This window comes from Homo sapiens, chromosome 15, assembly GCF_000001405.40.
Source record: "Homo sapiens chromosome 15, GRCh38.p14 Primary Assembly".
Classification (NCBI taxonomy): Eukaryota; Metazoa; Chordata; class Mammalia; order Primates; family Hominidae; genus Homo; species Homo sapiens.
In genome coordinates, this window is record NC_000015.10 from 97,957,022 (window position 1) to 98,065,665 (window position 108,644).

Below are 108,644 nucleotides of genomic sequence, written 5' to 3' on the forward strand. Positions count from 1 at the left end.
CAAGTGGCTGGGACTACAGGCACATGCCACCATGCCCAGCTAATTTTTATATCTTTTATAGAGACAGGGTTTTGTCATATTGCCCATGCTGGTCTCCAACTCCTAATCTCAAGCTTTCTGCCTACCTTGGCCTCCCAGTGTGCTGAGATTATAGGCATGAGCCACCATGCCCAGGCTCTTAGTCTATTTAGTGTTGCTAAAGAAACAGAATACCTGAGGCTAGGTAATATATCAAAAAAAAAAAAAAAAAGAGGTTAATGTAACTCATGATTCTGGTGGCCAAAAAGTTTAAGATTGGGCAGCTGCATGTGGTAAGGAATTCAGGCCACTTCCACTCACCACAAAAAGCAGAAGGGGAGCAGACGTGCACAAAGAGATCACATGGGGAGAGAAGAAGCAAGAGAGAGAAATGGACGACACTCTTTTTACCAACCTGCTCGAGTGAGAACCAATCCAGTCCCATGAGAGCAAGAACTCACTCACTCTTGCCAGAGGGTGTTAAGCTATTCATGAGGGATCAACTCCAATGACCCAAACACCTTCCACTAGGTTCCACCTCCCAACACTGCCACATTGGGCATCAAATCTCAATATGAGTTTTGGTGTGGACGAACCATATCTAAGCCATAGCAGCCTGCGTCTTCATAGATGGTGCCTTCTACATCCTCACACGGTGGAAGGAGCGAGAGTTCTCTCTCGGGACTCTTTTGTAAGGGCACTAGTCCCACTCATGAGGGCCCTGGCATTCACGGCCTAATCACCTCCCCAAAGCCCCTACCTCCTAATACCATCATCTTGGGCGTTAGGATTCCAGCATCTGAATTTTGGGGATGCAAGTTATAGCACCAACGTTGTTACGTTGTTAAAGATCACATTACATGCAGATGGTAAACATGCCAATTAAAAGACATTGTCAGATTGGATTTTTTAAACTGTCATATGCTGCTATATTAATAGTAGCTGAACTCGAATATTCATTGTAATGTATACACAACAAAAATGGAATTTTATCTGTGAATGAGTTGAGTCACCATATAAATTAACTTCTCTCTAGTTATAGAATATTTTTTATTTAAATATCCTCTTTATGTCTGGCTGGGGCAGCTCTACGCTATAGCAAATTTGGCCAGACCCACTTAAGCCACTCAAATGGCTCTACAATGTTGACTGCTCAACAGCCATTTGCCCCTCTTCCTTGTTAACAGAGCTCTGATTGTGTCCAGCACCCAGAGAAGAATGACTGGTCTAAGTGAATTGTAAAAATCCTACTTATTTTTGCCAGTCAATAATCTATAGGTGTACATATGACTCAGTTTTGGCCAATGACATGTAAGAAGTCTGTTGGGGGCATCTGGGATATAAATATATCTTCTTTCTGAGAGAAAAGAGAATTTTTGTTTGCTTGCAGACCCTCCCTTGCTTTATGTGTTGAACTCTGTGGTGTAAGGAAGACAAGGAGACACTTAGAGCTGTGGTAATCCCTACTACGATGAAGGGAGCAGAGTATGTCAAAGAGAAAGATAAAAGGATTCTGATGAATCAATCTGAAGGGCCCATACTCTACTACTGACCTTTTCGTCTAGTAAACAAGAAATATTTTTAAAGGCAGAATGTGTGTTGGTCACACAGTCTGTTGTTACCTGTAGCCAAAACTATTGTTTGTTGTTGTTGTTTTGAGATGGAGTCTCGCTCTCTTACCCAGGCTGGAGTGCAGTGGCACAATCTCGGCTCACTGAAAACCTCCGCCTCCCGGGTTCAAGAGATTCTCCTGCCTCAGCCTCCCGAGTAGTTGCGACTACAGGTGCGAGCCACCACACCCAGCTAATTTTTGTATTTTTAGTAGAAACGGGGTTTCACCATGTTGGCCAGGATGGTCTCGATCTCTTGACCTTGTGATCTGCCCGCCTCGGCCTCCCGAAATGCTGGTATTACAGGTGTGAGCCACCATGCCTGGCTGGCCAAAACTGTTCTTAACTGAAATGAAAACAGAGAGTCTGGTCTTTCCCAGTACAGAATGCAAAACCTGCCATTTTGTCCTTTCATTACCGTTAGGACCATTGTCCTTTTCTCCCTCTCCCAGCCACTTAATTTGGAGGGAACCATTGCCTGGAGACAGTGAAAGTTTAGTAGAGTAAGAGGCAGAACACTATTCATGTATTGCAGAGCCAATACTACTACACGGTTAGGATACATCATTCAATCACTCAACATTTATTGAGCACTTACTGTATGCTAAGATCTGTGTTAGGCCCTAGAGGTCAAAAAACGAATGAGAACAAGTTCTGTGTTTCAAATGAGTGGGATGGATAATACATAGATAAACACGTAAGGTCACGTTGTGTTATATAAAAAAAAAAGTAGGCAGAGTAAGATCATGTAGGGAGCTATTCTAGACGAAATGGTCAGAGAATAGCAACTATTTCTGAACTTTACACAGAGCCTAATTTGTGACTTTTCCACTTTCTCTGAGAGGTAATAAGGAAATTTTGAACTTATAAAACTTTACTAAATCTCCACATTAATAATCTAAACTCAACGAGGGTAGTAGAGCAACCTTTACTTTGAGGTTTTTTTTTTAGGAAAATTGCTAAATTTCATTGTGAGATTAATCAATACATAACAGCTCACAAACGTGGCATGTCGATAAGGGGACAACTTAAAAGTTAAGAAAATGATGACCAGCTAATGACAGCTATGCAAGATGGTAAAAAACAGAACAGAGAAAAAATGGAAGGTTGAAAAGGAAAATGTAGCAGGACAAGCCGGAGGAAACTTGGGCGTGAGGAACAAGTCATCAAGGCAATTGGAAATTTCTGTGGATATGACAATGATGTCAGGAAACTTTCGGGTGGGGCAGAAACTTGAGTGACAGATGTTGTTCAAAAACAATGTGATTCATGATCTTATTTACAGCAGGAAGAATCAGAGTTCCAGCTATTCCTAACAGCGACACTGCGGAGCTTAGGAGGAGAACTCCTTAGGGGATGTATCAGGTTTAAAACCACAACCCTCATTTTTCTTATCTATGGCTCTTACATGGGCTGGGAATTCTGAAACCTGGGAGAGGCGGTGATCAAAAACCTGGAGGTTAGAAGATTCCAAGTCATTCATTAAAGTCCCGATGCGGCCGGCCCCCAAGATCTCAAAAGGAAATATTGCCGAGTTCCGTTTCCCAGAGCATCTATTTCCCCTCGAGTATTGCAGATGTAATCATAAACACAAGCCAGTTACAGCCACAACTTCATGCTTTAGCGAGAACCCAGTGGCTCCTGCAAAGTCCTTACGCTGCTAGAAACCCCGCCCCCGTTCGTAACTATGGGAACGGCTGACACGCTGAGAGCCGGAGATAACCCTGTTCCGCCCCCTCCCTGACAGATACTGTTTCCCACTGTCTGTCCACATGGGCGCACCGCCTCACTATTGGCCAGGGCTCCAGGACTGTGCCTGGCCTCAGCCAGTAAACGGCCTGTGCACGTGCACGCCGGAGCCTCCCGATTGGCCAACACTCCCTGATCACGCACGGCCTTCCTGCGCCCACCCACGCGTGGGAGCGCCAATGAAATGACTCAGTGACCATCTACAACAAATCAGCAAGAAGCAGGGCTCGCAGCTGACCAATGGCCGCCCGCCGGGGGTGGGCTGTCCCGGCCCTTTTCCAGGCCCAACTGGGTTTGTTAAAGCGACAGGCCTCTCGGCGAGCCGGTGCCCCATCGGGTACCGCACGGCTGCCGCGGCGGCCTTACCCTGCCGCGAGCGCCTGTGACAGCGGCGCCGCTGTGCTCGCGACCCCGGCTCCGGGCCTCTGCCGACCTCAGGGGCAGGAAAGAGTCGCCCGGCGGGATGGGCGGGGAGGCTGGGTGCGCGGCGGCCGTGGGTGCCGAGGGCCGCGTGAAGAGCCTGGGTCTGGTGTTCGAGGACGAGCGCAAGGGCTGCTATTCCAGCGGCGAGACAGTGGCCGGGCACGTGCTGCTGGAGGCGTCCGAGCCGGTGGCCCTGCGCGCGCTGCGCCTGGAGGCCCAGGGGCGCGCCACCGCCGCCTGGGGCCCGAGCACCTGCCCCCGCGCCTCGGCCAGCACCGCGGCCCTGGCTGTCTTCTCGGAGGTGGAGTACCTGAACGTGCGCCTCAGCCTGCGGGAGCCCCCGGCCGGTAAGCGCAGGCGAGCGCCTGGGGTTCCCCCGCCAGGCTGCGGGGCCGGGGAGGGGCTGGGAGGCCGCGCACCCTCGGGATGCCCACCTGGCAGGTGAGATCAGGGCGGGCTTCCGGGGGTGGGGTCCGGCCTACCCTCGCGGGTAAGGAGAGACCGCAAGTCCTGGGTGCGCAGCTCTTCCTGGCGCCCCGCCCCTGGCCCGCCGGGCCTGACCGGGACCAGTGGCTCGGGATTTTCTAGGACCGCGACGGGAGGGGGCCATTGGGTGCGGTGGGAACCTGTGATTGGACAATGGGGGATCCAGAAATCTAGGTCCTGTTCCTTCTGGTCCAAGAAAGGGACGGTGGAACCGGCGGCTATGAGGTTCCATTCTGCGGTGCCCGTGTCCTATGGCCTCCACTCCTCCCTATCCTGCATACGTTCTTGGTTCATGATGAATTAGCAGAAATTTGGTTTGGGGAATAGGGAAGTAGTTTCTGAGGGGTAGGAGTTCAAAGGAAGTGTTTTCCAGACTTGATCATCATGCTTGGTTTCCCTCTTCTGGGGAGCAGGGCAACTTAGTAAGAGTTGTACCTCTACCTGATACTGCTGCTGTTTCCTCCGCATCCTCTTCCTCCCCATCCTCCTCCTCCCCTCCTACCCGCTTCTTCCCCTCTCCCCCACTTCTCTCCACTCAAAATGCCTTTAGAGACAAGAGCATCAGGGCGTGTCGGGATTTCCCTTCCTGCTCACTTTGGTGAAGTCCAGTTCACAGTGTAGACTTTTCCAGAAGTACCCATGTGGGGACACACTACATGAGCGTTTCATTAATATTAGATACCAAAATTGGATCCCTTTAGTCACGAAAATACTAAGAACCATGAGTCTTACTCATTTCATGGATGGAAACTAGTTTAAACTTTTACGTTTTTGCCATGAGCTTTTATCTATCAAATAAAACAATGGTATGCACCTCCTCTCCTTGAAGAGTAAACGCATTATATCTATGTGCTATGTCTTATACAAAATATAATAGAATATGTGGTTTTGCCCTATCCTACTGTGGACACAGTGAACTCCTCGAGGTAAGTGATCATCTGAGTCATCCCAAAATTGTAGTGAGGAAAACTATATTTGGAACCAAAACTGCCTTTTGGATCAATGGGAACAGTGTGTTAGTGATAGTTCTTACTCCTTCATGCACTTTCCTCAGTATGGCTTCCAGGATCAACCCAGGCCCCAGTGGAAGCAGACAATACAATTTGCAAGATGGCCGAATGGAGTCAAGGACCTTGGGAGTGAGACATACATTGATTTTTGTCCAGGACTTTGGACTGTATCTCTGGGCCTATAACTGCTGAGTCAATAGATGTAAAATTAAAAGCAGTTGAACCTGGGATTAGCAATAAAAAACTGCTTTGGTAAAATCTGGGCTAACATTTTTTTTAATTCACAAGTCAGATGTTTATTCGTCACACACACACATATATACACATGTGGAACAGAATGTAAAAACTAGACAATTTGAAAATCTTAAACTTGTTTTAGAATGTATCATAGCACATATTGGCACAATTACATTTTGCTTAAAATCATAGTCTCTTTTAGTTGGGGAAAAAAAATAAGTCACCCCTAATATCTATAGCTTGGAAGAACTTAGCATCTTTACACAGTCTAGATTCTGGGGGTAATTTAATTACAAAACCTGGCTGTGTTTCAATCACCTAAGGAGATTTTTAGAAATCCATATTATGTAGCACTGGGATCTGTTTTCACAAATGCTCTCCAGATAATTCTTTGACATCCTTAATCTAATTCAACTACTTGCTGTCATTGTGATTGATTTTCTTCATATTTTTATTGAGAAACTGTAGTAGAAAACAAGCCAGAATCAGAGAGTTGGTCTCAGTTCTTGGTCACCCACCAGCAGTGTGACCTTATGCAAGTCCCTCACCCTTCCTGAGCCCCAGTCTCTGCCTCTGTAATGGTCTTCTGCATCCCACGGCTCATCAAAACCTTTAATTATGAGCTTTGGCTGTAAGGCCATTAGTGATTGAAACATCTTCCTGTGACTTTGTAGTGCTCAGTATACAAGACAGAAATAATGAGCGGTTGGTGCAGAAGCAGAAATGGGCACATGGTTCAGCTTGTGAACCTTTTACATTAAAAACAAAACTTGAGAAAGAGGAAAAGAAAACAAAGATTGAATTCCAAATATTATAACCCATTTTTATCAGTTTTTCCATTTCTTTTTCCTGTTTATGTTTTGAGATAGTTGAAAGTCTCATTTTAAATGATATAGATCCGATGTCGATTTGTTGCTTAATGAAAGGGGAACTTCATGTCTCTCATTCTCTTCAGTATCCTGGGCAACTGTGTTCCCCACAAATGCCTGCCATGCTCTTCCTCATGCTATTCCCTTATCTAAATTTCCCTTCCTATCTGTCTCCATTCCAGCCCTCAGGTCCTGAAGATGTCGGGCCCACCCATGTTCCTATGTGGGTGCTCTAGGTTCTAGCACTCCATGGTCATTGCTTGTGTACAAGCATGTAATCTCCTTTCCTCCCCCGGTCTCTTTGAGGATTATCTGCGGTGCCTGAAATCTAAGCACTACACATTTTAAACTCAAATGAAATACACATTTCAAAACATTTGTAAATACTTCGTCATGTTCTGTAATCTAGTAATTTCAAATTAGAACTTTAGCCCAGCTCTTTTAGGAGCACTGGGATTGCCTTGAGCCTTTCACTCCACAGCTGTCAGGTCGAGATGCTTCCCTGGTCCCTGCTCTGCTGCTACCTTCCTGAGCACACGTCAGCCACTGGGACCCGCCCTGCCACTGAATTTAACATGATCTCATGCCCCTGTGACTTGTTCTTCACTTTGCCTCCAGTCACCCAACTGTGGAGTATTCAAATTGACTTAAGTGGCAGGTGTGTCACTTTTTTATCCCCCTTGATGTTAACACATTAAAAATTGGGGATAGATTCAGAAGACCTAATAGGTCAGTAATGTGTTCCTATTTTCTAAAAGTACGAAGTTGAAATGTCAGCTGACTTGGTTAAGGTCATAAAATAAAACTCTATTTTTTTATTTAAGGGATAAAAAATTCCCATTTCACTACTGATTTCTTTAAATTTTTTTTTTTAGTGAATGGATAAAGTAGAAATCTTCATTTTAGTGTCAGATGACCAGGCAAATCTCAGAGTTCTGTCTCTGTGTTCCGATTTCTTCATCTTATTTATCCTATCCACAATAAGGGAATTCAATATTAAATCTGAGCATGAAATGAAAGGACAGTGTATAAGTCTCTCAAGAGAGCCTCCTGACCAACCGTGAAAGCCATGAAGTCTACTTTGGATCTGAATTAAACAGATTGTCTTGGTGCCTTCATCAGAGGTTTCAGTGGTGCCTCTGGCCTTACAAAGTCCCTCCACACCCTGCATTTTGGCCTTCTCACAATCTAGTGATAAGCTTCTGCCTGAAATAAAATGGAGCTGGTAACCCAAAGCTGAGAAAAGGGCCCTGGCCATGCTTGGTAAAGCCCTTTCTGTATTCCAAGTTAGCCACCAAGAAACTCTGTGTTAGTCAGGAGAGCTCAAGGATACATACATGACTTGCTTAATAGCTTGTCTTGTGGGTTTGGCTGTTTTGTGTTATACCCAGTATTAATGATATTCATAAAGTTTTCACTCCCTTTTCCATTTCTGCTCAAAGAATACTCAGTGTGATGTTTCTGGTATACCCAAAATAAATCTGTCTTTTGCTAAATTAGTTTTTGGTCCAATTTAATATTGGTATTTCCCGTTAGTATAATAGAATGGGGGTAAGCAGTTGTGATTTTTACATACACACACACACACACACACATATACATATCCATATACACATATATATGTATGTTGGAGTTCTGAACCTTAGCACTTTAGTAATTGGTCTATTTGAGAATGGAATATATGTGTGTATGTATGTGTGAGTGTTATGGTACTTGGTAAAAACTGGCCAAGTGCAGTAGCTCACCCCTATAAGCTTAGTGCTTTGGGAGTCCAAGGTGGGAGAATCGTTTGAGGCCAGGAGTTCGAGACCAGCTTGGGCAATATAGCAAGACCCTCGTCTCTGGAAAGAATTATTAAAAATTAGTCAAGAACCATGGCACATGCATATAGTCCCAGCTCCTTGGGAGTCTGAGGCAGGAAGATTGCTTGAGCCCAGGAGTTCAAGGCCGTAGCACTCTGGCCTGGGCAATAGAGCGAGACCCTGTCTCTAAAACACATAGACACACGCACACACACCCCCCTTCAAACTTAATTCTCTACATTTGTTTAATGAACTTTTGGAGTATGCTGCATTTTGTAGCGAGAAAAACTTCCTTCAAAAAATTATTTACATTGTGAAAACTCTTGATCTAATACTAACTATCCTTCATTAAAATAAAATACAATCTCTTATAGGTGAAGGCATCATTTTATTACAGCCTGGAAAACATGAATTTCCATTTCGCTTTCAACTTCCATCTGAGTAAGTGAAACACTACAATTTTGTGGTTATCCTTCTCTGCAGTATGTCCATTCAAGTTTATCACTGCTAGGTCTCTTCTGATTCTCAAGTATGCATGTTTACACTGAATAGTCCCTAAATAGACTTACTCTTTTTTTATTTCCAACCTAAAACATTTTAAACCATGCTTTTTTTGGCTTTGTTTAACTGAAAAGTAAACTCATAATTAATGTCTTTGGTTGGTTTCAGACCTTTGGTCACCTCGTTTACTGGGAAATATGGAAGCATTCAGTACTGTGTGCGGGCAGTGTTGGAACGACCCAAGGTACCTGATCAGAGTGTAAAGCGGGAACTCCAGGTTGTTAGTCATGTCGATGTCAACACACCAGCATTATTAGTAAGTTCTTCCTTTTTCTCTTCCTCCTCCTTTTCCTCCTTCCCTCCCTTCCTCCTTCCTTTCAACAGTGGGATCTATATTTAGCCAGTTTACTGGTAGTCTGTCCTGTCACTTTCTGATGGCTTGGAAAACACAATCTTGTAACCCAAAGGCATTCACTATAAATATATGATTCTAGGTTGGACAAATTACAAATTGTGTGTGTTAATACTATTGATTATGTCCCTGCTGTTCAGGGCTTCTTTTGCCAAAAAGTTACACAGGCTTGAAATGCATTAATAAGGCTTAATAACAATAATGCACACACAGAGAGTAGTTACTTTTACCAGAGTGGCCACATTTACAGGACTGGGGTATTCTAAACTCCTCAATAATAGCAGGTTGAGGAACAGTAATTATGGAAGAGTATTAATCATGCTCAGCCTGTTATTGAAGCTCAGGCCATTATGCTATGTATCCTTCCATTTTGCATGTCATTTTCTAACATTAAGTAAGTGCATGCAGCTGCCGCCGAGATCCTTTCACTTATCATTTCCTTATGACAGATTTGGCCACATTAAAGCATTGAACTTCTAATAATCACCAGAAATACTGTAGACTGATAAGAAAGATCAGGCTATAAGTAACAACAGAATAGGCAAGATGGGAGCTAATGAGCTAGATTCTTTTATCTAAACCCATATTATCAAAATAATATAAAATTATACCTTGTACTTTCATGATAGCTACTAGGACCTAATGGTTCTTCATTTAAATATGAATGAATGATTTTTTTTACTTCATAGAAAATACTGAGATAATTTAAACTTTCCATCACGATACTGATGTGACAAAGATGTATTTTTCATGTTGGAGGTTTTTCTAGCCTGTGTTTTTAAAGACAAGGAAAAAGCTAGCAGTTAGAAGTTGTTGTTTAAGTCTTATTTTCGCATGAGAAAGAAATAGAATTTAATGTTCACCTTTAGATTATGAAAAGATAGCAGATATGCTGTGGTTCCATGGCCTCTTGTGGTCAGAATCATAAAACAGCCGGCACCCAGCTGGCCTGGCTTATAGCTGGGACTTTAACAGCCGCTTGAAAACCATTTTTGAAAAATTGGTGATGCCAAGTAGCTTGTATTTTTAAAAACTACTTAGAATTGGGAGGCTGAATATTTTTAAAGTTTTTATGACCATTGTGGGAATTGATTTAAAGGGATTTGTCTTTGCCAAAAACAGACACTGTTGATCCCTTACGATTCTTTATATAAATAAAAAAAAAATATTGCAAGTAACTGGGTTTTACAGAAAGCTTTGGTGTGTGTAACTCGTAAACTGAACATTGTAAATCTTGTAGTAACTTCTCTTGCCACTATAGAATAGAATACTGCAGTGAGAGGGTATGTTTAATAAGCTTTTCAGATCGGTTAACACTACACATGTTATTGCACTATTACACAAAACCCCAAAACCACTCCAAATTAAGAACACATGAAATTTCTGCTTGATAATGCATTTTGAAGTAAGTGGTGGGAAAAGGCTGTTTGTTTATTCCACTTTATTAAATGCCAAAATAAATATAATGTTCTGATTATTTTTTATTTTTATATCATTTATCCTTCCACCTGACTTTTATATATAAAGTCTTAAAAATAATTCTGTCATGTTTATAAGTCCTAATACAGCTTTTGATTTTTTTTTAAAAAAATGGTATATTATTTCCTGGAAACATAATGACTTCAGGGTAAAATAAGATGGTGTCATGCTAATTTTTGAATCTGAAAATTCACTGTAGTTTTCCTAAAAGGGGAGTCTTAACACCCTGTGTTTTTGTGCATATTTGGCCTAATATGTTACATGAGGATAAGAAAGTTTGATTCATTTTTTTGGTATTTCCTTACAACCATTCTGTGAAGATAGATATAATTTTAAGTTCTATGAGTTCTCTAGAGTGGCTTAATTAAGGTTGTTTTATTGTTTGAAATTTTCAAGACCCCTGTATTGAAAACTCAAGAGAAAATGGTTGGCTGTTGGTTTTTCACTTCTGGTCCAGTCTCGCTGAGTGCCAAAATTGAAAGAAAGGGATACTGTAATGGTAAGCAAAATGCTTGAAAGTCCAAATGAAAGATTTCATTCATTTTCTTAGCTAATTTTAAGTGATTTTAAATAGTGTTTTTTGTAATTATATGACGTGTATAGTATTTTAAAACATGAATAGTGATACATTTTTTATATAAATAATTGATATTTAAGTATTTTTAAAAGGAGGAATTGTTTCCAGTCAAACTCCTGTTTTTTTTCTGACTTCAATCCTGTTACTTTAGTAACAAAGAGTATAACTAGAGGAATGAGAAAATGCCAGCATCTGATTTTAATGTTGCAAAAGAATCTCCAGGGTTGTATTGCTAAAAAGAGAACTACTGGAGTATGAAATGCTATTAGACATTCTGATTCCATGCTGGCTTGATATATGCAAATGCATGGGACTGGAATGTAGTGTATTAACAAACTTAACAATCAGATTGTTACTGGAATTGCCATTAGTGAAGGGCCCATTTCCAGCAGTGGATTTGGCCCCTGCTCCAGGATTCTGACTTGTTAGAAAGGAATTCAGTATGGAATGGTATGATGTGCAGCCATAATGTTATAAAACTTGCCTAATCCATCCGTTGATTCTTTCTGTGCCTTAACATTATTAATTCCTTAAAAGCAAAGGCTTTGTTCTCCTGTTAGGCAGATTTTAATTTGATAAGCACTAATGAGTTTGTTAGTGATCTTTTATACTTAACATAGTCCTGAATCATTTATTTGTATGTCTTATCCTAATTTATATAGACACTGGTCATTTACATATCTTTAGAATTGCTAATGCAATATTGCTACTTTAGAAAAGTCAATAATGCAATAATTAGAAAATAAGATCTACCACAACCTGCAGTGAATTTTTATTTCTCTGGCTTGAATTTACAATATGTTTTCCATCAAAGCTTCTCAATTTGTTAAAGTGATGTTGGAACATTTCAGCTATACGGCCCTAATCCATTGTGGTGAGAACTTTTTCAAGAGTCTCTGAATCCTCCCTGGTTTTGTTTTCTTTTTAGGAGAAGCTATTCCAATCTATGCAGAAATAGAAAATTGTTCCTCTCGTCTGATTGTTCCAAAGGCTGCTATTTTCCAAACGCAGACATATTTGGCTAGTGGAAAAACAAAGACCATTCGACACATGGTCGCCAATGTGCGAGGAAACCACATCGCTTCTGGGAGCACAGACACATGGAATGGGAAAACGCTAAAAATCCCACCTGTTACTCCATCCATCCTGGATTGCTGCATTATCAGAGTGGACTATTCCTTAGCTGTAAGCAAAGCTCTTTTTTAAAAAAAAATGTGTATGATGGACAATAACTGATGTCATGTTACTGTGGGTATGTAGAGTTGCCTATAAAAATGTCATTTTATTTCAGCATTAACACCAATTGGGGACTGTATGAAGATTGGCCCTTGTTTTTAATAAAACCTATTCCCCACAGGGGATTTAATAGAATGCCATAAAAGAATTGAGGTGCATTAAGGGGTGTTTGTTATATTGAAGACATAGCCTTAATTTTCTATAATTATTATATAAGCCATGCAAACCTACAATGATGCATGTTAAGGACACAGTTCTCTGTCACAGAGCATTCACTATGTTTTGTGTACTCTTCATTTTGTTTAATCAAGACAATTGAGAATTGTGATGGGGGTGGTGGCAGCCGACAAAAGCATTTGTTTCTATGAAAAAAAGAAATTAATTGGGCTACCTACTGGAGGTGTAGCTTACATTTGTTCCTTTCTCTTTTTTTTTTTTTTTTGGCTTATTAGGTATACATTCACATTCCTGGTGCTAAAAAATTGATGCTCGAACTGCCATTAGTGATCGGTACAATTCCATATAATGGTTTTGGCAGCAGAAACTCCAGCATTGCCAGCCAGTTCAGTATGGATATGAGCTGGTTGACACTGACCCTGCCAGAGCAGCCTGAAGGTAAAATATGTTGGCGTTCTTTCATAACGAAGCTTTACCTAGAAAATACCTAGGAACAGAATATATACACTATTAAGTGCTCAGATGTTGATGAGTACTGCTACTATAGGTATCTTTATTCCTACTACTAAAAAATCAGAAAGCATTAGTCCTGGGAGGGACTTTGAAAGTTTAGCTTTATCTAGGACGCAAAGCTGCTGATAGCAGATTCAGGAATAAGATGTACATTTCCTAATTCCTATTTGTAATAGGAAAACAATGAAAAACAGTCAAATGTATGGTGTGTTATGTCTTTTCTATAGTCATATTTCAGTGATATTTGTTTACCTATATCTCAAGAGACTAGAATAGAAGCTATTAGTAGTAGTTTAATAAAAGGAGAATCTATTTTTTATTGTAATATGCATAAAACCTTGCTGATTAGAGGGAAAGAATGCCATATTTTTTATCTTCAAGTTTAGCTGTTTCTTGTTTTTGTAGCAGTTAAGAATCGAGATTAATTTTTGAGTGGATTTCTTAACTCCAACTTCATTTCTATTTCAGCACCACCAAATTATGCAGATGTGGTATCAGAGGAAGAATTCTCTAGACACATTCCTCCTTACCCTCAACCCCCTAACTGTGAGGGAGAAGTGTGCTGTCCTGTGTTTGCCTGTATACAAGAATTCCGGTTTCAACCCCCACCTCTTTATTCAGAGGTAAGCAAAGCAAAAGAAAATTAGACTTTTACTGTATTATTTTCAAATAATCATTTTTTGTCATCCGTTCATTAGAGTGTCTGTTGCTGACTCATAATTAGTAAGGGATACATTTAAATTTGTTTATACAGTGGTAATAGATTATCGCTGATTCATTTGCCAGATTTTTTTACTATTGTCCTTGTGATCTATGGCATCAGATACAGTATTGTGGATTGCCTTTAAGGTGTGTTATTTGGCCATGGAATATAGAGAACTTAAGCACCTTCTGGGACTTACACAGGCTCTGACCAGCTTGGCATATAACCATCATATAATTACAAATAGGTACTAGAATCGTTTTAAATAATGCTACAACACTAATCTCAGTCCGCTCTTTTTTTGCAGGTTGACCCACATCCTAGCGACGTAGAAGAGAGCCAGCCTGTTTCCTTCATTCTCTGAACGTATTTCAGAAATCACTGTGTTCATCATCAAATTAGAATGTTGGTTCTTTTCCTTCTGCCTTTTTGGGAAAGAGACAGGAAAGATTCACTTGAAAACATAAATGAACGTCAAGACTGAAGGCAATAGAAATTAAAGAATGTGAGAAAGTTCTGGTGGGCCGGCAGGATTGCCGCACAAGTTTATATGATGGTCGTATATATATCCCTGTTAAAAACTGGGATGAAGATGTGCAAAGTCACAGAATGTAATGGAAGTCCTGATGGTTACAGAGTAAGTGAAAGGGTGCCTGCGCTGACGTGAGAGAAAGGAATCTGTAAACAGTGGAAACACTGTGGGAGTTTCCCATGGTGAAGAGTGGAACGAAGGCGATATGAACTGAAGGGGTGAAGACTTGATTTTGGAGAGGGCAACAAAACAAGGGTGTGTGTGCATAGGAGAATGGCCCACTCCAAATACGAAGTGAGATCCTGAGTCTTTGGGTGCTTCATGATTTCCTACCATATTCAGGCCTAAAGACATTGAAAAAGCATCTTTTCTTGAGATCATGGTCATATGAGGTCCTAATGAAGTACTACAGTTTTCATTCTTTCAAGGGTAGACTAAAATATAGTTTATAAATCGGCAGTACGGTATTATGAAACCAAGAAAGGGTTTCTTGAAAAGCTTGTCGGTTCAAAGAGGAAAGATGAATTTCAATGTGAAAACACGTTTTGTTGAGGGCTGTACTTTTTACCCCCTTTAAGTGCTTTAACAGGATATACGTTTGATTTTCCTCATATCTTATTTACCTAGGAGCATGTAAGAGAAAGAAGGGAGAGAAAAGGTTGCATCTGCAGGATGCCTTGATAACTACACAGTCCCAAATAAAAGGCCTTTTTCTAACCTACCTCTAATGGGGTTATCAGATATGTTTTTAAATCTCTCGCCCTGAGTACTCTTCTTGGGAGTTGCTGCTGTTTACAGCCACAGTCTCATCTATCACTAAATATGAAACTGGGCCAAGGGGAAAATTCAGTAAGTTAGCGTTAAATGGAAGTAAATATATGTATACCTAAGAGAATGTCAAAATAAACACCAAACCAAAAGAAGGTAGGAGTGCCATTTTTAGAAAAGACACAACTTTAATTCCTGTCAAGAGACCTAGGTCTACTGATGGCAGTCACTGCATTGTACATTATTCCAGTTCTTCAGTAATTCTGTTTAAACTGTGATTTTCTTTATTGTGTTGGTGCAATATTTTATTATCATTTAACCTCAGGATATTCAGACCAACAGGATTGTGTTGCTGCTGAAAGTCTGAGCAGTGTTTTACCGTCCCCAGCCCCCCTCCCACATGGTCACATGTTCACTTGCTTTTCCTTCCATCTGTTGGTTTTGTGAGCTGAGAGCATCTCTGGACACATGGAAGGGAGCCAGGGATTCCTGTGATACAGATTTTGAACCAGCAGAGTACTTTGGTTTTCTTCATGTCCTAAGGGTTTGATCCAGAAACCCTGGTGCTTCCCCTGCAGAATACTGTACTTCATTTAACAGAATGATTGATTTTTCTTTCAATCAGCATGTTCACCAAAAATAGAAAAGTTCTTCTAAGGTTAAATTTTGTATTTAAAAGTTAGTTGGCCATTTGATCAGGGAATTTTCTACACACATTAGGCAAATGTATGCTTTTCATCCTCTGGGCTTACCTCTCTCCTCTGCAATCCTGGAAGCATCGTGCATAGTTCTTTCATTGTAAGCCGCTATTTAAATTCCCACAATGCAAAACTGTTAGACCAGTAATTGTGCTACTGAAATTGTCACAAAACGTTATTCCTTGATTTGGTTTTTAAATTTTGCTTTCGTGTGTGTGTCTTTAAACAGGTAATGTGTATTTAAGTGTTGTCTAAACAGTTGATTTTTACTTTAGAAAAGATCATCTTCAACTGTTTATTGACTTCTGAGTTATATAGTTCATGCCCTGCCAAGGCATTGTTCGACTCCATGATACTAAAACATAATGAAAGAAACAAACTCCAGTATGGAGAAGAGAAAGTTTAATTATTTGGTTCCATCTAGAAAAGCAACAACTTAAAGGAATCCTTCACTAGGATTGTCTTATCACCTTTATTAGATAAATCATGAAGTGTCCCTGTGAAATTGAAGTGAAACTATCTCTGTAGGACTTAAGAGAATAGCTAAAAGGTGTGACTTGCCTTATTGAAATGATACTGGCATATCTGACTGTAAGCAGTAGGTTGAAGATATCATTTTATGAATGTGGAGAATTCTACATTGAAACAGAAAATACCTGGGAATGAAGATTAAAAATGTAGCTGCTGTTATTTGCTTGGTTATTCCCCTCTTGCTCTTCTTTAGTTTGAAAAAACAAAAACGTGGCCTTGGAATTTTCATTTTGATGCAGAAATTTTGAAATTGAAAATGTGCATGTTTTGGTGCACAAAATCCTTCTGTGGGCAAAACTTTGTTTTTGTTTTGCACAGTAAGAAACAATAGGCAAGCGTTATGTTTTTGGTAAGTTAACTATGAAAGCTTTCTTATTTTTATTATTAAAAATGTAACAATTTAACCCACAGGAAAAAAAATTACTTTGTATGCTTGTTTGAACCCTATGGGTTCGTTTTATTAATAAAATTATTACACTAATGCTATGAGGTGCTAGTTTTTTTTTTCAAATATAAATTATTATAGACTTAAGGGAACTCAATGCCAAAAAAACAAATGTTGCTGCAGTTGAAATCCTTTTCTCTAGGTGTGTTATCATGAGGGAGGAACAGCCCTAGAACCTGACTTTGTTTTTACAGTGGGCTCCGGTTCCCAAGGTAGTCCAGTGTTAGCATTCCATGAAGAAAAGTAGCTGAGACAAGTGAGGAAACTAAAGCTATATTGGTTAAAAAAGCATATCATCATTTATTCCCAAATGATAAGGATTACTCTTTAAAGCCTCCTGAGTTTGAGTGTGTGATTGTCCAGAATCTCCCCAGGATCGATTTAGCAGGTCTCATGGGTAGTCAAGGGACTCTTCCTGGGACACACTGACCTAAGTATGCCACCCCTTTCTACGCAAACACTCCAGTAGATATGAGCACTATACTTTATACAAGGAGGATGTGATGGTATGTCATTTCAAGGAAACCGCCCAGACCCTCTGCCTGGAAAACTACCACCTGAACTAAGGAGTAAGAATTAGTCCAGTTGGTTTGCTCTTCAGTTATTTCTAGTAGATGGTGTTACATAATAAATAGGTTCTTTCTGTATCCACATTTATAATCAACGTAAGTTGAAATATCTGTCTTATGCGATACTGAGGAAAAATTTTTGATTACCATTACAATTTCTGTAGTTTATGTGTAGTATGAAATTTAGAACTAGGCAAGACACTGCAAAGAAACTAGGACAAAGCCCTCACATTACAAATCAGGATGCCAAAACAGAGAGTTGTAACCTGAGAGCGTGGTCCCTGCTTGCTCTGAAATTTCCTGATTCTATAATCTTCATACAAGTAATGGGAACAACTAATTGTTTTCAGTTACACAGCCTAAGAGTTGCAGACCTGGTTACCTGGATACTAAGCATAGGCTAAATCAAGAGTCTTCAGTGTTTACACTTAAGAGCGCTGCCTCCCGAAAGGACACCAGTCTTTGACTAAATTGCTTCCAAGTGTGTTTAGTTGCCAGAATCTTTTCTTCAACAGAGATTTATGTTTCTACATTTATATAATGAAATAATTACAGACTCTCAAGAAGTTACAATAATAGTACAAGGAAGTCTTGTGTACTCATCACCTGGTCTTCTGCAATAACTACAGTACATTAGCAAAACCAGGACATTGAGAATACAATTTAGCTAGAGCTTAGACCTTACTTGGATTTTGCCAGCCTTTGCATGCAGTCATTTTTCTTGTGTATGTTTTTGTGTATAGCTCCATGACATTTTACCTCCTGTAGAAAGGCGTATCGTCACCACCACCAAGACACAGAACTGCTCCATCACCGCAAAGAAACTCCCTTAGGTTGTCCCTTTATAGTCACCCCATCCTCCTCTCCATTTCCTTCCCTCACCCCAGCCTTCCCACCCGTTTTTCATCTCAGTAATTTTGTCATTTTGAGAATGCTAGAAAAATGGAATCATTCAGTATGTACCTTTTGAGACTGGCAGTTTTTTACTCAGCAGAACATCTCTTAAGATCCATGCAAATTGCGCCATGCATCAATAGTTTGTTTATTTGTATTTTAATGGAGACATTTTAAAAGAAACAGAATCGACTACTTCTGAAATTTTCATTATGCACCTTGCAAAGAAAATGTGTGACATCGATAAGCACATGATACCTTTGTAAATATTTTGATTTTGAGTTTGAGAACTTTTTATGTACAAAATATGTAAATGCAGATTGATACAAATTTTTAGGGCTAATGTTTAGCTTGTCAAATACTTGAAGTATTTTGCCTTTAAATAGAAAGAGATTGCATTATAAATGAGCCAGATAGACCTGTGATGAAATTAGACAACAAGGAGAAACTATATTGGGCTATTTATCATATCGGCTTCTGAGTCTGATGAATTTTAACATAAATTATCCAGGAAAGAGACTACAGTTGCCTGGTGTGTTTGAGTATTAAATTTTGTGATTTTTTTCTCTTCTTTTCTGTTTCTTCTTTAATTCCTTCGTTCATACTCCCACTTCTTAATATCTGATGAAATGGAAAGACCACTCGGAAGCTGAGAAAATTTTTAACTACAATATATGTGTTTATTCCTAATGAAACAATACTATAAAACATGGGCTTATTTTCTAAGACTATTAAATTTTTCTAGAAAGGAGAGCTCTTATTTTATAGAAGCCATTACACACTAATATTTCCCAAAAACCAGACATGAGTTTGTTGGTGATGAGCAGCAGCAGCAAAAGAAAGACACCGAGATGGGGTGGAGATGGATAGAAAGGGTTGACCAGTGTCAACTTCTAGAATGTCACTATAACTGAATTCGCCATGAACTGTCTCTTTGGTGGAGCTTTCTGTGTTCATTGATGGAGATTTCACCATCCCTGACAAATTTTCAGAGAACCAAGACGTCTTCCTGAACAGGAAGAGACACGCTTTAGGCAGCTTCTCCCACTGGAAACAAGGGAAGCATAGGTGCCTCCCTCGTGTTTGCAAACACCTGCCACATACGTGCACACACACGCATGTGCACACACACTGTTATTTCTTCCTCTCCTCCACACCCTTTACCTCCAGAGCTGTGTCTCTTTCAGGTAAGAATGTAAGCTCCGTTACAAAACGAACAAACAGATAATAGGTTCCTACTTCCACAGGAATTTATTGGAAGAGAAGTCTTTTGCCCCAAGCTTCTTACTAGTTTGCCCCCAAACAGTACGAGTCTAGTAGAAAGGTATCAGGGAATTGTAATTAAATGAGAAAATGGGGGGGAAATAGATGCCCTAAGTTTATGTTTTTTCTTTTTTAAAAAAAGTCACTGCATGGTATAATAGTCATTTCTCCATGCTGCCCCAGCCTCATAGGTCCTTATTTTAATGACTAAAGGACATAAAATGTTCCAGACCAAAATAATAATGATTACATTACTTACAGCTCACACATCTAGTATTGACTGTGTTCTTTACAAATATGCAGTCACTTTCCCATAACATGACGGTTTCCGTGGTATTTTTTTATTTTGCTTTTTAAATTTTAGATGACAGAATCCATCTGATTGTCCACACGGCAAGTGTTCTATATGTGATCGCTTATTCATATTTGCTACCACTGCAAATATTTGGACTTGCTGGAACTGGTTGATTGAGTTGATTCAGTAACATCTAAAGATTTATTGTCTACAGTTAACTAGCTTCTTTTTTTTTAATTATACTTTAAATTCTAGGGTACATGTGCACAACGTGCAGGTTTGTTACATATGTATATATGTGCCATGTTGGTGTGCTGCACCCAAAACACAGCACACAAATGCACACACACGGAAACACAAGGCATGCACGCATGTGCACGCTGACATGCACTCACAGATGCTCTGTTTATTGGCTGGAGATTTCACCCCTTGGGCAAGAAAACTCATCAAAAATGTCATTGTTTATACACCTGGGAATCAAGAGAGGGCACATTATCAACACTGAGTCATCTCACTACTAGAAGAACACGGAGCTCTAGCTTTATTTTTAGTAGTTGCTGTATTGGTGGGTGGTAAACAGATAAGGAATAAGGAAGAGTCCAACAAAACAATTCCCTATTTCATACATCTTCTAAATCACTGCAGCACAGGAAGCCAGATTCGATACCCTACTATTAAACTGGAATAGCAAGGTATAAGATGGATCTAGGCTCACATGTGAGCACATCTGAGAAACTGCACTGAGGGTTCACTGTTTCTGAGTTTTGCTACAGATCTGTTCTAATACTTCCGACAAAGCTCAGGTTATGGAAAAACAGTTTAGGAACCTAAACACTTTCCTAACTTCTTTCTCCTGCGTAAACTAAAACAAAGAAGTATATGTAAGTATGCATACACATGGGAGGAGTGTGATATTGAGCTTAGTCTCTAGTTTCCTTTATCTTCCTTAGTGAAGTGGCATCGTTCATCTGGGATAATACCTGAGGTTTGTTGCCTCACGCCAAGGAAATCAAGGACACAGATACACAAGGAGTGAGGTTAAGAGCAGAGATTTAATAGGTGAAAGAAAGAGAAACGGGCAGGTCTTCCGGTTCCGTGGTGAAATGCACGGGATTTTATACAGGAGCTTGAGGAGGCGGTGTCTGATTTACATAGGGTATGAGAGATTGGTCAGACCAGGTGTGTCATTTGCATAGTGCAAGAAGATGGCCGGCCCACCATAATCTTCTATTATGCAGCTGGATTCTCTACCTGGCCAGCACCATGTTACCTGCTTCTTTACTGTACATGTGGTTGACAAAGAAAAGGGATGATGGAGCCTCCATGTTGAACATGCCTGGCCCCCAGGTAGCCTTTTCCCATTGGCACAGCTGCCAGCATTCACCCATGCAAGCTCCTAGCTTGCTTTTCTATGTCAGCAGCTTGATTTTTCAGGCTGCTCTTTGTTAGAAAAGACATTATTTGGGGGCTGCTTTTTCTTAAAAACAAAACCTTGACAAAGACTCTCTTACCCTCACTAACTGCCTAAATAATTTCTTTCTAGCTTCTGTATCATTAGGAGAGGACAAAGCCAAAGATTCCTGGTAAACCTCTCTTAAGAGAACCTCTGTGTACAGAGGTGGATTTAAAAGCAAATTTCTGTATGTGTTATTTCATCCTTAATTCAACCATCTGGCCCTCTTATATAAAAGTGGAATACTGCTTATCAGGGGAAACTTTAGCAGCAAATACTTACTTTTATCTCATCTGACATAACAAAAAAGCTTGGTCATGATGTCAAAAGATAACTTATCTCAAACATGTATGGCTGCAAACACCAACAGCTGTTCCTCTGAGAGTGGCAGCATTACTTCAGATAAAGGCGGTGCTTTTAAGAAAATTAATCTCATTTTACGTAAAGCCGTTTTAAGACAACCAGAATTATCCTCCTAAGAACAAAACAAAAATAATTCCCTTTGCTAATGGGAAGATGTTTAAAACAGTATCTACGTTGAATAGGGAGACTTCTAATGGTCTCAGACTTGCTACTGAACACAACAGGGAAGTCTCCTGTGGAGAAATACATTGGTGGAAGCCAGGAAACCCACATGTTAACCTCCTTTCTCTAGCCTTGGCCAGCCAGGGACACTGGGTCTTTGAACTTTAGCAATGCCTGACTGGCTCCAAGATAAACAGTACCTTCACAGACTCCATGGCAGCTGCTGGAGAGAGCTGGAATGTGTCATCTTGCCCCAAGTCTGGTCTAAGCCTGGACACTTGAGCATTTGCCTTGCTCACCCATTGCCTCCCCTGGGCTGGATGACCCACACAGAAGACTGGGCCTGTACTGGGAAGAAGCCCTTTCCACATCAACCCACTTAGTGGAGACCCAAAGCTTCAATTCCAACACCAGGAACCCCAGGGGAAGGAAGGTATAAGAAATTTCTTACAGCAAGGAATAAATCAGAAATGGCTGCTATCAGCAGAAATGAGGGCTGTATACATTAGATAAGCTCACTAAGAGGAAATTGTCTTTTTTGTAGGTTTGTGTGCCCGTATGTGTGCGTGTGTGTTAAAGGAGGGAGGATTGGGGTTTTCTTTGCATCTGATTTTTGTGAAGGAGCTTTATGACTTAAGACCTAAACAATGCTGATGTTGGCACCTCTCTTCTTGCCCAGCCAGGGCCCTGATGCCCTCCACAGCTATTCCTTGGCCTTCCCCAGAGGACCAGCTTGTCCTGGTTTGCCCAGGGTTTCCCCAGGTTTAGCATTGAAAGCCCCCATCCCAGGACCCCTAAATTCCAGGTAAAGGGGTTTGGTTGACCACCTTCCCCTCGTTCTTTCTACTGGGGCAACCCAGCTCCCCACATCCACAGACACCAGCTGTCGTCCTCCAAGAAGCTTCCCTCACCTGCTGCCTTCTAGCACTAAATTCCTCCTGCTGTCACTAAACAGTCCCCATGCAGAGTGTCTTCCCAGAAACGAACAAGGACATTGGGATGGGGCCAGAAACCTCAGGCCCCTTTGGCCATTGGCACTTGGATGGCATCCCCCACAGAGACCAGCAGTACAGCTGGTTCAGTTCCCATCTCCCCCAGTTCTAGTGCCCTCTCCTTCCCCATTCTGTGCGGAGGCCCAGCCTGCCCTGGGCCTGCCCACAGGGGCTGCCAGGGACCAAGGCCTGGCTCTGGATTAGAGGTCACCAGACCACAGATGATTTGCACACCATTTTTTTCAGGACTTGTATTCTGTGGAAAAGTGTCCATGGTCAGAGGCTACAGACATGTTTCTCAGGCTGTCTTTGATTTTCTGCTCTCTCTCTCTCTCTCTCTATCTCTCTCGCCTACAAATAAATGAGGACCTGATTTCCCAAGAGACCTGGGTCTCTTTCTTCTTCCTGCGGCTCTGTCAACAGTGGCCTGGGGCCTGTGAAAGCGGGCCCTTCTCCCTGTCTAATCCCAGGACCGGGTGGTATGCTCATCATATGAGGAGTAACTGCAAAGGAAGGTGACGCGAATGTGCTCAAAGGATGCCCAGAGCACTCTCGAAATGGCCCTCAGAACCTGTGGCTTCGTCTTCTTATATCTTCACTAGGGAAGAGTCTTTATCCTTTGAGGTTAAAGGATAATATTTTTGATAATACCTAAAGCTCATTCAGAAACAACCCTGCAGAGTAAAGCTGAAGGCCGGGCTGGGTGTGGCACTGATGGAACCAGGCAAAGCAGAGGTGAAAGACAGCAGCAGAGGCGAGAAACACATCCGACAGGGAGGTGAGAAACACATCTGACAGGTAATACTGAACTCATGCTTCGCCTTGTCTGGGTGTTCCCAGGCATCGTCAGCCTGTGGAGGTGAATTGGGTTCATTAAAAACAAGATCCCCATGTTGCTAATTCTTACCCCAACTTGATCTTGAAAAATCTCAGCTTCTCGCCAAGTCCATCTTCTACTCCCAAGAATTTCCTAAAAGTCTCCAGGAATAAGTCAATCTCCGCTACTCCTTAGCATCACCTCTAATGCACTGAAGTCTTCACAATCCCAGGCTAGGATTGATTTGGGGAAAGTGAAGAAGAATGATTTTTTTCATTTTATATTTTGTTTTATTTTTATTTTTTAAGACAGAGTCTCTCTCTGTCGCCCAGGCTGAAGTGCAATGGTGTGATCTTGACTCACTGCAACCTTTGCCTCCCGGGTTCAAGCAATTCTCATGCCTCAGCCTCCCTGAGTAGCTGGGATTACAGGCATGCACCAGCACGCCTGGCTGATTTTTTTTTTTTTTTTTTTTTTTTTAGTACAGACAGGGTTACACCATGTTGGCCAGGCTGGTTTTGAACTCCTGGCCTCAAGTGATCCACTGGCCTCAGCCTCCCAAAGCGTTGGGGTTACAGGAGTGAGCCACAGCACCCGGTCGATTTTATATTTTGTTTTGTAGAGGCTCCCCACAAAAAAACAGCTTCCTGTGCCCCACCCTATTACCTTGTTTTTAGAGAAACTGCTGTTTTCACCTTTTCCTTTGCAGATTTTCCTCTGGGTAAGACTCAGATGTACAATCTTAGGACTGGGCTGCTGACAAAAATCAGGTGATCCAGAGTCTCACCTCCCTTCTGAACACTAAAGCTCTGGAATTGAGCCAAGCTTAGCTTCCCTGGCATCCTCTTACCTTAGGATGGGTCTTCTGAGACCCCACAGGCCCCCAGCTGTTTTCCAGGCATCAACATACATCACTGAGCCCTGGCTCAGAGTCAAGCTGGGGCCCCCTCCATCTACACCCCAATGGCCAGAGAGTCATGGAAAAGTGACTGCAGGAGGGACCTACCACCTGCCCTCAGAGAGGCCCCTAGCTCGGACAGCTGATGGCCCCTGCTGAGTGGCCCCTGCTGAGTGGGGGGCTGGGCAGAGGAGCACCCCAGGCCATCCTTGTGTTTCTATTTGAAACACCCAGGGCCTGCGGGCCAGAGGACAGGGGGCTGATATATCTTGCTAAGGAGGAAGAGCATCTTAGCTGTGGATCACTGCATGGTGAGGACAGGTCCAGGGGAAGTCATAATGGGGGTCCCCAGGCCATTAAGGAAAAGCACAAGGTCACCTGCCCAGGTATCAACAGGGAGCAAACTGGGCACTAAATGTGCCCCTGGGCTTGCTTTGAACTTTGCCTCACTTCTCACTGCCAATTCTGTAGCCATCTGGGCTGCGGACTCCCACTTGGACAGAACAGTGTGAGGAATGCAGTCTGCTTGTAGTCAATCTGGCCAATACAATGTTTCCTGTCTCCTTATTACCTATTTGGTTGGGGTTGAGGGGTTCAATCTCTAAATGAGCTTTTCCTATAAAAAGCCTCCATGTGTGCTTAGTATGGAGACTCGGAAGCCCAGGGAATTTTTATATTTATTACAGAGAGAGGCAGGCATCCATTCTGTGTGTTTCCATTAACACAGACTGGCAATTAATGTGTTTGGTTCAAAAGACTTCAAACATTTGTACGTCCATTTGCACGTTTAAATGGCTCTGTATAACAGTCAAGCAGGTGGTTAACTATATGTATATTAAATTCATAGAGAAACTGGTAATTTTCAATTATAATTGTCAGTTCACAGTTTACATGATAAGAATTTTTTGAATAGACCCATTAGCTGATTTTAGTTAGCCAGGGTTTTTATAAATCATGGTTTATTTGCTTATTCTACTTATAAAAGAGAAATTTTCAGTATTCTCACATGAATCAATAAATATTTACTTTGGTCTTTATTCTGCTCAAATGCCAAGTTTGACAATGGATGAAATATCATTGGGCTTCCTTAAACAGCTGTTTGAATGCGGCTGTTTTATTAGTTGTTTTGTTTAGTATTATTACCCGGATAATGGTTTAAAAGTTTTATTCATTTGCTATTAATTTGTTTTTTTTATAAATAAAGTCAAAATAGGACTGAATTGCAGTTCCTTATAATTTTACAATGTATTGTACTTTCCTGGTAATATGTTTTGACAATAGAAACTTCCAAGCCAATGAAAAGCTGTCCCATTTTTCTAAATTATATCCTCTAAAGCAAAACTCCTAAATATATAGCACTAACTTGTGCATAATAAAATTTGATGATTTTGTTACTGTGGATAATATTTCTCTTTCCTAGGCAACAGAAATAATTTAAATGCCTCTCATTTGGCTTGGCTTTTACAGCACAAAAGGCAGTGTGAGACACCAGATCTCTGGAGGAGAATGCTGAACTGGTATTGAGAAGAGGAATAGCATTTTGAGAAATACCTTCAACATTCTACACCTTGTAACTCCCTCGGGTCTGTTCCTGGATTTCTGCTTTTCAAAAATGATCAAGCAGGGCCAGGCATGGTGGCTCACGCCTGTAATTCCAGCACTTTGAGAGACTGAGGCAGGTGGATCACTTGAGGTCATGAGTTCGAGACCAGTCTGGCCAACATGATGAAACCCCGTCTCTACTAAAAATACAATAGAAATTAGCTAGGCGTGGTGACAGGTGGCTGCAATCCCAGCTACTTGGGAGGCTGAGACATGAGAATCACTTGAACCTGGGAGGCAGAGGTTGCAGTGAGCCGAGATCACACCGCTGCACTCCAGCCTGGGTGACAGACTGAGACACCATCTAAAAAAAAAAAAAAAAATGTCAGGAACTTGCTGTCACCAAGGCATGTAAAGAGAGCTAGTGGAAGATTTTCAGGTAGTTTCCAAAAGCTCAGAACTCTGCCTGATCTCCGTGGAAGCCACCATATCTGTAACTGGGAGCTGTACCATCCTTGACACCCTTCCTCTTCAGTCCTCTCTGTCTTAGCCATCTGGGCATGGACTCCTTAAACGATGTAAGAAACAGAAGCCATTTGCTTTAGTCTCTCAAACCATTTCCTGTGGGTCCAGCCAGATATTTTCACACCGAAGGAAAGGCCTAAGTGACTGAACATGGCTGGCCCCCACTACCACAACTGATGCCTTTAAGACTGTCACTCAGAGGCAAGACCTGGAGAAGAATCTCTCTGTGTTACTCAGCTACAGATGAACAGATAATGAAAGACAACGTTAGAAAGAAGTATTTTATCTCAGATCTTAGGAAAATATTAGAAACCACTTAACGCCCCATCTATAAGCTACTACACATTTTGAAGAAACATAAACTTAATAATCTCATTTAAAGGTAATCATATCATGATTCTCTCCTGTTAGTGTTTCAATAAAACGCGCATGGTGAGTGTCAGAAAGCTCTCACTCTGACTTAGCCTTGATTGCCTACTCTACATATGAAGATTTAACTGATTAAAAAGGGTTCTCTCTTCATTGGAGTCTATTGATGTTATCAAATGGGACATTGCAGGAAAAACTGCAGTGTTAGTCTCAAAATAAATGTTTACAGGCAACTGAAGAACATTTCCTGGAAAGAGAGATAGGGATTTGTTATTTAACAGAGAAAAGCAGATCAAATTGGAGAATTTAAGAGGCAACAGCAAACAGAATGAGAGACTTGGCTGTAACTCTTGTCCACCCATATTATGCAACCTCAGGCATGTCATTTAACTTCTCTAAGCCTTGGTTTCCTTGTTTGAAAAATGGAAATAACGATACAATCTCTGGCTGGGCATGGTGGCTCAACCCTGTAATCCCAGCACTTTCAGAGGCTAAGGCAGATGAATCACTTGAGGTCAAGAGTTCAAGACCAGTCTGCCCAATATGGTGAAACCCTGTCTCTACTAAAACTACAAAAATTAGCCAAGAGTGGTGGTGCATGCCCAGCTACTCAAGAAGCTGAGGCAGAAGAATTACTTGAACCCGGGAGGCGGAGGTTGCAGTGAGCTGAGATTGCACCACTGCACTCCAGCCTGGGTGACAGAGCGAGACTCTGTCTCGGAAAAAAAAAAAAAAAAAAAGTACAGGCTCGATGGTTGTTTAGAGAAATAATGGAGTAACATCTGCAAAGCCTAGATCCCCTAAACCATGATGCCATAATGCGTGTTCGGTAAATGTTAGAGGAAACCTGGAAACGTTACATCACTCAACACTTCAACAATGAGATGAGTTAAATTTCATCTCAGAGAGATTTAACATCTACATCCCTTCTCTGTCCATCCCTGATCTTCCCCACTACTAAACAATTCCCAAAACTAACCTTCTCTTCTTCCCCCACAGCAGTTCGGAAGGTCCTGTATGTCTACTCCATAGGACCCTAGTGGTAAACTTCTACCAAGCAGCCACGTCAGTACTGTTCAGGAGAGAAGGTAGGGGAGAAAACGCTGGGGAAAGCTGTTTTTCTGTATTTCTATAAAAGGCTTCAGTATCCATCATTGAAGGTCAAGGCATTGACAGCAGGTGATATGCTATTCGTGCATGGAGGAAAAGAAAAAATGGCACAATGGTCACCCTACAGAAAGAAGTATTTCTGAAGGCAAAATTTGAGCCTTTTAAATGGCATTTTCATAATTACATCACTTTAAATATGATTCTGTACAGGTCAGCAAAGGCCCTACACCCCATTCTTCTTGAGCTGATTGCTAGAAAGTTCTGGGAATAAGCATCTGGGCATAAGTCAATTCTTTGCATTTTTGAGTCATGGAAAATTTACATTTCTTTTAATTTTTAAAACTATGAAGTTATTACTAATTTCAAAAATATGAATGAAATAAAAACATTCATATTTACCACCTAGTTTTTCATCATCCATATTTTGCTTAATCTAATTTAGATGTTTCTAAATATAAAAGTAAAACCTTGGCCGGGTGCAGTAGCTCACACCTGTAACTCCAGCACTTTGGGAGGCCAAGGCAGGTGGATCACTTCAGGTCAGAAGTTTGAGAACAGCCTGGTCAACATGGTGAAACCTCACCTCTACTAAAAATACAAAAATTAGCCATGTGTGGTGGCAGGCACCTGTAATCCCAGCTACTCAGGAGGCTGAGGCAGGAGAATCACTTGAATCTGGGAGGCAGAGGTTGCAGTGAGCCGAGATCACACCACTGCACTCCAGGCTGAGAGTGAGACTTCGTCTCAAAAAGAAAAAAAAAAGGAAAAAAGAAAACCTTTAGATAAAGCCAAAGATCTGGTTGTAGCTCTCTTGATTCCTTCCTCTCACATTCCTTCCCAGGGGAGACCATGGTACCCATGTCTCCCTCTTGTCTACATTTTTACAATCTTACTATGTCTCCCCCTCCAGAAACAACATAGGGTACTGATATGGTTTGCTGTGTCCCCACCCAAATCTCAATTTGAATTGTATCTCCCAGAATTCCCACATGTTGTAGGAGGGACCCAGGAGGAGATAATTGAATCATGGGGGCCAGTTTTTCCCATGTTGTTCTCATGATAGTGAAAAAGTATCATGAGATCTGATGGGTTTATCAGGGGTTTCCACTTTTGCTTCTTCCTCATTTTTCTCTTGCCACTGCCAAGTAAGAAGTGCCTTTTTATCTCCTGCCATGATTTTGAGGCCTTCCCGGCAATGTGGAACTGTAAGTCCAATTAAACCTCTTTTTCTTCCCAGTCTTGGGTATGTCTTTATCAGCAGCACAAAACCAGACTGAAACAATAAATTGGTACCAGGAGAATGGGGCGTTGCTGCAAAGATACCTGAAAACGTGGAAGCGACTTAGGAACGGAGTAATAGGCAGAGGTGGGAACAGTTTGGAGGGCTCAGGAGAAGATACAAAAAGTGTGGAACTTCCTAGAGACTTGTTGAAGGGCTTTGCGCAAAATGGTGATAGTGATATGGACAATAAGGTCCAGGCTGAGGAGGACTCAGATGGAGATGAGAAACTTGTTGGGAACTGGAGTAAAGGTGACTCTTGTTATGTTTTAACAAAGAGACTGGCAGCATTTTTTCCCTGACCTAAAGATTTGTGGAACTTTGAACTTGAGAAAGATATTTAGGATATCTGGTGGAAGAAATTTCTAAGCAGCAAAGCATTCAAGAGGTGACTTGCATACTGTTAAAGGCATTTAGTTTTATAAGGGAAGAAGAGTATGTAAGTTTGGAAAATTTGCAGCCTGACTATGCGATAGAAAAGAAAAACCCATTTTCTGGGGAGAAATTCAAGCCAGCTACAGAAATTTGAATAAGGAGAAAGGAGCCTAATATTAATCCCCAAGACCATGGAGAAAATGTCTCCAGGCCATGTCAGTGGTCTTCACAGCAGCCCCTCCCATCACAGGCCTGGAGGCCCAGGAGGAAAAAATGCTTTTCTAGGCCGAGCCCAGGATCCCTGCAGCATTTGCAGCCTAGGGACTTCATGCCCTCTGTCCCAGCCCCTCCAGCTGTGGCTGAAAGGGGCCAACATACAGCTCTGGCTATGGCTTCAGAGGGCAGAAGCCCCAAGCCTTGGCAGTTTTCATGTGGTGTTGGGCATGTGGGTGCACAGAAGTCAAGAACTGAGGTTGGGGAACCTCTGCGTAGATTTCAGAAGATGTATGGAAACATCTCGATGCCCAGGCAAAAGTTTGCTGCAGGGGTGGGGTCCTCATGGAGAACATCTGCTAGGCCACTGCAGAAGGGAAATGTGGGGTCAAAGCCCCCAAACAGAGTCCCTACTGGGGTACTACCTGTGAGAACAGGGCCACAATCCTCTAGACCCCAGAATGGTAGATCCACTGACAGCTTGCACCATGCACCTGGAAAAGCTGCAGACACTCAACGCCAGCCCATGAAAGCAGCCAGGAGAGAGGCTATACCCTGTAAAGCCACAGGGATGGAGCTGGCCATGACCTGGGAACCCACCTCTTTCATCAGCGTGACCTGGATGTGAGACCTTGAATCAAAGGATATCAATTTGGAGCTGTAGAATTTGACTGCCCCACTGGATTTCAGACTTGCATGGGCCCTGTAACCCCTTTGTTCTGGCCAATTTCTCCCATTTGGAATGGCTGTATTTATCTAATACCTGTACCCCCATTGGATCTAGGAAGTAACTAGCTTGCTTTTGATTTTACAAGCTCATAGGTGGAAGGGACTTGCCTTGTCTCAGAGGAGAGTTTGGATTGTGGACTTTCGGGTTAATGCTGAAATGAGTTAAGACTTTGAGGGACTGTTGGGAAGGCATGACTGGTTTTGAAATCATGAGGACATGAGATTTGGAGGGGCCAGGGGCAGAATGATATGGTTTGGCTGTGTCCCCACCCAAATCTCACTTTGAATTGTATCTCCCAGAATTCCCATGTGTTGCAGGAGGGACCAGGGGAGGTAACTGAATCATGGGGGCCGATCTTTCCCATGCTTCTCTCATGATAGTGAATAAGTCTCATGAGACCTGATGAGTTTATCAGGGTTTTCCACTTTTGCTTCTTCATTTTTCTCTTGCTGCTGCCATGTTAAGAAGTGCCTTTTGTCTCCTGCCATGATTCTGAGGCCTCCCCAGCCATGTGGAACTGTAAGTCCAATTAAACCTATTTTTCTTCCCAGTCTCTGGTATGTCTTTATCAGCAGGGTGAAAGCAGACTAATACAGGTACGGTCATGTGTGTGTGTGTGTATGTGTGTGTATGGGTTGATGCCATATAGAAATACCATCATACTGTTCTATACTTCTGCAAGTAACCTTTATCATTTTCTGTTGTTTTCTGAATTTATTCCTGTTGGTACAGGTAGATCAGATTCATTATTCTCATGCATTTTTGTATTTACTTGTAGGAATCTACTATGATCAATTTGAAACCTGAATTTTTGAATGCTCATTTCTTACATCCTTACCACTACTAAGTACTTCCAAAGTGTTCAATTTATGAAATGTTCTCTTATTATTTTAGTTTTCATTTCTATAATTACTAGTAAGGTGGAACAACATTTCATATATTTATTGGCCATTTGGGTTTTATTTTCTATGAAATCTCCTGTTCCTGCCCTCTGCCCCTTTTTATAATTAGTTTTTTTCTTATTGAGTCATATGATTTTTATATATTTTATATCCTAATACTCTTGTCAGTTATATGAGCTCAAATATCTTACTGGAGAAAGACTTTCAAAAGGTTTTATTTCAGAAAGATTGATCAGCTGGCATGCCCCCTTTAGCTCCTTATGTATAGGAATATTTACCACTAGCAAAATCATTTATTAATACATTGTATATTCATTCACTAATTCATTTCATAAGAATTTTTTTACTACTACATACCAAATAGGCAATCAACTGTGCCAGGCTTTGTGACAAAATAAAGATAAATAAGATGTTTACTTTCCATATACTAACAACATAGATATCTAAAATACATGATAAAACGTAATATGGGCCATAACAGAGAGTCCAACTGAGGGGGCACATGCTTTTGGACATTTCATGATAAAAATGGCATGAAACCCCAACTTTGAAAGTTGAGTAGAAGTTGGACTGCACGAATAGGGTTCATGACATGCGCCTGAAGGAGATTTCATGAGCAAATATCAATCCATTTTCAAAGCAAACAAGTTACATAATTTATCTCCTTTTAGCCTTAAGACAATTCAGCAAAGTGGTTATCATCGTCTTTTCATACATCAGAGGGCTTAGGAAACTTGGCAGAGTTTTCAAAACCAGTTAATGATGGGATTTCAGGTAAAACCCATCTTTCACTGACTTCACAGCTTTGCTCTTAACATCATGCTACACTACCTCCCGAGGCCTCGAGGGTTTGAATGAGAGGAAGAAGCAGATCATAGCAACAGGCTGTTTGTGGAGCCAAGTCACTTGCTGCCTGGGCATGCAGGAAGCTAAAATAGGAACAAGGGAGGCAGCTCAGATGGCAAGGGGCTCAAGGCCAGCTCAAAGAGTGTAGACTGTACCTGGTGGTGTACAGGGAGCTGTTCATTAGACCTCTGGAGAACAAAGGCAAACTATGTGTCAGATTAGTCATGCCAGAGTGAGGGTTTTAGCAGTATGACCTTGTAAGGAGGTAAGCCAAAAAACTAGCACAACTGTGTGTTGTTGTTGTTGTTGTTTTGCTTTAGAAGATGGAAGATGAGACAGTCAGCAGAACTCTGCAACTTCTCAATAAATATATGTTGAATGAGTATGTAAATAACGGGCAGAAAGAATAAAAATATATATACAGCATGGTAAGCAGCCCTACGAAAGTTACTTTACCAAAAGGGAAAGCAGATAGGTCACTATTGTTTTCTTTTAAACCTCTTTTCTTTCTCATGACTGTTTACCTTTGCATTGTGGAATCAAGTAAAAAGGCCATAACCTTCCTTTTCTATTCTTACACATTTGAGCTTCTTCCTGGCTGTTCTCAGTGCATTGAACAGTGTCACCCTTTACCTCCAGCAGGGACTTCCAAGCTGACACAGAAGGGACCTAACAGATTATTGAAACTGATTTACTCGTGTTGTGGAGGAGGAAAACAAGGCCTTAGAATTCAGACATTTGCCCAAGGTCACTGTGCACATTCCTCCTATCTGGCCATTTCCTACTGCTCGTATTAGAGTTTACCTTTAGTTCTTTAGAACTGAGATATACAGAACGTGCATATATTGAGAAAAACAGGCAAACATGCTTCAGTTTCTCACAGATCTTGAGCATTGACTCTTCCTAAAAGAAATAGAATACGAAATTGAGAAGTGATGGTTGTGCTACCTGAGGTAGAAAATTGGACTAATTAAGTCAAGGAGACACACAATAATCCTATTCAACACTTAGGAGGTAATAAAACCCTTGGAGTCCATTGTTTCAACTGGGTGACCTACCCAAAGACAGCCCACCCATTTACAGATGAAGCCCACAGATAATGAATGTCCCACAGATAGTGAATGTGGAGCCAAAGTTTACACCCAATTCTTGTGATTCCAATTAAGGTCTTCCCAACGTTCTTCAGGTGAGAAGAACTAGACAGACAGGGAGGAGAAAGGAACATGTGTCAGTCACCATCAATGAATACAACGTTCATTCATTCATTTATTTATTCATTCTATTTGTTGTATTTAGAGCTTACTCTGTGCTAGATACCACACCAAACATGTAGAGGTGTCTAACCTCAAGAAGCATGTAGAGGTGCCTAATCTCACGAATGCTTTGACGCATTTTCTACAGTCTTTTTATATAAACAACGGATAAGACTCTTGACCATCTCTTCTATCTTCCAAGTTAAAATGAGACTAAATTGTCCTCTTGAAAATTCATCCTCGTATCTCAAGAACACCAAAATACATTTCATAAGGCCTATTTAATGTTTGGGATGTGTCAGCACCCAGGGCTGTTTCTCAACCATCTATGCACAGCGTTTCTTATTACTCCATTAGGGCCACTACCTCCCAGTCAAATCATCCATATAGCCAATCATCTAGCAACGTTGAGGGTCTGTTAGGAAAACATGCAAATATACATGAAGAAGTAAAACATAATACTTTTTAAAACTGTTATCACCCCAGTAGGCATTCTAGCTATTCCTCCAACATACTTGATCATAAGAATTCTCCAGGATATGTGTTAAAAGTAGAGATTCTGGCTGGGCTCAGTGGCTCACACCTGTAATCCCAACACTTTGGGAGGCCAAGGCAGGCGGATCACCTGAGGTCAGGAGTTCGAGACCAGCCTGGCCAACATGGTGAAACCACATCTCTACTAAAAATACAAAAATTAGCCGGGTGTGGTGGCAGGCACCTGTAATCCCAGCTACTTGGGAGGCTGAGGCAGGGGAATCACTCGAACCCAGGAGGCAGAGGTTGCAGTGAGCCGAAATCGTGCCATCACACTCCAGCCTGGGTGAACAAGAGCGAGACTTCGTCTCAAAAAAAAAAAAAAAAAAAAAAAGTAGAGATTCCTGGACACTGCAGGAATCTTCTTTTATTTCAGTCTGTCACCCAGGATAGCATGCACTGGTTCAGTCTTGGCTCACTGCAAGCTCTGCCTCACCACTTCAAGCGATTCTTGTGCCTCAGCCTTCCAAGTAGCTAGAATGACAGGTGTGCACCACCACACCCGGCTAATTTTTGTATTTTAGTAGAGATGGGGTTTCACCATGTTGGCCAGGCTGGTCTCAAACCCCTGACCTCAAGTGATCTGCCCGCCTTGACCTCCCAAACTGCTGGGATTAAAGGCATGAGCCACCGTGCCCAGCCAGCGTGTGAATTTTCTGATTCAGACCTGCCAAGGGAGGAAGTCTCTGGCAAGTCCAGAAATGCTTGGAAAATCTGCCTTAGAGCATGTTGACCATTATAGAAATCAGAAAGGAGAACTCCAGATATTCAACTCAGGATCCTCAATTTTGAGGAATATTTGGAAGCAGGAAACACCAGAAAGTGTTTGAAGTTTATAGGTCAGGTGGATGATGGGCCTGGACAGGTCGTCAAGGCAAGACAGGGTGAGAGATGTGGAGAGGGTCTTGTGACTGAGGCAGGGAACGGGAAGGGCAAAGGAGAACTCAATGAGGTTGTGGATGTCCTCATTGATTCACTGAATGTTCTCACGGATTCAGGAAGCTGGGAGGCTGGGCAAGAGGTCAATAGCTCTGGAGCAAGCAGTTCAGTTGACCCACAGCCACTTTCCTCATATACATATTTACTGACCTAATGAAAAGTCAGATAGCCCAAGCCCACCTGACCTTGAGCTGCTCATAAACAGAAGGGCTGGCTTCATGCCCACTGTTGGCACCACCAGGAACAAAGTCAGCCCTTGGTAATACAGGGAAGGCCATTCAGAGCTTGTCAGGAACCCTAATCTCCTTTGTGGCCCTCTCACAAGCCTGTTCCTTTTGTGGCAACTGTGAGGAAAACTGGTTGGAAGGTGTTTACAAAGGCTCTTGTCAATAATTCCAAGGCTCCCTTGCCTGCTTCTTGCACCTATAAAGATATCAGAAATCCTCATTGTCTTAGCCCTGAAACAGCCTTTTTGGTTTTTAAAGGAACCCTCAATGCTTTGGTTTGATATTATCCAATAGTCACAGCTGACCTAGGAATTCTGGAGCTTTGCAACCTTGAGAAATCTATAAAAATGGAGTACATCTCATTTTAAGAACAAAAGCAGGGGATAATTAAAAAAAAAAAAAAGCACGTGCATGCCTGTAAGACTGCAAAGTAAGATCTCAGAATACGAAAGAAGGAAGTAAATCTCTTCATGGATTTCCAAAATATTCCCAATGTATTTATATCCCTTCACCTTAAATCATCTGAAAATTACTTTCACATTAAGAATCTCCCTTAAAAATGAGTTAGAACTGATTATTCCCAATTTAAGAAGATGAAACTGCAGTTCCGAGTGGTTATGTAACCAGAGTGGGAGATAGGGTGATTTAAGCTCAAAGAAAGAGGTACTCCATGTGACATAACTTGCAGAATTTCCCAGAAATACTGAGAGTGTTCTGATAACTGCTGTCTCCAACTTGATCATAAAAGTAAGCAACTTCTCTTATGTATCTTTGCCTGCCTAACAGTGAGCTCAGAAAATGGTGACTGAATGAATGATTTTAATGATTGTATCCTTAGTCAATCTGTGAAAGTCATTCCTTTGTTTTGAGGCTTTTGGTCAATCCTCCCAGACAATCTCTTCTCAGGGCTTCACTCTCACCAAATCATTTGCTACCGGAGAGGAATCCAATGAGCCCTCTTCTCTCTTTCCCACATGTGACTCAATCCAGCAATATCTAATCTTTCAAAATACCTCACATTGCATCTCAGAGGCATGTCCTTTGAGATATGAATAGTCAACTAAGTCAGGCCACCAGAATGTTGTAGTACCATGGCATTGACAAGCAGGCAATTAGATGAGTCACTGGGCCATTATTGGGTGACATCCGAGCTCCTTTGCCCTATCATCGGGTCCCAGATGGGTGGTAGTTATGCATAACTGAAAGTCAGCTGCAAGATAACTTCTTGGCTTGCCTGTAAGAAATCCCTTCCTGTTGGATGGGTCCATGAAGCTGCTTCTGTATGTGAAAGCTGGCGAAGGAGAGAGATATGATCTCAGTTCCTTCCTCCAGGGGCTGGAGGACACCATTCAGAGAATCAGGCAAACTGCTCCTGAAAGAGCTTCCCTTATGTGGGACTCTGCAGCTGCAGTCCAACCCCTGGGCTTATTTCTGTCAGTTTCCAGCTTTGTCACTTTTAGTGAGTCATAACAATTTACTACACCTCAGTTTCCACATGTACTTAAGAAAAAAAAAAAGAGGGACTATAATGCCACTTTTATCATTGGGTTGCCATGAAATTTAAAGGAAAGAGTTTGTGTGGAAAGGCTGATAACCTAGTGCTTGACACATTATATGCTTTTGACAAATGTCACTTATTTATTATGGAATTTTTCAAATTTAATGGATTGTCTGGTAAAGATGTGCCACTTAGGCCGGGTGCAGTGGCTCACACCTATAATCCCAGCACTTTGGAAGGCCAAGGCTGGCAGATCACTAGAGGCCAGGAGTTCAAAAGCAGCCTGGCCAACAGGGCAAAACCCCGTCTCTCCTAAAAATACAAAACTTATCTGGGTGTGGTGGTGCACACCTGTAATCCCAGCTACTTGGGAAGCTGAGGCAGGAGAATTGCTTGAACCCGGGAGGCAGAGGTTGCAGTGAGCTGAGATTGCACCACTGCACTCCAGCCTGAGCAACAGAGCAAGACTCTGTCTCAGAAAAAAAAAAAAAAATCTGCTATGTACCACTTAGACAACATTACGTAGTATATATGAGACATTTTTGCTCTTTCCAGGCTCATAGAACATGAACTGTAGGAGTAACCTCAGAGAACCCCCACAGAGCACTTCTTCCCTAAGAGGAAGCAGAGGTCCAGAGGGGTGGCAGTGTCCAAGTCACATCAGTGACACACCAGGATTAGCATTTGGCTCTCCTCATACCTCATCCCCATTTGTTCTACTGCACCATCTTCTGCGCTAATGGTTCACACTATTTAGTTTCTAAGTAAATACCTCTTTGGAACCTAAAAACTTTGTTGCTAGCAATGAGAACTGTCAAAGAATAATTTCTTACATGCTCTTACTCTTACAAATCTAAGAACTAAACTCTTTAAGAGTTTTAGCATAGATTTCTGATAGGCAAATCATAAAAAATCATAAAGTGGGGGGGGGGGCATTCCAGGATTGTTTGAGGATAGAGAATGCACACATATCTTAACTTTCCATTGAGACATATTGTTTAATCATATTTTAATCCAATATTTCAAACCAAGGAGATTTATGACTTGATGACATTGTTGGGGGTGTGAGGGGGGTGGTGATTACTCTGTAAAAATGCTTCACTGAGACAGGTGTGAGCATTAGAAACTCAAGATGTCACGCTGCCTTCTCTCATACTGCAGCATGACCTGAAGTGCAACTGTCCTTCAGAGAGGAACCTCAGCTGGAGACCTCAGGGCTTGCAGGTCCTCTGCCCTTGGATGGAGATAGTGCCTCCATGGGGATAAGGATTATGCCTGGCTTTTCTACTACTGCATTTCCACAGCCTAAAGCAGTGTTTTCCGATAGTGAGTGGTCAAAAGTAATTGCTGCTGTTGTTGCTGAGAGACAAGTTTTAGAATAGAAGACAATTATTAAACGTTTGGTCTCATCATAGAACTCAATAGGTCAACAAGAACAAAAACAGCAACAGCAAAACAAACAGAAGAAAACTTGGCTCACCAACTCTGGACTGTGTCCTCCATTCTCCAGGCTGCTGAGTTTGTCCTCCTGCCTTGGCAGATCCAGGTAGCATAATTGTTTGGGTGTGTCACTCCAGCCTGTTTCTCGGTGTCACGCTATCTTCTAGGAATTCACACAATGAACAGGTTTTGGAAGAACACCAGCTTGTTCTCAGACTTCCTTTTCTCTTGTTGTTTTTCAGAATTCAGGTCAGTTTCTATCTCCACATCTTCCTATCACCTGTTACTGGATTTCAGCTTTGGTTTTCTCCATAGGACACAGCACAGACATTGTCATTGGGTCACCATCTGATTTAAATCACTTCTTGTCTCGTTGTGAAAGGTGATCAGTTTGCCTTACACAACAGAAGGGATTGCTGTGGAGTCAAGAAACCTGAGCACATGTCCCTTTGGGAAAGGGGTTAAGTCTTCAAAAAGGAAAACGAGGGAAGAGAACTCAATGGCAGGCAGTAGCACATTGTTTACATGAGACATGGATTCCACTTGTTAAAAAATCTGTCTGTTGGTGTCACAGCGATTTTGTCTTTATGTTCACGGAGAGAACTGATCTTGTGGTCAAGATGACTGGGAAAAAAGCCTCTCAGCTTCAGTCTTCAGGTGGGATGGGGAACAAGGTGTGGAAGAAATTAATGGGAATTTCTAGATACTTAAAAGGTGGCCTTGTTCTCAAGCTTCCTGATAATGGTGTTTTGGTTTCATTATCTCCCAGCTCACTGCTTCCAGCTCACCCTTTCTGACCGCAGCCTGAATGTGTTGGAACAAAGTTATTCTCATGGCTTCTGGAGCCAAGTTCCTCATTCAAAAATATGTATTACGTGTCTTGTGTCTGCCAGGTACTGTTCTAGTTGCTGCAGGGACCAAAAAACCATGGAGCTTTCAGCCTCTTGGGGAAAAGACAGACAATAAAGAGATGCACAAACAAACAAATATTGCAAGTAGTGCCTGACACGATGAAGAACATACACAAGGAAAGGGGAAGGGAGTGGCAGGTTAAGGGTGGTCTCCCTTGAAGAGGACCAGGGAAGGCCTTGTCAAAGGACAGCATGTGAGCTGAGATATGGATGATGTCAAGAAGCCGGCCACCAGAGGGCCAGAGAGACAGTCTTCCCGGCAAAAAGCAGGTGCAAAGATTCAAGATGCAAAAGAGCTTGACAGGGTGCACTGGACAACAGGAAATGAGGAGGAGAGGCAAGGGGATGAGCCTGAAGAGAAGCAAGGAGCCCATTCATCAGCCAGCTGGGCCCTGCACAGAAGGAGGGCCTGATGTTCCTTTAACTCAGACCCGTCCCTGAAAATTCTATCTGAGAAGACGGCCCCTCACATGTAAGCATGTCATAAAAGATGACTGGCTGGTGAGGTCTTAATGAGAAAGAGAGAGACAGAGAGAGAAAATAAAGTCTAGAAATTTCTTAGTGTTGTTTTGTTGTTTATAGAAATTAAAAATTGTTTGTGGCTGGGTGTGGTGGCTGACTCCTGTAATCCCAACACTTTGGGAGGCTGAGGCGGGTGGATCACCTGAGCTCCGGAGTTCGAGACCAGCTTGGCCAACATGGTGAAACCCCATCTCTACTAAAAATACAGAAGTTAACTGGGCATGATGGCATGCACCTGTAGTCCCAGCTACTCGGGAGGCTGAGACAGCGAATTGCTTTGATACTTGGCTTGGTGGACTTGTTACTTTGCAAATAATTAAATAACTTTCATTGTTTATATAACATGCAGAAAATAAAGAAAGATGGAAAAATCAACAACCCTACACTCAGAGATAAATTGCCATATTCATATTTTGTTTGTTTGTTTAAACATCATTGAGATCCCCATGTGATCTCAGTCATGTAACCTGCCTCTTTCAATCACTATGCTGGAATCTGGAAGGTTCTTCATCAACACGATCTTTATGGCAATATAACAGTTCAGGCTATGAATGGAGAATAACGAATTTCACTAGCTCCCTTGGGGTGGACATTCCAATTATATCCAGTTTTCTTATCATAGACCATTTGCTTTTTTAACTTCATATTACGAGCCTGGGGAAAGATATGAAAGAGTAGATATGTATGTAGATGTGAGATCATGTATTTAAGATTCCAGGATGAGCTCCACCATCCCCCACCAAGCAACAGGCATCTCTTGGTCCGGGCTGCCACTCCGCAAGAGCTGCCTTCATGAAAGGCCATCCCTGAGATGAAGCCAAGGACCACTGACCTGACCGATAATGGAATTCCCAGACTTCTAATGGGATAGGGAGAGTGAGTAGGAAAAGGGAATCCAGAGTGAGGTTGCCGACTCCACGTCTGCACAGGTGGCCTGTGTGTCCTGATTGAGCATTTCTTTCTCCAAGACTGGAGTATGCAGATAGCCCACCTCTCCTCTGCACTGTGGCTCGACATCTGGGACCTGCAGTGTTGCCCACCACTCTCTTATTTGATATCAAAATGCACTCAAGCTTGGTTCTATAAACGTGGAGTTTCACAAGAGCTAAAAGTAAAAAAAATCAATCTGTAGAATGGCTGCTGTCAAGGTTGGGCAGAAGGTTGATTTAGTCTAACAGCACACTCTCTTCCCTCCCACCTCTGTCTGGCCCTCTCTCCATGCCAGAGAAAGAAAGGAGGACTGTAAGATTCTCTGCTCCACTTTCAGCTCCAGACAGGGTGTACTACTATGATGATATTGGTCACACTGTACACCTGCACCTATGTTGTGTATCTATGGCTTGGGGAGTAGAGTTGCTATGTTCCTCTTTACTTCCCTAGTGCTTCCCTAGTACTTCCTTAGCACATTTCTGGGTCCAGAGCACGTTCGCAAAAAATCTTTGCTCATCTTTATTTGCAAAGGGGAAAAGAATTAAAGCTGATTTTCAAAAAATGAACGCCGTGTAAATAAAGTGAGTGCTATGGCCTTTAGAGGTTACACAATTCCTGCAGGCCCATTGACATTGTTCACAAACAATTTTTCCAAACCATCTCTTGGAATTATCTTCAGAGGCAGACTCTAAACAAAACATGAAAACAAATGTGATGACTCTCTCAGTGGAACCTCCTTTTTGATGATTGCAGAATAACTCATTTGATCCCTCATTCTTCACCCGATTTGGCTCTGCACAATGACCAGTGCTGTCTAAAAGCTAACGTTTAAGAATTTGTTGGCATATAAGTTATTCTGCTGCAGGGCTTTCCGGGAATTCCCAAAGTGTTTGGAGCACTAGTGGCAGGGCTGGGTTAATGGGAAATTTCCCATCCAATCTGCCAGGAAGGAGTCCAGGTCCATATGCCTGGAACAGGTTGGGAGGCTTGGTGATCATGTCAGTCTCAAAACACACACGATTTGCCTGCAACTTAAAAACCACTTTCTACCATTCCCCAAATAATTCCCCAACTTCCACCTAACATATTCAGTCTATAAAGTATAATAGAATTTAATGGGCAACTGCTCTGTCTTTGTTGAGCTAAACAAGACAGCACAATTACACTCAGTCCCCAGGGCCATACCATGAAAGGTAGAGACACAGACTTATTGCTCTTCATGAAACCCAAGGGAGGTGTCTGGGAAACTCCCTTGGGAAAGAATGACTTTGACAGGAAGTGGCTTCTTGGTATTTTATGGCAGAGAATGCCTCTCTAATTTAAAGCTTCTTTTCTTTTGATAAAAACAAAGCCTTTAACAAAATTGTAGGAGGAATATTTCATGGGCTGTTAAGGACTAAGTTGTGCCCGCCTCCCCATACTTTTATGTGGAAGTCCTAACCCCCAGTGCCTCAGATTGTGACTGTGTTTGGAGGTAAGGTCTTTAAAGTTAAAATGAGGTCTTTTTATGTATTTATTTATTTTATTTATTTATTTATTTATTTTTGAGACAGAGTCTCGCTCTGTTGCCCAGGCTGCAATGCAGTGGTGTGATCTCGGCTCACTGCAACCTCTGCCTCCTGGGTTCAAGCAATTCTCATGCCTCAGCCTCCTGAATAGCTGGGATTACAGGTGTCCACCACCTCTTCTGGCTAATTTTTGTATTTTCAGTAGAGACAGGGTCTCACCATATTGGCCAGGCTGGTCTCAAACTCCTGACCTCAAGTGATCTGCCCGCCTCGGCCTCCCAAAGTGCTGAGATTACATAAAATGAGGTCTTTAGTGGGGGCTCTAATCCCACATAATTGGTGTTCTTATAAGAAGAGGAGATTTGGACACAGACATGCACCAAGGAAAGACATGTAGAAGACCCCCACTTGCAAGCCAAGGAGACAGGCCTCAGGAGAACCCACCCTGCTGACACCTTGATCTCAGCCTTCCAGCCTCCAGAGCTGTGAATAAATAAACTTCTGTTGTTTCAGCCACCCATTCTGTGGTACTTTGTGATGGAAGCCCTAGAAAACTAATATACCACTTCTTCTAAATGGCATGTTTGGGTGATAAAAAATTCAGAAGTTCTTTTTTCCTCAATGGAAGCTAAAATAGAAGACAGCCAGCCAGGCTGGGGGTGTTGGCTCATGCCGTAATCCCAGCACTTTGGGAGGCCGAGGTGGGCAGATCACGATGTCAGGAGATCAAGACCATCCTGGCCAACATGGTGAAACTCTGTCTCTACTAAAATACAAAAAATTAGCCAGGCGTGGTAGCAGGTGCCTGTAGTCCCAGCTACTCAGGAGGCTGAGGCAGGGGAATCGCTTGAACCCGGGTGGCGGAGGTTGCAGTGGGCCGAGATTGCACCACTGCACTCCATCCAGCCTGGAGACAGAGTAAGACTCCGTCTCACAAAAAAAAAAAAAAAAAAAAAAAAAGCCATAAGCATTTTCCAGGTTGACTCCAATTTGCCCCCTAGTTTTGAAGGAAACATTCTGTTTTGAAGTGACCATGGTCAACAGACAAACCTGGCACAGAGAGAGGCCGGGAGCTCCCATGTGCTAGCATGGCTGGACCCAACTCCACAGATGCATGTATGCCTGCAGTTGTGGATTTTAAAATCCACATGGGATCCCATCCTTCACCTGAATGTAGGAGGAAGAACACAGCACCTTCCTTTGGCTGTTCCTGGAATACCCAGTAGGAGCATGAGGAAAGTCTTAGAATCAATGATACAAACCAGTCATAGATTGCTTTATTCCAGCCAATTCCCCTATTACAGAGCATGGGAATATTACTTGGACTCTGTTTCTGGAACTCAATAAAGTGGTAAAATCCATTATCTTTATTCAAATACAAAAGAAACCTTGAGATTTTATGACTCCATAACGACTTTTACGACTCCTGGCATTTGAGTCACTTTGGAAATCCGTCTCATGCTCCAGCCTCCCTGACCTGTGGCAGGCTCTACCACATTTCTACAACCAAGCGGCCAGTAAAGATGAAAGCAATTCTTTTGTCTGAGGAGCTGGCCATGGGAGCGTATCAACCACAGACATGACCTCAAGTAGGAGCGGGGTTGCCAAAGAATTACAAATGTGTGTGTGGTGTGTGTGGTATGCGGGTGTGGTGTGGTATGTGTGTGAGAGGGTATGTGAGTGGTATAGGGTGTATGTGATATGTGTGTGCGTTGTGTGTGTGGTATAGTGTGTGTGGCTTGTATGAATAGTATGTGTGTAGAGTGTGGGTGTGTGATTATGTGGGGGACTGAGTGGGTGTGTGGTGTGTGTGAGACTGATGTGTGTGGTGTGTGTCATGTATGGTGTAGGGTGTGTGTAGTGTACATTAGGTGTGTGAGTGGTGTAGGTGATGTGTGTGTGTGGTGGAGGATGGGTGTGGTGTGTGTGGTGTATGTATGTGAGGTGTGGGCGTGTGGTATGTATGTGTGTGTGGTGTATATGGAGTGCGTGTATGTATGGTATGTGGTGTGTGGTGTGTGTGTGCGGTGTATGTGTGTGTGATGTATGTGTGCTGAGTGTGTGGTGTGTATATTGTGCACACATTCACATGTGCATAATATGTGACTCACTTATATGTGAGTCAGGAGGACACAGGCATGGTTTTCTTGCCTATATACACCACATACACCATATACCTATATACCTATACACATGTGGTGTATATAGAAGGGAAGTGTATGTGCTGTGTGTGCTGTGCATACTGTGGGTGGTGTAGTGATATATGCATATGTGGTGTGTGTGGAGTATATTGGGTGTGTGATGTGTATGGTATATATTGGGTGTGTGTGGCATATGCTGTATGTGGTATGTGTGGTGTGTGTAGTGTATATGGGTATTGTGTGTAGCATACATGGTGTATGTGATGTATGTGTATGTGGCATGTGTGGTGTATATTGGGTGTGTGACATGTTATGTATGTGTATGTAGTATGTGTGATATGTGGTGTGTATGGTGTACAATGGGTGTGTGTGATATGTGTTGTGTATGTAACGTGTGTAGGTAACGTGTGTACATGGTGTTTGTATATGTGGTTTGTATGTGGTGTGTGTAGTGTATATTAGGAGTGTGTGTGTCGTGTGGTGCATGTGATGTGTGTGTGCTGTGTGGGGTATGTGGTGTGTGGTATATGTAACATGTGTGGTGTATGTGATATGTGTGGTGTATATTGGGTGTGTGTGGCATGTGTGGTATACGTAATGTGTGTGTATGATGTGGCGTACATTGGGTGTGTGTGTGATGTGTGGTGTACGTAACATGTGTGGTGTATGCAATGTGTGGTATATGTGTAGTGTATGTAATGTGTGTATGTGTGTATATGTGGTGTGTGTGGTGCATATTGGGGTATGCGTGGCATGCAGTACGTGTTACATGTCTGATGTATGAGGTGTGTGTGGTACGTGTGTTATATGCAACATGTGTGGTGTAGGCAATGTGTGATTATGTGTGTGGCATGTGTGGTGTATGCAACGTGTGTGGTGTATGCAATGTGTGTGTATGTGATGTGTGTGGTATATATTTGGTGTGTGTGTGGTGTGTGGTGTATGTAATGTGTGGTGTATATGATGTGTGTGTATGTGGTGTGTGTGGTATACATTGGATGTGTGTGGTGTGTGGTGTATGTAATGTGTAGTGTATGCAATGTGTATGTATGTGGTGGGTTTGGTGTACATTGGGTGTATGTGTGGTGTTTGTGGTGTGTGTGGTGTGTGGTGCATGCAACGTGTGGTGTATGCAATGTCTGTGTATGTGGTGTGTGTGGTATATATAGGATGTGTGCATAGCATGTGTGGTGTATGTTACATGTGTGGTGTATGTGATGTGTGTGTATGTGGTGTGCATGGTGTACATTGGGTATGTGTGTGGTGTGTGGTGTATGTAACATGTGTGGTGTATGTGATGTGTGTGTATGGTATGTGGTATATATTGGGTGTGTGTGTGGTGTGTGGTGTATGTAACGTGTGGTGTATGCAATGTGTGTTTATATAGTGTGTGTGGTGTACATTGGGTGTGCATGTGGTGTGTGGTGTATGTAACATGTGTGATGTATGTGATGCATGTGTATGTGGTGTGTGGTATATATTGGGTGTGTGTGGTGTATGTAACGTGTGGTGTATGCGATGTGTGTGTATGTGACGGGTGTGTGGTGTATGTGAGTGGCTGCTCACACTCAGAAGCTATCTGCTGTCCCCTTCCTAAGGAGGGCAGTACACCAATTGCCCAGGGCAACTTTCTGGGTGCCCCCGCATCCTGCACTTTCCCTCAGCTGGGAAGCAAATGGCAGGAAGGGGAGGGGAGGTGGAAAGAACCTGGGAGACAAAGGGCCTCTGTTGCCCTTCCTCACTCAGGCACAGTCTGGGGAAGACTTTGGCCACAGCCCACACTACAAGGCTGTTTACCAAGCCTGCTGGAGCCTCTGAAGGGCAGCAGCCAGCTCACCCCCCATGCCCTGGATGGCAACAAGGCACAGGAGACCGCAGAGCATACAAACAGGGCAAGAGGAAACCATCTATCAATGACCAGGGACCAGAGGAAGCAAAGTTCTAACATCTCGCTCACGTTCTCCCAAGGCCCAGAGGTGAGTCTCCCTTTGCTGTGCTCAGCACTGGATCTGGGTTCCAGGGGAAGTTATGGATCATCTCAAGCCTCAACTCCATACTCTGATGACTTCCCCTCATGATAAGGTCAAGGGCTGTGCAAACGAAAGGGACAGACTTGTTGACAAGGATCTGATCAGAATGTATTACCATGGGAATCAAAACCAGGTCAGTTCAACAAACACTCTGTGAGTCTCTACTAAGCATCAGGCACTGGGTCAGGTGCTAGGTACTCAGGAACAAATAAGACAAGGTCGCTGCCCAAGAAAATTTCACAAGAAGATGGGTGCATAATCTCGAGATTAGTGTTAATGTGGAATAATGCCCAGGGTGCCTGGGGATTAACCCAGGAGTTTAAGAAAAGCTTCCTGGAGAGTATCATGTCTGAATTCATACCTGAAAGATGAGTAAGACCTGGCCTGATGATGACAGGTAAAGAGGAGAATCCCAGGAGGAGGCAGGATTGTAAATAAAGGCGTGGAAACCTAGAGCCCTAGAGCGTATGGGGAACTGCCAGCAACTTGATCTTATAGGAGCACAGTACGTGAGGTGGACAGATAAAGAGTCTGTGGAGTCAATAGATGGATCAGAGCATGGGGAGGAGTGTGCAGAGTTGCAATTTAGGGTATTGGTGAGACTGAATTGTGGCAGTTAAGAAGACCAACTGGAAGGCATAGGAGCTTTCTGGGTGACAAAGGTAGCAAACGTGCTCAGGTTCACCTGGATACAATGGAGCATTAGACTGCAAGAATTGATGCCTCAGTTTGGATGTTCCTGGAACAAGGGATCAAGTGCACAATTATCCCCACTGCCTTGGGGAAGAAACTCCGTGAGAGGCATGATGCATGACATCCTCTAAGCTATAATTGTACAGACTCCAGACACCTCAATTACTCACCCACAAAGACTGGTTCAACTACTGTGTGGGAGAGAACTGCCTGATCACAGGGTCTATTGCAAATTAGCCAACAGAGGCATCGTTCCCATTTAGAACAGGCAGAGAGGAAGGCTCACTTTAAGCCAAGGGGAAAGGCTGACATAGAGAGGGGATTAATGGTATCTCATAAACATAACAATATCTCCATGATGTGAGAAGGAGTCAAAGAACTCCTCAGTAAGGCGATTCCCCGTTGCCTAAAGCATCCCTCTGGAAAGCCTCAAATATTAATAGAATATTTCTCCTCTCTTTCTCTGTGAGTCCACTCTCCTCTCCATTTGAGATGCCTGAGTATTGGCCCTGATGCCTGAAGAGTGATACATACCACTAGCTGATGCAGGGACATTACTCTGAGCCCTTCTTTTCACCTGCTTTTTCTTTATGTTTCTGGAATGATTCTGGAATCCCCTGTAGCTTCTCTCTTAATCCCCCAGGAAATACTGACCTTATCTCTCAGTCTCTATTTTTACTATTTAGTCAAAAAGAGGCCAGCTTTTCTTCTTTTTTTTTCTTTTTCCAAATTTATTCCAGTGGAAAATGAACATGTAACAAGGGATAAGTGTTTATAGTCATGTAAACCAAGTCCATAGGACACAAGAAAAACGCCAGTGTTTGGTCATGTTGCTAAAGAAATAATGACACCAATACAAAGAGGTGTCTAAAACACCCGTCTTTCATCCAGGTAAAACAACAACCCCAATCATCGATTGTCTACCTGAACAAAAAAGTTACTGATTCATTAGTATAGTTCAGTCAGTTTGTGCGATACATACACGGCCTAACCCTCTCTACTGGCCTTTGTCTTGTGATTCCTTAATGACATTCAACAGAAGACCAAGTGGCTTTGACTACGCGAGACTCTGAGCACCTTCAGAGAGGGAGACAGTCCCAGAGATTAAGGCCATGACAGAGTCAATGGGTGTGGGGGAAGCCAAATTAGTCACTGATAGTTTTGCTGTGTCCCCACCCAAATCTCAAATTGTAGCTCCCATAATTCCACTGTGTTGTGGGAGTGACCAGGTGGGAGGTAATCGAATCATGGGGGCAGGTCTTTCCTGTGCTGTTCTCCTGAGTGAATAAGTCTCAGGAGATCTGATGGTTTTATAAAGGGGAGTTCCCCCGCACGTGCACTTCTTGCCTGCTGCCATGTAAGATATGCCTTTGCTTCTCCTTTGCCTTCTGCCATGATTGTGAGGCCTCCCCAGCAATGTGAAACTGTGAGTCCATTAAACCTCTTGCCTTTATAAATTACCCAGTCTCTGGTATGTCTTTATTAGCAGCATGAGAACAGACTAATATAGGCATCAAGAATGCCAACACTTAGAATCCTTCAGGGAGCCTCATGTCATCATGGCAAAGTTGCCATTTTCTGCTTGCCAGCCCCATCCCTACTCAAGCTTCACTGTCCGTCATTTGAGTGACAATATTAGAGCCTTGTAAGGAAGTGCCAGGCATTTTCTAGTCACGGAATCTTGAATTCACGGCCTTGCAGTTTTAAAAATCAGTGTAGAGTTTGAAAAGTCAATCACATTACTTTTCTGGGGGACAACCAATATCTTCTTGTGGCTGTGTCAAGCGTGAAAGAAGCTGAGCATACGTGGCACCGTGAGATACCACAGCCGTGAGAATAATTGCACCTGTGTTCTGGGCTCCTGCACTTGTCAAACACCACCCAGAGGTTTATATTTATTAGCTTGTTTGACCCTCATCACAGCCCGGCAACAATTATACTATTATATTCTGCACTTTATAGACCGGGAAACCGAGTTACAGAAAAGTTGAGAAACATGCTAAGCCTACACCTTAGTCAGTGCTGGAGCAGGGATTCAAAACCCTACAGTCATGCTCTCAACCAGCCCTGGTTTATCTGCTGCCTCTGCCATTCTCCAGGTGTCACCTTGAGAAATGTTCATCGTTTCAAGCCTCTATTTCCTCACTGACATCACCAGATAATTAAATTTCCCTCATTGATCAATTGTTAGGATTGGAGGGGATTATACATGCTTGGGCACAGGGGGCACCCCCCATATTGACCACTCAATACGTTGCCTGTTTCTATCACTGTCTCCAGCTGGCCTTTCCAGAGCACCCAGGCACATCATGGTTAAGGTGAATCACAGTGATGAACCGTCCTGACTCCACGCAGCTGGGTCACAGTGCCTGCTGTCAGTGGGGTTTGGTCCTGTGACTTCCAATCCCAGCATGAGTATGAAACCACTAGGCTCTTCCTCTCTACTGGCCCAGCTTAGGGGTCACACCAGCCTCTAGCGATGTCTTAGTGTCAATGGGGGATGCTGCCTGTCCTTTTAAGGGGCTTCTTTAAAAAACCTGAAAAAATTTGGGAGTTATGTTCCAAAGCCTATAATTTTAAGTTAGATGGTCTCAAAACTCAATTTCTGAATTTAATAAATTCTTTCCTTCAGTTCCAGCTGCTCTGAAATGACTCCCATGTCTCCTGATACAATTTCTGGCTCACTAGATAGCCTGAATATTTTAAGTACATCTATACCTCTAATACTCCCCAGATTTACTGAGAATCCATCCAGTCATTTGTGTATGATGATAAAATATTTATTTATATGAATAAGTTATTTATATAAATATGTAAGATAAGTACCTTACAATTTTTCTCAGTGGGCTTAGTAGAGATGAACAGAGAGAGTTGGTGACAGAGCCTTGTATAAATTCTGTAATGAAGTTTGTAAAGACCCGACATTGGTTCTTCCAAAAACAATTATTTAAAAATAACATGTTCTTCCCATAGGCATCTTTTCCTTCCCATTTTATGTCACTGTAATTATTTATACTCCACAGCACTCCTCTTCTTGGTGGATACCAATGCACTTTGAGAAGAAGCAGGAATGCATGTATTTCTAAACAATGAACTTTGGAGAAATTAACAGGCAAAGGATCAAGTACTACTAATATAAAAATGAAAAGGTAAATTAAACCCAAAGAGAGATAGCTGCTTGGCTGGTCTGCCTAAAAGGGAGTCAATCTCACTTTAAATCAGATCACTCATTTTTTCTTCAATATTTCAAAATGTAAAAATTTAAGATACAAATTCAAAGAAGTAAAACAATCTAACTTTCAGCATCCCACTTATATCTTAGCCTATTTTAAACTTACTTCTAACTCTTTACAATTTTTTTTAAAAATTATGCTTTCTTAAAAAATACACATAGCTAAAAGAATTCAGACAATTATGGAAAAATATGTACACAGATAAAAGTGAAAAAAATATTCCTTCTCTTAGAATTGGCCACCATGAATCTTTAAGAGGTCACTAAGCATGTCAGCAAAGAGCAGGAGACAGGCAGGAGCCAGCCTGACTGCCTCTGGGTCTCTCCTGGTCCACTCACACGTGTCCAGGCAGGACACAAATGGTGTCTCAGTTTCCTTATCTGTAAATGAAGATGATGATGATAGTACTTACACCACAGGGGTTACTGTCATGAGCTAACCCACATAAAACACCTAGCATATACATGACATAAATGTTAAATATTATTACTACTATTATTACTATTATTATGACTATCGTTATCTTTCTATGCATATACAGAGCTAAAAGGATAGAGAGCTAGTCAGGAAAACTGTTATAAATATTAGAACATTCCATAGATTGTATTTTTATAAAAATTATTGTATTTAATTTTAGCTGAATTTGAATTGAAGTTGAAAATGAAAAGACTAACTAAAGAGACACTTCACTTTGAAATAAATGTCTCTTTACCACACAAGTGTTATTTCCAAAAAGATCTTTCTAAAGTAAAAAATGAAGATTAAGGAAAACAAAGGAACAGTCAGATCCATTTTAAACAAATCTTTATGCTTCAGTTTTAGACGTGGGCTCTTAGCAATTCTGCCAAGACCCAATTGTTTGTTATTTTAGAACATTTTTAAATGATTTGCAGGCACATCATGTCTGCAAGATGATCTGGACCCATAATTCTTATCATTATTAATAACAAGTTTTATACTTAAATAGATTCAATCCTCACTACAAAGCCATTTAACACATTTTCTCCTGCTCAGTTTACTTTTTAAAAAACCCTTTGGTTAGATGAGACTTACACAGAGCTATTTGCTGTTTGTTTTGGTTTTTATTTTTATTTATTTTTAAAATTTGTTTGTTCATTTTTTTTTTTTATTGAGACAGCGTCTCTGTGTCCAGGCTGGAGTGCAGTAGTGCCATCTTGGCTCACTGCAACCTCTGCCTCCCGGGTTCAAGCAATCCTCCTACCTCAGCCTCTTGAGTAGCTGGAACTACGGGCATGCACCACCATGCCTGGCTAATGGTATTTTTTGTAGAGACGGGGTTTCACCATATTGTCTAGGCTGGTCTCGAACTGGGCTCAAGCAATCCACCCACCACAGCCTCCCAGAGTGCTGGGATTACAGGCATGAGCCACTGTGCCCTGCCTTGTTTGTTTTTTAATTTCCAAAATGGTTCAAAGATGTTCACTTGAGTTATTTCATGTTTGACAATATTTCCTTATTACCTTTAGATTTTGAAGGCACCTTGGCTATGAATAACCAAGTGACTCTTTTAGTGAGTCTTCTTGCCTTAAGACTTCATGTTTTTTTGGTACAGGCAATCAGTATAGAAAAGTCTGAGGCCAGCTGAATTTTCTTCTTTGTAGTAGCAATTTTACTTTTCTGCCTGGATTCATGGGAAAAAGAGTATTTATAAAACACAATAGCTTAAGTAGTAAGTGTCTAAGTATTAAGAATTCTGGAACAATTTTTTTAAAATATGGTATGGTTATTTGTTCTTTCAGAAAATTTTAAATATCAAATATATTTTTCCATTTGTAGGGTTTTTTGTTTTTTTTCCAGAGACATCACTTTACCTTATGTTGAATGGTGCACAAACATATTAGTTTCTCTCCTATTTTAATATTTTTGCCTTTATCACTTACAATACTCAGTGATTATATTAGGACTTTTCTTCACATCACTAATTTGATTTTTTAGACTTTTCCCTGTTCTTGGTGTTTCTAATTTTTTTACATTATTTTTCATTTTCTTATTAAGGCATTATTTACATGCCATAAATTCACCCTTTTAATGCAGAGTTCTTCACGTTGATAAACAGTCATGTAACCACGACCACGATCAACATGCAGAACAATCATTCATCTTCAAAATATTTGCTCACACCCTTTTGTGGGCCCTGGAAACTACCAATCTGTTTTCTGTCTGTATCGTTTTGCCTTTTCCAAAATATTATATAAATGCAATCATATATAATGTAGACTTTGGCTTCTTTCATTTAGTGTAATACATTTGATATCCATTCATGCTGTTGCTGGCACCAGTAGCTTGTTCTTTTTATTGCTCTATACTATTACATTTTATGGATGTACCACAGTGTGTTTATCCATTCCCCTCTTGAGGGACATTTGAGTTATTTCCAGTTTGGGTTGATTGCAAATAAAGCTTCTATAAACATTTGGCTTTAAGTTTTTGTGTGAACACAGTTTTCATTTCACTTTGTAAATCTTTTGCCTATTTTACAATTGGATTTCTTGTTTTCTTATTCAATTTTGAGTATTCTTTACATATTCTGAATGTAAGTTCTTTACTGCAGAAATGATTTGCAAGTATTTTCTCCCAGTCTGCAGTTATCTTTTTATATTTTTAACCAAATTTATGTTTCAGTTCAGTAACAACTGGGTTTTTGCTTATGTCCTACGATCTGAAAGTTCTCTTCTATTTAACTGCCTTTGACCATTTTATCTTGAGCTAACCCGAATTTTCATTCTTACTAAATTGCTCTGTAACATAAAACGATTGCTAATAATTTCCTTTCATCTCGTATTTTCTTCTAGCTTGGCTTCCTCTTTTTTTTCACACCATGATCCTCTGGGCCCCCACCCCCACATACATGGTACTTTTGCACCTGAAAGAGGTCGACTTGGTCATCATATTGCATTTTCCATCTGGCTTATGTTTGCCCAACTCTGATTAGGCACATGTTTGCTCTGATAAAGTCTGGGTCACTGTTTTCTCACTGATCCGTGATTTTCAGATGAGTGAATATATCATAGTCCACTCATTTTCTCTACCCCAAGAACATGTTAGAGGTTCAGGGAATGCTAAACGAATGCTGCTTTTTAATTTTCCTTTCTTGTTTTAAAAAGAATGCCTGCATTCAGCTCTCCCTCCAAGCATTTGTTAAATATTCTTTACCAGGACTCATTTCATCTGGTTGGTGTGGGAGTAGGGGGTGGTCCCACTCCCATTGGGAATACCCCCAATTCCCTGTGTAGTTGCCATGTCCTCTCTTTGGATAAAGAAAGTGACTGCTCTGTTGATCACATGTCTAGTTTCATACCTGTCTCTCCAACAGCCATCTCCACTTATCTCTTAGATAAAGAAAATGTAAAGAGCTCCTTTTCTTTGGAGATGGGGGTACACAGTGAGAATTTTAAGGGCTCTGACCACTTAGCGTGGCTTCTGAGGGTGGAGAGGGGTTATTAGGAACCATCCCCACTGAGGTCTCTCTGTCCTCTCCAAGACCTTCTGTTTTTTCCTTGGCCACCAGGCTTTGGACTTTGTGGCTCCAGGCTAAGCTTTTCTTCATTTGGTTACTGTTGGTCCAAAACTTCACAATAATTTTTTATTACTCTTTTGTGCCTTTTATTAGACTTAGGAAAGGAAAATAGCAATTCACTCCTTACTTCTGACATTAATAAATTCAAGCCAATGCTTAAAATATTAAAATACTTCTGCACCTACCGGAAATAGTCACTGTGCTAACCCCACTCATGCAACCCCCCAAATCCTTCTCCATAGCCCTGGCTGCCCTGGCTTTTGCCCCCTAGAAATTCTCTACCTCATCTCCTGTTGATCCAGTTCCCAAAAGACTGATGCCTGGACCATCAGAGGACTTCTAGGGCCCTGTACCAGTACTGCTGGTCACTGCTGAGTGTGCCTGCATTGGTTGGTACCCAAGTGAGACAGGCTGCTAAACATTTTCAGTGTCACCCCTACCTGTGATTACCTCTCTCATGACACTATTTTACCCAATTCTGTCATCTCACAGTCTGGAATATGAGTTCCTTGAGGGTAACACTTCAAGTAAAAAACATTTATTTAACGTCTTTTACATGCCATGTTCATTTTCCATTTAACCTTTCCCAAGATATAGCAAAGTTGGTATCCTAACCCCATTTTACAGATGAAGAGCCTGAGGGCCAGTGAGTTTTGGCAGCCTGTGCAAAGTTACTTTGCTAATAAGGGCCTAAAACAAGATTTAGTTTCAGCCATGTTCCATCAATTGCCTAGGAAAGATATTTCCAGTGGAATGTTTTTATAAATAGTACTGTGGAATAGGAGCGACCTCCATATGATAAACGGGGTGACATTAATTTCTTATAACATGCATGCACCTGAGGTTTTTTTTGAGGACTTAAAAAAAATCTTTATATCTGTTAGAACATAGCAGACTGCTTACTTTGGGAGGCCAAGATGGGAGCATCACGAGGTGAGGAGATCAAGACCATCCTGGCTAACATGGTGAAACCCCGTCTCTACTAAAAATACAAAAAAATTAGCCGGGCGCGGTGGCGGGCGCCTGTATTCCCAGCTACCCGGGAGGCTGAGGCAGGAGAACAGCGTGAACCCGGGAGGCGGAGCTTGCAGTGAGCTGAGATCGCGCCACTGCAGTCCGGCCTGAGCTAAAGAGCGAGACTCCGTCTCAAAAAAATAATAATAATAAACAAATAAATGATTGTAAAATTAAGGCAAGCAAGGATGAATGAATGGATGGATTAACTGATTAGCTGATTAATTACTGTTTCACAAGGCACATTATTGGGAATATGCAAAGGCAGTGTAGTTGAATGAGAGGCAGTATGTACAGCATTTTAGAGTGCAGACTATGGACTTTCACGTAGTATGAATAAAATAGAATTTACTTGATAATTCTCTATTAATAGACACTTAAGTTGTTTCCATTTTATATTATTCAATTAATAATGATGAATATCTTGTATATATTTTGGGAAGCATGTGTGGATGTTCACATTAGGTTAGATTTCTAGAAATAGAATCATTTGCTCAAAGGCATATGCAAGTTGAACACACTTTGATACTTTTCAATTTCCTTCCAAAGTGGCTCCTACCGTTTTATACTGCTGCAAACAATTTGTAGAAGAGCCATTTACCCACACCTTTACCAATGATGAGTACATTTTATCTGTACAACTTTTGTTAAAAATATCAGTGCTTCTTATACCAGTCAGAATGACAAGTAATAAAAAGTTAAAAAATAACAGACGCTGGCAAGGTTACAGAGAAAAGGGAACACTTGTACACTGTTGGTGGTAATATAATAAATTAGTTCAACCATTGTGGAAGGCAATATGACGATTCCTCAAAGAGTTAAAGCAGAACTGCTATTCAACCCAGCAATCCCACAACTAGGTATGTACCCAGAGGAATATAAATCATTCTACCATAAAGACGCATGCACGCAAATGTTCACTGCAGCACTATTCACAACAGCAAAGACATGGAATCAACCTAAATGCCCATCAACAACAGACAGAATTAAGAAAATGTGGTACATATGCATCATAGAATACCACTCAGCCATAAAAAACAAGATCATGTCTTTGCTTGAACATGGATGGAGCTGGAGGTTATTATCCTTAGCAAACTAACGTAAGAACAGAAAGTAAAATACTGCATAGTATCACGTATAAGTGAGAGCTAAATTATGAGAACTCATGAACATGAAGAAGGGAACAACAGACGCTGGGACCTACTTGAGGGTGGAGGGTGGGAAGAGAGAGAGGAGCAGAAAAAAAAATAACTGTTGGGTGGGTACTAGGCTTAATACCAGGGAGATGAAATAATATGTACAACAAACTCCCATGACATGAGTCTACCTATATAACAAAATAAACTTTTATTTTATTACCTATATAACAAAATAAAACTTAAAATATACCTATGTACAATATATGTATATAATATATAATATATATGTTATATAATATATACTATCTATATATGTATATTATATTCTATATAGCTAATATATTTCTACATAGCTAAATATATATAATATACATATGTTAGATATTATATCTATTACATATGAATATTATATATACACATATATTCATGCCTTATAGCATTCATTTACATTTTCTGGTTTACCAGTGAGGCTAAGCAAAATTACCACTATTAATAGTTGTCCTTTTTTGCTGTGAATTGCCTATTTATACCTTTTGTTCATTTTTAATTCAGTTATCATTTTATTAATTTATATTATGGATGTTAATCAGCTGCAACCAATTCGTTGGCCCAATGATGCCCCTGATTATTACTGTTATTTTACTTTGTTAAAAAAAAAAGTAAACATTTTTAATCTAATGATTGTTTCAGGGTGCAGAAGTTTTTGGTATTTTTTTTGTAGCCAGTTGATCAGTTTTTTCCCTTGTGGCTTCTGAGAAAAATAGTGATTATAAAAGTATTCTTCTAAATTTTCTCCTAATAGTTTTATAGTTTTGGCTTTCATATTTAGATCTTAGATCCATCAACATCTTTCTTTGTGAGTGTGTATGTAATGAGAGCAAGAGGAAAAAGAGGAAACAGATGTGTACTAATGTCTAACTTTATTTTCTAACTTGTTTCAACACTGTATACAGGTACTTTTGCTTAGAAAAAAAATCAAGAATCCATGGAAAACTAACTAGAACCTTTTTTTTTTTTTTTTTTTTTTTTGAGATAGAGTCTTGCTCTGTCAACCAGGCTGGAATGCAGTAGCCCAATCTCAGTTCACTGCAACCTCTGCCTCCCAGGTTCAAGAAATTCTCCTGCCTCATCCTCCCGAGTAGCAGAGACTACAGTCATGTGCCATCATGCCGGCTAATTTTTCTATTTTTAGCAGAGACAGGGTTTCACTATGTTTGGCCAGGCTGGTGTTGAACTTCTGAGCTCAGGTGATCCACCTGCCTCAGCCTCCCAATGTGTTGGGATTACAGGTGTGAGCCACCGTGCCTGGCCCTAACTAGAACTATCTAAATAAGATGGTTTTTTAATGTATCTAAATATAAAAGGCTTTCATTAAGCAGTCATAAGCAATCTGTAATTAATGAGAGTGTTATCTCTGTCCAGTATCTAATTATTTTGTTTTGTTTTGTTTTTTGAGGCAGAGTTTCGCTCTTTTTGCCTAGGCTGGAGCTAATTGTTATCTTTGTAAATCTTGACTTACTGCCTTGACCAGGGCTCAGTACAATGTTAAACAACAGCACTGGTAGTATACCTTTGATTTATTCCCCTTGGATGAGAAGGCTTCTGTTATCTCATCAGTACATATATTATTTGTTGTAGCTCACTGATTAATAACCTTCACCCAGTTAAGAAAGTTCTATTCGATTCCTCTAAGGACTCCAAACTCAGAAAGCCCTATTCCTGACTACAAATCCTACATCTGGCCAGGTGCGGTGGCTCATGCCTGTAATCCCAGCACTTTGGGAGGCCGAGGCGGGCGGATCACAAGGTCAGGAGATCGAGACCATCCTGGGTAACACGGTGAAACCCCATCTCTACTAAAAATACAAAAAAATTAGCCGGGCGTGGTGGTGGATGCCTGTAGTCCCAGCTACTCGGGAGGCTGAGGCAGGAGAATGGCAAGAACCCGGGAGGCAGAGCTTGCAGTGAGCCGAGATCGCGCCACTGCACTCCAGCCTGGGTGACAGAGGGAGACTCTGTCTCAAAAAAACAAACAAACAAACAAACGTCATACATCTACACTGGCCTCTCTGAAAATGGAAGAATAGAACAGTTTTCTCATAGTCTTCAATTAATTGCCTATTGAAGACCTACTCTCCCAGGGCCTCCTGAATTCTGGGATAGGAATTAATGAGAGGTTCTGTGGGAGGGCTTTTCTCCCACCTGTAGGGCTCGTGTGTCCGCAGCTTTGCTGTTTTGTGTTCCATCTTCCTTTTATGTCTTCTAGCTTCAGAGATTCCTCACTGTCCTCATCTGCAGGGAACATACCTCACAGCTTTTGGCATGGCATGACTGTGTGTTTATTTTTACTCCTACATTGCTTCTGTGACAAATGGTGGAATATGATTTAACAGTTTTATGTATTTTAAAAATGTAACAAAGTATTCTAGATCTCTCTCTTCTCACAATGTCTCTCAGAAATCTAACTACATAAGAACTGCCTTGTTCTTTTTAATGACTACATAGTATTCCCTTGTATAGCTGTCTCATAATTTATAATAAAACCAGTCTCCTACTGAGAGATCACCTTTAGGTTTCCTCCAATATTTTGCTATTACAATCAATCCTGCCACAAAGATTCCTGGGTAAACATTATTTTGCACATGTAGAAGTTTATTTGTGAGAAAATATCTATAATGAAGATTCTAGGAAAAAGGTATATGCATTTTTAATTTTGAAAGATATTGCCAGACTGTCTTCCATGTAAGTCATACCACTTTAGAATGCCTATCTGGGAACATTTTTTCATTTTCTCTTTTAGGTTGTCTTTATCTTATTGATTTGTAAAAGCTTATGTATTTTTGAAATTAGCTCTTTATTGGTCTTATGAATTACAGACACTTCCCCTGTATTTTTTAATGTTTTGATTATTTTTAGCTATGTGGAATTTCTCTACTTGTATGAAGTTGAATTTATCAGCATTTTCATTTGGGGTCCCTGCTTTTGTGTCATGCTCCAGAAGGTCTTCCATACCCCAAGACTGCTTTTAAAATTTCTTCTGTGGTTTACTTTAAAACCTTTATAATTTTGCCCTTTAGCATTTAAATTTAATACATCTGGAATTCACTGTAATATAAAGTACAAAGCATGAATCCAACATTTTCTCATCCCCTGAGGGACAGCCCCAATACATTTATTTTGAATGCTTATAAGCCATTTGTACCAGCCCCTCCCTTAGCCAGGTGCTCTCCATTTACAGGAGTTCTTGAACAACCCCAACTCCTCTCTCTTAACACATGCAGTGACTGCTAATTAGTCCAACATGTGAATGGTCTAAGGTATCACTCCTACATCACCAGTGTGTCTTTCTCTCCAGAATGAATCCCATCAGCATAAAAAATGTGGTCATACTGCCCACTAAAAACCAAACACATTTAAATGAACTCCGCCACCACCCACCCTCTACCCTCTCCCTACCCCAGGTTTCCTCTGAGTGTCCACGCACCTTTATAAGATGACTCCTTGAAAGAGTTGCCTGTTGTCTGCACTGGGCTGTCTGTGATTCCTCTCCTCTGACTACACTCTGTCTCCTGGACCCAGAACCAAAACAGGGCTTGGCAAGGACACCAATGACCTCCCTAGGCTAATGGTCTCCAGTGGCTGGGTCTCAGTGGTCTCCACGCTACTTGATCTATTGGAAGATCGGCAGCATAAATCTCTCCTGTAGAAATGCTTCTTGACCTGATTGTAGGTCATGGCTCTCCCTTAGCCCTCTTTCTCTTGCCTGCTGTTCCTTCTCAGTCCCCTCTCCCAGTTTCTCCCCATCTGCCTGTTAATTATCTATGCTCCAGGGCTGAGTCCTCAGACCCTCTCCCTCTTCTATCCCTTCCCTCTCCCTTGGTGAGCTCATCTAGCCTCCTGGTTTTAAACAGCATTTAAATGCCAAGGACCCTCAGGGTGATGTCTCCATCCCAGACCTCAACACTCAGCACCAGACTCCTGTATAATTGTCTATTTGGCATCTCCACTCTGTGTCTAATTGAACATCTCAAATTAACACTTTCAAAAACGAATCTCTATCTCCAGCTCCCAAACCTGCTCCTTCCTTTCTTCCTCCACCTAAATAAATGCCAACTTCATCCTGGCAGCTGTTCAGGAAAAACCCTTGGAGCCGTCCTTGGCATTTGTCTTTGTCTCACATCTCATATTCAATCAATCACCAGTCCTATTGTGTCTACCCTGAGAATGGATTCAGAAACTGACCACTGCTCACCATGCCTGTCCTAGGCCCCAGGCCCCAGGTCCCAGCCTCCAAATTGGTCTCCTGCTTCTGCCCTTCCCCACGGCCAGAATGTGGTCCTTTGCAGGCAGGTCCCAACCTGTCATGGCTCTGGGAATGGCTCCCTCCAGTGGGTCCCATGCAATTCGCGTGGCCTCTAAGGCTCTCGAGGACCTACCTCAGAGGTCTCCATTCTCACCTCCCACCATCCTCCCCCTGCTCCCTCTGCAGCCACCACACGGGACTTCTCCACACTCCCTGGATATACCAAGCACCTCCCTGCAGCAGTGCCTTTGCACCTGCTGTTTCCTTATCCTGGAATGCTCTCCTCAGGTGGCCACGACTCACTCCCTCACTTCCCTTATATAAAATCCCTGATCTCTGCTCAGCATCAGATTCCAGTGGCCTTCCCTCATCTCTCTAAAGCAGCAGCCTCCACCCCAACACAGGCTATCCCCTCCCCAGCTCACGTCTCTCCATAGCACCTAGTCCCTTCTGTATCATGTGCCGGTCTGATTTCTCTAACTCCGCACCCTAGATGTGAGCTTCTTGAGAGCTGAACTTCCACAGCTGAATTCCTAGCATCTCAAGCTTGCCTGGCTCAGGGGAGGCATTCATAAGCATGCGCTGAATAAGGGAAGGAATTCTGTCCAAGGAGCATCTGCTATATATCCTGCCTTCTAAGGCACAGTGAGTAGATGTACAGTCAAAGGGACTCAACTTTCATAGTTCAGTTAAAGGAACTCTGTGCTAGAGCAAATAAAACTCCAGTATATTCCCATATTTGGTATAACCAGGTGGAAGCCTTGGATAAGTCCATTTATTGAGTGTCTAAAATTCCTTGCCAGAAGATAAACTTCATCCTACAATCATACCCAGTTCACTGGAATTTGGGTAGAAAGTGTGGGAAAATACATATTATAAAAGCAGACTTTTCAACTCTCCCCTGACCCTAATCCTCCTTTTAGTCTCACTACCTTGTGAATGGTGCCTGGATGGAAACAGCGACCCAGACACCCTTCTCCACACCTCTCCAACATCCAAGAAGACACCAATAGAAGCTCCTTCATTTCTCTCAATTCTATTTCCTTCCCACCTTTCCGGGTACCTCTGTCTTAGAGCAGCCTCATTTGTGCGGATTGCTGAGAGAGCTCTCTAAATGGCCTCGTAACCTCCAGTGGTGCTTCCTTTCTGTTGATGCTTCACCCTGGAGTGCAAATATGTCCCAGTCCCTCCCTTGCTTGGAATCCATCAAATGTTCTTCCCTTCACGTCAGGTTCAATCTCCATGAATGATCACACAAGACTCTCCATGTGGCTGAAGCTTCACTGTGATCATGTACTGGACTCATTACCTACGTTTCTCAAAACCCATGGTGCAATTCCAGACCTCGGTGCCTCAGCCTGTGCCACTCTCTCTTCCCAAAGCAGCCCGGCTTGTCTCACCTCCCTCTGATGTCTGCCTTTGCTGTCCCCTAGCTCCTGTATTTCCTTCTCTCAAAGCCCTTTCCAGAAGGCTATAACGCTAGCTGAAGTGTCTACCTCCCCCAGCTAGACTCTGAAAGGAAACAGCTCTTTCTACTCCCAGCCCTGCAACCAACCATTATGAGCACTTGATAGGTGTAAAATGGGCCGGTGAAGGTGTGGAAGCACTTGGAAATGTTTATAAAACACTAAACAGGTATCACCAAGGTATTGTCACTGCAGTGTGGAAGACTGTGCAGAGGAAAAAGATTGGTCCGTGTGCCTTTAGTGCCATGCCTCACGTGCTTCCAGCCAAAGTCACATTGTCCATTTTGCACTTATCACCTCATTCATTTCACGACTGCCCCTTTGCCAAAATATCCCCGGGATGCTGTCTGCAAATCACAAAAGTGGTTATTCAGCTTATTTTGGGACGCCAAACAGAAGCCCATTTCAATTTCACTGTTCAAATAAACATTCTACCTACTGGACTTTGATTCCAGCTGGAAATGGACCAGGTAGCTATGTATTCTCTCACATTTGCAAGAGGGGAAGTTGCTGGCCTTGCCATTTACTCCTTTAGGTCAGCCAAGGACCAGGACAAATGTACATTACACACTGAGCATACATCTGGAAAAAGCAAATATCAGAAGAAAACACTGTGACCTTAAGAGCAATCCAAAGCACAGAGCCCTGAAAACCTCCTTGCAATTCGGGTTTTTTCCTACAGAGCAACACATTAAGTTGGACCATTAACCCAAATGAAAGGTTTCAGATTTATTTCATTGGCAGATGGAAATTAAGTTGCAGAAACATATCCAGCACAGGCTAGAGTATATTTAATTTCATTTATTTTTAATTACACAAGTAATACATGAATATATTGTCACTATAAAAATTCAAACAACACAGATAAAGTTAACATCACTCTTGACCAGTCACTACTCCACTCATTCCCCCTGCCTGAGAGGTACTGCTGCTATCAATTTGAAGTGTCATGAGACACACACAGTACACACACACATTCACACACCAAGATATGAAAAATAACTATTTAATCTTAGCTTTAGCTGAGGCCCCAAGATACTAAATACTATATTCTAAAGTAAAATACAAGATCATTATGGAGCACACCAATGGAAGTGGCCAAAAATTGTTATGTGACTCTTAATTCCTGAACTATGTCAAGGACCTGAAAGGACTTTGAGAAGGACATTAAGTGGAGAGAGGTTTTGATGAAAGCTGTCAGCCATCCACCTCCATGGAGGCAGTGAGAGATGATGCATTTTTGTTCTGCTCAAACCAAGAAAAGCTTCAATGGGACAATTTTGAGAGCTTGATATATGTCCCTGACACGGTTATACTTGGCCATCTTTTTCTGTATAAGTTTTGCATTTTTGTTTCTCAAAATCCCTTTCTTATTCTCAAGGTTAGGAATATACTCTATTTTTCTGGTGTTTTTATTGTTTAGGCATTTGATTTGCCTAGCTTTTTGTTGTCATGGTGTGATAAAGTGACCTAAATTTACTTTTTGCCAAAGGGATAACAAATTATCTCAACACCGTTTATTAAGTAAGTAGCCCTTCATTACACTCTGGCTTGGAGGCCACTTTTATCGGGTACTAAAATTCCAAATATTCACTGGTCACTTTCTGAATTGTGTTCCGCAGCATTGATCTACTTGTTTATTCCTTTAAGAGTGCATTTGTTACAATTCAATTGTGCTTCCTTTTCTAGAGGTTGAGAACAGCACAAAAATAATGTTATACTTATCATTGTGTGTTTTCCAGATGATACCAGGCAAAGTAAAACCTGGGTTGTGGTGACAGCAGCACTCGTGTCTGACGTCTGATGCAGACCCTTCCATGAAGGCAGGTCACTGACTTGCTCTCACCCTCAGCCCCTCTGCATATAATTCTCAGTTTCTCCAGAAAGCATTTTACCTGTGCTTCAGAGGGACTATTTAACAAAGACATTTGCCATTTTCCACTCCTTCTTTAGCCTCCCTAGGAGATGCCCGGTGGTAAGTCTATGAAGCTAACACGGTGCACCCACACCTCCATCCCTGTCCCTGTCCTGCCACATGGCTGCCTCTTTTGAGGACTCCACCTGGGTCATTGAATATACTCTGGAGGGCACAGTGATCTAGCCTTCCCATTGTTTCTTACTTCTTTTTGCAGCACTGTCTTCCTTAGAATCAGGCATAAAATCATGGGACTCCAATGGAAGACTCAGGGGACCCTGACCCACGGCCAGGCAGACAGCCCCTCATGGGCCCAGATAACCCTTCATCCATATGAATTGAACACTGTAAGATATCCACAGCTTCAGTTCTCATAGCTGGGACCTCTGCTTTATGCCATAAAGTTTACTGAGAAACAAGCATTTGTTCACTCTTCTGGGCAGTGGGCACAGTGCTGCATCTTTATGAGGCTTTTGTGAGGACTAAAGAGACCCTATATGCTCAGTTCATTATAAGGGCTTAGCAGGTGCTATTAACCTTTCCTTCTCACTGAATCAGGCTGACACCCAGAGGAAGCACAGCCTCCCCTCTGAAGCTTCCTCTACTGCAGTCTCTGTGCTCATCGCAAGGATCTCTCCATATTGACTTATATTTGTTTCTGGTCTTATATTTTTCTCTATGGACAGACTTCTATTTTCAGAAGATAGATATTTAAGTCACAATATTCTGGACTCTGGCTTAGTTAGACCAACCGTCTCTTGATCGTCTGTGGAAACTGAATCAGGAACACCCCAGAGAGCTGGCTCTGGATGTAATTCACAGCTTCATTTAATTATTATCATCAAAGTTAATGAAGGCCATAAACTGTTTCATAACATACCAATGGGAAGTGTGATTGGAGGGAAAGCTGGACACCTCACCATAAAACTGGCACAGCAGAAACGGCTCGACTTAACAAAACCTTCTTATGAAGAAAAAGACAATGAAACCATGTTCAGTTTAGTGAACCTTTCACACTTGGCAACATGAATGTTAAGTCAAAAGAACAATGGAGCTATGAGTTTTTTTAATCAAATTTTTATTTTGGGTCAAATAAGCCATTTTGTTTGTTTGTTATTAAGTGTAAAGAGAGCTTTCGGTTAGCTATTTAGTTATAACTTTATCTCACCCACTTCTAAAAAAGCGTTGAGGCTACTTGAAGTAAAGTCCTGTAGACGAGAGAGCGTAACACTAAAAGATAGAAAGAAAACTTAGAAGATGGAAGAGAAATAATTGCACTAGAAACCTGGCCAATATCATGAACAGGCTCCATATAGGGACTCCTGTATATAGATCGCTGTGTGTGTGGATAGTACGTTCAATAAATGTATTATCTGAACTGCTTTTAAAGTTCTACTCTTGGATTCCTGAAATACTATCTCTATGGATTTGCCTATTCTGGATGCTTCATATAGATGGAATCATTCATTACGCAACCCTTTGTATCTGGCTTCTTTCATTTAGCATGAGGCTTTCCAGGTTCATCCATATCATAAGAAGTATCAGTATTTTACTCCACTTTAAAGTTCTGTAATAGTTACTATCTATCTATTTGGTATACATACATGTATATATTAATTTTGCTTATCCATTTATTCATTTATGAACATTTGGATTGTTTCTACCTCTTGGAATTGTAAATCATGCTGTTATGAACATGGATGTACACATACCTGCTTGAGACTCTGCTTTCAATCCTTTTGGGTACATACATCAGGGTGGAATTACTGGATCATATGGTAACTCTATGTTTAACATTTTAGAAAGTGTTTTCCCCACTCTTGGTGGAAAAAGCACAAACACAAACTGTGGAAAACACAAACTACTTTTCCTCTGCTCCCATACCACAACAATTACACAGAAGGCTTCTGTGTCCAAATGCGTGTGTGGTTTTCTCCTACATACCAAGAAAGCAATCAGTTCTGCAGCAGACACTAGCTGGGAATCCTCTAGTTCAATTCAGTACTGACACTATCTACAGAGAGTTAGCATAGCTCCCACAAGTTAAGGGCTCAGTCCTACAAAACTGCTTCCATCCCACTTCTGATGCCAATCAGAAGCACAGGTTGTTTTGCCCATGCTTCTGAACTGCTGGCTATAAATCAAGTCACATGATCCCCAACTTAAATTTGAGTAATTTGCCAGAGTGGCTCACAGAACTAAGGGAAACACTCATGTTCACCAGTTTACTTTTAATATAAATGATATTACAAATGATACAGATGAAGAGATATATAGGTCGAGGTATTAGGGAAGGGGTGCAGAGCTTCCATGCCTTCCCTGAGCATGCCATCCTTCAAGAACCTCCACGTGTTCAGCTATCTAGAAGCTCCCCAAAGCCAGTCATTTTGAGATTTTATGATTGAGGTAAACCATTGGACACTGGTGATCAACTTAGCCTTCAACCCCTTTCCCCTCCCAAGAGGCTGGGAGATGGGGATGAAAATCCAACACTCTAATCATTTCTTGGTCTTTCTGGGGGCCAGCCCCCATGATATGGTTTGGCTGTGTCCCCACCGACCCCCCCAAATCTCACCTTGAATTGTAGCTCCCATAATCCCCACATCATGGGAGGGACCTGGTGGGAGGTCATTGAATCATGGGGACAGGTTTTTCCTGTGCTGCTCTCATGACAGTGAATAAGTCTCATGAGATTTGATGGTTTTATAAAGGACAGTTCCTCTGCACATACTCTCTTGCCTGCTGCCATGTAAGATGTGCCTTTGCTCCTCCTTCATCTTCTGCCATGACTGGCAGACCTCCCCAGCCATGTGCAGCTGTGAGTCCATTAAACCTCTTTTTCTGTATAAATTACCCAGTCTTAGGTATGTCTTAATTAGCAGCATGAGAATGGACTAATACACCCCATTTGAAGCTACCTAGGGACTGTCTGCCACCAGTCATCTCATTAGCACACAAAAAGACATTATTTTGGAGATTTTAAGGATTTTAGAAGTTGTATGTCAGAAAACAGGTCAAAGACCAAGTATATATTTTACAGTATCACACCTACAATAAATACCTAACAGGCAATTAATCATAAAACAAAAGTATGGAAAAACAAAAGTTTATAAGTCAATGTATGTCACACACACACAGGCTGCCATCTGCCTTTTTTTTTTTTTTTTTTGAGACAGAGTCTTGCTTTGCTGCCCAGGCTAGAGTGCAATGGCATGATCTCAGCTCGCTAACCTCCATCTTCTGGAAAATCCTAGTGATTCTCCTGCCTCAGCCTCCCGAATAGCTGGGATTACAGGCACGTGCCACTATGTCTAGCTAATTTTTGTATTTTTGGTAGAGACGGGGTTTCACCATGTTGGCCAGGCTGGTCTTGAACTCCTGACCTCAGGCGATCCACCCACTTCGGCCTCCCAAAGTGCTGGGATTACAGGCGTGAGCCACCGTGCCCAGCTTGTCATCTGCCATTCTAAATGCCCATGACGGTGACAAGTCCCCCTGGTGTTCTAAGACTAGCACACCCCAGCAAAAGGAACAATAGGGACGGTCTGTTCCACTAATCTTTCATTCCCTCCCAGGCACATCTGATGCCAAACTTGGGCTTTTGATGATAAGAGGCATGTACTGACTTTCCCTGCTGCCTCGAGTTTAGCTAAGAGTAAACTCCAACTCTCTTCATTGCTTCCTACTAACTAAGGGATGAAATATACAGCATGCTCGCATAGGAGACTGGCATGCTTCCCAGGGTCATTCTAAATGGTACCCTTCTAGATATGCAGACACCTAAAAAGAAACGGTAGGGGTTTCTCAGGCCAAGGGTTCTAGGTTGGCATGTGACCTCACCCAGAGAGCAGAGCCCCCTGTGCGGGCTGCATGCAGGTCACAGGGTCAGACAGAGTTCGCTGTGAAGCAAGCTGGTGAGGAACGTGTTGGGGAGTCCTGGAGAGTCTCCCAACACCTCCACAATCAGGCCACTAACTTTGCTGACTCAGGGAACATTTTAATTACAATAAACATCCTTCCACTTAATGTATTTTGGGAGTTTCTTTCAGCAAATGTATTAGAGACAAAATGAAAATCACAGCCTTCAGAGAAGAGAATTAGTCATATACAAAATTTTGATCCTCATTCTTAAGCTGCTGGGCCACAGTTGGAGGAAAAGCATCAAGTGCCAGATGGAGAACCCCCCGCCTGGGCAAGCATGATCAACAAGAACTGGATATGTCCAGTAGCCAGAAATCACTAATACATTCCTATCCCTCCGTTTTTCTTATTTCCTACATAGCTAACTTCCTGCTCCACAGGCATCTTAAGAAAAGTAGACCCTCTCTCAAAAACCATTGTGATTCCTCATTAAGAAAGACTAAAGGGAGTTGAGTCATCTTAGAATCTCATTACAATATGATAGAGAATCTTACCTTAGTTCCCCTAATATATTTTTGTGTATTAGAAAGTAGATTTTGAAATGTGAGAGTTATTGTCCTCTTTTTTTTTTTTTTTTTTTACATGAATGCAAGCTCTTGCATTTCTCAAAAAAGCAAGTATGTAGACAGGTGGTTTCTGGATCTCAGAATATACCAACAGAGAAAATAATTAGAAAAATAATTAGAATCAAAGTTTGATGGACAGGTTATTTAAATTAAGTGCCCTTCCTCTGACTCCAGGCACTGTGTAGACTCACAGTGGAGAAGCTGGTCTTACAGCTGTTACAACATTGGCCAGCCCATTTCACAGGGCCTGGCCTAGTTTTTATAGGAAATGAAGCAGGTGAATGTCAGTGTTTAGGAGCCAAGACTCCACTGTTCTCTTCTGTTGGGAAAATCTCTGAAGCATTGTTTAACAATATGCAAAGTGGAATTTCTTTCTGACTGAGTCATTCTTTTGTTGAGTCCAGGAAATTAAAGAGAACATTATTCGTGTGCTGAAAATGCGGAGTGCATAGTGACTACATGATACATCAGGAGGCTTTGAATTTGTTGATGTGAAGGTAGCAGATGACCATATTAATGTGATGTAGTTACAAGTAAATACAACGCAGAGGGCTAAGTCTATTTGGGATATACAGGTAAGCTTCGAGGACTCAGCCAGGAATCTTAGAGACCTCATAGATTCCCCTAGGAGAACAAATGACAGAATCTGACCAGCTTCCCTGGGATATCGTATAGGAGACATGTCTCCATCTCTGGTCTTCTGACATGGTATCCAGACTTTTGTACTTTGCCACATTCACCTTTTTATAAGGAGATTGTTTTTTTCTCAGATCTTGGAAAGTTGGGGGGAGTAAGTGATGGATTCAACACACTGTTGCCTGCATTCTTCCCTTTCCCTTCCACATCCCTGTGGGACTGATTCTCCGATCTCTACTGCAGTACTCTTGTATTTTTGATGTGATGATATACCCATAAGAAGCAGTGTTGTGCTAACTTCGGCAGCACATACTGGAATGGTAAGAGAAAATTAGCACAGCCCCTGTGCAAGGCTGACATGAAAATGTGTAAAGCATTCCATTTTTAAAAGTAAAATAAAAACATAAAAAATAGCAGTGTTGATTAGAGAAAAGAAGTACTAGTAACAGTAGCCAGGATAAAAAATAACTATACAAAAATCAGTAACATTCCTACACACCAACAACATCCAAGTGGAGAGCCAAACCAGGAACACAATCCCATTCACAATAGCCATTAAAAGAATAAAATACCCAGAAATACAGCTAACCACGGAGGCGAAAGACCTCTACAAGAATTTCAAAACACTGCACAAAGAAACCAGAGTTGACACAAACAAATGAAAAAGCATTCCATACTCACAGAGAGGAAGAATTAATATTGTTAAAATTGCCATATTGCCCAATGTAATTTACAGATTCAATGCTGTTACTATCAAACTACCAATGATATTCTTCACGAAATTAGAAAAAAACTATTTTATCACATGGAACCAAAAAAGAGCCAGAAGAGCCAAGGCAATCCTAAGCAAAGAGAACACAGCTGGAAGCATCACATTACCCAACTTCAAACTAGACTATAAGGCTACAGTAACCAAATCATCATGGTACTGGTACCAAAACAGACACACAGACCAATGGAACAGAACGCAGAGCCCAGAAATCATGCTGCATACCTACAACCATCTGATCTTCGACAAACTTGACAAAAATAAGCAATGGGGAAGGGAACATCCATTCAATGAATCGTGCTGGGATAACTATCTAGTCATATGCAACAGATTGAAATTGGACCCCTTCCTTACACCATATACCCAAATCAACTCAAGATGGATTAAAGACTGAAACATAATATCTAAAACTATGAAAACCATGGAAGATAACCTAGGCAATACCATTCTGGACATAGGACCTGGCAAAGATTTTGCGATAAAGATGCCAAAAGCAATTGCAAAAAAAAAAAAATCAACAAATGGGACTTAATTAAACTAAAGAGCTTCTGCACAGCAAATAAATTGTCAACAGAGTAAACAGGCAACCTACAGAATGGGAGAAAATATTTGCAAACTATGCATCTGACAAAGGTCTAATATATTTTCAGAATCTGTAAGGAGCTTAAAGAAATTTACAAGTAAAAACAACACTATGAAAAAGTGGGCAAAGGACATGAACAGACACTTCAGAAGAATACATACACACGGCCAAAAAGCATATGAAAAACTGCTCAACATCACTAATCGTCAGGTAAATGTAATTCAAAACCACAAAGAGACACCGTCTCACGCAAGTGAGAATGGCTATTATTAAAAAGGCAAAAAATAACAGATGTTGACTGGATTATGAAGAAATAGAAACTCTTATCCACTGCTGGTGGGAATGTAAATTAGTTCAGCCATTGTGAAAAGAAGTCTGTCCATTTCTCAAAGAACTTCAAACAGAACTACCATTTGACCCAGCAATCCCATTATTAGGTATGTACCTAAAGGAATATTAATCATTCTACCATAAAGACACATGCACATGGATGTTCACTGCAGTGCTATTCACAACAGCAAAGACATGGAATCAACCTAAATGCCCATCAATAGTCAACTAAAGAAAATATGGTGCACATACACCATGGAATACTATACAGCCATAAAAAAGAATGAGATCATGTTCTTTGCTGCAGCATGGATGGAGCTGGAGGCTGCTACCCTAAGCAAACTAACACAGGCACAGAAAACTAAATACTGCATGTTTTCACTTATAAGTGACAGCTAAACGTTGAGTACATGTGGACACAAAGAAAAGAACAGACACTGGGACCTACTTGAGGGTGCAGCATGGGAGGAGAGTGAGGACCAAAAAGCTATCTATTGGGTATTATGCTTATTATCTGGGTAGTTAAATAATCTGTACACCAAACCCCTGCAACATGCAATTTACCTATGTACATACCTGGACATGTATGCTTGGACCTAAAATAAAAGTTTTTTTTCTTAAGAAACAGTAGCATCTACCTACTGAGTACATACTCTGTGCCAGGCTAAATGTTTCACAGACATTCTGCAACCAGAAGGTAACTAGAAAGCTAAGTCCAATGCTGTCAATATAAGCATATAAAACTGCACCATTGAAAACCACTTCATGAACTACTAGCACATCACACTACGAAAATGTGCTCCAGTTGAGGCCTCTCTTTTATTAATTGTCCTCTATTTATCAGAGATGTTTTAGTGAACCTACAAATTCATTTTATACTAATGCCTTAAGTACTGAATGTAAAATGATTATTTTTGCAATTCTTGGAGGATATTCAGAAAGTCAATTCCAATGCATCTGGTAGTCTGAATCTGGCTGTTGATGCCAGTGAGCATCTCTTGTATACACTGGATGGATCAGAGATTACTTAATTTAATCTTCAAAATGCACTGGTTTTCAGATGAAGAATCAAAGGTTCAAACAGGCTAAGTAACTCACCGCTGATCACATCAGTAATAAATGATAGAGTCAACCCTTCCACTCACACTTAGGGGAGCAGTCCTCTCTTCAAGGCTGGCTGAGGAGCCCTTCTCTGAGTTTTAGCTAGCTCTCAGAGACCCTCTTTGCCAACCCTAAAGCCAAGAGGTTAAGCATAGCTTGCATTTGGGGTCTTGTTGGAGTCTGACCACCAAAAAGCAGCCATTGGCTCTCCCTGACTAAAAGCTTCTCATTTTCTAAGACCACTTATTTGGGTTTCATTGCAAAGACCAGCTGGGGCTAAAACAGGCAAACTCATGCTCCACAAAAAAAATACCATCGGATTATTTTAAAAACTCAAGAAATAAGAAGAGGAACCACATTTAATAGAGAACAATTAGCAATAACATTTGAGAAGGCCTTTGACCTGAATTTCCTAATATATCCAGACAGAACTTGGTGACTCATGACTCAGAATCATTTTCTTTGGAAAAGTATTTCAGGTTTTTTCCAGAAACATTTACTTAACTTTTTTTTTTTTTTTTTTTTTTTTGAGGTGGAGTCTCACTCTGTCACCCAGGCTGGAGTGCAGTGGCATGATCTCGGCTCACTGCAAGCTCCGCCTCCTGGGTTCAAGCCATTCTCCTGCCTCAGCCTCCTGAGTAGCTGGGACTACAGGCGCCCGCCACTGCGCCCGGCTAATTTTTTGTATTTTTAGTAGAGACAGGGTTTCACCGTGTTAGCCAGGATGGTCTCGATCTCCTGACCTCGTGATCTACCCGCCTCGGCCTCCCAAAGTGCTGGGATTACAGGACTGAGCCACTGTGCCCGGCTGTTTTTTTTTTTTTTAAATGTACTCCAAAACACATAGTTTGAGTTAATTTTGAATGTCAAGATCAACCCTTCTTTGGATCTGTGGGAAAACTCCATATAGCACAGGATGGTAGAATGTGCTTTCTTCTCAGGATCATGGAAAGGCTTTTCTCATCAGCTTCTACATGACACACATCACAGAAAAGACATCCAACCCACTGATTCACTAGGTCTCCTTAAGCGTCAGTAGATAGCTGCCTCTATTTTTGAAAATTCTATTGTGAAATATTTCTGACGTACAAAAATATGGAGGAAATAATATTATAAATGCAGGGATACCTGTCTCCAAACTTAAGAAATAAAGCTGTACAAATACACTTGAGGTGCTATTTTTTTTCCATCCCATCCCCCTAGGGAATGTCCAACATATCTATACATGTCTTTATGCTTTTACCACATTTGTCTGTATACCTAAACAATATTATTATTTTTGTACAACTCAAACATTACATAAACAGTATATCAATGACATTGTTCACAGGTATTCTTCAAAAATTTTTTTCCCTCGACAATATGCATGCAAAAATTTTCTACGTTGATGTTCATTTATTTTCACTGTAGTATAGTATTGTAATACACAAATATACTTCAATTTACTTCATCATTCTCTTGTCAATATTCATTAATTTATGTGTTAGTCCATTTTCACGCTGCTATAAAGAACTGCCCTAGACTGGGTAATTTATAAAGGAAAGAGGTTTAATTGACTCACAGTTCAGAACTGCTGGGGAGGCCTCAGGAAACTTACAATCATGGCAGAAGGCTAAGGGGAAACAAGGCACCTTTTTCACAAGGCAGCAAGGAGGAGAATGAATGCAGGAGGAAATACCTAACACTTACAAAACCGTCAGGTCTCATGAAAACTCACTCACTATCATGAGAACAGCACAGAGGAACTGCCCCCGTGATTCAATTACCTCCACCTGGTCTCTTCTCTGATATGTGGGGATTATGGGGATTATGCAAAATTATAATTCAAGATGAGATTTGGGTGGGGAGACAAAGCCTCACCATATTAATTTGTTTCTAATTTTTTGCTATTAGAAATAAAGATGATATACACCTTATTGTATGTGTTTTCTTGGATGCATATGTGAGATTTTCTCTAGCATATATTCTCAGAAATGTAATTGCTGGGTCACAGGGCTTGCTTATTTTCATCTTTGAGATACAGCTCCACTGCTTTACGAAGTGGTTGTACAAATTTTCCTTCCAACCTAAAAAGTTTGAGTTTCTGTTTTTCTATATCCTCACCAACACTTAGTATTTTCAGTCAATTTCTGCCAATCTAATTAGTATGAATCATTATCTCACTGTCTTTTCAATTTGCATTTTCTGATTATAATGAGGTTGAGGGTTTTTTTAATGTCTTTGTGAAATATTTGGGTATTTCCTTCTGCAAATGATGTGTTTATATCATTTCTCCATTTCTCTAGTGGGATTATTGGGTCTTCTTATCCATTTTTAGCTATCCTTTATATACTGCATGTAAACATATTGCAAATCTCTTATCTATGTCTACAATTTTCTTTTCCTTTTTTCTCTACTATGTCTTGAAGCACAGTCATATTTTAAAATATTAATCAAGTTGAATTTATCTTCTTTATGTTTGTTCTTTGTACCTTTTTTAAAAAACATGTCCCCTACCCCAAGATCACAAAGATAATTTCCTATACATTTTTATAAAAGAATAAACATTTTTATTTTTATATTTTAGATTCTTATTCCCCATAGCATTGATATTTGCATATAGCATGAGATACAGATAATTTTTTATAATAGATAACCAGTTGTTCCAAAATCATTTGTTAAACAGACCATCCTTTCAACATTGATTTACAATACAACCCTCTCAGATATCAAGTTTCGTATAATTATGAGTAAATTTCTGGGTCATGTATTTGTTTCATTGGTTTGTAGATCTGGCCTTGTATCCAAATCACAGTGGCCCAATTACCATAGTTTCAAAATACTTTTTTTTAGATGCAGTCTCATCTGTCACTCAGGCTGGAGTGCAGCAGTGCAATCACCTCCAGCCCAGGAGTTTGAGTGGTGCAGCCTCGAACTCCTGGGCTCAAGCAATCCTCCCACCTCAGCCTCCCAAGTAGCGAGGATTACAGATGTGAGTCATGCACTGGCTAATTTTTTAAAATTTTATGTAGAAGTGAGGTCTCATTGTGTTTACCAGGCTTGTCTAGAACTTCTAGCCTCAAGCAATCCTCCCACCTTGGCTTCCCAAAGTGCTGGGATTACAACAGGTGTTAGCCACCTCCCCAGGCTTCAGAATAATTCTTGATTTCTGGTAAAACATGTTTTTCTACATTAGTTTTCAAACTTGTCTTCAAAAAGTGCAATTATTAACACTTTTCCATGTTTTAAAATCACCTTGTCAATTTTTACATAATCTTTATATTTCAATTAGGGTCACATTAGACTTTTAGATTAATTTGGGAGGAGTAAAAATTTTTGTGATTTTGAGTGTATCTATAAACATAGTTCATCTCTTCCATTGATTTTTATTTATCAAATAAATTTCAGTACTTATTTATATTTTCTTCATAAATATAATTTCCAGCTCTTCTTAAATTTATTTCTAGAAACCTTATATATTTTGTTGCTATTATAAATGGTCTCTTTTTAATGGTAGATTTTTTGTTATTAATATGTATCACTGTGACTGCTTTTGTAAACAATCTCATTTCCATCAAAATTTCTAAACTCTCATTAATACTAATAATTTGGAGTGTGTCTTGAGTTTTTATGTAGGTAATAATGTCATTATAACAATACTATCATATTGTCATAATAATAATAACAGCTTTGTGGGTTTTTTCTTAAGCTCTTATATAACTTTTTTCTGATATGAGGCTATGATCTATAGAACAATTTTGCACAGTAAGAGTGATTCTAGGCACATTTTTCTGATGTCTAAAGGATTTTTGAGCAGGTGTTGAATTTTATCACATGATTTTTAAAGTTAAGATGATTTTATTTATATATATATTTCTTACAATTAATTAGCATCACAAATTACATTAAGAAATTTTCTAATGTTCAACAGTCCTTGTATAGCTGAGATGGATGCAGCTTGATCATGTGGATGGTAGTTCAATATCTTATCTTTATTGACTGTATATGTGACAACTGACTGGTTGCCTACCAGACAGACATCCCCCCACCCCTGAAAATTTTAATTAGTCCAAGTCAATTCTTGTATTTTTATTTTTTTTAACAAATGAAGGGAAATCTATTTGGGAAGAAAGAGGGAAATGTTTCTGAGGGAGATTACTTTGAGGTTAAAAAAAGAGAGAGAGGGTCTCTCTTCTAGCCTGTGGACATTGTGATATATGGATGTGATGCCTGGAGCTGCTGCCACCTTCTTTGCTGTCATACATAACTCTTTTGCTACCTTTTGATAAAAGCAAACAGGTGAAGGATAGCACAGGAGGAGGACAGAATGGACCTGGCTCCTTGAGAACTTTGCTGAGGTGCTGAATGAATCCATCCCTGGAACTTTTCCCACCTCTGAACTATTTTTTGTCAAATAATAAACATCTTATTATTTAAACCATTTTGAATAGTATCTTTACTAACCTGAGGCTAAAAGTGTTCTTATGAATATTCTGGTCTCTCTTGTTAACCTACAGTTTAGTTAATTCATTTATTCACATATATCTAACAAATATGAATGAAGGCTGACCACGTGCCAGACACTGCATCCAGGGCTGAAGACAGAGGTGGTTGGGCTCTCCCTTCCAGGAACTCACAGCTTGGGAAGGGAAACAGACTTTAAGCAAATAATCACAATTCTATATTATACAGTAAAGGAAAGAGATAGTTCCATGGTATTATGGGAGTATCGGGGGCGGCCCTCTTATTTTATACCAGGAGAGCTAGAGGAAATATCCAAAAGAAAGTTGGGCATTGAAGGATAATTATTGTCCTCCAATTGTTAAACATTTACAAACTGTCTTTATTCACTTAGTGTTAATACAAACAAATACTTGAGGCTGGGTAATTTATAAGGAAAACAGCGTTATTCATCTCATGATTATGCTGGCTGGAAGGTTCAAATTTGGGCATCTAGTGACAGCATCAGACTGCATCCACTCACAATGGAAGGTAAAAGGGAACTGTCTGTGCAGAGATCACATGGCACGTGAGGAAACAAGAGAAAGAAAGGGGAGGTGGCAGGGCGGGGAGGTGCCAGGCTCCTTTCAACAACCAGCTCTTGTGGGAACTAATAGAATGAGAACTCACCACCATGGAAATGGCAAGCTGTTCATGAGGGATCCACCCCCTAGAGCTAAATACCTCTCATTAGGCCTCACCTCCAACACTGATGATCAAATTTCAACCTAAGATTTGGAGGGGACAAACTTCCAAACCATGGCACCAACATACTACTGCATGGATTGGTATAGGGCGCAAAGCTTCCAGAAAGGCCTGACTCCTCACTCACCACCCTGCTACATTTCTCTTCCAGAGAGGTGGGCGAGTTCATGCAGAGCACATAGAACTTAAGGATTAGACACTGACCATCTCTCCACAGGCTGGGTGGCTTACGTGAGCATCTTCAACAACGATTTGTGGATACCACGGAAAATTCAGAAGCAGCAGGTTACAGAGCTCACTTCTGATACTGGCTCCTACTTGACACCTGGAGATGGGGCTACAATGATTAAAAAACAAGGGAGCACTCCTGTGCCAATGTCTGGAACACAGCGAATCTTCCTCTCTGCCTTCCTACCCGAGGCTTCTTTCCCAGAACTCACCAGTGGTTCTGGGCTGCTCTGGCTCAGGCACATTTAGTCATCCTTTGGGATTGATACGGGAGCTTCTTGGGCATCTTTTTGTGTCATGGAGTGAGGGGTTAATAGACCCCCTGGGACTCTACGATCAAGTTCCTTTATCTCTTCTTCTCAATTTCTTCAGTTAAAAAAATTTCAGTATCTATTTCTAGGACTTTCAATCCCCCTCCTGCTGTTAAAGTCTTGACCTCCTACATGATGTGAGTTTTTGAACTTACCCAGATCTGCTGTCAATTCGGTTCCTGAGAACTGTGCTATGTTTTCCCCTGGGGCTCTCTCCAGTCTCACTTCTTAACTCTCCTCAAGTTCCCTTTACCACCAACCCTAATAGAAAAGAAGGGATGGGACAGGCCATCCTCTGGGGATCACCAGAATAAGAAACTTCAATCCACAAATGATCAAAGACAATTCACTCTGCAAACGTCTGGACAGACATGAGAAGGAACAAGAATAAAACTACCACTCATCCATTAGCATGCATTTTTTTATGATTAAGGTGTTTATCATAGCAACAAAACTAAAACAAAATGAAAAACGAACCAACCAAGTGTTCAGTAAAAAGGGATGGGTTAAGTAAATCCCGATACATAATTACATCGTAATGCTATGTACCACTCAAAGCTATGATATGGAAGAATATTTAATGGCATAGAACAATGTTCATGATGTATTGCTAAACAAAAAAAAGTTTACAATACGAATCCTACACACACATGCAGGCACATGTGCAAACATGCATGCACACACACAAGTATGCACACGTGCAGACACAGGCATACATAAGTAGCTATGTAGTTATAATATACATAAAGAAAACAAAAGACTGGTAAGAGCCACACATCAAAATGTCAAGTGCTTATCATTACATATGATTTTTGCTAATTTTACTTGATTTTTAATGATCAGATTATATACCATTTTCTTTTTTTTTTTTTTTTACCTTCAAGTTATGAACTATTGTGACATATACCAGTTTTGTTTTGTTTTGTTTTTTTCCCAAGACAGAGTCTTGCTCTGCCACCCAGGCTGGAGTGCAGTGGCCCGATGTCGGCTCACTGTAACCTCTGCCTCCCAGGTTCAAGCAGTTCTCCTGCCTCGCCCTCTGGAGTAGCCGGGACTACCAGTGCAGGCCACCACGCCTGGCAAATTTTTATTTTTGTAGTCAGAGTTTTGCCATTTTGCCCAGGCTAGTCTCAAACTGTTGAGTTTAGGTGATCTACCCACTTCAGCCTCCCAAAGTGCTGGGATTATAGGCATAAGCCACCGTGCCAGGTGCCTGACATATACCACTTTTTAAAGGTGATTTTTTTAAAAAATGAAACTTCAGAGCCGCTCATCCCCCTACTTCCTTGCCTCTCTGAAAAATCTCTTGTGCTTTGAATCTCTGAGCTAAATGATCTTGTCTGCCCCTGGGCTATTGCTAAAGGACAGTGACCTCATTATCAATCACAGAAATCAAGGCACAAACTGCCAGCAGACTGAGCTTTGAGCTCAGAGCTTCTGCCTGGTTCCCTGTGCGTGAACACAAACTACATAACCTCATGTTGGGTCAAGAGAAGCCCACTTTCTTTACTCAGTCATTCTAGACAGCAGTAAGCTGCTTTCTATGCATGATTTCCAGTTACCTTGCAAGACGGTGCAAAACTGACTGCTTGGGCAGGCCTAGGCCAGGTGAGGAGAGAGAACCTTTAGTCCAAACCACATTGTTTACCTCTGATTCACATGCAACAGAGCCTGCTGATCATGCAGAAATGAGTAGTTCCATTACAAGAATTTTCTAGTTAAAAGCTAATCTATGTTTAATTTTAAATTTAATTTCAAATTTTAAAAAATTCAAGAGAAATATTTTAAAAGTTATTTTACACTTTCTTGCCTTGGTAAGCAAATTAAATCTAGTGCATTTATTTTGATGAATACTAATTATAATTAATTCTTCTCCACTCTAAGCGATGCTAATGTGGTGTACAATCTTATACCATGCAGGCCAAAACCCCTTGCCTTTCATGTCTTTTCTGCGTTCATCTCCTCCTTCACTGTTAAGAAGACATTTCATGTTCTGTTTCAGTCAGATGGAGCTGCTATGACAAGATACCATAGGCCAGGCAGATTAAACAACAGAAATTTTTTTCTAGAAATTCAGGGGGTCTAGGAAGTCCAAGGTCAATGTATGGACAAATCTTATGTCTTTTGAGCGATCGCTGGTGGAGACAGTGAGCTTTACTCTTTCTCTTCTTATAAAGACACTGATTTCATTATGGTGGCTCCAGTCTCACAAACTCATCCAAACCTAATCACCTTCTAAAGGACCCACCTCCTCTGCAGGGTAGGGCTTCATCATATGCATTTTGGGGGCTGCAAGCATACAGCCCATAACACCACCTACAGAGGGAAAGTGTTAATTTCTGACCTCCTTTATAATTCTTCACTTTTGATATTATCTTAATTGTGACAACAGAGAAACAACTCCTTAATATTGTTTTAATGGATAAGTAAATAAGTTCTGAATAAATCTTTAAGGTTTTGCGTGTTAATGTTTTCACCTATGGGTTTTTGTCTATACGTTCAATCTGGTTTGGTCAGAATTTTTTTTTTATTATTTACTGGCTTTTGTTCATTCTTCAGCTAAAGTAGAGGATAAATGATCTTCAAACACAAGGTGTCCACCTGTCTTTTAAACATGGACTTTACTGTTGGTTTGCTTTTATTTTTCATCTTTCCTTAAATAAAATAAATGTTCTTCAATGGGAAAATCTGCGTCCCGTATTTGGTCCTCTACTATTCTGAACACAGAGCAGATGCTTGATAAACACTGCGCAACTGGCAATTCACAGACCTCAAAGACTCTTAACTGTGTAGGCCAGACGTGAAGCCATGAAATAATAAATCAAAGGCACAAGTGTGCATAGCAATATGATGAAAAATTAAATTTCTACGAGAAACTATAATTCCTAAAACAGTGTTTTTTAAATCTGTTTATCTGGGGACTCCCTACCAAAGAACTCTAAAAACTGCATACTAAGTGGTGCATTTATAGATGTACTTCTAAAATGTGTCATGGTTAAGTTTACAAAGTTACAGAGAATATGCTTTTTTGATACATTGTAACTATTGACTTTTAAAAATAAAGCTGATCCTTCATTTTAAATATATCTAATAGAATCTAGATATCACGGTGATTAATCCTTCCATCATCCACTTTAAAAATCTACAAACAAGTTCCTCTTAATAGACAGAAATTTCATTTTTTCTTCTTGAACTCTTATTTGTATTCCACTCACTTGGCATAATTTTATTTCTCTAGGTTGACTTATTACAGTTATTGATAGTATACAATACATAGTCTTCATAAAATTTTACTGAAATGCATATTTAATGAGATAAAGTTTTTAAATTTGTTTTACATATTGCTAAAATGGGATAGAATTAGCTTCCAGGGACAGGGCACAGTGGCTCATGCCTGTAATCCCAGCACTTTAGCAGGCAGATCACTTGAGACCAGGAGTTTGAGACCAGCCTGGCCAACTTGGTGAAACCCTGTTTCTACTAAAAACACAAAAATTAGCCAGGTGTGGTGGCGTACACCTGTAATCCCAGCTGCTTGGGAGGCTGAGACAGGAGAATTGCTTGAGCCCAGGAGGCAGAGGTAGCAGTGAGCCAGGATCATGACACTGCATTCCAGCCTGGGTGACAAAGTAAGACTCCATTAAAAAAAAAAAAAGAATTAGCTACCAGTACTATTTTTTACTTTGATAGATCTACTGAGTAAATGTTCTTTATATATGTAAGTAAACAGGAATGAAATGAGTACTGTTATAGCAGTGTCAGTCTTTTTTTTTTTTTTTTTTTTGAGATGGAGTCTTGCTCTGTTGCCAGGTTGGAGTGCAGTGGCACCATCTCGGCTTCAAACCATATGCCAAAATTCACAAAATAATCCATTTTCAAAAAATGTTTTAATGATCTACCAGCTCTCAACTCAATGAGATCCTTCTTCATTGTTGAGATCAGGGAACTAGACTCGAACTACGTGCAAAAGGATGTGTTACCCAGACATTTGCTTGTCAACACCAATAGTTTACAGTTGTCCTTGCTTGGTGCCCCTGAGGGTTTGCCATACTGGATCCGTGCAGCATGGTAAGATTCTACATGGATGATGGGTGGACGATCTCCTGTCTTTTGAACGATCGCTGATGGAGACAGTGAGCTTTACTCTTTCTCTTCTTATAAAGACACTGATTTCATTATGGTGGCTCCAGCCTCACAAACTCATCCAATGTGGATGCAATGTGGGAGAAGGGTGATTTTGAAAGGGGTGTTAGGAGAGGGGCAACAGAAAACACATTCACAGGCAGGTCACTTTGTGAATGGTGCAAGGTTAATTTTTTTTTTTTTTTTTTGAGAGAGAGAGATAGGGTCTTGCTTTGTCACCCAGGTTGGAGTGCGGTGGTGCAATCATACCTTACTGTAACCTTGAATTCCCAGGCTCAAGAGATCCTCCTGCTTCAGGCTTCCCAGGAGCTGGGACTACAGGTGCATGCTACCACCTCTGGCTATTTTTGTTTGTTTGTTTGTAGACATGGGATCTTGCTATGTTGCCATGATAGGCTAGTCTCAAACTCCTAGCCTCAAGCGATCCTCCTGCCTCAGCTTCCTAAAGTGCTGGGATTATAGGCAGGTACCACTGCTCCTGGCTAGTTGATGTGTTTGTTGTTGTTGTTGTTTTTAATCAATTCCTACTCCCTTTGAAAGTTCAGGTGTAGTCCCTTGAGGAAGATCAATGAAGTAGAAACCTTGGAGAAAGCTTCAGGAAGGAATCTTGAGTTGAGCCTAGTGACAGATGAGATTTAGATAAGCAGAGAAGAGTTGGGAAGATTATCCACCTGAGAGGCACAGAAGGAGCCAAGGCCTTGACTGTAGTGTCCTAACGGAAGGTGCCTGAAGAGACTGGCCTGGAAAAACCCACCACTAAACCCTTTGGCTGTCTAACTCTCATCACAGAGTCTACAGAGATAAACAATATGAACATGACTCTAGATCAGAGATTTAAAAAAAAAAAAAAACTCAAATGCTTATAGGAGCCAGGCAGGTGACAAAAAGTGGAGCAGCTACCGGGAGTATGTCATAGTGCAAAGTATGCACCGAGGGAAGTTGTTCCAGCCAAGTGGTCAGCCTCTACTCAGCAATAGTGGAAAGATGGATGCAGCATCGCAGTGTTTCTATGTTTTCAAGAGAAGTGGAAATCTGGACTGGAATGTAAATCTTCCACAATGGCAAGACGCAACATATTTCTGCCCTGTATCTGTCCTGTGAACATCACTTTGGTACCTCTGCTCTGAACTCTAAATTTTAGCCAAAGATCAAGCCAGAATATCAGAAAGCATCAAAGCTGAATTATTTTGCCCAGTATTAAGGGGAGATGCCAAGAACAAAATAGATGATCAATCCATATTTGACAGCTGAATGGAAGTCTACCTTTAGAAGGCCCTCCTTGACTTCCTTCTACTTGAGAGGTGGCTTGAGATTCATGCTGCTGAAGGGTAGAGTCTACAGTTGCTGCACTAAGTGTCTTTTGCCTGCAGCTGTTCCGTTTTCCTCTCCTTTCGACCAGCAGGAAGAACAGCTGCAATTACACCCACCTTCAGCTCTTCTGTAGGAGCTTGTTCTCTGCAGTTCCTATACTAACATTTCCACAGAGCTACATGTTTTCTTCTTACTGTTATTTGCCCCTGCCTTGGATTTCCTCATGTATTTATTTTATCCCGATGCGCTCTGTGTATTTTGCAAGGCTGCTTGAATCCTTTTTGGAATGACATAGGGTATAAATAAATAAAAGCACTATCTCTGGAGCCCATCTCTTTTCCTACCAGAATTTTCAGGCCCTGGGCCTATGGGGATGCCACTTAATAAATTACTGATTGCATGTATCCTGAAGGTGATGGAGCTTCCAAAGGTGCAGAACAAACCACGAGAGAGTTGTTTAAGCGCTAGGAAAATCTGTCCCGATACATTATTCCAGATCTATATTTATGTTCATGGCTTGCAAAGCACCCCGGGGTCTTTTGGGATAAAAGAAACCGCATGAATCTAAGAAAATATTATTATATAGATTTATTTGGGGTTGCTAAAGAGCATGAGGCCCTCTAGAGAACCACAGGAGGAGAATGAATTATTTTCTGCAATTTCCAACACTTGTCTTCTTAAGAGTCTCTCACTGAACCCCTGGTGCCTACCCTAATAGTTCCAGCTAATCTTGTTGCTATAGTTACAACAATTAATGATATGCTTAACTAGCCTTACTAGTACACTGCAGCAATTCAATTAAAATCTGATTTTATTCTTCTACTTTCAGGGTTTTTTTTTTCAGCCTCCAGCTCTGAAAATTGCCCATAATATGGATTCAAAGGGTCCCCGAAGCTGTTCAGTCCATTTCCCGGTGGCATCTTTGGCTAGAACTTGATGGAACAGGGCACTGTTGCCCTGACATAGACCTTGCTATAAGAGCCAAGACATTGGGGAGCTTGAACTCAACAGTGGAGCAAATCGTAAAACGATATCCGATGGGTGTAAGGCTGGTATGAAGAGATTTTTTTCCCCATCCTTAATTTTAATAATGTATTTAAATTGGAATGGAGAGACACAGGATTCCTAAATTAGTGACTGTGCCCAACCACTGGTTTGACATCTAAAGACACTTCCAGTGGCCCCAGAAGCTGTGCCATATAGTGGGGAGCACCTCTCCTGGGCAGCCCTGGAGACCAAAGGGGGACTTAAGAGGCAGTAGGATCAATGTAAGTTCCAAAGTGCATGGAGATTGTTGGTCTCCAGGTATCTGATGGAAACACATTGATTGGAAATGCTGGATTATTGCCTCTTCTGCTGGCTACCAGTGTCACAGTAAAAGCCCAACACGTTCATTTACTAGGAGAGAAACAGACCTTGAGAGAGGTCTTGTTCAACTGTGCATGCTTTCAAGGACAGAGCTGGTGGTAAAACCCATTCAGGTAAACCTCTAGAGGTTGCAGTTTTTTTCTTTCTTTCTTCTTTTTAATTACAAAAGTCATTCTGTCAATGTGACTGACCCTATGGTTTTCTGATACGGCTCCATATTTTTAATTGTTCTCCTTCCTTTTTTAGCCCCCTAATAATGACAGATAAAACTGATGAATTTCTACGCACCAGGTACTGTCCTAAGGGATTTCCCACATTATCTGATTTTGCAGATATGGAAACTGAGGACTGAGAACCCAAGGACACAGAGCTAGTAGCAGGATAACTGCCACACTCTGACCTGCCTGGCTCCCATCTGAGTTCTGAGTGTTTGTTCTCTCAGCTCCTCCCAATGCCTTTTCTACACTGACCCTCTTTCCTGAATTCCCTCATTACTGTGGTGCTTCAGTCTCCAACTCTGGAGGGGTCCCCCATCTCCAGCCCTGACCCTCCTTCACCAGCCTGCAATACAACCCTTGTCTTCCTATTGTCTCTTCAAACTCACTGTGTTCCCAACAGACCTGGAATTCCCCTCCCTAACTCCCCAACATCCATCCTCTTTACTGCTCTATGTCTGGGATGTGACCCACTGTCCTTACTGCTCTATGTCTGGGATGTGACCCACTGTCTTTACTGCTCTATGTCTGGGATGTGACCCACTGTCCTTACTGCTCTATGTCTGGGATGTGACCCACTGTCTTTACTGCTCTATGTCTGGGATGTGACCCACTGTCCTTCCTGTCATAGGACCCTGAAGCCTCAGAGTTCTCTTCCATCTTCAACTCCTCATCTGCTCCTAGGGCCAAAGGAGCACACTGGCACATGGAAGGGGACTGGTTCTAATCCCTTTGCCATGAGCCAGAGTGTGGGTTTGGCAAGAAATGACAACACACACGCCAGCTTTCTACACTGCTGTGGTTTTCCCGTGTCATGCATTCCCTTCCATCCCTCCTGGGGGTTCAGGGGTTTTGTGCCATCCTGCAGGGCAGGTATGCGAAGGGAACACCCATACCCATCTGTCCTTCCTGGATACTGGCCTTCTTCTCTAGACCGTTATTGCATCCCACTCCCTCGATCAAACATGACCTTTCTGTGACCACACAGGGACAAGACAACCACCAAAGTCTTTTGGAGCTATATCTTGTTCCAAGTACAAAGTCAGTACGTGGTAGGCATTTCAATTCTAAATTCAAATTTGCTTCTTTAGAAAGTTTTTTTTCAGGAGACATACCCCAGTTGAAAGGAATGATTCCAAAATATGGGCCGGGCATGGTGGCTCATACCCATAATCCCAGTACTTTGGGAGGCTGAGGCTGGCAGATCACCTGAGGTCAGGCGTTTGAGACCAGCCTGACCAGCATGGCAAAACCCCAACTCTACTAAAAATACAAAAATCAGCCAGGTGTGGTGCCAGGCACCTGTAATCCCAGCTACTAGGTAAACTGATGCAGGAGAACCTCTTGAACCTGGGAGGCAGAGGTTGCAGTGAGCCAAGATCTTGCCACTGCATTCCAGCCTGGGCAACAGAGCAAGACTGCATCTCCAAAAAATAAAATAAAATAAAGTAAAACAAAATAAAATAAAAATGTGTGTGTGTCCGTGTGTGTGTGTGTGTGTGTGTGTGTGTGTGTGTGTGTGTGTAGATAGATGAGAGTGGGGAGAATATTTACAGACACAGACACAGAAGGGGGACTGTGCTTCATGCAGTATTTGGATTTTCCCAGTGCCAGGCAGGCACAATGTAATTTAAAAGATATTGATTGTTTTATATTGGCAAGGCACCGTGTTAGGTGCAAATATTATGTATCCCCCAAATAAATGTTCATCAATGGGTAAATGAATGGGTGAATGAGAGAATGGATGTATCTATTTATTTATTTATTCATTCATGTATTTATTCATCGTGGAGACCACATTGGGCTCTGAGAACAAAGTGTTATTTTCATTGTTCATGCATTCCACGAATGTTTCACAAATGTCTTGTATGTGCCAGTCACCGTGCCGGACCCTGAGAATATGAAGATGAACAGTATTATGTGTACTAAATCACTAGGGAAGGAGGTAAAGTCCAGTGATGTGGGCTGGGAGGTGGAGGCCAATGACAGTGACCCCACCGGGGCCTGAGTCGTCCCAGAGCTCTGCTGGCTCTGCCTGATGCAGGAAAGGCCCGAGGATACTGCAGCTGAGAGACGCTTCCCTCAGGGTTCCTCTTGGAGCCTGCTGACCCCGTGTGGCCTGCCACTTGACTCATCTATGAAACTATGACCCCGATTTTATGAACACCACAGCCCCCACAGTTCAGTAACAAAGAGACACATCCATGAGCCGACAGAGAATCCTCATCTACCCCACTTAATCCACGGAGGTGGTAAAAACAGCCCATCACCATCCAGGCTTCCCTGGCAGCCGGCCGGCTGTCCCTGGGAAAGGCAGTGAGAGGATCTGCCTGGGTAAACTCAGTGATGCCGGTCACACCACCGCGCTGTCCTCACCTACTGCAGATGCTGCAAAGGGGCTCGAGTCCCACATTTAGCTTTCATTAATCGATCCTCATTCGGGAACAGACTTAATCTGACCAACTCCACTAAAGGAAAATAAAATATGAAGAATATCCCGGGAACAGCTATTCCTTACACAATCACCATGGAAACACTGCCGTCACAGGGGCTGTCTAGGCCAAAGCCGTGCAGAAAAGAGGATGGTTGTGGTGTGCTTGGTGCCCTCACCCTTCAGGGCACAGCAGCCTGGGGACATGAATAGGGTCACAGGCAAATTATAGTATTCGCCTGCCTCTGCCCCAGCTGCTACTAGAAAACCTGGTGCGCCTTCACATACCTACCCAGCCAGCTTTCAGGATGCTCAGGAGTGTCTCAGCCGAGATGAACTCACCCCTGGACCTTTTCACAGTCATTGCTGGGATGGGACCTGTGCTAGCACCTCCCAAAGACACCAAGCAAACCAGAGGCAGAGATGTCCTTCTGGCAGCAGGCTCGGCTGTTGTCTTGTGGCCCAGAATGTCCCTTGGGCTAACACTGAATCCAACTTAGAAACTGGCCCTGTAGCCCATCTGTTCTCCTCTCTCCGTGCAGGAGCCACAGTCCAAGCTCCTACTTGATGCCAGGGTCTTAGAAACAGGGTAAGCCCCCTCCTTCAGCCTTTTCTGTCATCATACATCCACAATCCCCCTACTCTCACCCCCAGATGCTGAGGGATGCTCCCCAGCTAACCCCCTTCTCCCTGCCCATCTACCCTGAATCTTGAATCAAGGTTCCTTGAGTCCATCTGCCTGTGCCTCTCTGCTCTTGCTTCTCTATTGCGAACTCCTTCTCAAGGGGACCCCCAGTTTTTCACATAAATAAGCCTCTCAGAGGTCTTCCCCTCCTTTTCCACACCTGCTGAATCCCTGGGTGAACACATTTGGGTAACTTTTGGCTTAAAGACAATTAATTCAAGCGAAGCCATGCAACTGGGTGATTTGTAGGAACTTCCATTTGTTCACTCAATTTTTTACTGCCTGAGCTTCACAGAAGGCTTGGCTCCTTCACAAAGACATGGGTGGGAGGCTGGTGCTGGATTGAATGAAAGGTACTGCTATGGACTAAATTGTGTCCTCTCACAAAATTTATAAGTTAAAGTCTAATCCCATTATCACTGTATTTGAGGTAAAGAAGTAATTAAGATTGAAGGAGGTCATAAGGGTGGAGCCCAAATTTGACAAGATTCATGTTTCTATAAGAGGAGGGAAACATCAGAGAGCACACTTTCCCTCTCCACCATGTGAGGACATAGCAAAAAGACTGCTGTCTACAAGCCAGGTAGAGAGCCCTCACCAGAAACCAAGTCAGCTGGAACCTTGATCTTGGACTTCCCAGCCTCCAGAACCATGAAAACATAAATGCCTGTCATTTAAGACCACCAAACAAAGGTATTTTTTTATGGTGGCCCAAGCAGACTGAGGCATGTACAAACGGCTGCTCAGACAGTAGGCAACGTTTATGGACCATCTGGAAGACAACATGCTGTCTGGGTACAGCCACTTGCACTGTTTATTTAATCCTCACAGCATCTTCCAAGACCTGCGTTGATATCCTCAGTCTACCCAGGGAACCCAGTACCCATGAGGTTTAGCTATTGGCCCAAGTGGCAGGGCTGGTATCCAGACTTAGGTCTAGAGAATTCCAAATGCTGGAGTGAGGGGAAGGGAGAGAAAATGTTGGAAGGTTCACAGTCTCACAGAAAGGGTCTGGCATGGCTCACTATCCATTTGCTCATTGCCCTTGTTCCCTGGGACAGTCCTGGAGACTGAGTGTTCTCATTGCCAGACCCAGAAGGTAGTGGAGCATTGGGCTTGGCATTATTTCCAGCTTGTATATCTCAGGGACAGTAGAGCTCTCCATCTTCCTTATCAGATGATGAGCCAGAACAAGGAGCCTCACTCACATCTATCCACCCCTTGGCTCTAGTCCTTCCTTTCTGCATATCCCTGGAAGCATTTTCTTGAATTCCTGGGCCATCTGGCCTTTTCATTCATATCAAACCCTATCCCTGCTTCTCCTAATGTATTGCTGGAGCATACATAATTTATGACAACAGTTGTGTCTTTAATTTGTGGCAGGCATGAAAATGCACCACCCAGATCACCTTTAAGAAAAGACTCGCCACCAGCAAGGACAGTAGTAAGCTGAGAGCTTCTAGCTCCTTCAAGATCTGCCTCAGCTTTTGAGCCATGGTCATGCTATTCTTGGGCTGCCTTCAAAAAGTAGCAGGAATGGAGGAGCAAGAGGCTAAGGACAGTTACCCCAATAAAAAGTCACCATCTCTTGCTCAATTTCTGGAAGTGTGATAGTTTTCAAATCTGAAACTTACTCTAAAGGCTGGCAGTGTCTTCATGGAGAAAGACTGCAACACTATGGCAAGTATCTACTGTAATTATTTCCCCAGTCCTTCCCCCTTTTACTAGAGTAGCAGAACACAGAGAAAGGGGACTATTCATATATTCTGGGGATCACTGGACACAGGCCTAGGTTGACACTGATTCACAGAGACCTGAACTATGCTGGCTTCTGGTTAGAGTGGAGGCTTATGTGGAGGTAAAGTAACAATGGAATTCTGGCCGAATTTCAGCTTACACTATGTCCACTGGGTCCACAGACTCACCTGATAGTCACTTCTTCAGTTTCCAAATTTATAATTGAATTCGACATATTTGGCAGTTAGCTAAATCCCTATCTTGGGTCCTAGGCCTTTGTAACAATAGCTGTCAGAGAGAAGACCAAGTGGCATTGGCCAGATAGTAAATCGAACATGGATGGTATCAAACCCAGGGGAGGGAGGATAGCAGGTAGTAGTACCACCTTAAAGGCATTAATTGGGTTAGTGGTTTTTACATATCTCCATGTAATTCACCAGTCTGTCCCTGAAGAAGCAATACATTCTGGAAAATGATTGTGGATAATCTTGAGCTTAACCAAGTAGTAGACTCACTTACCTGAGATATGGACACTGATGCGGCAAATTAATTTTTTTCCATCTCACTCAAGGAAGAGGATCACAGTTTACACCTACATGGAATAGACAAAACATATGTTTACAGTTTATTCCTCGGGGCTACTTTAACTTTCTCTTCCTCGATTTTATTTATTTATTACTATTAAGTTCTAGGGTACATGTGCACAACGTGCAGGTTTAATACATAGGTATACATGTGCCATGTTGGTTTGCTGCACCCATCAACTCATCATTTACATTAGGTATTTCTCCAAATGCTATCCCTTCCCCAGCTCCCCAGCCCGACAGGCCCCAGTGTGTGACGTTCCCTGCCCTTTATCCAAGTGATCTCATTGTTCAGTTCCCACCTATGAGTGAGAACACGTATTTGGTTTTCTGTCCTCGTGATAGTTTGCTGAGAATGATGGTTTCCAGCTTCATCCACGCCCCTGCAAAGGATATGAACTCATCCTTTTTTATGGCTGCATAGTATTCCATGGTGTATATGTGCCACATTTTCTTAATCCAGCCTATCATTGATGGACATTTGGGTTAGTTCCAAGTCTTTGCTATTGTGAATAGTGCCACAATAAACATACATGTGCATGTGTCTTTATAGCAGCATGATTTATAATCCATTGGGTATATACCCAGTAATGGGACTGCTGGGTCAAATGGTAATTCTAGTTCTAGATCCTTCAGGAATCACCACACTGCAGTGATGGGCAATAAACAGTATGGAGATTCAGGCACCTGCAACTTCAGAGACCTGCTGCATCTTGCATACTCTATCACATCAAATGCAAAGATACTTTGCTAAATATCATAAAGGGAAATAAAAGGATGAGTTGGAGAGAATATCAACGAAATTTTGATTAAAACACCATCAGATTCATTGAATCTATAGATCAAATTGGAGACAATGAGCATCTTTACAATTTTGAGTATTCTAATCCACAAATATGTATGTTAGCTTTCTAGGGCTGCCATAAAGTACCACAGACTGCATGGCTTAAAAGAAACAAATTTATTTTATCACAGTTCTGTAAGCGAGAAGTCTGAGAGCAAGGTTTCAGTAAGGTTGGTGTCTTCTGAGGCTTTTCTCCTTGGCCTGTAGTTGGCCGCTTTCTCCCCATGTCCTCACATGGCTTCCTTTGTACCTGTTGGTGTCCAAATTTCCTCTTAAGGATAGCAGTCATATTGGATTAGGATCTATCCTAATGGCCCCATTTTAACTTAATTCACTCTTTGAAGATCACCATCTCCAAATGTAGTCACATTTTTACTATGGGGGTTCTGTCCTGGGGGTTACAACTTCAACTTAGGCATTTTGGGAGAAGCCACAATTCAGACCAGAATAAAATATTCCTCTATTTATTCATGCCTTCTTTCTCTCAATTACATTTTACAGTGTTTAGTGTGTTGAAGTGATGCCCTTTTTTCCCTAGGTATTTGATTTATTCCTAGGTATTTGATGTTTTGACGCTCTTATAATTGGTATCATTTTTAATGCCATTCTCTATTTGCTGCTGGTATATTAAAGTATTGAATTTCATACATTGACCTTTTATTCAGTGACCTCATTAAATTCATTAACTGCAATAGTGTATTTGTGAATTCCTTTAGATTTCTCTACTTCACAACCATATGGTCTGAAAATAATGTTATTTTATTTCTTTCCTTTTAGTCCTTGTACTTTTTATTCATTATTCTTACCTTATTGCACTGACTTGGACAACTAGTACAATAATGAATGGTGTGATTGTTAATATTGAGTGTTGATTAGATTGGATTGATGCAAAGTATTGTTTATGGGTGTGTCTGTTGCCAAAGGAGATTAACATTTGAGTCAGTGGACTTGGAGAGGCAGACTCACTCTTAATCTGGGTGGGCACCATCTAATTAGCTGCCAGCACCGCTAAAATAAAGCAGCAGATAAAATAAGATAAAAGCAGAAGATAAAGATAAAATAGGCAGAAGAAGATGGAAAGAGCTGACTTGCTGAGTCTTCTGGCCTCCATCTTTCTCCTGTGCTGGATGCTTCCTGCCCTCGACCACCAGACTCCAAGTTCTTCAGCTTTTGGACCCTTGGACTTAGACCAATGTTCTGCCAGGGGCTCTGAGGCTTCATCCACAGACTGAAGGCTGCGCTGTTGGCTTCCCTACTTTTGAGGTTTTGGGACACTTTGAGCACTTGGGACCCTACGTTGAGGTCTTGGCTTCCTTGCCCCTCAGCTTGCAGATGGCCTATTGTGGGACTTTACCTTAAGATCCTGTGAGTCAATACTCCTTAACAAACTCCCCTTCATATATATATCTATCCTATTAGTGCTGTCCCTGTAGAGAACCCTAATACAAACGGAAATGATAATAAACACTTTGTCCTATTTCCGTTGTTTAGAAAATGCCTCCTATGTAGCACTATAAATTATAAAATGTTTGATTTATTTGAGCTGCTTCTTATCAGCTTAAGGAAGTTCTTTTTGCTGTTTCTTGTTTGCTGAGCATTCTTATCAGCAATTAGTAATAGATTTTATTAAATTATGATTCTTCACCTGTTCCTTGTAGGAACTTTAATTACATATTAAATTTATTTAATAGATAGTAGAAAGAAATAGTAGTATTTAAATAGTAGAAAAACAGACTTTCTTTCTCCTATTTTTAATTCTGTTTGAGAGGTTTTTCTTTTTAATTAGAGTATTTGGTTCATTTACATTTAACATAATTGCTGACATAGTTTGGTTTTTATCTGTTATCTACTACTGTTATCTATTTTATCTGCTCTGCATGCCTTTTATGCCTTTCTTGAAACATTTTGAACCAATAAGACATTTAAAAATTTCTCCCCAGTTCCTTTTCTCTTGTTAACTGTAATTTCTTTTATCCTCCTTTAAGGGTTGCACAGTGATTACACCAAACATCGTTGATTTATTAGATTCTAATAAAACTTGGTACTTGGATCACTTCCCAGGTAGTAAAACAACTTCACAAATTTTAATTTCATTACCTTGCTTCCATCTTTTTGTGTTGTTTTGTATATTTGTTCTTCATGTATTTTAAATCATTATTGTTCTGTATAGTCAGTATTTATTTAGATCTATCCATATATTTACATTTTTCATTTCTTTTTTTCTTGTATTTCCATGTTTACATCTGAAATAGGTCTTTCTCTATCTCAGGAAATACTTCAGTATTTCCTTTAGTGTCTGCCTGAAGGTAACAATTGTTTAAATTTTGGTCTGTCTGATAATGCCCTTATTTTTCCTCCATTCTTAAGGAATGGTTTTCCTGGATAGAATTCTAGCTTGGCAGTTATACTCAGAAAATCTATTCAGCAATATTTGTCTGGTACCTAATATTTATCTAAAAGGAAATACATAACTCAGTTAACTTTGCTTATCTATAGGTATAAGTGTTACAGGTGGTTATTTTTTGTTATGTAATTGGAATAAATGATTCCCATTTTTAACTACAGTAGCTTCACTATTCTTCTTTTCCATTTAAAATTATAAACCAAATTAATGGTAAAATTATAGCTCATTTAAGGAACATTTAATTTAAGAGGTTTAAGTTGTCCTGTCTTCTACACAGAATTTTCCATGAGAACAAAACATAGAAATATTATGAAGAGACCTGTTTAAACTGTCATAAATGGTCCCCACCCTCAAATCACTGACTAAAACTTACCTTACACAAGATGCCTGCTATCGACTAAATTATTGTGTTCCCTCAAAATTCTTATGTTGAAATCATAATCCCCAATGTGATGGTATTAGGAGGTGAAGTCTTTGGGAGGTGATTAGGTCCTGAGGTCTCCCTCATGATGGGAGCTGCCTCAGAGAGCTGCCTCATCCCATTCACCGTGTCAGGATGCAATGAAAGATGGCGTTTACGAACCAGGAAGTGGGCCCTCACCAGACTCTGAATCCGCCAGTGCTTTGATCTCGGATTTTCCAGCCTCCAGAACCATGAGAAATAAATCTTTATTGTTGATAAACCACTCAGTTTTTGGCATTTTGTTATAGCAGCCCAAATGGACACAGACTGTGCCATAAACACATGATCCTTAAGCATAATTCTGTCGAAAATTGCATCCCACACACATTTCATCCAGAGTGAAAAGAAGAGTATCCACCATCCTTCATACACAGTACTAGTCACTTCCTAAACCTCATTACGGCTGGTAATAATGCTTCCCCAACAGGAATTAATTTTATGCTAATCATATATGTCAGTGACTCTCACAGCTGCTCCACAGAAGCAACGGTTTTGCAAATTAGTTGCTTTCTTATTTGGGAAAGGTGTGGGATGGGCCAGAAGGAAAGGCATCACTGGAACTCACATAATGTTTTTAGACTTGTTAATTAGCCTCGCAGTCTCGTTTTATCATTTCATCCGAAGATGGTTTGGGGCTTAAAACAGTCCTGAGGTCATCAATTCTGACTCAGCTTATTAACACTGGGTTTGTCAGATAATTGGAAAGGTCAAAAAACAGTGTCTAGTCTTTCTCCTAAAGCTAAAATTACTGTCAGAAAAATTTCTAAGAGATATTCCAGCCCTTGCAGGAAGGAGCTTAGGAATTAAGTAGATCTTAACTTAGATCTTTGGTCCCTGCTGCCTTGCTGTGTGGCCCTAAGAACACAGCTTATCTTTGTGAATCTAAGTCGTCTTCTCTGTGAAAATGAAAATTAAAATGCCTCTCACATAGGGAGGAACAAGAAGCATAATGTCCAGCACACAATGGGGTAAAGATAAATGTTCATCTACTCAAATCTTCTTTCTACACTTACTAGAAATCCTTGTTTATTCGGGAGGATCAAGATTCAACTTCAAAACTAATTGAACATTTTTCACTTTGAAGGTAAAACTGATTAGGTTACTTTCAGCTTAAAAGTGGAATGTGATAGAGACATGGAGGTCATGTATGGGTGGAAATGGTGGAGGGAGTTAGGCAGACACCATGAGAATCCAGGCAAAGCACGAAAACCTGAAAAGGAGCCCACAAAAGAGATAATAAAGGTTAGTTTTATTCATTCGTGTAATTAACATTTATTGAGCACCTACTACATTATAGGCACAGAGTTTAATGTCGAGGCTACAGTGGGGAACAAGATAATCTCCCTGTTTTGTCAGAGAGCTTATACTCTACTGGGGCAAACAGGTATGGAGACAGAATGGTAAGGGCTGTGATGCTGAATCCCCTGCTCCCCACTCTAGGATAGTCAGCCTGCCAACTTTCCACCAGCAATGCTTGTACTGGCAGACTGTAGAGCCCTTGGGAACAGGGCCACAGCTGGCAGGGCTGGGAGGTAGCAGCATGGCATTATACAGGGCGGACATTAGATATTTTATTCTGTTATGACCCAGTCTTTGGAGAGAGGTTGCTGCCTTTTCCCAAGACACAAGTAGTGACCACAGAAGTTCACAATTGTAACATATACCAATCGCTGGAGAGTCACTGAGAGCAGCAGCTTCTGCCAGGAAAGCAGAAGCTAGGGAAGGATTCTCTAGGGAAGCCTAGCTTGCCCGTATGTCAGACCCAGCCTTTCCCTGAGTGCATCTTCTCTGGCCTTCCCTATGATTCCTCTCCAGCTCTCACATGGCCATGCCAGGATGGTCACTTGCCTGCATGCCTTCTGGGAGGTTAGGATCAACTGAGGGCAGTGGAGACTTCAAAGAAGCACAGTGCACTTCTTCCCAGGATGGTGGATCACACAGAGCAGGGAGGAGAGATCAGACTATACTCTAAATATATTGAAGACCTTGCTGGTTTAAGAACAGAAAGGTAAAGAATCCCCTCATGCTTCCCTTCATTCACTGCACAAATATTTGATGAATGCTCATTATGTGTCTGGCATGGTGCTAGTTGCTGGAGGTACATTGGTGAGTTAAAATGTACTCACCAATGGTGAGAGTGGTGAGTCCTAGTCCCCACTCTCATTGAGTTTCAGATCAGTGAGGTAGAACTTAAGCAAATCAAGTCAGAAATTAAATGTGACAACCATGACTGGTGTTATGTAAGAATCACACAGGATGCCATGAGAGGGGGATTTTACCTGGTCAGGAAGGGCATCCGTAAGGAAGTTGCTATGGTTTGGTTCTGTCACCACTCAAATCTCATCTTGAATTGTAGCTCTTATAATCCCCACTTGTCATGGGAGGGGCCCAGTAGGAGGTAATTGAATCATGGGGGCGGGTTCTTCTCATGTTGTTCTCGTGATAGCGAATAAGTCTCATGAGATCTGATGGTTTTTTAAAGGGCAATTCCCCTGTACACGCTGTCTTGCCTCCCTTTAACCGTTCACCACGATTGTGAGGCCTCCCCAGCCACGTGAACTGTGAGTCAATTAAACTTCTTTTACTTTATAAATTACCCAGTCTCTGGTATGTCTTTATTAGCAGTGTGAAAATAGACTAATATAGAAGTGATCCATAAAATAAGGAGTTGAGCAAATGAAGAGAGGAGAAGGCAAGAGAAACAGTATACGCAAAGGCCCTTGGCAGGAGAAAGCACAGTGTACAAAAGGGAAATAATTCAGTGCCACTGCAGTAGAAAGTCAAGGACGAGGGAGAAGTGGTGCCAGGTAAGGCTGCAAAGATGAGGAAATTTACGGTGGGAACTTGGGGATCTTGACGTCAAACTAAACTCAACTTCTGAACTCCCTGGTTTTATAAACATTGATTATTGTATCTCATATTCCTTTAAAGCTTTTTAAGCTTTTTGAGATAATTGAAGATTCACATTTGTAAGAAACGATACAGAGAGAGCCCCTGTGCTATTTACCCAATTTCCCCCAATGGTGGTGTCTTGTAAAACTATAGTACAGTGTCACAACCAGGGTACTGACTTTGACACGGTCAAGACACAGAATATTTTCTTCCCCACAGGGATCTCTCATGTTGCCCTTTTATTATCACAGCCACTTCTTTCCTGCCCCTAACTCCTCCTTAACCCATTATTCTCCATTTCTATGATTTTATTATTTGAGAATGTATATAAATGGAATCAAATGGTATGTAACCTTCCAGCTTTTTTCACTCAGCCTGATTTTTCAGAGATTCATGTGGGCTATTGTTGTATCAACCATTTGTTCCATTTTTATTGGTGAATAGTGTCCCCATGATATGGATTTGCCACAATTTGTTTAACCATTCATCCATCGAAGGACCTCTGGGCTGCTTCCCAGTTTGGGGCTACTGCAAATAAAACTTCTATAAACACTCATGTGCAGGTTTCTGTGAGAATGAATGTTAAGTCTTCATTTTTCTAGGATAAATCTCCAGCAGTGCAATTGCTGGCTCATACGGTGGTTGCATATTTAGTTTTATATGAACCCACCAAACTGTTTTCCAGAGTCTCTGCACAATTTTTCAATTCCATCAATAATATGAGTGATCCAGTTTCTTCACATCTTCTCCAATATTTGGTGTTATCAATATTATTTTAGCCATTCTGATAGGAATGTAGTGATAGCTCCTTGTAGTTTTGAATTCTATTTCCCTAATGGTTAATGACTGAACATCGTTTCATGTGATTGGTCGCCATCTGTATGTCTTATTTGGGGAGATATCTCTCTTTATGTTTTTCATTCACGTTCTAATTAAATTGCTTCCATTTTCACTTGAGTTTTGAGGGTTCTTTACATAGTCTAGATTCTAGTCCCTTATTGGATATGTGGCTTATACAAATATTGTCCCAATCTGTAGCTTATCTTCTTATCCTCTAAATAGGGTCTTTAACAGAGCAAAAGTTTAAATTAGTGATGAAGCCCAACTTATTAGTTTTTCCTTTCATGGATCACACTTAAGGTTTCAAGTTTCAAAACGTTTTGCCTAGCCCTAGATCCCAAAGATGTCATTCTTTTTTAAATGAAAGTTTTACTTTTAACTTTTGAGTCTGTGATACATTTTGAGTTAATTTTTGGAGAAGACATGAGACTTAGATTGAGGTTATGTTTGTTTATTTTCCATGAATGTACAATTGTTCTAGCACCATTTGTTGAATCATCTTTGCATCTTTGTAAAAATCATTTGGGCATATATGTGCAGGACTATTTGGGATTCCTTATTCACTTATGTTTATCTGTGTGTCTATTTATCTTTCCATCTTTGCCACATAGTCTTGATTAATGTAACTATATAATGTCTCAAAATCTAGTAGACTTATTCTTTCCACTTTATTATTTTTCCAAATTGTTTTAGCTATTGTAGTCCCTTTGCCTTTCTGCAAAAAATTTTCAAACAATCTTGTCTGCAACTACACAAAAATCTTGCTAAGATTTAGAACAATTTTTAAACTAATATATTTATGGGCTACCTGTAGTATTTTGCTACATGCATAGAATGTGTAATTATCAAATCAGGATATTTAGGATATTGATAACCCTAAGTATTTACATTTCTATTTGTTGGAAACATTTCAAGTTGTTCCTTCTGGCTATTTTGAAATTTACAATACATTGTTGTTAACTATAATCACCTCACTCTGCTATTGAACATTAAAACTTACTCCTTCTATCTAACTGTATATTTGTATTCATTAATCTCTTCATTCCCCCAACCCCTCCCACAAGCATACTCTTTCCAGCCTCTGGTAACTATCATTCTATTCTACCTCAATGAGATCAAGTTTTTAATTTGCACTTATGAGCAAAAACTTGTGATATTTATCTTCCTGTGCCTGGCTTATTTCACTTAACAAACTAACCTCCAGTTTCATCCATGTTGCTGCAAATGACAAGATTTTATTCTTTTTATAGCAAACAGTATTCATTGTGTGTGTGTATATATACACGTGTATATATACACGTGTATATATATACATATATACACATATATATACACGTGTATATATACACATATATACATATATACACATATATACACACGTGTATATATACACATATATACATATATACACATATATACACACGTGTATATATACACATATATACATATATATACATATATACACACGTGTATATATACACATATATACACACGTGTATATATACACATATATACATATATACATATATATACACGTGTATATATACACATATATACATATATATACATATATACACGTGTATATATACACATATATATACATATATATATATATATATATATATATATATATATATATATATATATATATACACACACAGCATCTTCTTTTTCTATTCATTTGCTCATGGACACTTAGGTTGATTCCATACCTTTGCTACTGTGAATAGTGCTACAATAAACATGGGGCTCCAGGTACATGTTTGATGTATGGATTTTTGTTTGTTTTTTGATAAATACTCAATAGTGGGATTGCTGGATCATACAGTAGTTCTACTTTTTTATTTTTGCGAAATCTCCATGCTGTTTTCCATAATGACTATACAAATTTACATCATCCCCCAACAGTGTATAACCATTCCCTTTTCTCCACATCCTTGCCAACATCTGTGATTTTGTGTCTTTTTTATAATAACCATTCTAACAGGGTAAGGTGATATCTCATTGTGGTTTTGATTTCCATTTCTCTTGATGATTAGTGATGGTGAGCATTTTTTCATATACCTGTTGGCCATTTGTATGTCTTCTTTTGAGAAATGTCTACTCGTGTCCTTTGCCCACTTTTTAAATGGGATTATTTTTTTGCTGTTGAGTTCCTCATATATCTAGATATTAGTCCCTTGTTCATTGAATAGTTTGCAAATATTTCCCCCATTCGATAAATTGTCTCTTCACTCTGTTGATTGCTTCCTTTACTGTGCAGAAGCTTTTTAGTTTAATATGGTCCAATTTGTCTTATTGTGTTATTGTTGCCTGTACTCTTGAGGTCTTAGCCATAAAATCTTTGCTAAAACCAACGTCCTGGAGTGTTTCACTTATGTTTTCTTCTAGTAGTTTTATATGTTTGACTCTTACATTTAAGTTCTTAATCCATTTGCGGTCAATTTTTGTAAATGGTGAGAGATAGGAGAATAATTTCATTCCTCTACACATGTATGTCTAGTTTTCCTGGCACCATTTAGTGAAAGGGGTGTTCTTTTCCTACTGTATGTTCTTGGCACCTTCTTCAAAAATCAGTTGGCTGTAAATACATGAATTTATTTCTGAGTTCTCTGTTCTCTACCATTGGTCTATGTGTCTATTTGTATACTAATGCCATACTGTTTTGGTTACTATAACCTTGTAATATATTCTGAAGTCATGCAGTGTGATGCCTCCTGGTTTGTTCTTTTTGTTCAGTATTGTCTTGGTTATTTGGATTCTCTTTTTTTTGTTTGGTGGTTTTCTGTCATTGTAACATTTGAGTACTTTCTCTTCTTCATTTGTATGTTTGCTCCACCAGTGAGTTTTACACATCATGTGTTTTCACGAGGGTAGATATTGTCCTTTCACTTCCAGGTATAGGACTCCCTTAAGCATTTCTTCTAGGGTTGGCCTACTGGTAATGAATTCCCTCAGCTTTTGCTTGTCTGGGAAGGAATTTATTTCTCCTTCATTGATGAAGGATAACTTTTTTGGCTATAGTGTTCTTGTCAAACAGTTGTTGTCTTTCAGCACTCTGAATATGTCATACAATTCTCACCAGGCTGGTAAGGTTTCTGCTGAGAAATCTTCTGCTTGTCTGATGAATGTTCCCTCATATGTGAATAGATGCTGGTCTCTTCCTATTTTCAGGATTCTTTGTCTTTAACTTTTGACAATTTGACTATCATGTGCCATGGAGAAAACTTCTTAGGGTTGTATCTATTTGAGAGTTTGAGCTTCCTGTATCTGGATGTCTAAATCTCTTGCCAGACTTGGGAAGTTTTCAGCTGTTATTTCATTAAATAGACTTTCTAAGCCTTTGGCTTTCTCTTAATCTTCTGAAACACCCAAAGTTTGAATATTTGGTTGCTTGTGTCCCACCACACGGGTTATTTCTAAAGACCTGTCTTTAAGTTCTAAAATTCTTTCTTCTCCTTTAGCTCATCTATTGTTGAAATTCTCAAATGTATTTCTTATCTTATTCATTGAATTTTTCAGTTCCAGCATTTGTTTCTTTTGTTTTGTTCTGTTTTGTTTCTTTATTATGATAGCTATCTTTTGGGTCAATTTCTCCTTAATATCTTATTGTATACTAAGACACTAATATCTAATTGTATACTAAGATATATTGATATCTTTAGTATACTAAGTATTATAATCTGTATTTGGACATTATTTGATTTCTTTCATCTGTGTGTATAGTTTTGTCATAAAAGTCTTGTACATGTTTTGGTATATTTACACATAAATATTTCATCTTTTTGTGATTTTAAATGGTATTGTATTTTTAGCTTTAGTTTTCACATGTTCATTGCTAGCATATCAAATTTCAAGTGATTTTGTATGCATGTCTTGTATCTGGTGACCTTGCTGAAATCTTTTTACTTTTAGAAGATTTTTGTAGATTTTTTGAAATTTTTGATGTAGATAATCATGTCATCTACAAAGAAGGATGGTTTTTACTCCTTTCATAATTGGTATGCCTTGTGTTTTTTTTCTTGCTTAATTGCACTGGCTAGAATTGTAAATACTATATTGAGTAAGATTCATGAGAGCAGATAATCTTGTCTTATTCCCAGTCTTAGGGAGAAAGCATATATTCTTTCACTATTAAGTATAACGTTTGCTTTAGGCTTTGTAAAAACTTTTTATCGATTCAGGAAGTACTCTGGTTCCTATTTTTTCTGAGAGTTTTTGTCATATGAGTGTGAAATTTTGTCAAATAATTTTTCTTTATTCATTGATATAATCATGTGATTGTTATTCATTAGCATATTAATATGGTGGATTACACTGACTGATTTTCAAATATTAAACCAGTTGGAACATTATTGAATATACTGCTTAATATTGCTAACATTTTATTAATGATTTTTGGGTCTATATTCATAAGGAACATTTGTCTGTAGTTTTGGGGGGTCTTTTGGATTTTGTTTGTTGTAGTTTTGTATGTGGGAGTTCTTTGTTGATTGATTGTACTTTGTATGATTTTGATATCAGGGCAACATTAGCTTTATAATGTGTATTAACAAATGTCTCCTCTTGTATTTTCTGGAAGAGATTATATCAAATTGTTGTTAATTCTTCTGTAAACATTTGATAGAAATATTCAGTAAAGTTATCTGGGCCAGGAGATTTAGGTTGGGAGGTGCTTAAATTCATAATTCAATTTCCTTAGTAGTTACAGGATGATTCAAATTACTTAATATTGGATGAGTTGTGATAGTTTGTGTTTTTTAAAAGAATTGGTGATCCATTTCATCTAAGTTGTCAAATTTACATATACAGAGTTGTTTGTAATAATTCCTTATACCTTTGATATCTGCAGATTCTGCAGCAATATGTCCTAATTTCTGATATTGGTGATCAGAAAATTCTAATATTTTCTTTTTATCTTTATCAGTCTTTGAGATCTGACAATTTAATGATCAAAGCAGCTTTTTCTTTCCATTTTTCTGCTTTCAATTTTATTAATTTCTACTCCTATTATGTTTGCTATTATGCTTATTCTTTATTATTTCTTTATGATTCTTTATTCTTTACTCTTCCTAAGTTGTTGAGGTTGGAGTCTAAGTTGTTGATTTGAAATGTTTCCTCTTTTCTAGTGTAGGCAATTAGTGCTATAAATTTACCTTTCAGCATGCTTTATCAGTATCTCACAAATTTTGATATTTTATATTTTAATTTTTCTTCCATCTAGTGTAAATTTTATTTTCCTAGAGACGTCCTTTTTGTTTCATGGGTTCTTTAGATATATTCTTTATTATCATTTGTTTGGATATTTTCCTATCTTTCTGTTTATTGGTTTCCAGTTTGATTGCATTGTGATCAAAGAACACACTTTGTGTGATTTTGTGTCTCCTTAATTTGTTGAGGTTTTATAACCCAGGATATCTTCCAACTTGGAACAAGTTCTGTGGGTGCTTTAAAAAGAATGTGTTGAGTTTTTCATCAGTTTTTGTTTTGCATATTTCAAAGCTCTGTTGGTTGGTGCATACACATTTACAGTTACTATGTCTTCCTAGTGACTTGACTTTTTACCATTCTGTAAGGTTCCTCTCTTCTCTGGTAATTTTATTTTCTCTGAAGTCTACTTTATCTGATATGAATATAGCCATTTCTTTTTTTCTTTGACTTCTTACATGACATATCATTTTTAATCTTTTTTACTTTCAATTTGCCTATGTCATTATATTTGAAATAACCACGTCTTTCCCCCAACATTAGGGATTACAATGTAACATGAGATTTGGATGGGGACACAGAGCCAAACCGTATCATTACTCCCCTGGCCCCTCCCAAATCTCATGTCCTTCTCACATTTCAAAACACAATCATGCCTTCCCAACAGTCCCCCAAACTCTTAACTCAAAAGTCCAAGTCCAAAGTCTTATCAAGACAAGGCAAGCCCCTTCTACCTATGAACATGTAAAATAAAAAACAAGTTAGTTACTTCCAAGATACAGTGAGGGTACAGGCATTGGATAAATGTTCCCACTCCAAAAATGGGGCTACAGCCACCATGTAAGTCCAAAACCCAGCAGGGAAGTCACTAAATCTTAAAACCACAAAATAATTTCCTTTGACTTCATGTCGTCTCACATCCAGGTCACACTGATGCAAGGGGTAGGCCTCCAAGGCCTTGGGAAGCTCCAACCCATGGCTCTATACAAGGTACAGCCCCTGAAGCTGCTTTCAAGGACTGGCATTGAATGCCTACAGCTTTTCCAGGTGTGTGGTGCAAGCTGTCAGTATCTCTACTAATCTGGGGTCTGGAGCATGGTGGCCCTCTTCTCAAAGCTCCACTAGGCAGTGCCCCAGTAGAGGTTATCCATGAGGACTCCACCCCTGCATCAGACTTCTGCTTTGACTTCCAGGTGTTTCCATACATTCCTTGAAATGTAGGCAGAGGCTTCTAAACCTCAACTCTTGCCCTCTGTGCACCTGCAGGCTTAGCACCATGTTGAAGCCACCAAGGTTTGGGGCTTGCACTTTCTGAAGCAATGGCCCAAGCTCTACCTTGACCCCTTTTAGTCACAGCTGGAGCTGGAGCGGCCATGATGCAAGATGCCAAGTCCCAAGGCTGCACAAAGCAACTGGGGCCTGGCTGCTTCTAATAGCATACACTCATATGCATGAAGAGATTATCTGAAACTGGCACTTAAATTTTAAAGGGAAGCAGAGCATAAAAGTTTGAAAAATTTAAAGCCTTCCTATGTAGTTGAAAAGAAAACTCCATTTTCTGGGGGAGAAATTAATGCCTGCTGCAGAAATTTGCATAAGAGGAGCCAAATGTTAATAGCCAAGACAACGGGAAAAATGCCTCCAAGTCATTTCAGAGATCTTTGCAGCAGCCTCTCCCATCATAGGCCTGGGTCTAAAAGGGAAAAAATGTGTTTTTTTTGTATAGCCAAGCCTCATCTTGAATGCTTTGCTGCTTAGAAATTTCTTCCACTAGATACCCTAAATCATCTCTCTCAAGTTCAAAGTTCCACAGATCTCTAGAGTGAGGCGCAATGCCACCAATCTCCTTCTTTGCTCAAGTATAGTGGGAGTGATCTTTATTCCTTTTCCCAAAAAGCTCCTCATCTCCACCTGAGACCTCCTTAGCCTGGACTTCACTGTCCATATCGCTATAGCATTTTGGAGACAACCTTTCAACAAGTCTCTAGGAAGTTTCAAACTTTCCCTCATCCTTCTGTCTTCTTCTGAGCCTGCCAAACTGTTCCAACCTCTGCCTGTTACCCAGTTCCAAAGCTGCTTCCACATTTTCAGGTAACTTTATAGCAATGGCCCACTTCTCTGGTACCAAATTTTGTATTAGTTCATTCTCACACTGCTATAAAGAACTACCTGAAAAACTGGGTAATTTATAAAGAAAAGAGGTTTAATTAGCTTATGGGCCTTCCTTCTCTGATCCTTCCTAGGCTTCCATAACCTAAATGTTTGATCTTTTGTGACAATATCCACAGGTCTAAGGGGCTCTGTTTGTTTTCTCAATTGCTTTTTTCTCTATGGGTTACATTAGATAGTTTTGATTGTTCTATCTTCCAGTTCACCGATTCCTCTTTCTCCTCTGTTCTGCCATTGATCTCATCCACGGATATGGTTACTTTAGCTTTTGCACTTTTCATTGCTATAATTTTCAGTAGTTTTTTTATATCTTCTATTTATTTGCCAAGTCTCTTTTTTTTTTTTTTTTTACCTAAAGATGTTTATAATTGCTCATTGAAATCATGGCTGCTTAGAAATCTTCATTAGAAAAAAAATGTTGTTAGATATTTCTAACGTCTTTGTCATCTCAATGTTAGCATTTATTGATTGCTCTTTTTCATTTGGTTCAAGATACTTCTAATTATTGACATAAAAAGCAATTTTTATTGAAACCTGGGTATTTCACATTATGTTCTGAAATGATTTCATTTAAATTTTCTGCTTTATATGGCTCTCTTTGACACCACTCTGTCAAGGGAAGGGTTACTGCCACCTTGTTACTGCTAGGTAGGAGTAGAAGTCCAGGTTCTCCACTTTGTCTCCATGACACTCAAGGCAGAGAGGGCTCCTCACTCCTGACAAGTGGAAATAGAAGTTCTGTCTCTCCCCAGGGTCTTCACTGACATTGTGTTGGGTGAGAGCTCATTTCCAGTGAGAATGAAGGTCCTGGCTTGCTATTCGGCCTTTTCTGATGCCACCATGGTGAGGCTGTTGGGCAATCTAATTACAGCCTCATGAGAGTGAAAGTCTAAGCTCCCCATCCAGACTTTGCTGGAGTGGTTAAAAGTAAAGCCATTGTTTTTGCTTGGTGTTTGGGTGGGGTAGAGTGTTTGTTGCCCAAAACATTTTTGTCTTGCTAGGTCGCCCTGTTTCTGGTCCTTTGGTTAAAAACAGAAACCTTTTCTTGGAACTATTTTATCTGTGCCTAATGGTGCCCCCAGGTTACCAGCTTTTTCAGTTACAATTAAAGGACATATAAGGCAAAAAGAACATCCAATAAACTCACCACCATGTCATTCCTCGGGTGCCAAAGCCACTTTTCAGAGTCATCTTATGCTTGTTTTATATACAACATCCAAGGTACTTAATACATTTATGGCAGAAGAAGAAAAGTACATCTACTCCATCTCCTCCTGTATCATGTATCATTGGAAAATCCTTGAAAATGAGACCTGAGGAGATTTTGACATTTATATGAACTCACTTTGTTTTACGTAAGTAGGAAGCTAGAGAGACGTTGAAAGTTTATCCAAATTACACAGCTGGTCACTGCTGGATTTGTTGCTAGAAGCCAGGTGACCTGATGTTTAGCCAGAATTCTGTTATCTTTAAGTCCCACCCTGAGATAGCTCTTCACCACTAGACATGTTTGTGATATGACCAAAACCTCTGTGCTGACCTCAGCAACTCTAATGAAGTCAGACTAAGGTGATTTGACTTCGTGGTACCAAGCTCTAAGCATCCAAGCCAAGCAAAAGCCTGTCTACACTCAGCCTTAGGTGTTCCTGGGGAGAGTCTTAGGTTGGAAGACCCCTGGAGGGGAGAAAAAGGAATCAATGATTATTTTTTTCAGAACAAGAGAAAAATCACTTCAATGTGCCCTGTGTCTCCACCAGTTCTAAGGGTCTACCAGTTGGTGATTACTTTAATGGTCATAGATGCCAAAGGCAGAAAATTCAACAGATCCTTCTGGCCTTGTAGAGATATTAGGCAAACTTTTTTCGTTAAATTTCTATTCTCTGCTTTGGTCAGAGTTTTCAATATTCCAGTGAAACCATCTTAGCTATTTTCAGACAGACAAACCACAAGCCCAAAACCACAGAAGATGTGGGAAATGTTACAAGGGTGTGTCTCTTAATAGCCCTTCCTAAAATTAGCAAGGGCTCTTGTTGGAGTGACCATTTAAAATTATTTCTGCATTAATCCAAACAAAATGGCAATGTCGAAACTTTTAAAAATGCAAAGTTGCTGTCCCCCAAAGTAGGAGTTTCAGAGGACCAAAGCAAAAATACAAAGATTAGTTGTTCTTTCTGTACTTTACAGTTATTCTGACTCAAGGAATCATAGAGTTGTAAGGGTCAGGGGAGTCTTTGAATCCCCAACCTAGAGGTGAGGAAGGTGCAGGAGCACACACCGTTATGGCATCTGCAATGACTCTTCCCAATTACAGTGAGGTGTTAATTTCTTTTTGCCCTTCCTGTACCTCCCTTAGTCCAGCAGATAATAAGCCAATGCCCACAGCTCTTAGTCCAGCAGATAACCAGCCACAGCTTTGGGCAGAGCAAAGGTATAGCCCTTCTGCAGTGGTTCCTGGCAATTTTTCCCTAGGGATTGGAGAGTGATTCAGAAATAGCAGTGTCTTGACCTGAAACATAAAAAAACAGATTTCCATGAAACTGGTCCAGGACCAGTGGTGGGGGTGGTCAGGATATGAGGAACAGAAACCCCTTTGTTCTCTAAACACCAGGCAAGAGAAAGGGTGACTGAGGGTTTTTCTGGGCACAAAGGGTCCCAGGCACCTCAGAAAAGTCCCAGTGTTCCAAGCATGGCTTGGAATAACAGAAGCTCTGGACTGGAAGGTGCTTTGTACACCTGGATGACAAATCATTCCCTTATCCTCTGATTCCAGAGACCTGGTGCTATTTTGGAAGGGGTAGTCCTACAAAGGATGGTTGGATGAGGGATTAGCATAGAAATTGCTATTTTAGAAAAGGCAGTGGTGTTTGTTACTTCTCCCCTGGGTTTGTGGCCTGTAATTTATACCACAGAGGATATCACAGCATACTCCCATTAATCCTGACAGCATCCTGTGATGAGAAAAGTCAGATTCACAGAAGTTACATGATTCCCCTGAGGTCCCATGATCAGTCTGCAGAAGAATGGGATCTGCAACAAAATCAGACTCAAACCTACACGTTTTGCTCCACTCAAGTACCTTACTAAGGGGTAGTTAGTTTTTGCCAAGTTTAATCATTAGTTCTTGGAGAGCTCCATGGATGCAGAGACATGTCCAAGGGACAGGGGCAAAGAAACTCACTAGGTTTTTCCCTTTGCTCCTTTAAGAAATAGCTGCTTCTCCCAAGCCCCTGCTCCTTTGTACTGGATGAGAAGAGGAATGGTGTCTCTTTAACAATCTGCTCATTGCCTCAGCTCATTTCAACTCATATGCATTTGCATGTGAAAATTACCTTCCTCAGCTCCCAAATTGAGGTTTGCATGTGCAAGGAGAGAGGCTCCTTTCTTTGAAGCTTGAGAAGACATTGGTATAAAAAATAATTATTATTTCCATTCTGATGCTCACCCTCTGGCCTCTTGTACCTCACACATCAGAGCGTGCCGACAAGAAACCACACACCCCGGCAAACATTTGTTTTATTTTAAGTGTGGGGTCTAAGAGAGAAGCAGGTATTGCTTACCTCGAATTTAGTCTGACAAAACCTATACCCTACAACTGAATTTCTCATGTTTTCTTGTTTTGTGTCACTTTCTGATATCAGCGGTAATTTGATTTCATTTTTACAGAACCATTTTACCAAGAGGTGGTAGGATTCATCTTTTTTCTATAGATTGAAATAAAAATAAGGCACGAGGTACAGGAAGAACTTGGCTAAAGTCACTAACACCATAATCTGCTGACTGATGCAGGTGCAGAAGGCTGCTTCCTCCAGGTGCCAGAACATTCATTCAGAAGCCACTCTGGACCCCACAAGCTCCTGAGAGGTCCCAGCCTCTGCCTTCCCAACAGCGGGACCACAGACCCTACCATTTGGCTGAACAGCATCCTGAAGCGTTGTTTTCCTCCCTAGTAACTAGCCAGCTACTGGTATCCTCCTTTCCAAGACCTGGCTCTCACAACCTGGCTCTCTTGACCCACAAATTGCTCTGGATTTCACCCAAGCAAACAGAAAGGCAGGGACTAATTTGTTAGCACCACCTGCCTATGGTGATGAATCAATCACATTAACAGGCCCTC

General features: G+C 40.9%; 1 protein-coding gene, 2 long non-coding RNA genes and 1 pseudogene across 7 annotated transcripts, besides 2 other annotated features; 3 read left to right on the plus strand and 1 right to left on the minus strand.

The window, feature by feature from the left end:
- Nucleotides 1-3,681: 3,681 nt before the first annotated feature.
- On the plus strand, nt 3,682-16,812 carry ARRDC4 (arrestin domain containing 4). Its single transcript, NM_183376.3, has 8 exons — nt 3,682-4,147; nt 8,579-8,645; nt 8,874-9,021; nt 10,993-11,095; nt 12,102-12,358; nt 12,862-13,024; nt 13,568-13,722; nt 14,110-16,812. Exons 1-8 carry the CDS (start codon nt 3,841-3,843, stop codon nt 14,164-14,166), a joined length of 1,257 nt encoding a protein of 418 aa, NP_899232.2. The 5' UTR covers nt 3,682-3,840; the 3' UTR covers nt 14,167-16,812.
- Nucleotides 13,391-14,590: an enhancer, noted in NCBI's record as "MED14-independent group 3 enhancer chr15:98513642-98514841 (GRCh37/hg19 assembly coordinates)". NCBI's record gives its function as "activates an origin of replication core promoter dependent on BRD2, BRD4, P300/CBP and CDK7 cofactors, and independent of MED14, by STARR-seq in HCT116 cells {active_cell/tissue: HCT116}" and the evidence as "EXISTENCE:reporter gene assay evidence [ECO:0000049][PMID:35650434]".
- A 14,914-nt stretch (nt 16,813-31,726) lies between the features above and the next one.
- On the minus strand, nt 31,727-60,769 carry LOC105371009 (uncharacterized). Of its 3 annotated transcripts, none has more exons than XR_001751697.2 (3): nt 59,408-60,769; nt 38,305-39,172; nt 31,727-33,569 (listed from the first exon to the last, which is right to left on the minus strand). It is a non-coding gene; the product is annotated as an uncharacterized LOC105371009 (long non-coding RNA). The 3 variants fall into 3 exon arrangements; XR_001751698.2 differs by lacking the exon at nt 31,727-33,569 and having other exon boundaries at nt 37,715-39,172; nt 59,408-59,593; nt 60,667-60,769; XR_932697.3 differs by lacking the exon at nt 31,727-33,569 and adding an exon at nt 37,715-38,183.
- Nucleotides 46,017-65,317, plus strand: LINC02251 (long intergenic non-protein coding RNA 2251). 3 transcript variants are annotated; one of them, NR_146563.1, is made up of 3 exons: nt 46,017-46,252; nt 50,023-50,148; nt 63,435-65,317. It is a non-coding gene; the product is annotated as a long intergenic non-protein coding RNA 2251 (long non-coding RNA). The 3 variants fall into 3 exon arrangements; NR_146564.1 differs by lacking the exon at nt 50,023-50,148; NR_146565.1 differs by lacking the exon at nt 50,023-50,148 and having other exon boundaries at nt 63,825-65,317.
- Nucleotides 47,046-47,547: an enhancer, noted in NCBI's record as "OCT4-NANOG hESC enhancer chr15:98547297-98547798 (GRCh37/hg19 assembly coordinates)". NCBI's record gives its function as "activates a minimal SCP1, AML or CMV promoter by ChIP-STARR-seq in naive H9 embryonic stem cells {active_cell/tissue: H9 hESC(naive)}" and the evidence as "EXISTENCE:reporter gene assay evidence [ECO:0000049][PMID:30033119]".
- A 3,705-nt stretch (nt 65,318-69,022) lies between the features above and the next one.
- Nucleotides 69,023-69,118, plus strand: LOC124903587 (uncharacterized; annotated as a pseudogene).
- Nucleotides 69,119-108,644: the final 39,526 nt, after the last annotated feature.

Bases quoted from the DNA above. Each gene is read 5' to 3' on its own strand.
- ARRDC4 (NM_183376.3), top strand. From the start codon at position 3,841: ATGGGCGGGGAGGCTGGGTGCGCGGCGGCCGTGGGTGCCGAGGGCCGC. The intron at 11,096-12,101 runs GTAAGCAAAATG...TTTTCTTTTTAG, and splicing joins AAGAAAGGGATACTGTAATG to GAGAAGCTATTCCAATCTAT. The intron at 12,359-12,861 runs GTAAGCAAAGCT...TTGGCTTATTAG, and splicing joins GAGTGGACTATTCCTTAGCT to GTATACATTCACATTCCTGG.